At 43.4% G+C, this 118,451-nt stretch overlaps 2 long non-coding RNA genes across 4 annotated transcripts; one reads left to right on the top strand and one right to left on the bottom strand.

The window, feature by feature from the left end:
- Positions 1–13,016: 13,016 nt before the first annotated feature.
- Positions 13,017–59,828, bottom strand: LOC141578003 (uncharacterized). Of its 2 annotated transcripts, XR_012507828.1 has the most exons (7): positions 58,642–59,828; positions 56,571–56,765; positions 55,509–55,795; positions 47,797–47,896; positions 20,143–20,240; positions 16,168–16,411; positions 13,339–13,478 (listed from the first exon to the last, which is right to left on the bottom strand). It is a non-coding gene; the product is annotated as an uncharacterized LOC141578003 (long non-coding RNA). The 2 variants fall into 2 exon arrangements; XR_012507829.1 differs by lacking the exon at positions 16,168–16,411 and having other exon boundaries at positions 13,017–13,478.
- A 34,553-nt stretch (positions 59,829–94,381) lies between these two features.
- On the top strand, positions 94,382–106,453 carry LOC141577828 (uncharacterized). Of its 2 annotated transcripts, XR_012507295.1 has the most exons (6): positions 94,382–94,502; positions 99,468–99,549; positions 102,845–102,931; positions 103,279–103,429; positions 104,481–104,604; positions 106,328–106,453. It is a non-coding gene; the product is annotated as an uncharacterized LOC141577828 (long non-coding RNA). The 2 variants fall into 2 exon arrangements; XR_012507296.1 differs by lacking the exon at positions 99,468–99,549 and having other exon boundaries at positions 94,403–94,502.
- Positions 106,454–118,451: the final 11,998 nt, after the last annotated feature.

Consider the following 118,451-nt stretch of genomic DNA (forward strand, 5'->3'; position numbering starts at 1 on the left):
ATAAACACTTACTCTGTTTTCTCAGTCTGTTTCCTACTGCCGGTTTGATGTTCCTGCAGTTTTCACTGTAAACCCGTGTTGCAGCTAATACAACATATTTATGTATATAATGTAGTCTCTTACTGAAATAAACTTTATGTTCCCAACAAGATAGTTGAAGGACGGCTTTCACCCACAATTATCTCTCAGAACTGAGTATGTTGAGAGAATATCTTTCATGTAGCACAATGCGAACGGTTTGCAGGAGAAGGAAATACTCTGGTTTCTCAGGCTGTTTCCTAGTGCCGGTTTGAATTTCCTGCAGTTTTCACTGTAAAACAGAGATCTAGCTAGTACCTCCCCATATATATGTATGGATTGGAATTTGCAACTGAAAAGAAACTGTGTGTTCCCACCAAGCTAGGTGAAGTTCGGCTTTCACACACACTTAACTCTTACAAGTGAGCATGTGTAGAAACGTTCGTTCATCTAGCACAGAGGGAACGGTTTGATTGAGAAACACTTACTCTGGTTACTCAGTCTGTTTCCTATTTCCGGTTTGAAATTTAAATTTTTCACTGTAATACCGTGTTGGAGTTAGAAACACCCCATATATAGGTATGGAGTGTAATTTCCAAATGAAATGGAGCTGTATGTTCCCTATAGTCTAGGTGAAGGACGGCTTTCACACAAATTTACCTTTCGAAACTGAGCTTGTGGAGTGACGTTCGATAATTTAGCTGAAATGGAAGGGGTTGCCATAGAAACACTTACTCTGCTTTCTCAGTGTGTTTCCTAGTGCTGGTTTGAAATTAATGCGGTTTTCACCTTAAAACCCTGTTGGATCTTGTACCTCCCCACATATATATATTTTCTGATTTTTCCAACTGAAAAGAAACTTTTTTTTTCTATCCAACTATGTGAATGTCGTCTTTCACACATACTTATCTCTTAGAACTGATCATGTGGCGAGACGTTCGTTCATCTAGCTCAAAGGAAATGGGTTGCTGTAAAATCCCTTACTGTGGTTTCTCAGTATTTTTCCTAGTGCCGTTTTGAAGTTCATGCAGTTTTCAGTGTAAAACCGAGTTGGGGCTTGCACCTCCCCACATATATCTCTGTCGTGTAGCTTCCAAATTGAAGAAAATTTATGTTCCCAACAAGCTAGATGATGGACGGCGACACACACAATTATACCTGAGAACTGAGCATTTGTAGATATGTTCTTTCATGTAGCACAAACGGAATTGGATGCTGTAATATCACTTACTCTGTTTTCTCATTCTGTTTTCAAATTCCGTTTTTTAATTCATGCAATTTTCACTGTAAACCCGAGTTCGAGGTAGTAACGATAAATATATGTTTATGTAGTGTAGAATCCAACTGAAAAGAAATTTGTGTTCCTAACGAGCTAAGTGAATATCGGCTTCCACACACACTTATATCTCAGACCATAGCATGTGGAGAGACATTCGTTCATCTAGCTGAAATGAAGTGAGTTTCAGTAGAATCACTTACACTGGTTTCAGTATGTTTCCTAGTGCCTGTTGGAAGTTCATGCAGTTTTTACTGTAAAACAGATTTCCAGCTAGAACTTCCTCATATATATGTATGTAGTGTATTTTCCCACTGAAAAGAAGCTGTGTTCCCAACAAGCTACGTGATTGACTTTTTTCACACACACTTAAATCTCAAAATTTATCATGTGGAAAGACGTTCGTTCATCTAGCTTAAGGGAAGTGGGTTGCAGTTAAAACACTTACTCTGGATTCTCAGTATGTTTCCTCTGCCGATTTTAAGTTCCTGCAGTTTTCACTGTAATTCCCAGTTGGAACTTGTTCCTCCCCATATGTATGTATGTAGTGTTGTTTCCCACTTAAATGAACCTGTGTTTTCCCAATAAGGTAGGTGACTGACGGCTTTCACACACACTTAACTCTCAGAATTGAGCATGTGGGGAGACGTTCGTTCATCTAGCATAAATGGAATTTGAAAGTGATGATCATGACCTGTGCTTGTAAAAAAAACAATTAAGGGAGCATTAATTTAGAGCCTTTATAGTTATGGCCATGAGACATTACAGAATTTCGTTTTCAGCAGTTGATTTCTTTTTTTTAAGCTTCAGAAAACTTAAGTCTTTCCTGTAACTGGATATAGATATTGAATATCTTAAAATCTTTAGTGACCGCTTCAAAGTAGACTAGTTACTTTGCTTTTGGTCTTTAACCTAAAGGAATATCCAGAAGTCCAGTGGCAGTTCGTAAGCAAGGGCATTATCCTTGCCTTTTCATTTTTTATGTGGAATAGGTATAATTGTATACTAGGGTACAGTGTTTATATCAAGAGCTGCTTGGATATGTATATGTAAGTTATATTTTGAAAAATTATAATATTATGAAAATCAATTAACCTTGGAGATATATTGCATATATTTTATTCTTTAATAATATAGATTTAGATAGCCCCATTTTATGTAACACTTATGAAAATAAGTTGGCTTTATATAACTCCTTTTTCGATAAATCATTTAAAAATTGGGTATTTTTTATCATTTGCTTCTTAAAAATAAGATATTAATTGCACAATATGTATTTTCCTTCAAGTTCATACTTTTTCTCTATACTATCTTGAGTTGCTTAGATAATTTTTCCCATAGTATTATTTATTTTAAACACTCAGTATGTGCTTCTGTCTGTTGCTTTATTAGAGAGCAAGAATTCTTTATTATTTTTAATAAAATATACTTTAAGGAAACTATACTGGGATTCTTTCATTCACAGTGTTGAGCAATGATACCTGTGCTGTTATATCAATTGTCTAAGCCTCTCAACTTCCAAAAGATTACATGGACAAAGTATAAAACGTCATAAATGATCGACTAAAAAAGTTTATTGTGTTCCTTGATTAAAAGTACAAGTATGGGTCAGTCTTAAATTCGGAAGTAAACGTCTTATAAATTACATGAGTCTTCTCCAAAATTCTTTAATTTGGGCTTTAAACCCTCCAGTAAAAAACTGGTTTGAAGAAGAAGGAAGTCGAGAATAGATTCAATCCAAATTCTATGGGAATAAACAAAGCTAAATGTTTCAGTCATCTTTTGAAGCAGAATAGATATGTTTTCTGCACCATATGATTTTAATAGTACTCATCTGAACATACGGTTTTGACACCATGAGACCACAAGCCAACAAACAAGATCTCAGGCAAAGAAAGAAAAACAACTGAGGGGATTGTCTGCTGCAAAATTTCCCCTAACTAAAACTGTAATTGAGAACAAATCTGACGCCATATTGGATCTGTTCCTTCAGTTTGAAGCCCTGTGACCTGTTTTCCAGGCTTAATCTTGCTGGCTCTGCACCTTTTGTAAAACAACGTTTCCTTTAGCCTAAAACCTACAGGAAAGCCTATTCTCGGGTCTCTGACCTTTAAGGATGTTAGCACTTCTGCACTTACGCAGAGATGGCAAGTTGCAAAATAGAGAATAACTTTTGTTTTGTTGCAGGCTTACAGGGACACAATAGCCTGAGCCACATGGATGGCTGCAAGAACAAAGAATGCCGGCAGCAAGAAGTTTGCACAACCAACCACACCCCTTCCCCTTTTTAGTTCAAAAGGAGCCTTAATTCTGACTTGGGAAAGATGATTCTCCAGGATATTAGTCCCCCATCTTCTTGGTCTGCCAGTTTTCTGAATAAAGTTACTATTCCTTGCCCCAAAACCTTGTCTCCTGATTTATTTATTTATCACTGTTGTGCAGTGAGCAGAACAAGTTTGGCCTCGGTAACAGAACCAGCTTTGTCATTCCCTCTGATGTGAAATCTCTCTGGGTGTACAAGTGCTTGCCTGGTGGTGGTGGTGGCGGTGGTGGTGGTAGGCAAAAATATTTCACATCTCCTGATTTCAATAGGCTAAAATTTCCTGCTATTTAAGTCAACTCTAGACTTTTACAGAATCACCTGCAGATGTGCTTCTGGGAGCTACAAAAATTCCAACAATGAAAATAATTCTATTGTCTCCAGACAAGATAATTTTCTTCAAAATTGAGCAGCTCTGAAACACACTTCAGGAGTACAGATAGATGCAGTGTTCTTCATTTCCCATGCTGTTCTGACATAATTTTCCACTTATATCAAAGTAAATTAAAATCAGTCTTCAATAGCAGATGCTCTGCCATGATACAACAATGTCAATTCCACTTATTTATTGAGCCAGAGCAGCTTTAGAATAAATGACTTTACACCAAACTCCTGCTTGATATCCTGTCTTCTCCATGGTGGCTAATTCCTTCTTCTTACTTCCTAAAAGTTCTCCTGTTATGGGAAGTTAGCCTTTACTGTGCACATTCAATTGGGAAGGCACAAATTAAATATGTGAGGGGATGACATACATATTTAATTCTTACTTATACATAAATACAAGCACATAGGACCTGTGTCTTGGAAGATGTCACTTTCTAATGTGGGCAAAAGGATGGTCTATAGTTCAATCAATGATCTAAAAGCAGTTTTCTAGGATATAATAAAGCAGTGCTTGAGTTATAAGACAGAACAACTCCTGGATATGAATCAGTGGCACCAATCAGTGGGTGCACATGTGTGCATACACACGCCTATGCACACGGAGCAGCCTTGGAGACACTCCATCTGTGCTGATGGAGCAAAGCCATGCTGGGGAGATGAGGAAAAAGTGCCTAATACAATAAAACCAGGACACCTGAGTAATGGGTAATAGGAGTCAATTGAATTTTCTGGTTAGCTGAAGGCCAAACAAAAACACTTTTAGTTTCAAACGTCATTGTTAAAAACTTTCTTAAAGCACAGAAGCCTGTTTTCCTGCTTTGCTTAGTGTCACATGGCATATTAAACATGACAGATTCTTAGTTCTCTGACTGTGGAACGGGAAAGGCCTTGCTGTCATATTTCTGAACATTAGTCTATGTTTTGCAGCACAGTGGATACTGAAAATGGGGCAATTTGAGTGAATGGGAATGGACATAACCTAGCAGTCACTGACTGTGTGTGATTTGCCAACTTTCTCCAAAAAGTAGGGGTAGCAAGCAAATCAGATAAATTGAGGGATCCTGGGGTGGGGAGTCAGGTGGGCTGACAGCTGGGTGGTCCCAGGTAGTTTGTTTTACTGTGTAAAATTGTGACTATGATCCAGACAGTAACACACTGTCAAATTCTTGTGACTGTAGCTTTGATACCTGGCCAAGTCTGTGAGCCAATTTTATCGATGGTGCATAATGAAGATAACTAACATTCCCTGAGGACCAGGTTGTGTGACTTCCATGCATTGACTCACTGAATTCCCTAAGCACCCTTTGTGGTACATAACAGTCTTAAAATATGCAGCAGGGGATTATTCTGTTTGCAGATGATAAAATGAAACTCTGAACTGTTGAAGCCTGGCCCGAAATAATGCAGATGGGAAGACGCCGTGTTGGGAGCTAAGCTCGTGCCAGGCTACAGAACCTGAAGCTCCCAGCAAGTCCCCTCACCCAGGAACCTGGCCCACAGCCACTGCCTGGCCCTGTTCTATTTCTATGAGTGCTCATAGGAAAAAGCCAGGTACTCAGGGTCAATGAGACTTGATTAAGAAATTCAAACTGGGATAGCCTTTTGTTGGGGACTGTAACCTGTGGAGTGAAACTGGCAGTGAAGTAAGGGAGGAAACATCTCTGGTTGTAAGAATATTTCTAGGGAAGAAGGTTCCCTGATGGGCTGGCATGGGAATCGCTGTGGTTGTGAGCCCCGTGTTGCACTGTGGGGTTGTGGGCAGGGAAGGAGAGAGGCTGTTCATACTGGTCATAGTCAATACAGTTTGTAAACAGCTGAGTTCTGTTCCCTCACAGCTCAGACACATGCAGGACATGAGGATGCTTAGCTAATGACCAACAGTTGGTATCAAAGGCCAAGAGTGGGGTGGGGAGGAGAAATGGGGCCACCTTCTGGAAGAACCGCTGCCCCAGGGGACCAGGAAGGTAGTGAATGATTGGGGATGCACAAAGGGTTTCTATGGCCTCATCAGGTATTTCCTATTTTAAACTGATAGTCTGGAATATATGGTCAAATGCGGTGGAATGTCTGCTCTTATTTTAAGATCTACAAACACTTAAACGGATAGATTTCTATCTCCATTATACAAGCACTGCTGGGTGACCTTTATAGTCAATGTGAGGATCAAAAGAGTGAGTACTTATTAAAGCTATTACCACGCTTCTACTGAATTAACACTTCAGCAACAGTATAACGGCCACGCTCCTTAACAACTGCCTCTGTAAGGGTCTTGTAAGTCACAAATAATAATTATAAAGAAAATATATTAAAAATAATAACAATTACAGTTACAACAACTATGTTGTTTATAACGATGATAGTGTTAGCATCTCCCTCTCATATTAAACAGTACCCAACACTAGATTCCTTAGGAAACAACGCCAATGCATTTTTGGACTTTTCTAAGTCTTCACCCAATGAAGCCTTTTTATTCACATTGGTCCACCAAAGCCAGAATTGCTGTTCCTTTCATGGTGGGCTGCCATGCTGCGATGTTCTGGGCTTTTTCTGGCACAATGCATCTATACTGGGTAGTCAAGGTTCCACGTACCCACTCTGATTTCCAATATATTGTTCTCCAGAGCCAACAGAGGGGCCACTGGAAAGAGGCCACATATACTGTGGTGAACCCAAACTGAATACCTGTTGAAGGAATGGACACAAAACATGGAGTGGTGGATGGATGGAAGGACAACATAAATTCTTTTACTCCTGTAAAGAGAGAGGGGAAAATGGTGAACTAAATCCCAAAGAGAAAAGAAGTTCATGGTAATAATAATGTTCAACAGTGAAAGAATCCAAACAAAAGGCAAATATAAAATCTCTGGGAAGAAGACTCATTACAACCTGTTTCTTTCACATATATACCCTTAGTAGGAATAACATACTTAAAAATCTTCAACCAACCATAATTATTTGCTCATAATAAACTTGGGAATCTTGAAGCATATTATTCACTCTCAGTGTTGAAATAATACAATCTTCGAAGATGATTTGTATTTGAGGATTAAAAAAAGAATATTGTGGATGTATCTAACAATTTAAATAGAAATAAGAAATGTACCTTTGGGAAAGCTATGCATAGAGAATGTTGGAGGAAATACACTGAATATAGGCAAGTGAGCAAGCTCCCTTGAGTCTGGGAAAGTGAGTGCAGCACATTCAGAGGGTCTATGAAGTTATTACAAGTCACAGAAAGGTATGCAATTAAAGTGTCTTCCTAAGCAAAATATTCTTCTTCAGGAATTTTTATCTTGATATTTCTATGGTCTGTGTGGTCACAGGAAGTCAAAGTTATGGTGGTGGCTTAGAAGTTCTTTTCTCTCTGTGTGTAATTTACAGGGCAATGCTACAGATGGGGCAGCAGAGATCTGTGGTAAGCTGTTCCATAGGGTGGGGGAGTGGTTAGAAATGATAAAGTCAGAGATCTAAAAGACTTTTAGACCCTCCCCTCCTAACTGGCAGACCTTTAAAGTAAACTAGCACAGGTATGTAACTAAGACAGTGGATGAGAGGCAAATTTATAGTCCCTTTAGTGTTACTGCTCAGTCAAGGGGTAGGGACCACTCTGGCCAGGAACGGCAAGACCGTGAATGGGGTGGATGGGTAGGAGGAGCTGACATTTGCTTCTGACCTGAGAGGCAGGCGTGTGTTGCAGAAAAGGCGACAGTGCTGGAAAGATGCAGTAGGTCCACAGCCCAAAAGGAGCTGTCATATTCAGGGAGGTCAGAGAGCAAGAACCAGAGTTAGTGACGCCACAGGGTCAGCAGCGTGGCAGCATTGATGTCAGTATCTGTGTCCATAACCCACCTAACCCTACATGAGCTCATCTGCCTACGGGGGCAGGTAAGTAGCAGAAATGCTTGGAGTGGGTGCAGCCACTGGCAAATTGGCAAGTGGACATCCTAAGGAAACGCAATGCTCACCATCACCATATTGGAAATAGGGCCTCACAGTGTCAGATCTCCTTCTTATTCAAGAGAAGCCAGAAATTACGAGTTTATTAGCAATCAACCCAGATCAAAACCCAGAAAAGATATCATTTTATAATGACAAAGCAGGCACAGACTATTCAGAAATAAATTAATGAAAAATATTAAGAAGATTCTGATAAATGTTTTAAAAAAAGAAAAAAAAAGATGATTGAATGAACAGTAGAATGCACCACCCTCTTCAGTGGGCAGACTCAAATTTGGGGGAAATAGAACATTTTTTCTCCAAAATAAATTTAGTATCTAAATGCAAATTTAGTTAATATTCCCAAATGGATTTAAGAAAAAAATCTGAAAGGTGATCCTAAATGTATTCCAGAAATATACCTATATATACAAATAAAGTAATGAGGAGGGATGTTTGAATTTGTAGTATTAGGGATTTTCTGGAAAAGGATAAAACAGGACCAACTCTAGGAGGTATTAATCTATGTTCATGGAAACAGTATAGAAATAGTGCACTGAGAGTATTAATGAAATACATTACATTTCAAGAATAGATGTGGATATTTATGAGATTTTAGTAATATTATAAAACTGACACTTCAAATCAGTGGATTAAAGTTCTGCAGTAATTAGCTAAATCATTGGAAGGCCTGGTAGACTGTCCTCATTTATGACATTAAAATAAATTCCAGAAAATTTTTTAATTAAAAATGAAACACCAGAAATAACCCAACATGATTAAATCTGTTCAGAGTTTCAAGCGAGAAGAACTTTCTAAAAAGCTTTTGGAACAAAGACCAAAAAGAGCAAAGGCCTAGCAACTCAGCAAGGCCAGAAACGCCCACTGTAAAACAAAACGAACCCTCGCCCAACCCTCTCTCATGGCCCTGTATTGCTCTCTGATATGTTCTACACTTTCTTCTTCCCTTTAAAGTCCAGTTTCTTGGAGAAGTACCTGCGCTGAATACTCCTCAGGGCTCAGAGACCTGCATCCCCCACGGCCCTCATCGCAGCACTGAGACAGGAGTTGTACTGCAGGTGGCTGCGTGTTTCAAACTAGTCAGCATTTTCAGCTCGTGTTTATTTGATTACCAGTTAGCTTTTGCCGTGGACAAATATTTTCCTCTCAGGGGGATATTTTCCCCCCTTAATTTTTGTTTTATTAAATAAACTTAAAAAGCCCAGACAGAAAAGTTTGTGTGCACATATGCACACACACAGATACACACAGATCTGTTTTTTAAAGTCTACCTAAGTATAGTCCTCCTCCTCCTTTTCCCCAGGCTTGGCAATTAAAGGTGGGCTTTAGCTCTTGCTTTATTGCCCCACACACCCCCCCCTTTCTCACTATGCTCCATTTAGTAAGTGTTCAAATCCCTCTTAAGCCAGGTTACAGCCTTCTCTGTGTTGCCTCAACTAGTTTCTCCCAACAGCTCTGCTATTCTTCTTTCTCTTGGTGGATTTCTCTTCTCCAATGTGCCATGTACATGGCCATTTTCCCCAGGGCCTCGTCCTCAATCCTCCACTTGGCAGGAATGAATCGCCCCCACGGCCTCACCCGCAGCTCCTCTGAGCTCCTGACTGTTGAATCCAGCTTAACAACGGGCATCACTCCTCAGATGTCCCATAGACACTTTGCAATCAAAATGCCACACACAGAACCATCTCCTCGAAAGCATCTCCTCCCCTTACACTCCCACTGCAGATCCACTCTCCAGATGGGTCACTGGAAAGTCACCTCAGCAGCTCTGCAGCCCGCCGCCCCGGCCCTGTAGTCCCCTCTGCAGCAGTCACCACTTCTGCCACCCACGACTCTCTCCCTCTGCCCAGGGCCTCTCTGCAGGCGTGTGCCACTTGTCTGGATTACCTGGGGTGGCCCCCGAAATATCCTTTCCCCCCAAAATATGGGCCTCCCCCCAAAAATGTTATTATCCATTCTGCTGCCAGTATAACCAGATCTACTTTAACATAATCATTATGTAATTCTCTTGCTTACATATATTCCAATATAGCCCTGTTTCTTTAAGGATACATTCAAGTCTAATCACACAAGACCCATCGTGACAGTGGCCTTGTGCACCTGATATTCCCACCTGTGGATACTTTGTTCTAACCCTACTTGTTGTTCTTCAGTCTGGCCAAGCCGCTTCATGCCGTGTACTCTTATATGTCTCTACCTCTCTGCATGAAGTGTCCACTCCCTCTACCACACATTAGAGAGCTAACTTCCTTTCACCTTTCAAAATTCAGTTCAAATATTCCCAGCTCTATGAAGTCCAATGTGTGTTCACCTGCTTAGCAATCCATCAACTACTCGCCAAGTCTCGCCTGCCCTGCGGAGTGCAGACACCAAGTCTTACCTGTCTTGGTCTCCCCAGCAGTTGATACAGTGTTTGGCATAGCAGGTGCTCAGTGATTGTTGGATAGATAAATGAATGAATCAGTAAAGAGATGAGAGGTCTACAATCCCCCCCAGTTACTCAGCTGCCATTTTGGAAAGTTCATTCTCTGGAGTTAAGGAAATGTCAGTGCAGGTGGTGGGCAGACAGAACAGAGGTGAGGGCGTGGGGGAGAAAGGCCTGGTCCTGGAGAGCGCAGGAGAGGCGTGGGTGGGATAACAATGGAGAGAGAGGGAATGGAGTGGGCGCGTGCAAGGAGATGTTGAAGAACAACTGATATTAACTGCAGTAAATTAAATGGAGAACATAATATATGAAGGGAAGATCAAGTTAACACAGCAAGGGTGGAAAAGGCAGTACCAGAGACGAAGAGCTCTCACTTCATCACTCACTGCATTTCACTTACGGCACCCGCCCTCTGGGAAGGCAGCGCCAAGTTCTTGAGAGACTGGTGTTTGTGCTGTGGGTGCTCTAAGTACAAAACGGTATCTTATGGCTTCCAGATTTTAAGACTGATAGATTATTTCTCTTATGTCCCGTGTCTGAGTTCTCAAACAGCAGGATCTTTTGCTTCTGGGGGTGAGCTATTGTGGTTAATAACTCAGGGTTACTCCAATAATCTCAAAGGAGAGTGGGGAAATCACTAGAACAAATAAAAGAGAAATTTCACTCAGAAAAAAACATATGCCCTATAGAACCTTGTGGGGGCCTTGGGGGCAATGTTACCGCCAACTCATCTAACAGTTGTATGTGAGTGCATTGAAACTCCAAGCTCAAGTCACTTAAACACGTATGAGAACCAGGGTCCAGGCTGTGGTGCTTCAGACATGCACGGGAAGATGAAAAGCCTGACTATTGCCTCCGACAGGATCAGTCCAGCCGGGGAGCGCAATGGACACAGACATGATCACGCACCATCAAGACAAGAATCAACTGCAATTCATGCTTAGAAAGGAGAGCAGAAAATCTCTAAAAAGTTGAGGGTTTGCTGCCAAGGCTTGGCAAGAGCCCTTCCAGGCAGAAAAGCAGAGAAAGATACTTCTGGCGAAGGAGACTAGGGATGGTGGCAGGGTGCGAGGCCTAAAGAAGCAAGGGTGGAGGGCTCCAGGGTCATCTGTCAGAAGCTGTTCCCCTTCAGCAGCTAAGAGGCCTAACTAAAAAGGCAGGTGTGGTGTCATTAATGATCATGGGGAAAACTGGGAGGAGGAAACTGAGGTCAGGAGATCACCACCAAAGGCACTTTATTTGAGAGGAACAAAAATAATTCAAAAAGCACTTGGAAATCCTATCTCCCATGAACGAAAAGAACACAAAATAAGTTTCACTCCAGCGTTGAATACAGAATAACAGACTGCCTACTCTCAAAAATGGATTGAAATTTCTAATTCGTTAGGGATTATTTAGAGAATAGGAAAATGAATAAATCTGAACAATCTCTCTAGAATAGCTGTTACTCCATCCTGTTATGTAGGGTAGAGTTAGGCTGAATTATTTAATTAGTATTTTAATGAGACTATAAAGTTCTAAAAGTCCTATCCATTTCTCCCAAAAGCGTGCAACTTTTCCTTTCAATGACCTTTATTTGACTTAACTAGAACAATAACTATTTTCCAAGGCTTTTTTCGTGTGTGTTAAAATACCAAATGATATGCTGCCCTCAGAATGTTGTTGTTATTATTAATGCTGATAATAGCCCCAATAAGAAATATTTACAATTATGACTCATTTTGGAATTACAGGTCATTGGATTAAAGTCCTTTTGAAAATAAGCAGAAAAAACGAACATAATTTCTACACCAGGGACAGGAGCTGCACCCTTAATCGAACCTGGTCACTAAGCACAACAAAAGCAAAGATGAAACTCAAATCAGACACCAGGCCACAAAGCATAGCTGACTGAAGATGACACAAAATGACCTTTCATTCACCGAGGGAATCAGATGCGTTTCTATGTATATTATATATTTTAAAAGCAATTATTATATATATAGCATGTAATTTAGGAAAAAGAAAACTCCCTCTTTCTGTAGACTTATAAACAGGAAGCCCAATGGGGTGTCTTGCAGACATGAACCGGCATGCATAAATGCAAAGCCTATTGACAAAAATACTTTCCTGTCTCCTAAGCTTAAAAAAAAAAAAGTAATTCAAGGCAGTGGTGAGCTCAAAGGTCTCAGATACAAAACGTGCACATCATCAGCCTTCTAGTAGATAAAAGTGCGCCATGCATAATAGAAAAGATGAAGTTTCCTATGGAAATCTATTTTGAGATGCAACAATTTAAAGGCAACCGAGAGCTCAAAACCAAGTTCAAACAAAGAGAAACAAAGGCCAAGCAAATTTACAGAAATGGACAAAGACATTGGAGAAGGAGGGGATCTGTGTTCTACCAATACTCCAGATCAGCAAATTCATCCTGAATTCAAGCCAGTGATGTGCCATGAGGTGCCTCAAGGAACCAGGCTGAAACCATCGGCCAGAAGAAATAGGAAAAATGTCAAAGGCAGGTGTGAGGTGTGGAAGGGGTGACCCTGTGACCCTTGCTGCCATGAGGCAGGATGCTCTTGCGGGCTTTCTGCACAAGCTGGCTGGCTCACATGACTCTGTTTAGAAGGATATCAGCCAACAGCTGTGCCACACGGGCTGCAGCCCGTGCTGAGTCATATCTAGTAAAGGTTCTGAGTTCATCCTTAGACGACATGACCAGAAGGATCTGAGAATCAATGATGGAGAATTACCTGAATGAGTATTCCATTTCATTCCTTGGCAGTAAACCTTCAGCTTTGTACAACATAAATATTGACAAAGATATACACAGGCAACCTATTTGAAAGCCTGACTGCATAATTGCATCTAATTGAGAAAAGCGGGATCCGTTTCGGTATGCTAGGTCTTTGTTTGGCTCGGTAACCGATGCTTCTGAGACTCAAAGCATATTCTAGTATAACCGACAGCACAGAAATCCCCACTGATGACTTACTCTTTTCAGGGTATTCATAAAATAACCCCAGTTTGCCCGTTGGATACAGATGGTTGTCCCATTCCCATCGTGGGGTGGTCTGTTCTGCTCCCGAAACTGTGGCATCATTAGATTCATGACCCATCTGTCAAACAGATCAAATTATAAAGCAAGATATTATCAGACCAAGGTCATAAAAGTATTACTGACATTTCAAGCTGAACACATCATCTTCCCAAGAATTTAATTTCTTGTTTTCAGGATAAATTTCTTTTTATTGCTGCCTACCTACACTCAAGTATTGTGAAAACTAGTCCTGACTACGTACCTTGTGTTTACCAAAATTGTAACGACTACTACTACTTTATCTCCTACCTCCTTTTCAGGTGGGCACTTTAGCTTTTAGAAGATACCTACCCTCATTTGTTTTTTCCCCCATTTCTCTGCTATTATCCACCATGGCATTTCCAGTTTGTAAATTGTCAGAGAAAATAAGTAAAAGAAAGAAATACAGGGTCGGTGAGCTGGTGATAAGTGCTGCAGAGGAAAATAAAGGAGGGCGAGGAATGTGTGGTAGGGAGGAGTGTGGATGGGGCAAGTGACCTTTGAATAAGGCAAAGACGGAGGCAAAGGGGTGGGCAGAGGGAACAGTGATCACAGGCCTTGAGGTCCCTCACGCTGGACAGACAGCATGGAGGCTGGTGTGGGCCAGAGTGAATAGGAAATAAGTGGTGGTTTTGGGGGGTTGAGCCTTAGAGGCTGCCTTGAGGATGTGGGCATTTTTCCCTCTGAAGGAATTGTGGAACCATGGAGGATCACTGATCAGAAAAGTGATACTCTAACGTTGGATCGAACAGGTCTAAGACCCTAATTTAAGCTGAACAAATCAAGGGCCAAAGAAGTGACATGCCACCTCAAATTCAGTGCAGAGCTTGAAAGAAACAGCCTCGACTCGCAGCCCAGAGCTCTGCACCCTTCTGGATGTTGTCCCACAGAGCTGTCTCTAAGGTTAAATTTTTTCCTCACTCAGAGGCTTGTGGAACAACTGAATGCTTCCCCCTTTTTCAAATGGCAATTTGTCCTGAAAGGAATTCGGAGTTGGCAGTGAAACAAGGCATGGACCTGTAGACTACAGAGCTGTTGTTCCTGAAAGCAACAGCTGGCGCGTGGTTTACTCGTGGAGTTCAGCAGAAGAGACAGAGCAACAACAGACAACTTAGCATCTGGCGGAGCTTCGGCTGACTGCACTGCACGTTTGGATGGATTTCAAATTTGGACAGTGAGGCGTCTTCACACGAAAGGCAGGTGTATACATCATACATGCCCACACGTCTGTATGCACACACACGTGGACACACACAGAGTATATGATGTGACTTGTAAAGAGCTTCCCCTGCTAGGTTTCCCACTGCCTCTGATCTCAGCGTTAACCTTTCCCTGGCCACGCTCCCAGGGTTGCTACGAGATTTCTTTGCAATGGAACATGCCCTTCCCTTCAAAAACTTTCCCCAATTCTTTCAATGACATTAGGGGAAGAGCAGGGAGCTCTGTGAGTGGGTGGGGATATGGACTCGAGATACCCCTGAATCTGAATCCACACTTCATGGCTTATTTGTTATGTAACTTTATTTACATTCAAAATGCAATTGTTGCAGGTCTCAGAAGTTGATTTACACTCACTGCTGTGGCAGAATGTTGCGGTCAGTAGACCCACCACTGGATCCGCTTATTCAACACGTCCTTCCAATAATTCAGATATTGCTGTATCACAAATGCCAATTTCTATATTTTGATACCTGCTTTTCAGTATAATTATCTTCCTTCTTTATTCTCTAAATCTTATGATTTTTAAACATTTTTCTGAGAAGTGTTCCACAGGCACTTTACATATGATAAGTTAATAAAGAGATCCTGGAGTTCAAAACCACATTTAAATCCTGAGATAAACTCAACTGTGCCGTATACATGGCTAGGTTTAGTCTGCTTCCTTTGTTACTTTGTTTAGTAATTTTTGTTTCAAACAAGATCCTACTGTATAGCACAGGGAACAACATTCAATAACTTTTAATAGCCTATAGTGGAAAAGTATATGACAAGGAATATTATATATATATATATATATATATATATATATATATATATATATATATATATATATATATATATATATATATATATATATATATATATGTATGTATATGTGAATCACTATGCTGTATACCAAGAATTAACACAATATTGTACACCAACTATACTTTCAACAAAAAATGTTGAAATAAAATTGGGAGGTGAAACTTCGACTGCCCAGGCTGCTGTCAAGATGAAACGATTCAAAGCAGGCCAGGTATTAGCAAACCCCCTAACACATCAAAACCCCATATGGGATCTTCTTTTTGAGCAGCACAGGCTAACCAGCTGTGGTCACCTGTAAATAAGGTTGAAGTCACTTAGACCCTTGGCTTGGGAACGCCGTGGCCACCGGGGTGGGGGTCACTGCAGCACCTACGAGAATGACGGGGACAGCCTGCTCCTGACGCCGCTCCCCAGGCCGCATCCCGGAGCACTGCAGTCAGGTCTGAGGTCCGGCCGGGAGCGCACAGCTCCACAGCCACTCGGAGCCCTGCGGTGCGGGTGGAGCTGGGACCGCGCTCGTCCATCACCCTTCCAGGCACCCAGACTCGGGAGTCCCCTGGGGGAATTTTTCTCTGCCTCATAATTCCTGTCTCAGCCTCTTGTGGAATGCGGTCCATGCCCAAAGGAAGCAGGGCTTTAACCCTCCGGGACCCAAATCCATCACGGCTTGGATCCAGGCTGTAACTTCCATGTTAACTCACCTGGTGCTCCCTTCTTGTGCTGAACTGCCCTCCCCCGTCGATGACATTAGGTCGTATTAGAAGTCCCGACTTGCTTGTCCTTAGCTAAGACTCTGAGCCTCTTGCTCAGTCTTCCTGACTGGAACCACTCTTCTGTGGCAGAAAAGCTTGGGCTGTCGGCAACCCATCATTGTCCTCGGTCTTTTGGGTTTTCTGTTGGTTTATGGTTCTCATGCAGGGATACCAATTTGCACATGAGAAACACCTGTAGACATTTTAAAAAATACAGACACTGGATCCTCCCCACTCTCCAGCCAAGGCTGGAAGCTTTCTCCCTCTAGCAGGGGTTACACAATAATTTGCTTGGGAATTGACCACACATATTGGCATAATCATGGTAAATTGCCCTTTACTCAGTGCTTCCCACGTGGCATTTTCTACTTCATGTTGTCTTTGTACGTTCATTTTCACATTTAATCCCTGAATTATAGATAATCACCATTTCTTTTGAGGACACTCCTACTTGCTAATCTTGAATACAAGTATCTTTGATTCTCTTAATCTATTTCATTCCTGAGTTTCCTGTTCCTGGATTTAAAGAGTGAATTATGGACACATGTATTTAAGATTCTCTTAATATATCTATCTGACTCATCCTCTAACCAAATCATATCTGGAGAAGAGAGATTTTCTCTTTTAAATATTTGCATTTTCTTACTATATAGTAGTGAGTACACACGGTGAAAAATGTAGAAAGCATATAAAGCAAGAAAATTACAGCCATACATTATCTAAACACCAAAGGACAGTGCTATGTCATGTTGGGCATTTAACCATTTTTCTTAATATTTTATCATAAAATTTCCCTAGGGCAAGTTACTTAACCCTGGAATTGTACTAGACTTTTGTCAAGTACAGAATAACATTCCCAGAAATGACCCCAACATCAAAATAGTACGTGAGGCTGGGAAGGCCATAAGGCACTCAGCTTATTCTCTGAGTCCTACAAAGAATGCTGTTAATTCACTGATGTTACTCATTCGATGCCTGTGAGTCACTCACTCACTCAGCTGGCTCGGACTGAGACCTAATTTATACCAAGTGCCGATCCAAGTGCTGGGGAGACCCCAGAGAGATCCTGGATCACGGCATCACTGTCCTTCTTCATTTGCTCCCAGAATCCTACTCAACATACCCACATGGGATTGGGGGGTGGAGGCAGGTGAGATATGGTAAAATTCATTTCATTATGTTCCTTTAGACATATTTAAATAGCATGAAAATAGTCACTAACTTTGATAAGTTTTCTTTTCCCTTCCTATGTATTTTTGAGGATGGGTATAGTTTTGGGGCAGCAAGAGTAATTGATAGATCTTTAGTATGTTAGGATTTTATATGAAAAATTAAGAAGGAAACTGACACCTTATACAAAGAGAAGAGGCAGTGAGGAAAACACAAGCCACCCTCGAACTTGGCTACCATTCAGAATTCTGGTATTCAAAAAAGGGAAACATAATTCAAAATATTTTCCCTAAATATTTTAGCCCAGAGTAGAAATACATGTAGGCAAAGTTCAGCTCACTGGAACCTACAACAATGTGCTTACTTAAGCGAAGGTATAAACAGACCACAGATACTATAATGCATCCTTTACTTTAAACTAGTTAATGTGAGCAAGTTTCATTTCACATGAATTGCTCAGTACCAATTTAGGAAATATATCCTTCTTGATTGGTAAAAATAGCTCACTGATAGCCAGATTCAACAAAATTTAGTGTTAAATAATTAACCTATTTCCTTCAGGAAATGCTTTTGAGTAATCTGAGTTAAGTATTTCCTCTATCTGATCTATTTCTTTTCACAGAGAAAAGTAGTATTATTTGCACATGAGCTACTTTTACTCCTCTGGAGAAATCTGACTGTGAGCTCAGGGTAAGAGTTGTCTACTGCACAGTAGGGAAAAAAAAGATTCATTTCACAGCAAGATCAGAATCTTTTTTTTGAGGGGCTTGGTGAGCTGGGGGACAAGGGAAATAACTTTGTTTAGAGACAGACCACAGTAATCCATCCTGTAGCTGAAAGATGAAGAACTTGTGAAGAAATGTGGAAGGACACACTGACACAAAAATGTGTTCACTCTGCAAAAACAGAAAGAAGGAAAGAAAAAATAATTTAACTGCCCTATAAAGAGAATGGACAGAAAATTGGTAATAAGGGAGAGTGAAGGAAAGTTAGGGAAGGGAGGAGAAACAGTGAAAGGGAACTTGGATGCGGTGGGCAGAATAGCAGGTTTCTGGAGCTTACAATGAAGGATGATAAGAAAAAAGTAAAGTTTAAAAAAAGTTACAAAGTTTAAAATAGTTTAAAAATTAAAAAATGAAGTTAAAAAAATAATATTTTTATAGTGGCATGGAAGATTTTAAAATGATGGAGGTTTTTAATTTCAAAATTCAAGTTGTTTGAGTTTCTCCTCCATGCTCCAAACAACAGTAAGAATTGCTTGTGTAATTGGTTTTGGGGGACACCACAGAGAGTGGTGAGCAATGCAGTTAGGTTGGCCAGGAGCAGAATGCTTTTGTGGAAGGCAAGACAGAAGAGAGATCAACAGTTTCATGAGGACAGAAACTCAAAGCCAGAAATTATCTTAAAAAGCTTAGTGTGGTGGGCAGAAAAATGTTCCCCCCCAATATGTCTATGTCCTTATCACCAGAAAATAGGAAGAGGTCAGTTTCCCTTGCAAGGGGGGTCTATGTTTTCAGATGGGGTTAACGTTGCTAACCAGCCTTCTCTAAGAGAGACGAGCTGGATTATAGAGGTGAGCCCATTGTAATCACCAGGGTCATTAAAGTAGGAAGAGGGAGACAGGAGAGGGGAGAGAGGAGAGGAGATTTGACCACAGGATCAGAGTCAGAGGCACACAACCTTGCTGACCTTGAGAGAAGGAAAAGAGGTCACAGGCCAAGAGACGTAGGTGGCCTCTGGAAGCCAGAAAAGTCAAAGATACAGTTTCCCCTGAGGCCTTCAGAAACAGCCGTGCCAATATTTTGACTTCAGCAGGCTCCTGCGTTCAAGAACCCTACAATGTTAAATTTGTGTTGTTTAGTGGAGACTATTTCTTTTTTCTTCCTACTACCATGTCATTTGGGGATACTTGTTACAACAGAAAGTGAATACACTAAGCTCCTTGAAATGTTCAGAAATTGCAGATAACACTGGACTGTCCACTTTGATATGGGATAGGGCTTATGTGAAAATCCAAAGGACAGTGTGACCTTTGCTAACCTCTGCTTTTCTCATTTTTAGGAAGAGAACAGTAAGTCAAAACCTCTGTAGTTATTATTTTAGACAAGTGTCTCTTAAAACATTATGTAGCCCTGTGCCTTAGGACACCAAGAGAGTCTCTGTTCTTAGAAGAACATGAATTCCATGAGATAGGGTCTTACATCTGAGTCCCACAGTGGTCTCTTATTGGCAATGAGAAATTGGGCAAATCATTTACCCTCTTTAAACCACAGGATCTTCATTTGAAAAGGAAGATAAGAATAAGGATTGTTTGGGTGATTAAATTGTACACACACACACACATATATGTACAACATTTAATACAGTGACTAACACATACTAGGCACTCAACAAATTCCTGTTATGGATTTTTAAATGCATGTAAAAAATGAGGAGATAGTTGCGGGAAGTTGTGGGAAAACTTAGTTCATGGCCCCAAAAAGGGCCATCTCTCAGCGGGCTCTGATCAGTCAGTCCCCAGTGATGGGCTATTAGCAGAAACTATAGCACTTGAGGATTTAATTTAAACATAAAAAGGAAGGAATTTAAACATAATTATTAAACAGGAGGTATGTTTACACTGTTGGCTGGATCATCTTATCTGGAGAGCTTTAATAAGCAGAGAGTCTCCCCTGTTTTAGAGATGGGCATGCAGGAAAATTCCTTGGATGGGTGGGCCGTTCTCACCCCAAGATCACATGACTTAGTACTCACGGAAGTAACACCTCTTGTATGTTATTCCAGATGGACTGTCCTCCCATGATTATTGTCAGCTGCATCATCAGTTCAAGGAGACAGCCACCTGGGTCACACTGGAATATTAGAAAGAAAATCTCATTTAAATTTTAGATAGCTCTAACATGAAATAAAGTCATTATTTTATGCCTAAAAAAATCTAAGGAACAGAGAGTAAAGACACTCTTCTTTGGGCAACTAAGAGAAAACATGAAACAGGTTAGACTGTCCGAACACAAAGCTGTATTCACACGTCTTCATTTCTGTATTTTCACAGCCAATACACCAGATCTCCAGGATAAGTCACAAATCTGCCATTAAAGAATGTGATGTAGAAACACGAGGAGTAGTATTTGACAAACTGGAAGAAGAACACCTTCATGGCTAGGTTGTTCCCACAGTCAGTCTGGTCCTTGGGATCTCTGCAGCTAGAATAAAGAAAAGTTAAGTCTGTAAAACTGTGAACAGCTTTGAGACCATAATCAAAGCCACGGACACATGAGTTAACAAGCTAAATATGTATATATATATATATACACAATTCACACTTTTTTCATATAAGCTGTTTTGAATTCCTTAAAATAGCTACTATGTTAATTCCAACTGTACACACTGTTGTAAGAGTTTCTCCCACTATGAATGCAATATCACACAAGGCAAAAAAAAAACAAAGTCACCGTTCCTTAAAATTTATAAGCACAACAGTATCCAATGGGCAAGAACTGTCCTCTGTCAGGTGTAAGTTGAAAGAAAGCTACTTCTAAACATCCTGCTAAGTGAAATTCTCTTGTCTCCCTGAACGGCAGGAAGGTAGGACTATTGAAGAAAACAAACAAAACACGGGGCAACTTGCTAGAAGCATTTGGGGAACATAAAACATCCTCCTAGTTCAAAATTTGAATTGGTCTTAGTGTTTTCAGAAGATGACCACTGAGCAGAAAACTGGGAGAACGACCCAGCCACATGCAGTATGTGGGAAGCAGTTAACTAGGGCCGCTAAGCCGCTGGCTGGGATACAAGCCAGAGAGAAGAAACATTTGTTATAGAAGCCACAGCTGATGAGAATGGAGCTACACTAACAGGAACAGCATGGGGGGAGGACACATAACAGTGTGATTACTTGTCCTCTCCGTAACGCACAAGCAAATCTGCCACTGGAACCACGACCCTCTTCCACTTATTTGCAATAGAGAGACTATTTACTTTCAACAATAGGGTACATGATCTAATGTAATTGAAATTATTATTAAGCACTGACATATTTACACAGAGCTTGGACATTCTAAAGCTTTCTTTGTCCCTTTTACTAATGCATAGCTGCAGCTAATTCACTTCTCATATAGGCTAGAGAAAATACGTTTACACTTGAAGTTTTCTAAAGACTGTAATGTACTGGAATTGAAGTGCCTAAAAGATAAAGTCTCTGTTTTGACCTGGTTCTAAAACTGGTGTAGAAATGACCTCAGCTGCAGAAGGAGCTTAACAGACTCAGTCATCTTGATTGCCACTTTCTCATATATGGCGTTCAGGGTCACGGTGATGTTAAAACTGATGAGGGAAGCAGTGATGGGCGTGGCCCACCGGCACAGTCAGGTACTTCTGGATTGGGTGCTTCCATTCAGGTTCTTGGGAAGTTCTGCTGAAAATACAATGAACACTGAAAGTCCGTAGACAATGATCCCAATAACTGAAGCAATGGTCAACAGGACCTGACAACCCGAAAGCCCAGCAGCATAAGGCTCACTAATGATCGTATTTTTACACAGAAAACTTGCCCCAATCTACGCTTAAACAGACAACATGCACGTGCTGTAAACCTCACATAAACATGAGAAGTGATGTAAATCGCATGTAAATGCCACAAGAGACGTGAATATCAGGCATGTTAAATTTTAGGGGAGGAGGAATGAAGGATGTCAAAAAGAATGAGTGCATCCACTAATGTAACATGCTGACAGCAGGAGCAGCTGTGTGCAGGGCATAAGGAATATATGGGAACTCCACTTTCTGTGAATTTTTCTGTAAACCTAAAACTGCACTAAAGAAGGAAGCCTGTTAAGTATATCTTTAAATGGCTGAAAATGGAGTAACTGGTGGCATGTTCTTTTGGAGACAAGTCTGTGATAGCAGAACCAATGAAAGTATCCCTTCTACATCTATAGAATTACTTAGGTTATGAACTAGTTGTAACCCATGAAGGGGATATGCTTCCTTTCAAGGGAGAACCTATCACCGATTCAGGGGTCAGCAGGTGCTAGCTGTCATCTTCATTCTGAATAGGACCAGTGAAGCTGTGGACATGCCCTGAGGGAAATAGTGGAAGTGACAGCAGGTCTCTGCTGATGAAAGCTTCACATGCTTTTCATACTCCTTGAGATCTTAAAATGGCAGGTACTCCTACTCCCTGCATTTGCACGAGATTCATGTCCCTGATCCATTGTAGTTCTTACTGTGTGGACTCAAGGGCAACGGGAGTGTCTGAAGCATAATTTGCACGTGGCTGGTAAGGCTTCAGTTCCTCACTAGGCAGGTATTTTTCTGCCCACTGAAGAATGCACATTAAAGGTCCCATTTTTAAACTGTTTTCCTTCCATCTACCTTCTTGGTCATAGTCCAGAAGCATGTACTCAGGGTCCCTGGCTGCTCCTGATGGCTGCCCCAGAGAGAAAGCTACAAAGAATGTGAATTTCAAGACTAGGTGAACCACATCATGTTATTTACAGTAACAGCGGGAGGCTGGCTTGCACCTGCAGGGGAGAGCAGATGAAGTGTTTACAAGCCCCTCCTGGAGCCACACTCCTGCATCTGGATCCCAGCTCCGATGCTAGCTGTGGGGCCTTGTGCAAATTTCTTATCTTCTAGGGGCTTCAATCTCCTCACCCATATAATGGGGGGATAATAATAGCAATTTATAGGACTATTGTGATGAGCCAATGATTTACTAATTGTGAAAACAATTAGAACATTAACCACAGGCATGTGAAAAACTCTACCTAAGTATTAGCTATGAATATGGTGACCAAAGTCTTAAAAAGGTGTTTTTCTTAGTTTTTAAGCCATCACTTTGTAGAGAAAGCATTTTATTTTCTCCTCTACTCTCTTTCATCATCCTTTCCTTCACAGTAAGTCTTCATGATTGTGAAAGGAATAACTTTTTGGTGTGTGTGTGATTAAATGTGAAAATTAGTTAAGGCTGTGAAAAATGTATTATACAAGGTATATTAAGCCTTCCTCTCTTGTACAGCACATATAGGCTATTTAAATACTATGCATTTTTAAAAAGTCTGCATAATAATTTTTTAATTATGTATTAAGTAATCTTAATAGTTAAGATTCTTTAAATGCTTACTATTGGTTCAGCACACATCTATTTTTCTAAATCCTCACAATCACCCTGTTGGGAAGGTAATATTATATCTCTTTTACAGATGAGGAAATACAGCCACATGGAGATGATGCAATTTGCCCCAAATGAAGCAACTATTAAGTGAAAGAACTGAAATACTCAAAGAGCCCAAAGACACACTAACTGTAGAGCACTGTCTACTACATGGTCTGTGAAATCAATTGTAATTCATTTCAGAACTTTTACAAACTTGACACATTTCCATTTTTCTTCCAAGCACTTAATGGGTTCAATATTTCTTATGAAACAGGAAAGCTTTCCATTCTCCTTCCTCAAGTTTCTTCTTATTTATCATCTTTTCTGATCATAATTTTAACATTTTCTCATTAAAGAAAATTTGAAAGTACTCAGTACTGGACAGAACTGTTGTCCTGGATCTGTCCCCAGTCTTAGAAGAGGGCCCAGAATTTGCTTTAGGATAAATAACCTCCCTTTTGTTTTTAGTCCTGTGATTTAAGCTCGATTAACCCACTCTTTCTGAAGCACCAGAGGTAGATCTCAGTTGGTTTAAGACAAATAATACCCCTCATTGTATTGGCCTCGCACATGATTGGAGAATTGGCAAATAACCCAGTAAGAGCCACTATTATGTGAGGAGATACGTGCTTGTGCCCATGTGAATGATAAGCTTCCTCTATCAAGAGAGGAAGCTGCCAAAGAGACCTCTCTTGGTTTGGATGGATGATCTGGGATGCTGAGTGCCTAGAAGCAGCATGCTGAGACATCATTGGACACAGAATGAAGACAGGACAAGACCAGCCCTTGACATCATCTGGGCTACAGTATCTCTCCATGACTGAAGCCAGACCTCAGATCTGAGGTTTTCATTTACAGGAACCAATAAATCCCATGCATCCCCATTTTTTGGGTGTTGTTTAAACACATTGGAAATTGATTTTGTCACCTACAATGAAAGGACTCCAACTCTGAAAATGAATAAAAAATAAAATAAAGAAAATGCTACTACCTATAGACATAATTCCTTCAGAAGGGTACGTTGTTTTTATATTACAAATCATTTTATATATTAATTTTATTCTCAAGCCTATCGTAAGTGTAACACTTTGACATGTCATAAAATATTTTCATGGACACACTTTTTCATGGCTGCAAACTATTCTACTTTGTGAACGTTTGGAAGAATATTTTGGCTGAGATTTTATATATATATATATACATATAAAAGTATGTCTGTGACTTGCATCCGTACTGACTTTTCCCTGCCATTTTGAAATACTTCCTGATTAAAAGTTTTTCAAAGCTGAATTAGTTGATTAAAGCATAGGAATATTTTTGACTCTTGATATCAACTGCCAGACTGCTTTCTAAGAAAGCTTGAGGAGTACACCAGAAATTAACACAGCATTGTAAATCAACCATACTTCACAAAAAATATCCAGTAACCTAGGCATGGGATTGGTGATCACTGGCATTTCATCCTCATAAACAGAGCTGTGTCACTTGAGAGGTGGAAAACTACTTCATTTTGATGTGCACTGAGTGAATTACCATTGGAGTGTGACATCTATTTTTCCTTTGTGAATGTGTGTTCCTTTTCTCTGCCTTCTACGCTCCTGAGATTTTTTGATGTTACCTTTGAAGTGATCTGAACTCTCTATGTATTGAAGGAATTAGCCCCTTGTTGGATTTGTAAACAAATAACATCCTCTGGTGTTTTGTTTAAAATTAGGATGCTTCTGATGCATGGAAATCATTGTATACTTTCCTCAGAAACTTACTGCTCATCTAGAGTTTGTGTAAACATCCATATTTATTTCTAGTTTCTTTCTAATTGTGTTACTTTTTAAATGTTTCTGGAATTTATCACAATATATGTTTCACTGTATGATTTCAATCTTTTCTTTTCCCCCCAAGTAGCTAACGAGTGTTCCATTCACTGAATAACCTTTATTTATCTCCCTGATTTGTAATGCCTTCCATCTCTTATATTAAATTATTATTGATATCAGAGCCCATATCTGGACTTCCTGTCCTATTTTCTAATCTGGCTATTCTTGAACTACTAAAAGTCTCATTATCTTATTAATTATTATATTACTGATATGATTTTATTCACAATAAACCCCAAATCAATTTTATAACTTCTGATATTTTGGAGATATGATCTTTTAATCTAGAATCATGTGATTAAAGCATCTTTTATATCTTTCAGTAGTTTTTACTTTTATTTTTTGATAGTTCCTACTATCCTTTTCTTAGGTTATTCTTAGACATTTTACCTTGGTTATTACTCTTGGAAAATTTTAGAAATCTTAATGCCTCCATCTGGTCTCTTAATCAGACCCTGGAGAATCCTAAATCACTGATCTGATTTGAACAAATGAGGTGAAAAGAATAGGGGGAAGCACTGTGAGCAGAAGAGACTGTGGAACCTCCAGAGTGGCTCCCTGCATTGGCTCAAATGTTCTCTGGAAAAAGTTTTCTCTATGAGACTTCATAGTTCCCAGCTTGATTTTCAGTTTTCTCAGGATTTCACATTAGATTTTAAAAAGTCTGTGGCAGGTTCTTACCCAGAAAAAGAGCACTTGCACAAAGGGTTATATGTATAAACTTTCCCCAGGTGATAAATGGAAAACTCTCTTCTTCCTAATTAAAAAAACAAGTTAAGTCAATCAAGGGATTACAACAATGAAATGACTTTTCTATTAATTGGTCAATAAATCCTAAACATAATTTAAAAAAAATAATTTTCAGACATAGCCTCCTTATTTGTAATTGCATGGGTTTTTTCCTTTTTTTTTGTTCTTTTCTTTTCTGTTAACGATGTCAAACAAACAACAAAATACGTACAGTGTTCATTTTACTACTATTTTTTGAAAATGCATATGTGAACGGTAAACTATTTCCCTGCCATGGTCTGAGCTTGGGGGTCTGGGTACCTGACGAGGCCTGAGCTTGCCTTAGATTTCAGAAGTGACGGTAGTGACAGCATAGAGTCCGTGCAGGACAGAATGTTTCACAGGTGTCGGCAGCTAACTGGTCTCCACTGTGTGTTTCTTGGTTGAGCTTTATGTGTTAATTAGCTACAACTATGAAGTTTTAGAGTTTACATTTTAGAGTTTATATTTCGAATTTTTTTAAGAGATGAAATCAGTAAGAATCAAGGTTTACCTGGATTATAAAAACAGATATAGTATAATAATAGATGTCCCTAAGTACATGGCCCTTCCTCTGTGCCAGGAAGTCTTCCAAGTAGATTCTGTACATTACTTCGACCCGTCATTGACACAGTCATGAAGAAGCAACCCTCTTATTCTTATTTTATAGGAAACTATGGCACAGAGAAGTTAAGTTGTCCAAGATCACTCAGGAAGCAAGCTGCTGTGTTCAAATATGAATTTAGGCAACTTCATTCCCAAGCTCACACTACCACAATGCTGGCCTCTCTAAACAATGGAGCATACTTTCACAAGTAAAGTAAAATGCTTCAATTAAAAAACTAAACAAAAAAATATTAGGCAATTTTTTAAATAAGGAAGTACGATAAAGTGAAATGAGTTTTCATCTTCAATTTTTCAACAAGCATGTTCTAATGAAAATTTAAACTTATTAGCTGGCAATTTTAAATTTAAAATTGGCAGTTTAAATGACCAAAAAACTTTTCTTCAGTATTTTTTGTATGCTGCCAATATGATACGTTTTTGTTTTTCAGGACTCAAAAGCATTATGAACATCTAATTTTGTCTAAGTTTCAGCTTTCAACTTTGAATGTACAGTCTTTTACCAACATATGCTTTGACCCCCATCTTCAGTTATAAACAATGGGAAATATTCATAATGGGGATTATTAGAAGCTTATTACATTGTAAAAGACAAATGTCACTTTCTATTGGTAGCTGAACCTCATTTTTTTCCATTCATAAAAAGAGGAGTTTTACCTGCTCCCTCCAGAACTTTTCAGTGCCAACATTCTGTAGATCTGTAATTCAATTTATTAAATCTATAGTTGGAGACATTTTCAGATGCTCCTAGTAAAAGCATTTTCTTTCCAAGAATTATTCATGTTCACAACATACAGTCCTGCTGCTGCTGACTGCAAGTACCATCAGCTCTAAATTATCTCAGCTGATGGAAAGAAGCAATAATACAGATGACTCAAAAAATCATCTTTTCATAGCTCTGGAACGTTGATACAAAGATATATAGTTTTATTTTTTTAATTTTGCAGCAGGAGTGGCAGCAATAAATTTACATTTCCAATTATATAAAATGCCTAGCTCAAACACTGCTCAAACACTGATGGCATCTCAACAAATGTTTCCCTGCTTCTCCTAACCTTTCTCTGACTTTAGGATGAGAGTCATGCTGCTTTGTGCACATCCCAACCGGAAGTGGGAGCAGTGACCGGGACTTAGTTAAAGACAAAGGGGCACCTAGTCTACGATGAAAAGGAGGCGGCTATAATGAAGGCACATGTGAAAAAATGGGAGTCAACTATAAAAACCAATGTGTCTTTCCTCCTACATCTATGTCATAGCAGCTAATTTATATTTTGCATTTATTTATTGGTGTTATGAAAGGATAAAAGTCAATGCCTCTTTTCTTATACACTTATACCAGACTTTTTCTTTTCCCCCTTTTTACTGTTACTATGAATGAAGGACCACACTTCTCTTCTGTGTACACCATTCCAGGCAGTGCTTCTTCAAATTGGCTGCACATTAGAATAACCAGAGGAGCTTTAAAAACTTCCCTATGCCAGAATGCACCACAGGCCACTAAGTACCATCTGAGTTAGCAGTGATGGAATCCAGGCACCAACATTTTTTAAGGTACCCTGGTGATTCCAACATGCAGCCAAGGCTGACAAGCCCAGAAGTAAACAGACTAAAGTGCATCTAGACAGCGCCTGCTTTTCCTGGGTAATCTCATCTGTCTCCACGTGGGGACACCGCGCCTCCTATTCTAGCTGGACTTGTTCTTCCTGTTCAACCGTGTCCCATTTTTACTCAAGTTCTGCCTGGCGCCGCTTCCAGAACTCCAGAAGTAAGGTGACTAACAGAGAGAGAGAACAGCAGAATGTGGATCTTCAGTGATGACTGATGCTTCAGAAACCAGTACTTAATATTTATTACCCTTAACACTTTGGTAAACGGTTAATAAAATCACATTTATCTATAGGCGATACTAAAGAGAAACATGAGTTAATGCCTTTTTTTTAAGAAAAAAGAAAATGTAGATTATTTATTGAACTTTTGGAAACAGACTAGCTCTCTAGCTCATGAAAAAGGTATTAACGTGATGGTCAGACGCAGGTGACTGTGTCTGATGCTAAAGTACCTGCTACCAGCACATTATGCCCACTAAAAACACAAACATCAGGAGGATGGGTATAGCTCAGTGGTAGAGCACGTGCTAAGCATGTACAAGGTCCTGGGTTCAACCCCAGTACCTCCATTAAAAAAGAAAATTAAAAAAAAGTAAAATTAACTGTCACAATTTAAAAGCAGTGCACGGTCCACCCTCCAAGCCTTCTCCTCACATCCCTGTCTCTTCTGTCCAAAGGACCTGAGGGTGGGGAAGGGGATAACAATGCTTTAGTAACCCTTGCATTTCTATTTTCCACCACCCCAGTCACACAAAATTAAAATAATATTCTTAAATATGGAAAACTGCCATTTTCCTCAATCTTTGGTAAAGTAATTTTTAGAAATCGTCAATCTGTTTTAAGACTCGTAACTTCAAATAGTAGACAAAAACAACATGAAATGTTTATTGAAAAATGTGGCTTCAGGATAAATCCCCTAAGCCCTTCTTCCAACCAGACTGTTAACCCTAGGCCCTAACTCTAGAGAAATTCCAGAATAACCACTGTTCCCTCCACCATTATACCTGAGTCTCTACCAAGCTCTGAGAATAAAGAGAAAAAAGACACAGTCCCTGCTTCCGGGAGCTCCTAGGTGCACAGGACTCATCGTGAAATGATGGCTGAGGAGGCATGTTAAGAGGGCTTGGATAACAGTGGGTGCTCGGGGCAGAGAGCCGGAACTGTAGCCAATGCTCTCCCAGAGGAGGGAACCACTGTGGTGAGTTCTGAGATGCCCTAGAAGTGATCAGGTGAAGTTATAATGTTAAGGCCATTTCTCCCTGGGGAGCTGCACATGCAAAGGAGGGAGGCCAAAGAGAGCCAGGTCACTTCCAGGAACTGCAAATAGTCTAGAAGTGAGCACAGGGTGTGGGAGGCAGGTGAGGCAACCAGGTGGAGAGATCACAGGTGCACATCACACAAGACTCTGTGTGCCTCCAAGGTAAAGGAGACATGCAAAGTGATCTAGAAAGAAAAAAGATAGAGGCAGGGAGACCTATTGGCAGGTTCATGTGAAGGCCTGCTGAGGCCCCGCTAGGAGGAGAGAGAAGAAAACATTTCAGCAGGTGGACGGATTGGCCACAGATGTGATGGAAGGGCAGGAAGAGGTCAAAGATGCCGGCCAGCTTTCTGGCTTTGGCAGTGTGCCAAATTATAGTGCCATTTCCTAAAACAAGAAGGGCAGGAAGAGGAGCAAGTCGTGAGAGGAGACAACTGATTCAGTTCTGGCTGGGTGCCTGTGGGCTCCAGGAGAGATGTCCAATAGGCAAATAAAAGTCTAGAAATCGGGAGAAAGTTCTAGGCTGAGCCAAGTAGTTTTCCTGCTTCAAGAGGCTAATGGTTGTGAGTGGACAAGCTCACGAGAAGAGACGTAGAGGGGTAGCTCTCACCGTCCTGCACATGGGAAGCATCTGGGAGCCTTTAAAACATAGTGGGCCCCAGCCTGGTGTGGGGCCATTGTACTGTTTATAGTTTTTTAAATACTTTCCTTTTTTGGGGGGGTAGTTAGATTTATTTATTTTAATGGAGGTACTTGGAATTGAACCCAGGACCTCTTGCATGCTAAGCAAGTGCTCAGCCACTGAGCCATACCCTCCCCACCATTTTTTTGTTTTTAGACATTAGCTCTACTGAGCAGTCAGGGTTGAGAATCAACCTGTAGAGAGCAGAGAGCCTTGGGGTAGAGATCAAGGAGAAGTTTCCCAGAGCCCTGCAGACCCCAGCAAGGGCAGCCGGAGATTCAGGGAGCCTCGGATGGGCTGTGAGGAACGTGAACTCAACACTCCCCAATGACAAACATGTTTCAAGCACCCACTTCCCAGCAGTGTTTCTTCTGAGTTTACTACTTTTCCAGTAATACTGGGTGAGGATAGAAATAATCTGGACAAAGGGATCAAATTCAAATGCTCGTTCTGACCATTCTTAGCTGCGTGATTACTGATTAAAAGGTTACCGGTCTGCCACGTGTAAACTGGGGGACCTAGAACCGTGCTCATGGGCTGCTGTGAGCGTAATGAAATGACAACTATAAAGGCACTCCTGACTCTCAGAGGTAATTGCTACTATTGTCCCCATTTGGGACACCAAGAAACAGAGTCACAGAAAGCTTCAAACATTTGCCCAAGATGAAGGTTAGTGTCTGGAATCAAGCCAATGACTTCGTGGATCCAGAGCCCAGGATCTTCTTACGAATAACACGGCACTGCCCAGGTTCCCTGCTCCAAAACCCGCCTCCTTTTGGCTCAGTTCCATGGGCCCTGCGCTGCACAGATGTCGTCACTGCCTGCCTGCCCGCCTGGTGTCTGACCCCGGCACTGCTCCCTCCATCTCACACACCGCTTCCTTGGGCACACCAACCCTCACGAGGCCATTGCTGTGGGTACTCGGATGTTTACACGGAAACGCAGGTGGCAGCCCAGCTTTTTGCTATAGATGCTGCTGTCAGTGGAGGCAAAGAACTCACAGTTGGTGGCAGAGGCCACTTCTGGTATCCTCCTCGGCTGGAGAGCTGGATGGAATCCAGTATCCCTCTGCAACTTAGACATCCAGCATGAGAGTTATGTAAGGCCATGTGGCCTCTCAACATAGAAATGATGCCCCTGCAGTCGTACTTAATATTGTAATCTCCTGGCTCCACCAGGGAGCAGAGGCCATGGCCTGTTGTCCAACAAGTTTTGTTTCCTTACATGACAGCTACAATGGGGTGAGTAAACACAGGACCAGAAAATCTACAAAGCCCTCGTGTACTATTTCCTGACACTTGCAGGTCACCCAAATACCCCAGATCCTCCAAGTAAACAACTAGTAAGAGGAACTGAGCTGGCTCGTCTGTCAGATCCCTGATGGCAGGACGGATTTGTCCTCTCCTGCTCTCGGGATCATCCGTTCTCCTTCTGTGTGCCCTTCCCCGATTGAAGGAGACTGTTCTTTGTTTATGGGCTATGGAGTATTTGTGGCTGTCTGACGAGAACCTTCGAAACTAGAGCTCTTGGTGAGAATGGAAGCATGGCACCCACGTCTCATGAGCTCAGCTACCGAACAGCCTCATCTAGCCAAGACTGTGGCCAACACCAGGGGTCCACGCTGTTGAGTGTTGGGTCTGGAGAGCAATGCCTCCACCACTGAGAAGCTGCCCCACCACTTGTGCCCTTGTCCCCATCCAGGGGGAGGTGATGCATCCATGGGGTGAAAGCCTTGAGGGCACTGACTGTGGACCAAGCTGTGACTGGCTGGTCCTGCCCCCCAAGTGACCCATGTTACCCTCACATGCAGAAAATCCCCAAAGAGACCACTGCTTGAGGGAATGGGTCACCTATAAGCCAACTGTCCTCGGGCCACCTAAGAAGCAACACAGTATACACAGTGAGCCACCCACTCACTACAGTATCCAAGGCTCACAGTTCCCTCATGTGACACCATGTACCCACAGCAAAAAGAAGACCGTTACTTTGTAATTGACTTGAGAATTCTACTGAAAGCACTGCCTTCCACCTTCCACTTATGAAGTTCTTTCCACTGTGTCCCCTGCTCTGCAATTGTGCAATCAGTCCAGAGCTCCCTCATGAGAAAGGGAGGAAGGGGCCGGGCAAATCCAATAAAGGAATGGCACAGCCTTTAGCACCAAGATGGTGGAAAAGTCAACTCCCAGTAGATCTTGAGCTTCAATACACACTCACCGAAATACAGCAGGATGTTAAATGGCACTCCCACAGGTCCCAGGACAGGTTCAAGGCTGACCATAAAATGTCAAAGGGTGAGTGGTGGCCCAATTTCTGGGAATCCCAACACCTTTCCCAAAGCAGTTGGAATATTCCTCCCACTTATTAGCATATGAAGATACTGAGTGCATAAAATCTAACAATCCCACACCTCGTGGTTGCTCTCTCTGCTGAGATAGACAGCCCACACACTGTCTGTAGAGTGTGTATCTACTTTTACTTTAAACTGGAGCACCCAACCCCCATGCCTCATGGCCTTTCTGTTGCCTTCTGAAACAGCCCACTCTGTCTATGGTGTATATATCTCTCTGAATAAATCTACTTTTACTGAACTGTGGCTCTCGAATTCGTTGCTGGGCAAACCAAGGACCCACACTTGGTGAGGTGCATCCCAGGGACCCAAATACGACCTGGGATATGGCCATCCTCTCCCCCACATTTTCCTGTATCATACATTCCTTCCCAAAGGATCTCACCTTGTGCACTCCAAAATAGACAGCACTCATGTGTCCTGACCAGGATCTGCTCCTGTGTGTATCATTTCTTATTTCCACTAGAACATCAACTTCAGGAGGACAAGGATTTGGTTCTGTTCACAAAGGAAGCACCAGCACATCACAGGTGCTGGAGAAGTATTAGCTGAATGAATGAGCTGTGGGAAGTCCTGGGATTTCCACCTGGAACTCCTAGCCTCTTGGGTCCCAGCTGACTACAGGTGCTCCCTGCTACTCATGGCTGACCTCTTGCCACCACTCTCTGCTCTGCCATCACCTGAGCTGGGATGAGCTGAGATGGGCACACACCCCGGAGAGCATGGCGCATGTTTCATGCCGTTACAACACACTCGCCCCTTGACTGTTAGAGGTTACTTAGGGTGGACAAACTGAAGGCAGCACCATGTGCACCGCCCTACCCCACAACTCACTTGAAGCACCAGGACTGCACACAGGGGAAACGCTGGCCCTTTGCAACCTAAGGAGAGGGACTATGGGTGAGAAGAGGGTCTCTGTCAACTAACAGTCTCTTTACAAGCCCAGGCTTAGGAAAGCTCTTTAAAGATACTTTTTGTATCATCCTTGTGTTTCTGTAATCCCTCTAGATTTTGTCATTTTAATCTACACATCAGAAATACAGATATTCTTGAAATCTCTATTGATTTTCAATGAAGAAAATCCTCAATTTCCTACACTGCTAAGAAAATTACTGCACTTTATTTAAAAAAAGCAGCTTCCTTTCATGACTTCCTATCTTCAAACACCTAATTTCACAAGAATCAGTGAAGCAGGACATGAAAATCATGCTATGCTTTATCACCTACAGGTGGGCAGGGATGAAATGAATGAGTACTGATCTCATGAGACGGGTGAGGGTGAGGAAGGACCAAGGATGAGAAACCAACATTTTCTAACCCATTTCTCTTTTTCAGAGTCCCAGACAAAACAGTGTGATTGTATCAACTAAAACAAGAATATCTGCACCCTTCAAAATGCACGCTACAACTTTACTACTACACACGGCACTCTGTCACTGACCTAAAGGCTGATGACAGCCAAGAAATTTGCAGGGATCTTATTCTGTGCTCATCCCTTTTTGTCTTTGGAACCTCAGGATATTTGCCTCCTCTCCCTGAGTGTCATTTTCCTCATCCTTCAAATGGGAGTGTAACAGTCATTCATTTGCTCAGGGTCTATTCGACAACTGGAGACGGCTTATGAAAACAACAACAACAAAAAAAGCAAAACAGCAATTCTGATCTGTGCTGTATTCCTCCTCCTCCCTGAACATGAATGGCATCTTTCACTGAATCCCGAACTTAAGGAGTAGTTCTGATGAGGAAGTCACAGGACTGCCGTGTAACTGAGAAATGACCTGGTGTAAAAGAATGAATTGCCAGCAAATCCTCAAAACCCATAAGGGTGGAAACCCTGGGAGCTACAGGCATGGGTGGGAGTTCCTTAGTACCCCATTTCACAAATGGGGAGAATTTTGCAGGATCCATGAAAGACACAGATAGCCCAGTAAAACCACACCATGTTTTGGAGTACACCAGGGCCAAGTCGCTGCTGACCTGTACTTCTTTGTGTCCCAGAGCAAGAGCCCTGGGCAGGGGTGACTGTGCTTGAGGCTGGACAAGAACTTTCTGTTCTGTCTCTTTTGCTCTCTCTCTTCCTGCAATAAAACAACTGGTAGGACTCTGGTGGGGAGCAATTTACCCACATTCTCTGGCAAGCCACACACCAGGCAGCTCTAGCTGATCTGAGAGAGGACTCTTCAATGAACATATATACATCAAAGTCAGGCAGAAGGCTGCCTGTGACCTTGGGAATCCAAACCAGCTTGTCCTCTTAATCAGGATATTAGACATCTAAAGAAAGTGTGCACCAGATGAAGACGATGCATTAGACAGCGTTGGTGGTTATGGCCAGCAGTATCTAAGGACAAGTCATGCTCTGGCAGATGGGAGCATTTTGGTTGCTTTAAGAGTTTGCTACTGAAGGGCTGGGACATTTCATTGGGCCTTGAATCTCCAGACTTCTTTACTCACAAAGGCAGACAAGTTAGGTGAGCCAGCTCAGCCTTTATTCCAACTTCCTAACCAAAATGCTATGAGGTTGAAAATATATTTCTCAGACTCTTCTGCAGCAAGGGTTCCAGATGTGGCTTTAAAAATTCCCATTAGAGATTGAGATTTGCAAATATTAACTACTATATATAAAAATAGCTAAAAAAACTAAATTTCTTCTGTATAGCACAGTGAACTATATTTAATATCTTGTAATAACTTTTAATGAAATATAATATGGAAAGGAATTCATACATATATATGTGTATATGAATGACTGGAACATCGTGCTGTACATCAGAAATTGACACATTGTAACTGACTATACTTCAAATAAAAAAAAAATATATATATATATATATAATGCCCATCAGCAGCTTCTGAGTGTCACTTAAAGCAGAAACCCAAATGAATGGAGGCAAAGGTGGGTGGAGGAGCTACGTTATTTTGCTGGGGTGGATGCAGCGGGCATGGCAGAGATCTAGAAGGAATGCTCACAACAGCCACTTACTGATGTGCAAGTGAGTTTTGGTAATACGTTCCTGAAATCCTCCCCACCCCTCCTGATGAGCCAGGTGTCTGGCGTTTCTCTGGAAATCACTAGGAACAGCCTGGGACTCAAAGGTAAAAATTAAAAACTGCAGTAAGGTAGCGAAGAGGCTGGCAGGACGTGTTGGACAAAAGTAGGTCAGAATCAACAAAGAATGGGGAGGGGATACAACGTGGGCTGAGGACCCTGACTACAGTTGTGGATTGTCTGTGTTAAGGATTCTGAGTCAGTATGAGTAGATTTATTGGTGTGGACTAAAATGGTGGCCATTGTTCAGATAAATATGTGATTTGGACTTTATTTATTAGAGGAGGGATTTTTTCCCCCTTCAACATTGATCATTTCTAGGGAGCAGAAAAATACTCTGCCACACAACATCTAAGTGCAAAAGAGATGCTACGGGATGGTGTTGGTGTGAAAAATTTCAGTCCCGCAGTTCCAAGATTTCCTTAATGAGGTTCACAGCAGTTGGTACTTAAAATATAATAAGGTACTTATAATAAAGACATCATCATATGTACATATCCTTAAAGATACACATATGGTGCTATAAGTGGGCCTGAAATGTGTTCTACATTCTAAAATCCGATGAAATAAAATCAGTAGCTCAATATGCCTCTCGGCTCTATAAACATGATGTAGCTAATGATCACAGAAAACAAGATCAGCTAGTAAATTTGAAATTTGTCTTTTCCAGTGTCAAAGATAATATTTTTTGCTTTACTTAAAAAGCATTTTTTTAATTAGGACTGTCAGTGTCCATTGGTATATGGGGTTCAGTAGATATGTTCAGATATTCTAGACAGTGAATCAGAGCAAAGACTGAGGTTTAGACAGTAGTTAAATGCCTCACCCGTGTAATCAGCATCCACATATTGCTATACTGAAAATCCTTAAAACTGAGAACTTCATTAAAACAACTAAAATAAAGGGAAATAAATAGCCACAGACTAGTGGAAGATTTGTAATGTGTAAAAATGACAAAGGGCTATTCATGAGCATATTCTTAAAAACCCCTACACTTTAATAAGTAAAACAACAAACGGACAACAGGTTGCAAACTTCTCCCTGTAGGAGAAGCCATGCAGATGGACTCTTATGTGAATGCGGCTGGAGCTGTAGAATTAGTTACTCTTGCAAGTAACTCAGTTAAAAACAAATGCAAATGGGATACACTTCTACAATATCTGAGTAAAAATCTTGGAAAACTTACTCCTCTGTTAAGCAATGACAATGGCAAAATTTGTTAAAATTAACCTCTGCAGAACTCTGGAAATTTAACCAAGGCTTCCAGCAATAAGGGGAATGTTTATTTGAGAAAAAATAACAGCTAAATCTCCATAAAGATAGTCAGTTTTGTCATATCGTAACTTGAACTACCCCCATCACCGTATCCTCACCTAAATGGTGGCCTTTAAAAGCAACAGTCTCACAATCAAGGAAGGGGCAGAAGTGATTTGAAGTTACCCAAAAAATCCGCCCCCAGAGAGCTGTCCCTAATTCACCTATCTCAAACTCATGTTGTGCAAACAGCCTGTCCCCAGAGTGTTTGTGGAAAACAATCAGCAGTGAGTAACTTTACAACTGCATGAGGCAGTGGTACCAGTACAGGCTAATTAGATGCTGACTAGGAAACTTAGAAGGCAAATATGAGTATTGAGACTTTCTGGGGGTGGAGGTAGGGTTAAATAGCTCCAAAAAATTCTGAGAATTGTAGAAGGCCGTACACATGTGTGGCACATGGCAAGGATAGATCTGAGAAAATCTTAAGCCTTCAACTCTGGCTGAACTTGAGGTTCTGCATAAGCAAGAACTAAAGGCTACAGAATAGCTGCAGACTGCCTGCCGGTGCTGAGGTCATCCCTCAACACGCAGGCACACAGCCACCTGGCAACAGCTCAAACGATTGGCTCCAGGCATTGAAAGAATTCACTGTCCAATCATTATTACAGTGATGACAACTAGGCTTTCTGCACACATACAGATCTCATGGCCATGCATGATAAAGAATACAGACTTTACAGAATTTGTTCAGGAAAGTAACTAAATAAATAGCTGCAGCAGCAATGACAATGGAAACAATGATAAACCCTGGAGATGAGGAAAATCTGGCTTTCAGATCTGCAATATTGTAATATTTTAAATGTCCAGTTTTCAACAGAAAATTACAAGATGTACAAAGAAACAGAAAAGTTTGGCCATAACACAGGGGAGAAAGTAGTCAATAGAAACTCCCTGAGGAAACCCAGACACTGGACTTACTAGACAAAGACATAAATAAGGAATTATACATATGATCAAAGAGCTAACCAAAACCATGCCTAAAGAATTTAAGTATGTGAACATCTCATTGTACAGAGAATATCAATAGATAAAATTTACATTAAACACCAACTGGACATTCTAGAGATACAAATATAATGACTAAAATGAAAAATTCAATAAGAGATTTCTCTGTAGATATGAACTTGTTGAAGAAAAAGTCAGTTAATTTAAAACTACTGAGATTATCCAGTCTGTGGAACAGAAAGAAAAAGGAATGAAAAAAAATGAACACTGTGTCAGAGATAGGTTGGACACCATCAACAATACCAATACACATATAATGTGAGCGCCAGAAGGAAGGAGAGAAAAAAAGGGGTAGAAAAAGTATATAAAGAAATAATGGCTGAAAACTTCCCAAATTTGATTAAAACATTAATTTGTACATCCCAGCAGCTCAACAAACTCCACGTGGTATAAACGTAGAGACATCGAAAATAGGCACATCAGACTAAGTGTGTCAAAAGAGAAGAAGAAAGAATCTTGACAGCAGAAAGAGAAAAGAGGCTCAACATATTCAAAGGCTTCTCAGTAAGAGAGTTGATTTCTCATCAAAAACCATGGAGACCAGAAGGCAGTGGGATGGTATCGTCAAAGTGATAAAAGGAAAATACTGTCACCAAGTATTTTATAGCCAACAAAATGATTCTTCAAAAAAAAAAAAAGAAGAAATTAACACACTCCTACAAAATCTGAAAGGATCCATTGCTAGCAGGCCTGCCCTACAAGAAATACTAAGGATAGTCCAGCAGGTGTAAATGAAAAGACACTCACCTGAAAAATAAAGAGCACTACTACATGAGTAAGAAAATAAAACAGTATAAATACAGTATTACATGTACGTGTTTTCTTCTATTTGATGTAAAAGACAACTACATAAAACAATACTTATGAAACAGTGTAGATGCACTTATAAATGCATAAAGGTGTAACTTGTATGACAGTGACAGCATGAGGAGGGGGAGGGAAAAGATTGATATCAAAGCAAAGTTTTTGTGTACTATTGAAATTAAGTTGGCATTCATGTGAACTAGATTGCTTTAAAACAATATGTTAATAATAATCTCCAGGGCAATGGAGGAGAAGGAGGAGGAGGAAGAGGAGGAGGAGGAGGAGAAGAAAAAGATAAAATAAACAACAAATTAAAATGGCACACTTGAAAATGCCTACTTTGTACAAAAAAGTGTAGTAATAGAGCATTGGGGAAATAAAAAGACATATAGAAAGCAGATAGCAGATGTAACTTCAACCTGATAAGAAATTACATTAATGTAAATGAATTAAATATTCTAATCAAAATAGTAAAGGCAGAAATAAATGGAATACGGAATAGATGAATAACAGAGAATAATCAATAAAAAAAAAGTTGGTTCTTTGAAAAGATCAAGAAAATTGACAAATTTTTAGCTAGTACTGAAGAAAAAAAGAGAGAAGGTTCAAATTACTAAGATGAGAAATGAAAGGAAGGATGTCACTACTGCCCTTACAAAAATAACAAGGAATATAAGGGAATACCATGAATACTTGTATAGCCAATAATTAGATAATCTAGATGAAATGGATAAATTCCTAGAAGGATATGTGACTAAATCTAATTCAAGGAGAGATAGAAAACTCAAATAATCCTACAATAAGTAGTGACTGAAACAGTAATCCAAAACATTCCCACAAGGAAATGCTAGGCCAGTATGGCTTTGCTGGTGAATTCCATGAACTACTTAAAGAAAAAACAAAAACAAAAAACAAACAAACAAAAAAATGCTTCACAAACTCGTCTAAAAATAAAGAGGTGGGCACACTTCCCAATTCATTCAATGACACGAGTATCACACTGATACCAAAACCAGACAAAGGCATCACAAGAAAACTAAAGACTATCTCTTATGGATATAAATGTAAAAGTCCTCAACAGAATACAAGCAAATCCAATCCAGTAACATATAAAATAGACCACAATTCAGTGGAATGTATCCAGGTATGCAAAGGCATTTCAACATACAAAAGTCAATTCAGGTAATATGCCATATTAATAGAATAATGGATAAAAACTAGGAATAGAAGAGAACTTCCTCAACTTGACAGAGAACATCTATGAAAAACCTGGAGCAAAGATCATACATAATGGTGAAAGACTGAATTATTTCCTCCCAAAATCAACATTGTACTAGAGGTTCTAGTCAAAGCAAACAGACAAAGAAAATAAAGCCTCTAGATTAGAAAGAAAGAAATAATACTATTTCAATTCCAGATGACATGATATTATACATTGAATTCACAAGGAATCCAAAAGAAAAAAAAGAGAGAGAAAAAAAAAAAACTATTAGAATTAACAACATAGTTTGACCAAAATTGTAAGACACAAATCAATATATAAAAAAGTAATTATATTTCTATACAACAGCAGTGAATAATCTAAAAATAAAATGAAGGAAACATTTTCATTTACAATAGCATCAAAAAGAATAAAATACTTAGGAATATTAAGAAAAATATGTGGAATACTGAGAAAAATGTCTGAAACTTGTAAATTGAAAACTAAAATACTACTGATAGAAGTTAAAAATGACCTAAAATAAATGGAAAGCTCTTCTGTGTTCATGGATCAGAAGCCTTATTATTGTTAGGAAGGCATTTGTCCTCAAAATGACATATAGATTCAGTGCAACTCTGGCTTTTTGGGAGAAATGAACAAGCTGATCCTAAAACTAATATGGAAATGCAAGATACCCAGAATAGTCAAAACAATCTTGAAAAAGAACAAACTTTTGAAGTTTCCAAATTCAAAACTCAGTAACAAAATGGTAATCCATACAGTGTGGTACTTGCATAAAGGACAGACAAATAGATTGAGAGAAAAGAACTGAGAGTCCATAAACAAACTCTTACACGTAGCCAGTTAATTTTTCATAAAGGTTCCATGGCAATCCAATGGGGAAAAATTAATCTTTACAAAAATGATGCTGGGACACCTGAACATACACCTGGAAAGAAAGAAAACTGAACTTTTAACTTAACACCATTTATTAAATTTAACACAAAATAAATCACAGACCTGAAACTATAAATCTTTTAGATAATGAACAATGAGAAAATCTTCAGGATTTTGAAGTACAAATACTTCTAAGATATGACAGCAAAAGCACAAACAACAAAAGAAAAAAAATCAAGTAAACTGGACTTCAGTAAAATTAAACACTTCTGTGCTTCAAAGGGCTTCATCAAGAAAGTAAGAAGACAATCCACAGAATGGGTGAAAATATTTCCAATATTATCCCTGATAAGGGACTTTTTATCCAGAATAGACAAAGGAGACATAAAACATGACAATACAAAGACAAATACAATTAAAACTGGCAAAGAATTTGAATAGATGTTTCTCCAAAGAAGACATACGAATGGGAAATAAGCACATAAAAAGATGTTCAACATCAGTAGGCATTAGGGAAACTGAAATCAAAAGCACAATGACATGCCACTTCATACCAACTAGGATGACAAATATATATGATATATGATATATAAATATGTATCTATAAACCCAGTAATAAAAAGTGTTGATGAGGATGTGGAGAAACTGGACTCCTCATACATTACTACTGGAAATATAAAATGGTGCAGTCACTTTAAAAACTACTTTAGCAATTCCTCAAAATGTTAAAAGTAGAATACATCCCAGCAATTCCATTTTTTGATATATCCTGAGGAGAACTGAAAATATGTGTTCACACAAAAACTTGTCCATGAGCATTTACAGCAGAATTATTCATCATCAACTGATGGATGGATAAGCAAAGTGGTGTATTTATAACAATGGCATATTATTTGAACACAAAAAGGAATTTGGGTACTGATATATGCTACACCATGGATTAGCCTTGACAACGTCACACTAAATGAAAGACGACAATCAAAAAAGGCAGCATACTGTATGGTTCTACTTATATGAAATGCCCAGAAAAGGCAAATCCGTAGAGACAGAAAGTAGAGTGGTGGCTGCTGGGGTCTAAGGGAAAGGAAGTTTAGGGAGTGACTTACTAAAGGGTACTGGTTCCTTTTGGGAGTGATGGCTACAAAACCCTGAAATGTACTTAAAATCCTAATGCACAATTTCAAAGGCTGCATTTTATGGTATGTGAATTATATCTCCATAAAGCTGTTACTTTTGAAGCTAAGCCCACATATGGAGCAACTGGCCCAGCACTGACTGCAGCATCTGGAGGGGGAGTGACCCACCCACCCACCACAAAGGAAAGGATCACCTGACCCAGTGTTGGAGGGGTGCAATCTTCTTGCCGAAAGACACTGTGAGCAGCACAGACAAGGGGGCAAACAGAGCAAGGTGAGTTTGTGAAACAGGGCGAAGACACAAAGGCCTCTCAATAAAACCATTAAGAGCACACAGTCTCTAGGAGAACACATCTTTGTTTTTAAAATCTTTTTATATCTGTTTTATTCATATTACATTTTTAATCTTTATTTTTAAACAGTTCTATATGTTTACAATTCTCATTTCATTTATATTCTCTTGCTTTTGATCTGTTATTTATTAGTCACAGGTTTCAAATATTGTATTTTGAATTTTCTCTTCTTTTTATTAAGATTCTTAAAAGATATCTCAACTCGATTCCTATTCTGCTTCAACTTGCTCTTCTATTATTGATTATACACTCTTTTCAAACCTTCTTTTCCTCCATTCTTTTAAAATTCTCTCTCTCTCTCTTTTAAGTTTTATTCCCACATAGGCTTTAGATAGATAAATAAATAAACTCCTTTAAGGACCACAATAGATAACTGATACTCCTTAAGCCACAGGGCCAGAGAGATATGAGCAGAATGAAGAAGCAGAGGAAGTCCTGCCAATTAAAATAGCAAGAGAAATCCCCTCAAAGTACGATCAATAAAATAGACATTGATGGCCTACTAGATCAAGATTTCAAAAAAGAAGTGATCAAATTACTGAAGGAACTAAAAGAGATAGTCTTTAGAGACATAAAATATATCAAAAACAAAATAGAAGCTATAAAGAAGAGCCAAGTAGAATTGGTAAATTCATTGGCTGAAATGAGATCTGACCTAAAGGCTGTACAAAGCAGGCTAGATAATGCAGCAGAACGAATAAGTGACCTAGAAGACAGGACAACAGAAAGCATCCAATCAGAACAGCTGAGAGAAAAACAAATATAAAACAATGAAAACAATATAAGGAACCTATGGGATAATATAAAGCATGCCAATCTATGCATAATAGGGGTACCAGAAGGGGAAGAAAGAACAAAGGGGATGGAAAAGGTAATTAAAGAAATCATGACTGAAAACTTCCCAAACCTAAAGAAGGAATCAGACACCCAAGCACAGGAGGCTCAGAGGGTCCCAAACAGGAAGAGCCCAAAGAGAAACACGCCAAGATATATCATAAATCAAGATGGCCAGACTAAAGGATAAAGAAATGATCCTAAAGGCAGCAAGAGAAAAACAAAGAGTGAGTTACAAGAGAAGGCTCTCAGCTGATTTCTCTACAGAAACACTACAGGCCAGAAGGGAGTGGCAAGATATATTCAAAGTCCTGAATGAAAAAAAAAGATGCAGCCTAGGATACTTGCTCCAGCAAGGCTATCCTTTAGAATAGAAGGAGAGATAAAGAATTTCACAGAGAAGCAAATACTAAAAGAATTTAGCAACACTAAACCCATGCCAAAAGAAATATTGAAAGGTCTACTCTAAATAGAAAAGAAGCAGGATGCTACAGAAATGAGAATTCATGACTGTGAGAGTATTTTTCCTTTCTTCTTTTTTTTTTTTAAATCTTATTCTCAGTAGGATGGGTTTGAGATTACATCAATATCTGTTTAGTACACACAGTTACAGTAATTGGTTAACAGACTTACAAAAAAGTGTAATCACAAGCCAAAAACTTACAAGTGAGTCACAAAAACTAAATACAATACAAAGGAAAATTACCATACCACAAAAGGAAGAAGAAAGGAACCAAGAAGAAATACCAAATCAACTGCAAAAATAAGTTGAAAATAGCAATAAACTCTCATCTATCACTAATTACTGTAAATGTTAATGGTCTAAATGCTCCAGTCAAAAGACAGAGTAGCAGACTGGATAATAAAGCAAGAACCTTCAATACACTGCATACAAGAGACACACTTTAGGGAGAAGGACACATATAGATTGAGAGTGAATGGACGGAAAAGGATATTCCATGCAAATGGAAATGCCATAAAAGCAGGGGTAGCAGTATTGATTTCAGACAAAATAGACTTTAAAACAAGGGCCATAAAGAAAGATAAATAAAGACATTTTATAATGATTAAAGGATCAATACAAGATGAAGATATTACAATCATTAATATATATGCACCCAACATGAGCACCTAAGTACATTAAACAGCTACTAACAAAGATAAAGGGGGAAATTGATGGGAATACAATCATTGTCAGAAATATTAACACCACATTAACATCACTAGACAGATCTTCCAGACAGAAAATAAATAAGGCAACAGAGACATTAAATGATACAAGAGAATAATTGGATTTAGTGGATATTTTCAGAGCATTACAATCCCCCATAACAGTATAAACAATCTCTTAAAATGTGTGTGGAACATTTTCTAGGATTGATCATGTACTTAGTCACAAAAGAAGCCTCAACAATTTTAAGAAGATAGAAATTATCTCAAGAATCTTTACTGACCACAATGCCATGGAAACTAGAAATCAACTTCAGAGAAACAAAGGAGAAAAAAAGGAAAGCATTGAGATTAAACAACATGGTATTAGAAAACCAATGGGTCAATGATGTAATCAAAGTTGAAATTAAAGAATACCTTGAGACAAATGAAAATGAAAACACAACCACACAAAACATATGGGACACAGCAAAAGCAGTGCTAAGAGGAAAGTTTAGGGTAATGCAGGCCTTCCTCAAAAAAGAAGAACAATACCAAATAAACAATCTAACCCACCAGCTGAAAGAACTAGAAACAGAAGAGCAAAAACACACAAAAGACAGCAGAAGGAAGGAAATAATAAAGATCATGGAGGAAATAAATAAAATAAAGATTAAAAAAATAGAGAAAATAATCAATCAAACCAAAAGCTAGTTTTTTGAAAGAATAAATAAAATCGAAAATCCTCTGGCCGAACTCACAAAGAAGAATAAAGAGAGAGCACAAATTTGCAAAATAAGAAAGGAAAATGGAGAAATTACAACAAATAACATAGAAATACAGAATATCATATGAGAATATCATGACAAACTACATGGAAAAAAATGGATAACCTAGTGGAGATGGACAAGTTTCTGGAAACATACAGTCAACTAAGACTGAATCAAGAAGAAACTATCCACTTGAACAAATGGATCACTAGGAATGAAATTGAATTAACAATAAAAAACCTCCCTACAAATAAAAGTCCAGGACTGGACATCTTCACCGGGGAGTTCTACCACACATACAAAGAAGAACTCATACCAGTCCTTCTCAAACTCTTCCAGAAGATTGAAAAGAAGGAATATTCCCAAACTCATTCTATGAAGCCACTATTACCCTGATACCAAAACCAGGCAAAGACACCACCAAAAAAGAGAATTACAGACCAGTATCACTGATGAACACAGATGAAAAAAGTCCTTACCAAAATACTAGTAAATAAAATCCAACAGCACATAAAAAAGATAATACATCATGCTCAAGTGGGGTTCATCTCAGGGACACAAGGGTGGTTCAACATATGAAAATCAATCAATGTAATACTTCACATCAACAAGAGAAAGGACAAAAACCACATGATCATCTCAATAGATGCAGAAAACTTTTGATAAAATTCAACACCCATTTATGATAAAAATTCTCACCAAAGTGGGTATTGAGGGAACATAACTCAACATCATAAAAGCTATAGATGACAAACCTACAGCCAGCATAGCACTCAACGGTGAAAACCTCAAAAGATTCCCACTAAAACCTGGGAAAAGTCAAGGATGCCCACTATCACCACTCCTATTCAACATAGACTTGGAAGTCCTGGCCACAGCAATCAGGCAAGTAACAGAAGTAAAAGGGGTCTAAATTGGAAAACAAGAGGTAAAAGTGTCACTATATGCAGATGACACGACAATATATATAGAAAACCATAAAAGGTCCACACAAAAACTACTAGAGCTGATCGAAGAATTTAGCAAAGTAGCAGGTTACAAGATTAATGTTCAAAAATCAGTTGCATTTCTTTACACAAATGATGAGTCAACAGAAAAAGAAAGTAAAGAAACAATCCCCTTTAAAATAGCACCCAAAGTAATAAAATATCTAGGAATAAATCTAACCACAGACGTGAGAGAATTATACACAGAAAACTATAAACCATTGGTGAAGGAAATTAAAGAAGACTTTAAAAAATGGAAAGGTATCCCATGCTCTTGGATTGCAAGAATCAATATTGTTAAAATGGTCACACTGCCCAAGGCAATCTACAGATTTAATGCAATCCCTACCAAATTATCTTAGACATATTACATAGAACTAGAACAAATCACAATAAAATTTATATGGAACCATCAAAGACATAGAATTTCCAGGGAATTACTTAAGAAAAAAAGAAAGAGGCTGGAAAAATAACTGTCCCAGACTTGAGACAATACTATAGAGTTACAGTCGTCAAGACAGCATGGTATTAGTACAAAAACAGACATACAGCCAAATGGAACAGAATAGAGAGCACAGAAATGAGCCCAAATACTTTTGGTCAACTAATATTCAACAAAGGAGGCAAGAATATACAATGGAATAAAGATAGTCTCTTCAGCAAGATAAACATAAGACAAGATACAATAAACCTCCTAGGAGAAAATACAGGCAAATTATCTGACATACATCTCAGAAATCTTCCCCTAGGGCAGTCTACCCAAGCAATAAAAATAAAAGCAAGAATAAACAAATGGGACCTAATGAAACTTACAAGCTTCTGCACAGCAAAGGACACCTTAAGTAAAACAAAAAGACAACCTACAGAATGGGAGAACATTTTTGCAAATGAAACTAACAAAGGCTTGATCTCCAGAATATATAAGCCGCTCATATGACTTACTAAGAAACAACCAAATAACCCAATCCAAACATGGGCAGAAGACCAAAACAAGCAATTCTCCAAGGAAGATATACAAATGATCAATGGGCACATGAAAAAATGCTCAATATCACTAATTATCAGAGAAATGCAAATCAAAAGTACAATGAGGTATCACCTCAAACCAGTCAGAATGGCCATCATTCAAAAATCCACAAATGACATATGCTAGAGAGGCTGTGGACAAAGGGAAACCTCCGACACTTCTGGTGGGAATGCAGTTTGGTGCAGCCACTGTGGAAACACTATTGAGTTTCCTCAAAAGACTAGGAATAGAATTGCCATATGACACAGGAATCCCACTCCTGTGCATATATCCTGAAGGAACCCTACTTCAGGATGACAGCTGCACCCCAATATACATAGCAGCACTATTTACAATAGCCAAGACATGGAGATAGCCTAAATGTCCATCAACGGATGACTGGCTAAAGAAGTGGTATATTTATACAATGGAAAAACACTCGGCTATAAAAACTGACAATATAGGGCCATTTGCAGCAACGTGGATGCTCCTGGAGAATGTCATTCTAAGTTAAGTAAGCACAGTAACAAGGAATAAAGAGAAGTTACCTCTAAGTACAGTTATTTTGATTAAAATATACATACAGAAAGCAAGTCACCCCCACGACTGCTGCCAGGAGGAGCATCTGAATGTAATAGCCCAGCCCAAGCAAAGTAGATTCCGAACTTCTCTCCGTAGAATTTCCTGCAGAAAGACAGAAGGTAGTTTCAGAAGACACACATATTCACTCTGTAGCTTCATCCTCATGTTAATTTCTTTTTTCTTTGTTTTTTGGTGGGGCATAATTAGGTTTACTTATTTGTTTTTTAAATGGAGGCATTGGGGATTGAACCCAGTACCTCATGCATGCTAGGCATTCACTCTACCACTGAGTTATACCCTCCTTCCATCATACTAATTTCTGATTCTAAATCAAGGGGGCTTTAAGTTTAAACCTCTGACTCAATTCACACTTAAAACATATGCGTTTTCACAGCAGCCCCCAAATTCTACCGTGAAATAAGAAGTATTTTACGTATCATAGAAATACAGATCACTGGTTCACCTGCTGAAGAGAGATAAATGAGAACAGAGCAAAGGAGGGGACGAGGCCGACTCCGGAGCAGATGCAGGGGATCATCACCACTCACTGGACAGTCTGGCACATTCAACAAATCCCACCAAAGATCATTCATAACAGGCTTGACACAAGTGGACTTCAACTACTGGCTCAGTCATCTGAGTCTACCTTATCTCGGGAACTTCCCTGGAGCAAATGCATCGTAAACCACAGATAATAAGGAAATGGCTGATAATGATAACAACTGGCAGTGCAATGTCTCTCTGACAAAATATTTATACAACTCATGTGGGAATGGGAGAGGGCAGGAGGGATGTGGCTGAGTAAGGAACTGCCCTGTATTCTTTGTATCTAGCACGTCGGCTGTTCCTAGGTTTCAAAAACCCTTCAATGTTACTCAGTTAATCTGGAGTAGACGGAACAGGCCAGGGAGGCAAGATTAGAAGAAAGGAGGCAGGGCACGAAGCGGTGCCAGGCTGGTCCTGAAAGGGAGACAGACACAGACAGGCAGACACAGAGGGCTTAGGGATGAGGCGGAACAATGAGGCGGCGGCTCAGGTGTGTTTGCTGCTGCTGATACTTCCCTCAGCTGGAGCACTGCTGACGCGGCAGTGCTGGGTAAAACCTGTGACTTTCCTCAGCTCTGAGTTCTCTCGGAAGCTTCCGGCTCAGTCTGGAGCTGAGATGAGCTCCGAGGGCTTAGCCTAGGGGGGACTCAGCTCTGAGAACAGCCTGGAGTCCTGAGAAACTTCACGCAGGAACCCCTAGGGCTGGACCAGCGCTCACAGGGCTGCTGTGAGACCAGCTCCATCGTCAGAGACCTGGGCGTGGACCATTCCATGGGGAAAATGGCTGAGCCCGATGCCAAATCAGATAGGAGGGACAAAGTGTGTTCATTCTCATGTGACTGGTCTTTGTGGCCTGGCTCACAGATGGCAGGCTCAGGATGGTGTCTGGCAGAGAAAACCCTGGCAATGGGTTTGAGATGTCTTGGACTCTTTCTTGTTAAGCTTTTTGTAATACATTCTTATCAACTATCCATCCAGAAAATGCCACATTCAAAACTGAAAGAATGTTAGAAGTTGCTTGCTCCAACTGGCCAATGGTAAACACACCCTGCTACAGTTAGAGAGCTGGTCAGGCAGCCTCTGCCTGCATATTTACAATGACGGAGAGTTCATTACTTCCAAAGGTTACATGTCGGCAAGAATGTCAGAAAGAATTTTTGAACCTTAAACAGATGTCTGCCCCCTAGTCCTTGCTGAAAGGCTAGAAATAATGAGGATCCCTTGAAATGTAGTTTTGTCTGATTGTTATCTCTCTCTGTCAAAAACACCCCAATTCTTAACATCAATTTTTCAAAATTCAGCTTTGATTTCTTTTTATCAAACTTATACCATACATTCATTAAAGAGTCAAACAGTTCTCGAACACCGATTGTAAAATGGAGCAGTTCCCAACAACCACCCCATTTCCTGGTCAGAAGCAACAATGTTCAGCTCCTACTGCTGACTCTTGGAATAAAAACTTCCTATCTCTGACTAATATCCTTGTAACACAGCCTACTGACTTTTTCAGCTTTATGTATCACCTATTTAACTTTCTATTTTGGAAAATGAATATTAAGCTCTCTTTCAAACCACATCTCCTCTACACACCCAAACCTTCATTCTTCCAACCTTTTGATACAAATACATTATAATTTTGATCAGCTCAGTATCCTTGCTTTACATTATTAGGACTCTGTACAGACTGTTCACAGCTGTAGCAAGTTGTCTGCTAGGCTTACTTTTTTATTCCCTACTTTGTTTTTCCTGGAGTTAATAATTGTCTTGGTGGTTCATAGCTTAGATTTCTCTGAGCTTAACAATTCAACCCCATACCTTCTCCTAATGAATAACTTTCTCAATACTTTCCAATTCATTGTCTACAAATTTCATCTCCTTGAATAAATCTCTTCAGATCTCCTTCAACCTGGATTAACGACATGCTAGTCTTGTCACAGAGCTCAAGGGGCCACTAGTGGGAAGCAACAAGGGAATACATGGACCAGGAGAAGGGAACAGATCAACATAATTTCCTTCAAAAAACATACTTAAAATAGTGGGAAAATTGTTTTCTTTACAAACACAAACACACACACCAACCCCAAAATCCCATAAAGAATGATTAAATAGCCATCAAACCCATTGCCCTGCCATCAAATTCTGTATAATATAAAACAAAAATAACAGAAGGAATATATCATATAAATATGAATCTCAAGGGGGATGGGGTACACTCAGTGGCAGAGTGTGTGCTAAGCAAGCATAAGGTCCTAGATTCAATCTTCAGTACCTCCATTAGAAAAAAACATTAGAAACAATAGAAAAATGTATCAACTTTAAATATTTACAAATATATAAACTTCCTCTTTTAAAACTGTTCTACAGGATAATCCGGGTTAATGAGAAAGTGCCTCTTCATGACTGTGATCCTGCTGATAATTGTGGGAGGAAATTAGAGTATGACCACATGAAATAAAATCCCTTATGAAATAATGATCCTGGGTGACAATCATTATTGGCTGCTGTCATCACAAAAAAGAGAGTCAACTGGACATTATGTACCTTATGACAGGAGTACAAAACTTCATATAACAAATATTCTTGCACAAATTTGAACCTCGTTCAGATCAAGCTTTTAGGGGAGGATCAAATCACTTAGCTAAAGCCAATACATAGGATGGAGAAATAAGTCTAACCACAGGGGAGATTGAAATCAACCAAACAGGAAATAGAGAAATCCCTCAGCAATTTCAAGGAAAATGAGAAACAGGAAAATTATAGATTAGAACCCACTTGAGAGATATGCTAGCTGCAATGTGTGAACTTAGTCTGGATCCTGATTTCAACCCCAAAACTGCTTAAAAGTGTATTTTTGTGACAATCAGGTAATTATTTTGTAACCCTAAAAAAAATGAATATTCCAATTGTATTTGAAAGAGACCTTGTCATTTCACTAATGAAAGGTTAAGCTACGTAGGATTGCCTTCAAAATGATCCCGAAGTGGGGGAGGGGAAGAGGTGGAGATGAAAGTTGCAACAACAGTGACTCTGAGTTGATAATTCTGGAGATGGGTGACTGATACAGACAGGCTGGCTGTGCTGTTCTCTCTACTTCTGTACGTGTTTGAATCTTTCCATAAAATGTGAAACAAACAAAAAGACTTCAGAGATTTAAAACCCTCACTTGGAAGGTTAAGCGGTTTGCCCAAGTATGTGGGCATCTGAATGGGGCACTGAGATTAGGAAGATCAGGCACCTGGCTCCAGGCCGACCTGGGGCTACCTTGACCCTTCTCTTCTCCTCACCATCCACAGCCAGCCCATAACTGCATCCTGTCAGCTCCACTCTCCAAACGCATTCTCCCTGGCTCCCACCATCTCTCATCTGGCCCAGTCCAAGAGCCTCCGACCAGGCCTCCCTGCTTCCTGGGTCCCTGCAATTCATTCTCCACATTATCTTTGCAAATTGTGAGAGAAAATTACCTTAGTGCTTAAACTATCATGACTGCTTCTCACAGCACTTAGAGTCTACACTACTTTCCGTGCTCATGCTGCCCTTCTAAACTTCGGGTCTCATCACTCTCACCAGCGTTGGCTCCAGTATCTCCTCAAACCTGCTGAGCACATTTGTGCCTTGGGGCAATGGACAAGCTGCCTCTATTCCTGGGGTGACTTATCCCAGATCCTCAAAGACCAGCCTCCTTATCACCATCTCAGCTCACATGTAACCTACTCAAAGATAGCTTTCTTGACTCACTTCCCCCCAAGTCTCCCATCTCAACACTGTATTATTTCCTTCATTTCAATCTGAAATTGTTTCCTTATTAGACCGATTATTTTTGTTTGCTCAGTAGTCCTTGGCCTCCCTCCTCCCAGCAGCCTTGCACAAACAGCATAAACTCCCGGGGAGCAGCCGGCACTGATGCTCTGAGAATACACATGCTGAGCACGACATTACAGTCACGTGGTGTAGTGAAACGGTGTCGAACAGCAGATAGAGCTAAGCAGTGAGAATACTTCTCTTATTTTATAATTTAAGTGAAACCTAACATTTACTCCTGTTTAATGAAGAATTTGGTAGGTCTTTGTTCCCAGCTCCTGGACGGCAACCCCTAAAGCCTTGAAATTTCCCAAGATAGGAGTGTCTTTACTATTCATGGTGGACCCTTGGATGGCTTGTGTTCATGAGATGACTCAGGATGGGGACTGGCCAGCCAGAGACACCAACCATGTGATTAGAGGAGTGGGGCTTTGAGCTTTGTGACAAGTGACTGACCATCAGGAGAGGTAGGGACTCAAATGTTAGGGCTTTGACTTACAGTTAGTGTTTGGGGTAGCCATGTCAGTAGTGACCCAATAAATCATGTCTTTGTAATAAAGTCTCCAGTAAAAACTTGGGGCAACAAAGCTCAGAGCTCCTGTGAGCTTCCTGGTTGGTAACACTCTTGGAGGACTGTCACACTCAGAAGCCATGAGGGCAACCCTGAGCCCTTCCCACTGGAGTGCCCTCCACAACAGCTCACCTGATGAGATCTAAGGGCTGCTTCTTGTCTATGCTTCGAGGAGGAGCACATTCCCTGTACAGAAGGCCCTGTTCACTGGGGCAGCTGAGGTCCTCTGATGGAGGCTGAAGTTGCACTGGGAAGCAGAAGCAAACAGGTGAGCGTCACTGTCACCACGTGTTCACATGTTCTGCTAATAAAATGTGGTGCTAACACTTTGTGGTCATTTGTAAATAAGGGGCCCTCACTTGCCAGAAGGGATGGATGTACCATATAATTTTTCATAATTCTCACCGAGGATTAATACTAACCCCTTGAGGGTCATTTGCAAACGTGGCTGGAAAGGAACACTTGGATGTTACAGTCCTGGGACCACCGTGGGTACCTGGTGAGGGCCTTGCAGATGCTTAATGTCCTACAACCGGGTCAGTCTTCCACAGCAAAAAAACTAGGCCACCCAAGTGCCCAAACTGCTTCAGTGGAGGCAGCAGCCCCCTCCTTGGACACCCAGAGGAACCTGGACTCTGGCTGTTTAGGGGCAGGGTCAATTCTAAAATCCAGGCTTTCTTGTCCCCACAATTCAGTAGTTATTCGGTGACAGCACATGGAATATAAACAATAAAGAAACTTGACATGATGTTATATATTTAGCTTACTCAAGAAACAAAATTTAAATCCAGTCATTCTCCTTCCCACCTGACCTACTTTCCTTTCTCCTGTACTAGAACCAGATTATTACCCACCCAGCCTTAGCATGGGTCCTGACTCCACTTACCTCCCTCCCAAACAGCACATGAGATGATTCCTCAGCCTGGATGTGGAACCAGCAATTACAACAGGCTTTATTGGAAAAGAAATGGTTGTGTGCAGATGCCAACTAAACACTGTAGAATCCTGGTGTCCCACATTAGTAATCATGACAGCTGTTTGCAAGTGTCCCCAAAGTTCATTTCAGACTCTCACTGCTAATTTTCCTGGGATATAAATATAAAACATGTGGACTGCTGGGCTGGACTGCTATGCTGAGTCTCTGATCCAGGAAGCTCAGTGTCTGCTCCCTGCAACCAGCTCCCTGTTCTGTTCATGCATGTGCATCAAGCAGCTGTTTAGTGTCCATTTTAGTATCTTAGACAGTGCATTTCAGTATGGTCTTCATCCACAAATACGTGTACCACACAGTAGTAATGATCAATCTCAGTCTTTGCTTTCTTTTGTCTTAGAGAGTCAGATAAACTGATAGCAAGGTAACAAAGTCATAGAGGGCTATAATATAGTATTTCCTTTATTTCAATGACAGGATTTATTTAAAGAGCTTAGATATAACATCTTTGCATTTATGGCATCATTTAGCGTCTGAAGCTCTTACATTTTACAAACTTCATTTCATGCGAGATGTTGTCAGTTAGAGAAGTGCTTCTGAATTTGAGGGGTTGCTGTCATCTCAGATGGAGTCCCTAAAAAATGTCAAAACTCTGCAGTATTGTCATCATGACAAGAACTCAGACAGATGAAATTTGGAAAGCCCTGTGATTTACTAGTGCACAGACAGAAAATGGTATTTCAGAGGGAAAAAGCCTGAATTACAGAAAATGATAAATGAAATGGTCTAACATGCATTTCCCTTACAAAGAACTAATACTTCTTTGGTTGATAATAACATCTGTCAGTAATTATGAAAAGAGCTGGCAAATGCATAGTACTTACTATTAGCCAGGGCTGTTCTAAAATTCAAGCAGATTCTTTAATCCCCATAGCATCTCTACGAGGTGGGTACTAATATTATCCCCATTTTATTGATGAGGAACTTGATAAACACAGAGGCTAAATGACTTTTACAATGTAGACAGCGAGAAACCAGCACAAGTGTTCCAGCCTGAGTCTATACTCTTGGCCACTTCTACTTTTTTTTTTTTTTTTTGGTGGCAGGGAGATAATAAGGTAATTCTGGTGGGGGGTGGGGAGGTAATTAGGGTTATTTGTCTATTTTAGAGGAGGTGTTGGGGGCTGAACCCAGGACTTTATGCGTGCTAAGCATGCGCCCCATCACTTGAGCTGTACCCTCACCTCTCGAGTCTATGCTCTTAGCTGCTAATCCACACTGCCCCACATGGTAACTCTGGGGGAACTACAGTTCATTCATTCACTCACTTGTTAAACTCAGCCTTCCTGGTGCCTGGGATTCAGCAGTGAACAAGACAACATTGTTCCTGCCCTAAATGGGCTTGTCGACTCCTGACATATTATCTTCATTTTACCCAGGAAGTAACAAGGTCAAGAAGACTCACCTTTTCCTGTTAACACCGGAGGATACATGAAGTGCTTTATTTCATTTCTGCCATTTGACTTATACCATGGGAAGGGAAAGCTGCCTTGCAGATCCCGGAGCTCACAAGCCTGTTAATCCTGAATTTTTTTTAAAACTGTCCCTTACTTGATACTTGATCTGAGAAAGGATGAAGTAAACCTAAATAGATTCTAAGAGAGCGTGTGGTTTATACAGGGTAAATAACCAGCCACTGTTTACTATCCTAACAGTAATCTGTAGGCATATTTCTTTTCTTTCTCTTTTTTCATTTTTATGGGCAGCTTTTAAAAACCAAACCAAACCAACAAAACCAAATCACTTATAATTCAACAGCAGGTTCTAAATCACCCCCAAGACAGCAGCTAAACTCGGTTTAGACTTACAGTGCGGCTCCTGGTGGTTGGATTGATGAATGTATCTCTATCCTGAATATAAAAGTTGTTCACGCAGCTCTTCTCAAATAGGGCAATGAAAAACTCTTGTTCCGGTTGTTGATACTTTCATCCACTCGGAGGACTTACATAAAACAGCTGAAGGTATCAAAGGCTGAGGACAGGGTTTTCAGATGATTGGGATTCAGAGGCAATTTTATGTACAGTATCTCAGCGTATGTACAGAGCACCTCCCACAGGGTGTGTACTTTTGCAAATACAAGCTTGTCATCCAAAACCTATATTGGGAGAATGAAAACACAAACCAGGAAACTATTTTCACATTTTTAGTACACAGATTTTTCTTACATTGCTGGTAGTTAAAGCACTTGTGCAAACACACACAGATATGACACTGGTAAAAGTGAAGATATAATGAAAATAGATTTGCAAACCATCATACATTTTTGCCTTAAAGTTAATTTCTTTGTTGAAATTACTGAAAAGTTATTTAAAATCCTTACAATTCATTCATAAAATAACCAATGTTTTAGATGAAGAAAAGTAAACTTGTTAACTTTTAGTCCAAATTAGTAACTAAAAATAGAAACACGAAAAAATTCTTTGCAGGGGCATTGTAATGACAATTTTTTAAATTTCTTAAACCTAGGACTATTTACATATCTGTTCAATATAATGTTAAACAGCCATTAAAAGGGATTTAAAAGAATTATATTTATTGATATGGAATGTATAATAAAAGGAAAAAGAAAAAAATGTGAAATAATAATTTTCATTTTTGGAAGGGAAAAATATCTACATTTGAACAAAAAAAATGTTTAGAAGGATTTTAAGATTCTTTATGTATAACTAAGGTACAGATGATTTTTAATTCCACTGTTTTTAATTCCATTGGATTTTAATTCCAATGTTCTTTCATTTTCAATTTTGGGGGAAATTTTTATAATAAAAAAACTTTAAAATTGTTCTTGCATAAATACATTAATAGATATATTTATGACTACATTCTCTGGCTATTAAAAAAGATCTCCTAGCTTTGGATCTGAAACATACATTCCATAATGCAGATTCTGACTGACTCGCCTCCCAGTCCAGAGCGAAGGCACGGCTAGGGTGACATGTTTCAAATATCATTCCAGGGAACATGCAGGCTCCCAGCCAACGGCTGCAAAGGGACTGACACTGATCTGCTTGCTCCCAGCTGCAGACCATCACAGATGAGTTTAGATTCATAGGCTCAAGTTTTCTCTGTCAAAAGAAATCAGAAAATGTTAGGCTTTTACTTTCACCAAGGGAACAAGAAGTTGTTTGATTTTCTTTTATAAAAAAAAAAACAACAAACCAATTTGAACCTGAAGAAAAGACATTTGCTCAAAATACCACAGTAGCAATGAAGGTGCTCTGGCTGGCAGGGACTTGTTGGATTCCTGTGAGTGCTGGACTCCTCACATGGAATTCCCTTGGCACTCCAGAAGGCCTGTGGTTGTCCCCATGGGTTTGTGGCCATATGTGTTGCACAAAAGTCTCTGGCTTTGCCACAATTTCAAAGCCTTTTTTGGCTTATGAAAGGCTTTGCACTCAAATGGAGTTTTCTTGAGTCCACTCACTGATGTCATTCACCAGAGTTATAGTCCAGATCTGACATTCTAGACTCTTAAAATCTTGCAGACATTCAAATGTTTCAGGTAAGGATGTGTATTCACCTCTGCAGGCCTGGACCAAATTCGATAAAGCCACCCGGACAAGTTCAGCAAAATGCAAAAACATTTTTCTTTCTGCAAGACTGAAATGTCTGTGAAGCTATAAAAACTTCTGCATCTACAAAAATAGGGAACCAACTCATCAATAACATATCTATCCATAATGCATGGACATTTGAAAAAATACTGTATTTACTCCTATTAAATTCTATCTGGCTTTTGCCAAATTGTGTCCTAAACTGTAAGGAAAGTATATAAATGTAGGAATTTTTGACATCTTAAGAGAAAAAGGAACCCTCCTACTTGGTAGTTGGGAATGTTAATGTTGCAGCCACTATGGAGGACAGTATAGAGTTTCCTTAAAAAACTGAAAATATACTTCCGTGTGATCCATCAATCCCATTCATGGGTATATGTCTGGAGAAAAATATAATTCAAAAGACACATGCACCCCAGTGTTCACAGCAGCACTATTTACAATAGCTAACACACTGAAACCAACCAAATGTTCACTGGCAGATGACTGGATAAAGAAGTTGTGGTATATTATATATATATATGTATATTTACATATATACACACATATACACAAACATATATACACATGAACACACACACACAATGGAATACTGCTCAGCCATTAAAAAATTAAATAATGTCTTTTGCAATAACATGGATGGACCTACAGGGTATTATGCTAAGTGAAATATGTCAGAGAAAGAAAAACAAATATTCTATTTATTAACTTATATGTATATCTAAAAAATAAAACAAATTATTTACTATAATAAAACAGAAATAGACTCACAGGTACACAGAACAGACTGGTGGTTACCAATTGGGAGAAGGAGGAGAGGGAGGCAGGAAGGGGGTAAGGGATTGAGAGGTAAAAAGTACTATGTATAAAATGGACAGGTTACAGGGCTGTATCATACAGCACAGGGAAATATAGCCATTATTTTATGGTGACATTAAATGGAATATAATCTATAAAGATATTGAGCCTCTGTGTTGTACACCTGAAAATAATATGATGGAAATCAACTACTCAATTATAAAATATTTAATCAAAGTTTTTTTCATATTATTTGCAATAAGTTAGAAGCCAGCACTGTCAATAGAAACATAGTGCAAGTCACAATTTTCCAGTAATCCCATTTAGAAAATAAAAAGGAAAAAGTGAAATAATTCCAGTAATAATTATATTTATCCCAAAATATCCAATATACTATCATTTCAAAAGTGTGATTAACAATTTGAAAACTTTTAATAAATATTTTACATTATTATTGTTGTACGAAGTCTTGAAAATCCATTATGTATTTTCCACTTATAGAACATCTCAATTCACAATAGCCACATGTGGCTGGTGGCTACCATACTAGACAGAGCAGATTACACCATTCACACTTCTGATAAATTACCTGCTCTTATTTATTTAAAAAACTTCCAGAAAAGGCTTTAGATATTCCCTATATCTAACAAAGCAACCTTGACGGGTGAGGAATATCTTCATTATAAAGTGAAAAATAAAGGTAAGAGAGCCATGGTTACATGTAAGTTAATGTAACAATTCCTTCTTAATTCATTCAGGACTTTACAATCTTTCTTCATATTCCAAGGATTCACTGTCACTGTGCAATGTTTTTCACTATAATCATCTTTGGAATTGAGAGGCTTCTGATGACCCTGCTTTGTGCATCTGTACATAAAAGAAAATAACAAAACAGAGAAAAAGACCTTATTAAAGATAATTTAGGGGGGTATAGCTCAAGTGAAAGATCATATTCTTAGCATGCACAAGGGCCTGGGTTCAATCCCCAGAACTTCCTATAAAAATAAAATAAATAAAAACCTAATTACCACCCCCTGCAAAAAATTAATTAATTACTTTAATTAAAATTAAAAAAAAGATAATTTATTGAAGCCTTATCAGGCTACAAGAGCTACAATGAATGCCCCTCCCCCATTAATTTAGAAGAAGTTTCACAATATTTCCCAACATAAAGGCTAAAATATAATTCAGAACACTTACTGATGGTCAGCATCATTTTAACAAAAATGTAGATAATTACCTCCCTGGTGTCAAAGCTCTGTCAGAGATGGGCACAGAAAATTTAGTAAAAATTATTTTGCAACTACCTTTGAAAGAAATGCTGAGAAATGATCTTTTCTGTTGGAAATTAGCCTGCTTTTACATTCTGCAGTAGGCATACGTGTTTATAAACCAGGCAGGAACTGGATCATATTTTACACATACTTTAGAAACTGATTTGAATTTTGCTCTCTACCTGCAAGGCTATTTCTTAGGTAATAACATAAGCTGGCCACTATACTAAATTTTGTTTCCCTGTTTGCTTAATCCTCACAACTCTGTAAGCTGCTATTATTACACCCATATAACAGATATAGAGCTTGAGACAGAAAATAATTTGGGTAACTTGGTAAATGGTGGAGCTGGGTAATATCGCAGCCAGCCTGACAATCAAGTCCATTCTTCTCACCGATGTCTGATACTGCTGCCTACATTCAGCAATGACTCCTGATTTCATATTTAAGTGTGTCATTTCTAAAAGTGCAAAGCTATATTAGTACTGCTGTGTAAACTATTCTTTTCAGATGTGATTGCCAAAAAAACAAAAACAAATAAAATCAGGGTGCCACTGAGGGGAGGGCGAACTGCATATGGATGGACACAAGGGGACTTTATGAGGACACAGTTGCACAACTCTAGAAATAGTTAAAATGGCTGACTTGTACAATTATAATATGTGAATTGTGTGGCCTGTAAATTACACCTTAATACAGCTATTAAATTAAGAAACTGAGATACCAAATTAAGACTAAAACACATATATATATATCATACATAGTACAACAGGGAAATATCATTATTTACTGCACCATTTTCCTTCATGCAGCTTCCTTTCCTCACCTGTTCCTGAAAGGATGATTCATTTTTAAAATAGCCTTTTAATTTATTTAGCAAATAATTTTTGACGGCCTACAATGTACCCAGGACTACTCTAGGCATTTGGAATAGATCAATAAACAAAACAAAAGTCCTGTCCTCACGGAGCTTGGTTGGAGTCTAGCTGGGGTGGGGGGTGGAGATGACAATACACACAACAGAGCAGCAGAGGAGGTGGCATGCTAGGAAAGAGGAACCATGGAAAAAAGTAAAAAGGGCAAAGTAAAGAGAGTTGAGGGTATAGGATGAGGGTGATGTTGTATTAAATACCAGAGCAGGGCACACTGTGAACTGAGGTTAGAATTAAGACTAGGAGGTGAGAAGTCCCAGGAGGACGGAATAACCATCACCATGGCCAGCGTGACCTCGCATATTTCAGAATGGGGGCATGGCTGGAGCTGCGGAGAAGGGTCAGTGCAGATCCTGTATGGCCTTGGAGGACATTGTAAGGACTGTGGCTTTTACCCAGAGTGAAATGGGGAGGCACTGGCGAAGGACGACACAATCTAACATAGGTTTTCAAGGCTCACTTGACTGCCGGGTGAAAACAGTGCAAACGGGTCAGAGATGAAAGGTGGGAAGCTACTGAGAAGGGCTATGCAGGAGGAGAGGACAGTGGCTCAGGGCAGGGAAGCAGCAGTGGAAGCAGGAGCCATGGTGAGAATTGGCTGGGCTCTGGATATATTTTAAAGGCAGTGTCAAACCAGATCTATTGACAGAATTCATGTGGTATGTCAGTGAAAGTCAGAATAACTCCAAGATTTTTGACCCAAGCAGCTGGAAGGATTAAATTTCCACTAACTGAATGGGGGAGGCTGCATAAAGAACCAGTTTGGGGGGTAGGAGGACCAAGAGCTCAGTTTTTACACATGTTGGTTTTAAGATATCAGATTTCCAAGTGAAGATGCCAAATCAGCAGAATATTATAAGAGTCCAGAGTTTGAGAGAAAAAGTCTAACGGGAGACAGAACTGTGGGAATCATGGGTCACACAGGTGGTACAGGAAGACATGAAACCGAGGTACTCAAACATTAAGATACCCTGGCATTAACCATAGAAGTTATCCTTGAGGGCCTGCCTACTAGGTGAGGATATCAGTCCTATTCCCCGACCACTCGAGTTTTAAAAAGGAACTTACAAATGAATTCGTGCAAGACACTGCCTCCAGTGTGTGGGATCAGAGCTGGAGTCGGAGAATGGGATGGTGCACGCTACTCCCTACGGCAGATTGTGTGTGTGTGTGTGTGTGTGTGTGTGTGTGTGTGTGTGTGTGTGTGTGTGTGTGTGTGTACGCATGTTTGTGTGAGCAGGGGGATGAGTTACACCTGTCTTAAGAAAAAGAGGTAGAAATTCTAGAAGCCGAAAGATGAAAGAACATCCAGATCTGGTAGAGGGAACAGGGGAAACACTGTGTACTGTAAGACATATCCCCATAATGCCATTTCCCACCATTCTTTTATCAGGAACACAGTTGGAACCTGGGGAATTATGTAGATACGTGTGATGTACACAAACTTTCTGACTATGTAACACTAAATATCTACATATGTAGCAAGTTAATTATATTTATATCTGATTCAAGTTTAATAACAAGTTCACAACAGAAGGAAAATAAAATATTGAGGACTGGTAGAAGTATCATAGAAGGCCTTTCAATGCTCAGAATGGAAGCAAAAGCGGCTTCACCCCACAAAGTATGTCATTAAGTGTCAAGAATGTTTATATTTGCTTAAGAAATTGAGAGTTACAACTTCCTGCTTTAAAGAGTTAACTTTAAGACAGATACCATACTATAAACAACATCTATACTGGTGCTTTCTTAAAGCTATTTTTAGTTCCTGCTTGTACTGATGTACTCCAGAAACTCTGCAAAGAAAACCTTCTATTCAAAGGCTTAAAGGAATAAAAAGGAAATAACACCGCATTCTTTTAAGTGTTCTCTGTACTGAAAGTCATTTGCAAATGCAGCACCCTGCCACATATCTACATTTTTAACAATAAAGACTTTTGTGCAATTTTTCAATTGCTATGTGACTTTGGGTCAGTCTCTCACTCAGAAGCAGAATGGAGTACCAGAAAATGACACATCATGTCTAAAACTACAGATGTGGAATATGAACTTACACCAGGAAACAGCTAAGTGGGAGGGTAAGGTTTACCTTTTAAGTTACCGTAAGTGCAGTTACAACTTCTCCCTGCTTCCCTTGTGAAGTGAAGAACTAGTCTTTTCCAGGAAAGCTCTCATTCTGAGTACTGTTTTCTTTAAAATATTTGGAGATTCTTTTTTAAGGTTCTTTCACTTTTAAGTCTTTCCCCAACTCTACATCCCATAACAAGTGTTAAAATTATCCAATAGCCTATTGTTACAGAACATACTCTACAAAAGCTGAGGTTTCCCAGGGCTTGGATCCCACAACTCTGCTACCAGATAATACTAAATCCTTCCTTCCATAACTGACTCTTCTACCAATTCCCAGCTGCGGGCAAATTCGGCTTCTCAGCCCAGTTAACTTTCTAACTCTGCCTACGAACACTCTACTGCCAGTAAGGGAAATCTAAGGGAGCCAACAAAGCCCCTAGTGAGGGTTGCCTCCTTCAAACAATCAAGAGGCCATCACCAAGCAAATATTTAAACCTACTGCAAAACTTCTGAAGACATCTTACAAACATTATAGTTTATATAGATTCATACTATTTGCTCTGGAACAGTGATTTCCAATGGAGGGAACAAAGGACCACATGACCCAAGCAATTATTTAAAACTGCACATAACTATCCCTCTTCACGTGAGGATTCAGGTAAGCCTGTATTATAGGTCTAGGTGTAACAGAATGGCAGCACCCCTAACAGTAAGGTGAAAAGCAGCGAGGTAGACTTTTAGTGAAAGGGAGTGATGTAATAGGACCCACCGCCCACTTACCTCCCACCACAGGACAATCATCTCAGATCGAGAACAAACACTTTGGGAAACAGAGGTTGTTTATGTTTTTATGGTTTCTGGTGGAAATAATGCCCTGAGTCACGTGAAGTTGTGGCTGCAAAATTGAACAGGAGACCAGACATTTTCACATTCAGGACACAAATAATCAGCCCCCGAGTGGTCACCATATCTGCTCTCCCCTTTGCCTGTTCACCCCAAAAGCTGCAGGACTCTCCTGCTTGCAGTGACACCCACCATTTCTCACAAATTCCTGCCAAGTTCACGTCAGCAGCTGGTGGTGTCAAAGTCAACATTTGTACTGCTCTGAAGTCTCTCCATTACTTTATATCCTTCTATTTTCTCTGTTGTCTTCCTACCTACCCTTGCATTCAGAAGCTGGTTAACGCACTAACATTGACTCTGTAATCAGTCCAGGATATAGGAAGCAGAGATTCAACTGTAACCAGTCCCAGAATACTTGTCATGCCACTCTAGTGTCCCAACAAAATACTCTGGCATCCCTCATCTCACCCAAAGAACCACCGCATTACTTAGAAGTTGTAAAAGTAGAGGGTTTCTCTACTGGGAAACACTGGCTTGTGGTAGAGTCTTGATTTCAGTTTTTGCAACTAGTTACAGGCAAAAAGACATGGTCCGCAAATTTTCTTCAAGCGTTTGGAATTTAAACTTTTATTAGATACAGAGCCGGCGGACTAAACGTAATCTATGAACATATGGTCATATTATAAAATAATGTCCATGTCCGCCTTACAGTCATGTAAGAACTTGAATTACACCTGCATCCTGTAGGCCTTTAGAATTGGATGTGAAGCATCCTGTGTTAAAAACCTCCTATCCAGTCCCAGAACACCTTAAAGACAACATCACATTAATGCCCCTGAATACATTAGTATAGAACTTGTATGGTTAAGTTACATCTCCAATTTCCCAGAGCTGGAAAGCAGATGCCTAGAAAGGCTGGAAAAGCCCAACTACCAAAACAGCTCAAAAGTTGAAGCAGACTCCTGCACCTCCCAGTGAGGAAGGCGGAGGGTGGAGGGGGCATTGCCAACCACACTGTCCTCCCCCAGGACGTGGCATGTGGGGAAGCAGGCAGGAGTGTGTGGCTGGGACTCAGAGGTGGAGAGGTGATGAAAGCAGGAGTGGAACTGCTCTGGTCCTAGAACAACAGAGCTGTAAAAAGCTCGGCTTCAGTTCAACCCGCTTCGTCTCCCACTTCCCCTCCCACCTAAGTGACAAACAGAGCACAGTCAGGCACTTTCTGCCCATGACGGTGACTACTAGCAGGAAAGGGACCAGGATAAAAGCATGTCCTACAAAAGATCAGTCTGATTTTAAAGACTGTGTTATAATCAATGAACAGCAGTGTCAGAGTGGGACACTTGTGAGGTGCTCAAATAGGGAGGAAGAGGCTGAGGATCCATTTCCAGCACTTCCATGTCTTTTATCACTCCTATTTCTGACCTTTCGTTTGCCACGTTTTGTAGCACTGCCATCACTGGCAGGTAAAGGGGCAGCAATGAGACTTGGCCGTTTGGCTGATGGGGCTACATTTCCCAGCACTGGAATGAAAAGGCACTGGAAGAGGAGCAGCTGGAAGATGTGAACCGCGGTCCTGGCCTGTGCCAAACACTAACCAGGTGACCCTGGGTTATGCTGTTAGTCTCTCTGGGCTTCCAGCTGTTTACTTATAAAAGAAGGTTTTGTCATTGCACAAATATATCCAATATGAAATGTAACGTGAAAGTCAAACATAATGACAACTCACCTGCTTGCCTCAGGGAACTGTACAAGCACTGAACACTATGTGAATGTAAACACAGAGTTAAGAAAACTGTTGAGGTAAAGCGCTAAACTGAGCATGGAGATAAAGTTTTATGGATTTTCTTGGCTTTCTTTTTTAATTGCAACACTGAATTAATAGTTATTAACTATACTCCACACCACCACCCCTGCGAATAAAGTAGGTTAGCACTGCCTGGATGCCTGCTATTGCCCGATTCTAAGCAGGGTGAGGGTATAAAGGAGGCTGAACAAGGGAGTCTTCTCCAGTTACCAGCTAAGTGAGGAGACACATTGGAAACCAACCGGCAATGGTACCAAGTCAGTACTCAAAGCCTATATTACAGGCTACCGATCATGAACAGTGCAGAAATACAAAGAGGAGCTAGAAGTATTTGGAGTAAATAGGGAAGAATCAATGAAGGGGATGGGGCTCCAACTAGTTCTCAGGGCAATTCTAAGCTGTTTTAACTGAGGACTGGATAGGAAAAGACTGGTGACTCCTGGTTTTTAATAAGGCAAAGGTTACCCTAGGAGGCTAAGTCACATAATGATTGGAACAAATAAGGTAAGGCCAAAGTGATTAAGGGTCGAGTCTACCTGGTTGAGATCTGGTTGTGGTAAGTCTTTGACTTGAGTCTAGATGTTGGAGGGTCAAAACTGAAGGTTGACTGAAAGGAGGGGAGAGAATATCCAAGAATTCAGCAGAAGGAAAAATTCTTGTATCAGGGATGAACGCTCTTCATCAGAGTATCAGCAATCAGAATAGACATTTGAAACCAAAAACATACAGTTCCAGAAGCCAAGAATATGTGGAGGGTGGTGAGAGAAATATAAATCAAAGACCATTCCAAGCCTTTGGATATTCAAGACTAGAAGAATGATTATGCCACTGAATAAATGGATACGCTGCAAGAAAAATGATTATGAAATCAGCTTTAGACATGTTGAATCTGACATATGAGCTAAGAGTAGGTGTTCTCTAAGAAGCTCAAAATTCAAAACTGAAGCACAGATCTAGAGTACAGGCTTAAGATGCAGATGGACAAGACATGATAAATCTCCTAAAAGAAAACATATGCAAAACATTATCTGCCATAAATCTTAGCAAAGTTCTCCTAGGGCAATCTACCCAGGCAATGGAAATAAGAGAAAAAAAAACAAAAGGGACGTAATTAAACTCATAAATTTCTTCACAGCATAGGCAACCATAAGTAAAACAAAAGGAAACAACAACCTACGAATGGGAGAAAATATTTGCAAATGATACGACTAACAAAAAAGCCTTAATTTTCAGAATATATAAACAGCTCATACAACTTAAAAACAAAAAAATAAACAACTCAATCCAAACATAGGCAGAAGACTTAAACAAGCATTTCTCCAATGAAGACACAAATGGCCAATAGGCACATGAAAAAATGCTCGATATCACTAACAAACAGAGAGATTCATATCAAAACTACAATGAGGTATCAGCTCACACCAGTCAGAATGGCCATCACTCAGAAGTTCATGAATGATAAATGCTAGAGAGGCTGTAGAGGGAAGGGTACCCTCTTACACTGCTGGTGGGAATCCAGTTTGGTGTAGTCATTATGGAAAGCATGGAAATCCCTCAAAAAACTAAAAGTATACTTACCCTATGACCCAGAAATCCCACATCTGGGTATATAACTGGAAAGAACTCCAATGTGAAAAGATACCTGCACCCCAGTATTCATAGCATCACTGTATACAATAGCCGAGACATGGAGGCAAGCTAAATGTAGCAACAGATGACTGGATAAAGAAGTTGTGGCATATTTATAGACTGGAATATTACTCTACCATGAATAGGACAAAATAAAACCATTTGCAGCAACATGGGTGGAGCTAGAGATCGTCATTCTAAGTGAAAGCAGCCAGAAACAGAAAAATACCAAATGATATCACTCATATGTGCAATCTAAAAAAATAGAGAAAAAGACACTGTGAACTCATCTACAAAACAGAAACAGACTTGCAGACTTAGTCAACAATCTTAAGGTTACCAGGGAAAGGGGATGGCAAGGGATATATTTGGGAGTTTGAGATTTACAAATGTTAGCCACTATATATAAAAATAGATTTTAAATAAAATTTCTTCTGTATAGCACAGAAACCTATGTTCATTATCCAGCAATAACCTATAATGAAAAAGCCTATACAGCCACCAACTGAGGAAGCAAGGGAAGAAAGGAGAGTTAGTTATGCTGGGCTAGAGCCCACTTCCAAAATCATTGTCAGCCACTGAGGCTGCCCCGAGGGCACTGAGCACTCCTCCCAGGGACATACTGACATGACATGCGTCCTGTGAACCTGGGGCAGCAGAGGCCGTCCACAGATCTGGCCCTGGGGGAGATGGGAGCAAGTCCACCTGATCCCCTTGGGGCAGCACCCCTCCCCGCAGACCCCGCCTCCTGACTGCACCGCTCCTGCCTCTCAGGAACCCACTGACTTGAAAACAAGTGATCCACGAACCTGGGGCAGCGGCAGGGAGATGGGCAGCGACCTGGCAGGCTGGTAGACTTGCCCCCTTCTCTCCCACGGCCTGTCCAGGGCTCGGCTTTTGCTGCTCCAGGCACGGTCCGCAGGTCAGCCTGCTTCTGGAAGGAGGGCGCGGTGTGGTCGAAGGCAGTGGCGGGTTATGGGGTCTGCCCATGAGAGCCCGTGGATTGGCTTTAAACTCCCCAGCGCATGGCCTGAGATTGGCCTCTGCTGCCCCAGATTCGTGGAACTCAGGTTACAGGCCAGCCTGCTCCTGGAAGGCAGGTGCTGTGCTGTCAGGGAATGGCGGCGGCTGCGATGGCGGGACTGGGGCTGCCCTGTGAAAGCGCGGGGTTTGCGACCATTTCCCGCTGTTGCTGCAGCCATCCCAGCACACTGATCACACTGCGCCCACCTCCCAGGGGCAGCCTGACTTGTAACCTGAGTCACAAGAACCTGGGGATTTAGAGGCCGCCCCCAAGGTCAGGCCGCGGGGAAGATGGGAGCAAATCCAGGGGCTCTCATGGGGCAGCCCCCATTGCATCCGAGGCCCCACGACCGCACCGCACCCGCCTCCCGGGAGCAGGTCATGGTCTGAGGGCCAGTCAGAGATGCTTCGGAGCCGTCCGGTGCCCTCCCACCTCCCGGGGCAGTACCTGCTCTCCTAAACCCGGGTATAAGCGGCGGCAAAAACGCGGGGTTCAGGAACTACTAATAGCGGGGTTACCACTAACCACAGCGGCGGCTGGGAACCGCCTCAGGGTCCTAACGGGACGCGCGGCCGTGACCTCACCTCCGCACCCCTCCCTGTGCGCCTCCTCAGTCGCAAAGCCCAGGCGTCACCCGCCGGCTTCGAGCAGCACGCCCCCACCAGCGCCCCCTTAACTGCCCGGCAGCGGCAGCCAAACCAAGGGCAAGCGGCGGCCCAGATCCCAGGCCGTGTTCCTCTTCCAGGAGCTGGTTCAGGAACAACCGGCTGCCGCCAGCTTCCACTCATTCTGGGCGGGTTCCAGCGTCCGCGCATCTGTCCGTCAGCGCGTGCGCGCCCCTCCTCCTCCTCCCTCCTGCAGCGCAAACTGCTCGGGTGGGTCTCCTGCTTTACCAGACCTGGCCACTGGGGCCGGGAGGAGCCAGGTGGTGCCCCTCCTGCTCGTCCCGCCGGGTCTCCATCCCCAGAGCCTTCACCCCGCCACCGACTGGGTCCTGGCACTGAAATAGAACCACGAATGCCCTGGGCCAGACCACACCCCGCCAGCCCCACTTCCCCTGCTCACCCTCCCCTCCCTGTTACTACCCTCCCACCCCTGGCCAGGCCCAGTCGGCCACCAGACCTTAAAGACAGGGCTTCTTCTCCTCACACTGAGGTCTGTGCCCTGACACTACGTCCTGCTTGGTCCTAACCTATGGCCCCTACACCCTCATGCCTCACCAAAGGACCCCCAAAATCCTGAAACTATCCTCCTCACCTCTCAGCCAGGTCAGTTCCAATCTGAGCGGCCCCACACTCCTCAACCTATACCCCCTCACCATGGGATCCCCTTCACTCTGAGTGCACCCCTACCCTAAGCTCACTCCCTCACCCCTAACCCTGTGGTTGGGGTGGGGAAATCTGAGCTCCAGTAATGATGACTACTGCCACCAGCGGGGGATCCAGCCTAGTGTGCACCTTCATAGTTAATGTCTGAGGCTACAGGGCGAGGCAGGCTGGGCTGAAAGAGGTTCCAATTCCCGCCCTGGCACCCTGATCCCCGCACCCTGTGTCTCATCTGACCCGATGGGTCAGGGTGATCCCAGGCTGCCAGCCAATGGCCTGTGGGCCTTGGGTGGTTGATGGTCCTGATGGTGATCTGGACCCCTAGGGCGGAGGCACTAGGCACGCGGACCTTTGGGGTGGGGGATTTCAGAGGGTGCACTTGAGCCCAGCGGTAGACAGCAGATGGTGGGCTGTGTGCATGGGGCTGTGTGCGTGTCCTGGCCTCAGCCCAGGTGGGTGCAGGTATCTTGTTCGTTCACACCAGGCCAGAGGGAAGAGGGACCGGAGCTTTCAAAGCATCAATTTTAGGAAGCCAAGGCTGGAGAGAAAAGTAGGAATGTGCACTGTCCAGGCCACCATGGATCCCGCCGTGACGCTGGTCCCTTGCATCAGGGGAGACTGGCAGTTAACTGGCCAATGAGACATCCCCTGCTGTGGTATAGTTTACAGGCAATTGAAGGGATTTTGACAGGTAATTTTAATCCAATAATTGTCACTTTCTCTGCGGGAGATCAGGTCCAAAGTCATGGTGAATCTGGCAGGGACCCTGCCTGAACTGCAGCCTGGGACTGTAGAGGACCCACCCAGGAGTCATCCTCTTAGCTCTCACCCAAAGGCACTGTAATAGAGAAGAACAAATCTGACTCCATATTGGATCTTTTCCTTTCCTTTAACCCTCTGCCGTGTTTTCTAGGTTTAGTCTTGCTAGCTCTGCAACTTTTGTAAAACAATGTTGCATTTAGGCTGAAATAAACAGAAGATCCTATTCTCAAAACTCTGACCTTTAAGGATATTAACACTTCTGCACTCTTATAAAGATAACAAGTTGCAGAATAGAAAAAAGTTTGTTTTGTTGCAGGTGTTACAGGAACACGGTGATCTGATTCACGTGGACAGCTACAAAGGATTCAAAGGACAAAGAAATCCGACACCAAGAAGTTTGCAACAACCAACCACAGCCCCTCCCCTATTTACTAGAAAAGGAGCCTGAAGTCTGACTTGGGGAAGATGGTTCTCCAAGATATTAGTCTGCCATTATCTTGGTCTGCAGCTGTCAACGTAGACCAGGTCATAGGGCCTCTGTAAAACCTCTAACAAAGCAAAAGTTATTTTCTATTCTGCAACTTGCTGTCTTTATATAAGTGCAGAAGTGTTAAAATCCTTAAAGACCAAAGACTTGAAAATAGGCTTTCCTGTATATTTCAGGCTAAAGGCAACACTGTTTTACAAAAGGTGCAGAGCTAGTAAGATTAAGCCTAGAAAATAGGGCACAGGGTTAAAGCCAAAAGGACAGATCTTCTATGGAGTCAGATATTTTTCTTTTCTATTATAGTATATACTATTTTTGTTTTAAGTTTACAAGAATAAAGTTTAGCCTTTTCCCATTTTAAATTGTGCAATTTTAAGGAGCATTAAGTGCATTAAAAATGTTGTGAGATCAACACCACTGGTTTAGACAATTGCCTTCCTCAAACTAAAAGCTTGTATACAAAGCGCACCCCACATCCTACCACCCCCAGCCAATGAGAAGCACTAATCCCCTTTCTCTCTCTGTCTTAACCTATCCTGGATGTTCCCTATCAATGAAATCATATAAAAGGTGGCTTTTTTTTCTCGCTGCCCTCATATCTTAAGTAGGGACGGGTGAATTTTTTGTTTGTTTGTTTTCACGTGAATTAGCATTTTTGTATTTTGAGAGGGAAATCCAGATGGATTAAAGATGAGACGTACCAAATGAAGCCCTTTTGGTAACTCTGTGCATAATCTCGTGGTAGGCACTGCTGTTCTAAGTGTGAAACCAGAGCCAGAAGGGAGATGCTTAGCTCTTCTTGTGGCAAAATAAAACCAAACTAAAGCAGAAAACAAAGGCCAAGAAAGACAGCTGGAAAGAAAAACCACAGCCTGGAAAAAGCTTTCCTCATGACCCAAGGTCGGAGAAAAGCTTCACATCACTGTGGTGCAAAAACCTCTTGAAGCCCAGTGTTCTGAAAAGAAACAAAACACACACAGGCAGTTCCAACGAGAGGCAGTGCAGGTGGCCAGTGTGTGCTAGAGATGCTCGACCTGTAAGGTGAGGACATAGGCAGATGGACAGACTGCAGAGATAGCAATGGCCACCATCACACTGGCAGGTCTTTAGCCCGGTGACAACCAGCCCTGGTGACAACGTGAGCAGGCAGAGGCCCCAGGAGGTCCCCTGGAGGGAAGAGCAAATGGACGCTCCTCTCCGGCAGAACAAGGTACAGGATACATCAAAGTGCCACAGGAACATCACTTCCCTAGCAGTGCTGGTCCTTAGAGAAGATTCCACCAAAGTGCTTGCACAATTTTCAAAGATAATTTTTCTTTAGTAACATGAATTCAAAATAATCAATATGTCATCAAGGGATTTTCAGAAGTGACCTGCCCTGGGCCCGAACAATACACACACATAAATACACACATATACACATAAATATATACACACATACATACCGGAAAAGAGACAGACAGACTGAAACACAGAGAAGCAGGGGAGACAGAGAAACAGAGAGACAAGACAGAGAGAGAGGCACTGAGAGACAGAGACAGAGAGAAGGAAAACTGGAGCTGGGAAGAAGTGGAACTCACGCACATTTTCACAAGTCAGTCTGCATGTCAGAACCTGGTCTCAAAGTCCATCCACCCTCCAAGGGAGGGTGTGGGGATCACAAAAGGGCGTGGGAACTGAAGGCAAAAAGTATGAAGACATTGTGGGGCAGTCCACCACAGAGGCCGAGATCAGACACTGGGCCTGTATGTCAACATGACAGAAAGACCTAGGAGGTTGTTTGCCAGAGCTGACGACGTCAGAGTTGTATTTAAATTTAGTCGCACGACTGGGAGCTGGGAAGCAAGCAATAAGGAAAGTGACTTTCTCCAGACCTCAGGGCAGACCCAGGCCTGTGTGGCATCTGCTCTGCGCTCCGCCAGCCCTCTGTGGGGTCATTCCTTTGCTAAGTCTGTGCACGAGCTCCCTGTGATGCCAGCCCATGGGGGTGACAGATGCAGTAGGTGTTTCTAGATCTAGAGACAGGATGGCTTCTCTAGGAAGCAGGGGCCAGAATGGTCCCCACTGTGCTGACGGAAGATTGGGGAGACCCTGAGAGGCACGTGGCTTTTCCATGGTGATAGCACTGTTGAGTGGGGGGAGCCATGTCTGAACCCAGCTGTATCTTCAGAGCTGCAGCACTGGCTGCATCCAGGCCTCCCCAGGGCTATGAGGGGGGCTGAGTTGGTGTCACTGTGTGTGGACATGGCATGGAGTGAGAAATGATAGATCGGCAGCCCTGAAAGGTCCTTGGGGAGCTATGTGTCAGGAGGAAGCTTGGGTAAGTGGACCCCAGGAAGTGATCTCATTTTCCCAGCAATAGAGCCCAACAGAACTTGGAACTAAAGTCACCAGGCACCCACTCTGTAGAGAAGTCCCTACTCAGCTCACTTGATTGGAGACAGAGTCACGTTCTGCTGCATCCCAATATCCCGAGGCCACAGACCCCGGAAAGCCCGCAGCGAGGGGCTTTACCAACGCTGCCAGCGCTGGGTCATGTCTCACCCAAGGCGCCTCTGGACTTTTGGCCAGAGAGACCCAAAGGTAACACAGGGAGGCCCAGGGCAGGCCCGCCCAGGCCAGGCCACCACTCTGATCCCACCCAGGTATCCCGACTGCCCCGTCCTGGCTGGTGGAGGTGGAGCAGTCAAGTTGGGGATGGGTTTCTGCCCAAAGCAAGAGCAGTTCAGAGGCCTGGTGGGCCGGTCACATCCACAGCCCAGGGCAAAGCTGGCTGGCTGGGATGTGGAGAGCCAGGGAAGGGTCCTGCTGCCCAAGGTGGAGCCCATGCATTCTGGGTATGTCTTTTCCCTCCCGGGTGTCTGAGCTGAACAAGGTCTCGGTCTGATCTGGCAGCAGAGGGTCGAGTGGACAGAAGCAGGAGTGTTCCTGGCCGGGCAGGGCTCTGAGGCTTCCAGGCCGGGTCAGCTGCTGGTCACTGTCATTGCAGAGCTAGATACCACATATTGAACAGCAGCTGATGAATAAGAAAACCAACGCCCCCTCCCCAAAGTGAAGGGCTGATGTGCCGCTCTTCTGAGGGCCAGCGCAGGATCCAGGTGGGTCTGGATATGGCAGGGTCCCCTCCACCGTGGCCCACAAATCAGTGGGGCACGCCTCTGACCCAGAGATCACCCAGGGCTCTCCCCTGGTACCTGCCCGGGGATGACGGGTTGCTCAGCACACCCTGCTCTGACATGGAGCACAGTGCCCACCTCGCTGCAAGTCAGGTGGAGGACCAGGAGCCCCCAAAAGAGAGCCCGAAGTTCAGGAAGGCAGGGCTGATGCTTGTGTGTAGGTGAGGGAGGGGCGAGGGCTGGGCCACACAAGGAGGTGTACCCAGAAGCTACTGTTGGGACCAGAGAAAAGAATGGCCTCAGACCACCTGTCTGGAAAAATTCAGTCACAGAACACATCCTGTGGGCACTTTCTGGGTGGGAGCTGTCTGGAAAGCTCTGGGAAGTTTTCTGTCCTTGAAGAGGCACATGGAAAGGGAGGCATGTGGGTAAATTTTTCCTCTCACACAGCATGAGCTCTTCCACAAGACTTAAATCTCTCTCCACATCCAATAGTTACAGAGGAGGCAGGGGCAGGGGAAGATGTCAGAGACCAAAAAAAGGATGATCTGGATCCAGCAGGAGACCGCGAGTTCCCTCCTGCCGCTCCTGCAACTCCTCCTGAACCTGCATCTGCAGCTGGACTGCTGGACAATGGAGAAACAGTTCAGGCATCACCACCAACTGGGACAGAGCCCCCTCTGCACCCACCCACACCTTCTTCTCCAAAATGTTCTCCAAATTCCCACTATCATTCCCCTCCCCCTCCCAAACTTGACTTCCCTTCCTCTGGAGATGTTTTTGTTTGGTTTTCTGTAGTTTCCTTTGTTTGTTTCACTTCATTTATGGCAAGGTTTATTTTTCTTTTTGGAGTTTCATTAATAAAATATAGACTTTTCCCCTTTTAAATTGTGCAACTGAGGAGCATTAGAGGCATTCACAATGTTGTGCGACCATCACTACCATCTAGTTTCATACTATTTCTTTCCTCAAAGTGAAACCTTGGATCCAGAGCGCGCACTCCCCTCCCTCCTCACCCAGCTCCTGACAACACCAAGTCCTCTTTCTCTCTGAGTGTCTTTAACTCTCCTTGGTGTTCCCTGTCAATGAAACTTTAAAAAAGTTTTCTTTTGTCCCTGCCCACTTGTTTTTAGCTGGGGCTGGGGATTTTTTTTGTTTTCACTTGAAACAGCATTTTTATCATTTTAAGGGGATATCCAGGGGGATTAAAGATGTGATGTACAAAATGAAGCCCTTTTAGTAACTCTGTGCATAATCTCAGGGTAGACACTGCTGTTCCCCCTGTGACACCACAGCCAGAAGACATAAGGGAGATGCTTAGCTCTTCCTGTGGCAAAAACAAAACCAATCAAAAAAATTAGCAAAAGCCCAGAAAAACTGCTTGAAAGTGAGACCACAACCTGAAAAAAGCATTCCTCATAACCCAAGGTTGGAGAAAGGATTCCCATCCCTGTAGTCCAAAATCCTTTCGAAACGCAGTGTTCTAAACAGAAACAGAACAGACATGGGCAGTTCCAATGAGAGGCAATGCAGGTGGCCAGTGTGTGTTAGAGATGCTTGACCTCTCAGGTGAGAACACAGGCAGAAGGAAACTGCAGAGAGATCACCGGTCACCATCACACTGGCGGGTCTTTAGTCAGGTGACAACCAGCCCTGGTGACAATGTAAGCAGGCAGAGGCTCCAGCAGATCCCCTGGAGGGAAGAGAGAAGGGACACTCCTCTTCAGGAGAACAGGGTGCAGGACGCATCAAAGGGCCACAGATGCAGCTCTTCCCCAGAAGTTCTGATCCTTACAGTTCATCCCACTAAAATCCTTACACACCTATTCAAAGATGCCTTTTCAAGGGTGATCATCACAGCACTGGTTGAAACAGTCTGAATTAAAGCAATACTAATGTTGATGAAGAGTGTATGGGGTCCATTTTTTCTGGTTCATGTGGATGAATGAATGCTGTGCAGTTGGAAAAGTGGGTGTCTGGTCTCAACCCAATGTCAAGGGAGGCCTCAGGGTGGAAGTATGCAGACCCACTGTCTGCACCCATGGTCCCATCTGCATGACCACATATGTGTGAAATCAGTATAGATGTAAACTGATCTGATTGTGAGTGTGCGAGAGACAGAGATGGAGAAAGACATACTGAGAGACACAGAGACTGAGACATAAGAACCAAATCATTCATGATAGTCACCTCTGTGGGTGGGAATTACAAATCTCTTCTCTTTTAGGCAATATTTCAATTTTTTGTACTGTGTCTATATTACTCTACTAATTCTAAAAGGATTAAAATCCTATCTTAATGTGACCCATTCATTACTCATCTAGTAATTAAACTACATTAATCCTATTTTTAAAAGAATTTAAAGTCTTCTCAGGACGCAGTTCCATGTCAGCTCCGTGGCAGCAGAGGTTCTCCAGGAGGTCGTGTCTCTTCTGAATCAGCATCCAAAGAGGTGAGGAAGAAGTACCAGACTTGGACACTTAAGACTACAATAGATTAGAGATTCTGTTGAGAGAAACTAAGACCTACATTCACAGAGAATAATCCCATATTCATGGAGCAGAAGGCTTCATTCTACTTAGATGACAATAGTCCACGAATAGATCTAAGGATTCAAAGAATGCCTACCCAAATCCCAGGTGGTGTTTTGCAGGAATTGACAATCAATCTAAAATTCACGTGGTAAATCCAGGGGCTCAGAATACATGAGTGAATGTTGAAAAAGAAAACAAAGTTCGAGGAATGGAAAGTCAGATGGAACCCATGGTTAATACAAAAGCACTTTAAGCTGAAGACACCTGAGATTCAATAGATGTAGAAGAAAACCTGTCATGGAAGCCAATTCTCTCCTCTCCCTTTGCCCTATTAAGTTAGGTTGATAAAAAAGCCTTTAACTTTCACCATTTAACATGGTACTTACTTTTCTGGTTGGCTCCTGCTTGTGTATAAATAAACCGTTTCTCTCGTTCATCTCCTCCTTAATTCTGTGTGCCCTTTGGGAGGGACTCTGGATGATGGGGACCTGCTCTTTTCTCACCTTCTTTAGTGACATCTTTTGTCCATGGTGAAGTGCTTAAAACAAAAAGGCTCATTGGTTTTGGGTCAGATTTGGAACATGTAAACCTTTGGAGAACCCCTGGAGGTACAAGGGGGTTCAATACTGCTGGGAGAATTTACTTGTCCAAATACCTAACAAGATACAATTTGCATAGTTGTTTTTTTTTTTTTTTAAAGATTCTTACCCTAAAACAAATACCCTATCTAAACCTCTTGGATGATCAAATAGAAAGAAAAAAGAGAATCATGTCTGGCCTAAGAACTCTTCCTTAATAAAATGGAAGGACAGAATCAGATTCAGAGCAAAAAGTAAAATCCATTTATACCATCAACCCTCCCACTCTTTTGTACACTGTCTTCATGTAATCTGCCAGATGGCGCCCTGGAGAAGGCCCTTTGCCCAGAACTCGTGCTCATTTTCAGAGCTCTGCCAAGCATGAGGTTGGTCCCCAGGGCCTGAGAGGGGCTACTTGTGAAATCTTCTCTGCTGAGACCCACCGGACTGAAGGGAACTGTGTGCTCTGAGGGAGAGAGAGCACACCAAGCCTCTGTGGAGGCATCTCTGACATCATTCCAAAGGCACACAGCTCTAACTGTGGGCATGGGAATTTTTGAGTGGCATCTTAGTTGGAAATCTCCTCCTGGATAGAAAGAAGCAGATTCAAGATGTTGCAATTGGATGGGCAGGTCGGCCTCTCGAATTTGTCGATGAGAAGGACACGCAATTCACTGCAGAATTAGGAACACCCATCCCTGCTCTGCTGACTTCATCTACAGAGAAACAGAGACGCGGCTCTAGGGGGAATTAAACACCCACCAACCCTTCTTACCGATGTCAACGTCCCCACTTTATTCTCCTTTCAGGTCTCTGCACGAAAACTGTGGCTCAGCCCCAAATATCACATAACCATCACCCTGAACCACTCTGTGTCTGTGTCCAACTCGAGCATTAAGGCCTGTTACCATTACTGTCAAATCGTGTCCCCCTTTCAGCCCGTCTCCCGCCATCATCCCAGCCCAACCTCGGTGTCTCTCTCCAGGTCAGCAGCACTCTTCCCATTGGCTTCCCATCAGCTTACCTTGCCCTGCTTCCATTGCTTATTCCACATATATTACCCACAACGGTCTTATTAAATTATGAATCGGATCAAGCTGTTCTGCTTTGCAAAATAATCTCGTAATTTTCCATTGTATTCAGAAGGATATCCAGAGTCCCTACCAAGGCCCTGTGTGATCCGGTCCCTCACCCGTCTCTGCAGCCTCAGTTCTCACCGTTCTGCTCCAGCCCATCTTCAAAGCCCAGATGGTCCCCACCAGGACAGCTGTGTTTGTAACTCCAAGTCTCGTACTTACACTTCTCCCTGCCTGGGAGGCTTTTCTTGTCTGTTACCTATGTGGCTTATTCTTTTGCTTCATTCAGGACTTTGTTCAAATTATTTTACCCTCAGAGAGGACTTACCTGACCACATTATTTAAAATAGCACGCACATATTTCCTATTCAATCATTTTCTCTCCTAATATGCTTTATGTTTCTTTCTGGCAATTATTAGAACCTGGCAGTACGTCATATATTTATTTGCTTACTGGTTAATTGTCTGTCATTCTTACTAGACCTATATTCATGGAACCACAAATAACTTTTAACCAGTAACTTTCAAAACGCCTTTAAATGAATTCTTTTTTAAGATGAGAATTTCAGATGCTTCCACGGGTTGCTTAGGGGAAAAAAGAGAAAGGATTCAGGTTGAACTAGGTTATTAAGGACCTGGGAGTTGGTTATTTATTTTATACATAGTAGTGTGTATCTGTTAATCCCAAACTCCTAATCTAGCAAAAGACCGAGCTGACTACTATTTTTAAAAGACATTTTTTTCTTTTTAAACTTGGGTTCTTTGAGATCTCTTTTCTTATTTGTTATTTTTCTTTTATTGTAAAGACTTTTTCTTATTATATTTTTACATTGAGGTACTGCGAATTGAACCCAGCATGTACTCTACCCCTTCAACTATACCATCCCCTCCAAAGACAATTATTTTTATACTTTGACAATACCATATTGAATTAAGATTTTTTGTTCCATTTTCCCTTCATAGAGTTTATAACTGAGGGAGAGAGTCAGAGGAAGCCCTGGGCCATCCATTCCTTCTCAGCGGGTCACTACACAGCAGAGGAGCTTGGCTGTTTCCAGGCCCAGCACACCTTTCTGCTCTGAGGGCCTACTCAGGCCACTTCTCTAAACAGCGGCATGTTAGAAGCAGCAGAAAGCCAACTAGCGAGCAACAATGACAAAACTGACCCACCTGCAGTTGGACATCATCTGATCTGAAATGACCATCTTAAAGCTCTTCTTCCTATTAGTGGATGGTTTTCAAAAATATTCCCAAGGAAATGAATCTCACTCTATTTTTCTGGATTTCTTGGGACTTCTATGACTTTAACTGCAGGCTTGATTTTCTGCAGAACATCTGTAGGGAAGCCAGGCAGAACATGTGAACAGACCCTGAAGGTCACGGCTGAGGCCTCCGGTCAAAACATCCTTGTTGTGCAGAGCGTACGTTCATGGGACCATTTTCATGACTGTTGTAATTAGTTCTCATCCAAGTGTCCCACCTAAAATGTTTCTAGATAGAAGGTGGTCTGACGCAGGTGAGCAGTGGGGATGTGGGATGCAGATGGCAGACAGACTGGAAGGAGAGAAGTGAAATGTTTCTTCAGGCTTCAGTTTGGAAGATTTCTGATTTTTATATGGACATTAAAGTTGGTCAGGCTGAAGCACCGTTTGTTCTAAGACGGGGTGATGTACACGTATCCCTACAACTTCTAAAAATATGTTGAAGCTGGACGTGACAGCCTAGGGGACAGACAGCTTAGAGTGACACCTCCATTCCAGGCTGCCTATGATCTTGGGCTCACAAAGAGGAAAAGTATACACATATTTTTCCTGTGTAGTTCTATGTGAAATTATTTTGACCCTTGCCGGATGGTGTAAGATCAGACATCATGTAGTCTTTCTTACATCGCAAAGACGACAATTCTTGATGAGTCAGCAGACTATTTCCGATGGCCCGGGGTCTGTGCCAGACATTAGCTGTCTAGACAAATACCACACAGCCCCCATCCCTCAAGGAGATCACAGTGTGTCATGGAAGAGACAAATTTAAATAGGTTTTCAAAACAATGTGTTAAGATTCACTTGGCATCATGTTTACTGTATGTTCAGAGGGGCTTTTGCACTGCCTGGGGCAGGGTTCTAGAAGGTAGGGAAGGTGTCAGAGAGGAAATGCTTTCTGCACTGACATCTGAAGGATTCCAGCAAATCTGTAGACCAGGAGAGTGCATGGTGGGGACGGGATTCTCAGCAGCTTGCGTGTCTCGTGCAGAGGTCTGGTCGTGTCTAACAGCACTTTGCAATTAGGGAAGGAAGGTCAGTAAGGCTAGAGGCTGTGAGGAACTAACGGAAGCTGAGGCTGTAAAAAAGCAGCAACTAGGTTATGAGAAGGTGTGACGTTAAATCAGACAGCGGGGACTTCCTCACATACGCAGCGGGGAATTCTTTGGGGTTTTAAGGAGGAGAGTGACACAAATTTGTCATTAAAAGTGAGCAAAGTGGATTGTTCACTCTAAAGAACAGCACTGGGCAGACTAGCAAGGGGTGGGAATTAATGCAATGGGGAGCGAGGAGCAGGGACTTAGTTGGGGGACATTAAGGAATAGAATTTTAGTACTGACGGGGGTGAGGGAGTGGAAAAGTAAAGGAAAACTCCCAGATGTTTGGCACGGAAAACAGAAGGGATAGTGATGCCGTTGTTTGAAAAAGTAAACCTAGGTCTGAGCGAGTGTAAATCCAAACATACAGAGCTTGAGATTTTTATGGGCTAATAAAATGGGAATATCTAGTTGTCAATTATACGTATATTTCTGGGACTGAACTGAGATGCCCATGCTGGAAAAGATTTGACAGTTAATCAGTGGACAGAGAGCAGTTGAAGCCACGGGAATAAATGCCACCCACTGACAGTTTAACAAAGGAAAGGGAAGCAGGGCACTTCTGGTTCAGAAAATATGGCAGACCAGAAACTTGAAGACCCACTCACTAAAGACACATAAAAAAGTAGGACAAAATGCCGCCAATCTTTTCTTGTTTTTTTACAGGCACGTTTATTGTCGTATGATTCCTGTACAGTAAAATACACATATTTCACATGTTCTATTTGATGAATTTGATAAATGTCTACACCCAGAAAACCATCACCACGATCAAGATAGCTAACATTTCCATCACTCCCCAAGACGGGCACTTTTTGAATCCCCATATTTATCCCTTCCCATCCCCTTCTCTCCCTGGGAACCGTAAGTTTGTTTCTCTATGTCTGTGGGTCTGTTTCTCTTTTGTAGTTAAATTCATTTGTGTCTTTTTTAGATTCCACATATAAGTGAAATCATATGGCATTTTTCTCTTTTTCTGGCTTACTTCACTTAGAATGACTATCTCTACGTCCATCTATGTTACTGCAAATGACATTGTTTTGTTTTTTTCATGGCTGAGTAGTATTCCATTGTATAAGTATACTACTACTGCTTTATCCAGTCAGCTGCTGATGGACATTTGTGTTGTTGCCATGTCCTGGCTATAATAAATAGTGCTGCTGTGAGCATTGAGGTGCATGTGACTTTTTGAATTAGAGTTTTCTTCTGACATATGTCCAGGTGTGGGAAGGCTGGATCATGAGTTAAGTCCATTTTCAGTTTTTAAAGGAACATCCACACTGTCTTCTCTAGTAACAATGCAGCCCATTTTGTGAAAGAAGAGCCATTCTCAGAAAGTAAAGGGTATTTCTAGGGGCCAGATATGAAACACAGTGAGTGTGGCCTGTTCAAAAATCAGAGGGTAGTCTGCCAGGGCTGGAGGAGAGTGAAAAGGGAAGTGTGGTACAGGTAGGATTCAGACCACATGGGGACCTGACAGGCTGGGATAAGGAGCCTGGGCCTCCAGTCATTCCTTGGTAACCATGGGGCACTTGTTCCAGGACTCCCCCCAGACGTCAACATCCATGGATGTTGACACCTCTTGTATAAAATGACATAGGACTTGCATGGGACTCATGTACATACTCCCATCTACTTTTTCAATATATATACAAACTTTTTTTATTGAGATATAGTCATTTTACAACATTGTATCAAATTCCAGCATACAGCAGAAGTTTTCAGTTATACATGAATATACACGTATATTTGTTGTCACTTTCTCTTTTGCTGTGTCCTCCTGTGTACTTAAAATTATCTCTAGGTTACTTCTGGTATCTAATAAAACATGAATGCTATGTAAGTAGTTGCCAGTTTATGGCAAATTCAAGTGTTGCTTTTTGAAACTTTGTGTTTTTTCCCGAGTATTTTCAATCCACAGTTAGTTGAATCTGCTGGATAGGGAGCCCCTAGATCCGGAGAACCCCCAAGCTCCTCCTTCCCACCTCCTAAATTTCCACTGCAAGCACTGAAGGGGTCCAAACATAGAAGAGCGCCATCTACCTGCTGGAAACCCTGAGGAATTCCTTCAGCTTATGTAGCGCAGGAGAGAAGGCTTAGGGCCAACTAGTGGGAAAGGAGGGCCTGCCTGGAGAGGAAGGAGGAAGGACCGCAGCGGAAGCCATCTCGTACTCTTACTGGAACTATCTGATAGCAGTGAGGGACGCCGAGGAACTGGGGACACGGTGCATGGGGGGCGATCCTGGCCGCCAGGTGCAGGGTTCAAATAGCTGGGACCCAGTTTGCAAGATCAAAATAACAAGGAGGGAGAGGGGCTGCCTCAGCCCCGGGATCCTGACAACGGCCACAGCGCCTTGACCCCAGCTAATGCGGCTCCCCTAGTAAGCCAGAAAAAGGAAACTCTGTGCCAAGATATTGCAGATTCCACCGCAGCCACACGGATAACTAGATCTCTAAGCTGACAAAATGTAACCACCAGAAACAGGAATCTTTCCTTTTCTCTTCCTTTGGACCTTTGGACAGGGAGTCACACATCTTTAACTGGAACCACCTTTAAACCGATAGAGAGCTCACTTTTTCAGGAATAAGCATGGAGAAAAAGAGTGGGGTGATGGTTTAAGGCAGAAGTCAAAGTGGAAGCCCATGCGATAAATGGTAAAAACATGCTTCTCAATGAATTCGAGTTATGGCAAAAAGAAGGAGGAAGGTTAAGGAAATCTCTATTAATATCCATTCAGCATACAAGACTAGCCAGCCATAAAAAGACAGCACCTTAAATTAAGAATTTTTTTTTTTTTTTTTTTTGGTGATGAAAGACAATGCCTTAATTTAAAATAAGGTTTGGGCTATGAACAACACACTGAGAGTTGTTGATGAGGAGAACATAAATCTGCATATAGATATGAAAGTTTTCCAAGTCAACCGCTTGAAAAAAATTAGTCAATCTTGTGTCCAGTTGATTGGGAAATCCCGATAAGTAAATAACTCAAAAGTGGGAAACACATGGAATTAAATAGTGTTAGTGAGCAATGAAATCCAAGATGTTTATACCTATATTTTCTTTGTTAATGTAACAAACTTAAAGCAACTGTCTAAAAAGTAACTGGAGCACACAAACACACACACGCACACACACACACACACACACAGTTTGGAAGAGCAGAGAGGTAAAATATGCTAAATTTTTCATTATTGAGGAACAGGATCTAATAGATTATTTCATTTTTGAGACTCTTATAGGAATACTGGTCCAATTGCATATAAAGTTACGAACTTAGAGATGATTTTTAAAAATTTAGAGAGAATTTTCATTAAGAGGTAATATAGCTTCCAAATCACTGAAGAGAAAATTAACAATAAAAAAATTAATTAATCCAGGTAATATGGAGTAACACTGACCATAATTACCACCCTACAATAAACCACAAAATGGATAAAATATATGAAGCAATGATTTTTAAGACACTTGAAAACGATCATCCACTAGGACCTTGTCCTGCCACCTCTATGCCAAGGCTGCTAGGCCTCCTACTGCCATCACCAATAATGTCCACCAAGAGGCGGCATTTCCTTCCTCTGCTCCTACTGCAGAGCCAGTCCTGAGCAGTCCTTTTCCAGGTTTTGGCAGGCAGCTCCCAGAATTGCTCTCATAGGCCTTGGTCCCTTTTAGCCACCAGCAAAGTGATCAAGGATTATCAGTGAGCATCCTTCCTCATCCAAGTCCTAGGAACCTATCTGACTTCTGAGCAGCCCTTCACTCTTGTCTGCTGTCTGGTACTCTCCGCCCAGCTTCCCGAATCCCCGGCTTGGGCAGCCTGCACGCTGGCCACAGCCCATCAGAATCTGTTCCCCCGCCAAGAGGCCACGCATGATCGTGAGCAGGGCTCCAGGCCTCTGGAACAGCGTGGCTTGGACTGCGTCCTGGTCCTGGGCTCGCTAGCTCCATGTCCTTGGTTGAGTCAGTTAACATCTCTAAGCTACAGTTTCCTCATCAGTGAAATGAAGACATAATCAATATGGAAAAAAAATCAGAATCAGAGGGGGACTAAATTTCTGGTGATTGAAGATTATTTTAATTTTGAATTATACAGCCAAGGACATCATACAATTTTTACTACTTCATAATTCTAAAGGACAGCTTCTACTATTAAAACTAATACATGCACGTACACACAAACACACGTGCAGACACACTGGCTCTGCTCCACATACATCCCCACGGGCACACACACATGGAGTCATGTAACACACACACACTCATAACATACACACAACCACACACGTTCTCAGGCGCACACACATACATAACATACAGAACCATATACATCCCCAGGCATGCGCATGCACACACACACACACACAGTCATGTACCACACACGTCCCCAGGTGCGTGCATGCGTACACACACGTCTTACACACTTTGGCGTTATTCTAAATCAATTTACAATTGAGGGTCACAGTGTCCATTGTTTTATCCACTCAGAAGATCCTGACTTTGGAGCATGAAGCAGGAACCCCTCCTCTCTGGAGATGGTCTTTACCACTTACAGTCTCAGTAGAGCCAACATAACTGCTCTGGACCTTTGGAAGTGCAGGGCCAGAGCATACCTGGGAGCTCACATCCTATACATGTAAACATGTTAAGTGCAGTAGGGTCTAATCTCCTGCCTTTACAAATATACATTCATTATAAGGGGGAAGGCCAGGTTCAAATTTAGAATTCCCAGACACAGGGGAGTCGGCAAAGAAAGTGAGCGTGTGGGGAGAGCTGATTCCCAGTCTCTGATCACTAGCCTGACCGTTTTCTTCCCAATGCTGGGTCCATCCCTTGCCACAAGGGGCCTTGGATGTGCACAAGGGGACACACAGACCTCATGTCCGGGCTCTGCTCATACCCTCCATGCAAACAGCTATGCTTTGGCCTCTCTGTGAGTCCTAGGAATCTGAACTCCGGGGAGAGCTGATGCAGGCACTAGAAATGGGTCAGGGGCTGCTGAGACAGGGCATTTGTGGTCCTGGGTTTCTAGAGCACAGGGCGGAGCCAATGACCATGTCCCCTTGGCCCTGCTGACTCCACCCCATGGAGGGCATGGCCAGAGGAAGTGTCAGGGCCAGAGGGACCCTCTGTAGTGCAGGACCCAGGTCAGAGGGCCCCCTTGCCGGGGTCTAAGGGCAGAAGCCCCAAGGAAAGGTCTGAGGAGGCTGTAAGGTATCTTCATTCCCATTAATTAAAAAAAATGAAAGCATACCACAATCGTGGGTGGAAAGGTTTTGTTACAAGGGAAGGCACTTGACAAGGTCTGGCCATAGAGGGCTGGTAGGTTTGCCAGGTTGAGGAACCAAGATGCCGTTAGTCTCCACTGGGTCTAAACACATCCTGAATTCCTCCGGGTGACACTGAAATGCAGTGAGACACGGAAACCTCTTAAGTTGTTAAAATCTTCATGGTGAGCCATTCAACTCTCTCCTCATTCTTGGCTATAAAAGCACGATAAACACAGGCCAGAAACGCATCAGCCTGTTGGTTGGTTCACTATCCGCCTGGTGCTCCCTCTTGTAGGAGCTTTTATCACATCACCCATGACTGACCAGGCTCAGGATTATAGCTGATTTTCAGCACGTGGCATCACTTGCTGGTGACACGAATCAGGCAAGTTAGCCACCTCCAAAACTCTGAGGCTCCTCCTGGGAGGAGCCTGCAGACCCCCAGTCTAGCCTCTGCACCACAATGCTCCTTAGTGCCACTCCCATCTTGCTGCCCTGGCCTCTAGCTCTGACCAGAACCTCGCTGGATTGTCGATAAATGTCACCCATATACCACGTCTAAGCTTGGGGTCCAGATGTGACCATGGTTCTTATTTACTTCCCATCGATTGATTGATCTTTGTGTAATCGTGTTGGCAGGAAGGCCATTACCACCCTCTTGAGGCCTCCTCGAGCCGCCTCTGTGTATAAATGTCCTAGCAACCCAGGGGATCGGGTCTGAATCCTGGAACTCAGACAAGATAGCACCTGGAGAGACAGGAATCCACTCTTGCCATGGCTTCTGCTGAGGCTCGGTGTGGCCATAAAAACGGATCCCACAAGCCCTGACGTCACTTGACTCGCTGCAGGGATGCTCCCACACTGCCCCGTTCCCCCAGAGACTGAGGGCTTTCTGCTTGTTCCCGAAGGCCCCAGCCCCGTGGGGGCACCGGGTCCAGTGGAGCATCCAGCCTGGTTCCCCGCCAGCCCTTAGGGCCTTGGTGGGGACTGGAACATCAACTACCCTCCCCTTAGGGACCCGTTTGTCTTTTCCAGCCAACAGACCTAGGTCTTAAGCACTTTAACTCACCTGAGGGTGTTTTCCTCACTTCAGGGGCAGTGAGGACTGGGCTTCTTCACACTCCAAGAGCCCCAGGTCTGGATGCAGACAGTCTGGCTCTCCCCCCAGTCCTGCAGTTCCCGGCCACACCTGCTGCTGGTCACAGTCTGTGCTGTGTTCTCTTCCAGGACAAGAGGTGCATTCTGACCCCAACCCCGCCCCCACCAGCGGTGGCAGAGGCAGCGGACAGGCAGGTGAGCAGGGGCCTGAGACCATCTCCGAAAATCAGTGCCCCAGAGGCCGCTGGTGACTAGAGGGGCCACGGGGCAGAAGGCAGCATGGGATGGGAGGAAGAGGAAGGCTCAGGACAAGGAGATGAAAGGGGGAACAGATAGCACTGTGAGGACCTCGGCCATGAAGGGGAAGAAAAAAGATAGTGACAGCTGAAGCGGTGTTGGCGTTAAAAGCTGCGGGCTTTTTCATTTAATTTTATTAATTACCATTACATATAGTGGCATATTTTTATTTGATTAAAGATTAGGTGCCATGTCATATAACAGGATACAGTATGTTATTATTTATTAAATAATACATAATAGTAGATATACTACCATAATATGTTCTGTTTATTTAATATCAGATAGTATATAATACGTATGTAGGTATTTATATACATAATATATAATTCATGCATCTATATAATATATAATACATAACAATGTAGGATTATGATTAATATATTTTATAACAAGATTACATAACAATAATGATGTAATATTACACATTGTATGCCTTGGTTCATGACACAATCTCACCTTAGGTGCCTTTGAGAAGTATTTATGTATTAAAATTAATATTATAAGAAACAGTTGTGAACCTATCACCCAGCATCAGAACAGGACTATTGACAGTGACATACTGTGTCCTAACCTGCACTTGGCCTCTTCTCACAGGAAGTAACCAGCATCCTGATTCCTGGCTTACCCTTGCCTTGTGTTACTTTCACACACACAACACTTAAGATCAGTTAAAACAAATGAACTGCAGGTACATGCAGCGAAGTGGATGAATCACACACTCTATGTTAAATTGAAACATAAGCCCTAGAAGGTAGGCGATAGTGTGCTATGCTTTTAACTGTGTATATATATGTCAACTAAACTCACTGAATTAAGAACTACAGCTAGAGTCCAGGTGGGAGAGGGACAGATAAAAGATGAGGTGAGAAGATTTGCTGCAGTTGAGCGAGTTCCTTCCCAGTGACATGTCATTCTCTCTGAAGCAGGAGGGAAGACCATCTGCTGGGAGTCAGGGAAGAGACAGAGGGAAGCTTAGAGGTGTGCAGAGAGCAGAGAATGTTGACACCACTGAGTGATAAGTGGGGAAATGTGCTCACTAGAGAAATCCTGGAGGATTGCCTGGCAGTGGCAACACGGTGGGCATTGATTTGTAGTCTTAGAAACCTGTGCTGGGAGAGCCTGCTGCCTGCAGGGTCAGAACAAATAGAGCTGGGTGAACCGAGATGGAAGTCGGCCTGGTGAGGAACTGAAAAGGTCAAGGCTCAAGGGGGTTTTGTTTGTCATAAAGAGAGTGCTGACTGTGGATGCAGAGCTGGAAGGTGGGGTAGTGGAAGTAAGAGGAATGTGGACAGGCAGGAAAGCAGAGGAGTCAGTGCATGATGCCTTAGTGAGGGTGAATGAGGGCCAAGGAGGCTGGTGGAGAAGCAGCTGGATGGCTAGAGGTGGGCACTTAAAAGAGAGAGGCTAGACCTGGGGTGGAGACACACCCGGGTATGAGCCCGTGGGTAGGGTGAATGGGGGGTGGCTGGCTCAGGCTGACGGTGAAGAAGACCCTAAAATGAACATACTGGGTGGTGGAGGGAGAATGAACTTTGACGTCTTGATGGTAGGAGGCGAGGCAATACAGAGCTGGTGGTCCAGGTGCTCCTGACTGAGGCAGATGAGCAGGGAGGCCAGGGTGGCAGGCACTGCTAGGAAAGGATCTGGGTTTTCCAGGTGCTCCCAGGAGAGTAGGAGCAATTATCTGAAAGGGGAAAGTGAGCACAAGGAGGCAAACCCAGGCTCCTTATCAAACGGGGGGTGTGAGGGGGCAAAGTGTCAACTCCAGAGATGGTTACCCAGGAAGCAGGGACCACGGGTGAAGTGAGGGGACACTCAGAAAAGAGAGGGAGAAGAGTCTTCTGGGTGTAGGGGAAAGAGAGGCCCCAGGATAAAGTAGCACAGGGGCACAGTGATGAGGATGGACTGGCTCTATGGTGACACTGCAGGGCTGGCTGGATCTTTGTCCTGAGGGCTTAATTTGGGGGGGCTGCTGGCCTCACGAGGACACCCCTCTCAGCAGCCTGGACAGACGCTCCCGTTCTTGAGAGCTGTGTGGCCAACACTGTTCTCGGAGGGGCTCTGCCTCCATCTTCTATCAGACTTTCCTGCCCAGCCCCCGTCCGCCAGCGAGGGAACCTGGGCCTTGCAACTGTTTCCCGTGGAGGGAGGCAGGCTCCTTGGAGAAGCAGGCTGATCTTACTTTTCTCCGTAACCCAGGTCCTAGCAAAGCTCCAGGGTGGCCCATTCAGAGGCTCAGATACTTAATAAATTAACTTAAAGCAGTAGAATAGCAGAGCTGGAGGAAGTGACCACTGAGCTCACAGAATTCACTGCCCACACCCCCATTCTACAGATGAGGAAACAGAGACCAAGCGGTGAAGCAGCCTTGGCCAAGGTCACGCTGCTCCTTAATGCTGGCCTGTGTCGGGCATGCCAAGTGATGAGCTGCAGTGAAAGGCCTGAGAGGGGGCTCTGGGGCCAGACAGCTTGGGTTCAAGTCCCAGGTCTGCCATTTACTAGCTGTGTGATTAATGACTGTCCTTCCTGTAAAGTGCCACCTCATTGGGTTGTCGTGAACACAGAGTTCCTGGAACAGCAGGACAGAGTTCTGTAAGGGTTTGCTGTTGCTTTGTTTACTATTATTATCACCAAGTGAACCCTGAAATGAAGAACAAAGACAGCAAGAATTTTTATTTTAAAGGATTTTAAAATCCGATGATGAATGTTTGATTTAGTCTATTCAAGTCTGCATTTGACCCTTATTAACAACTACACAATGGATGACTTTTGAGGAAATGTTGCTTCATGTCTTTAATTCTCACTAATGACACAGGCTATTCAACAGGAAGCAGCTTTTTTCCAGGAAGAGGGACAAAAAGTTAACAAAATCTCGGTACCTCTCGGTCCCCAGTGAATTGGTTGTGACCTGTCAACCCAACTCTGGGGAACTGCCCGCTCCTCCTGGGCTTGCTGCACTGCCCCGCGGCATCCAGGGGGCGCTGTACGCCCACACGAATCCAGTCTCTTGGTTCATATCTTTGCTTCAGATCCCTCAAGGACTGCCCATGCCCCAGGGCCCCATCTGCCCCGCCAGCCTCGCCTGCTGGACTCCAGGACACCATCCTGGGTCTCAACCATCCTCTCCTCCTATGCCCGCCCCACTACTCTTCACTTTGTCCTTCAAATGTGGGCTCCTGTGGCTCTCCACCCAGCAGGGGTCTCCCTGTCCTCCACCACGGGTAACTGCATCGTCCTGCACGGTGCGGTGCGTAGCAAACCCATGTGGAGTCAGGAAGAATACAGAACAACAGGTGCTCAGAGGGGCTGCCTTTCCCACTGCAGGGGGCCTTGAGTTTTCTCCCGGCTGGTTATTCACAGGCGCTGAAGCTGTAGAATCTCGATCTCACCAATTTAAAGGGCATCATCACTAATTACAAAAGCAATCATTTTTTCAGTAGCAAAAGGACAAAAGACTTTGTGCCCCGCACCTCCAACTTTCTTCCTCCGCCTTCAGAGGTGATTCTCACTCTCTGGGCAAGGGTAGAAAGCAACACACAGAATATTATTTTTCAATGTTTTCTTTCCCACTATGAAGATTGCTTTCCCAGAACCGATGAAGGCAAGGATGGTTTGGCTTCCCTGCACTGAGGATTCAGAGACGCAGGGGGGGAGGGGAGTGGGGAGATAATTCAGCATTATTGAACCAAACAGAGACATTAAAAGTTTCTATTCTAAACAGAAAGAAAGCAGGATGCTATACAAACGGGAAACCATAGTTGGAAATGCAATAACGAGTTACAAGACAATAAACATGAAGATGGAAAAAAGAAAAAGTACATCAAAATACAAAAAGGTGGTAATGGGAGACGGTAACATGAAAAGATAGATTTTTTTCTCTTTCTTTCTTTTTTTTTTCTCATTATTCTTAGGATGTGTTGGAGCCTACGTGATTATCAGTCTAAAGGAAATAGATATAGTAATGAGTTGATATACTTGAAAAAATAGATAACCACAAATCGAAAGCATACAATAGAGTCGCAAAAAAAAAAAAAAGAAACAAGCTCAAAATTGCTTAAAGACTTAAACATTAGACAAGACGCTATAAATCTCTCAGAAGAAAACATAGGCAAAATATTATTTGATATATATCTCACCAATGTTTTCCTAGGGCAATACACCCAAGCAACAGAAATAAAATACAAAATAAACAAATGGGAGCTAATTACACTTATCAGCTTTTTCACAGCAACAGAAACCATAAGGAAAACAAAAAGACAACCTATGGAATGGGAGAAAATTTTTGCAAAAGATGAGACTGAACATGGCTTAAATTCTAGACTATATAAATAGTTTATACAACTTAATAAGAAAAAAAAATAAACAACCCAATCCAAAAATGGGCAGAACAACTAAACAAGCAATTCTCCAATGAAGATATACAAATGGCCAATAGGAATATGAAAAAAAGTTTCAATATTGCTAATTATCAGAGAAATGCAAATCAAAACTACAATAAGTTATCATCTCACACTAGTCAGAATGGCCACCATTCAAACATCCACAAACCACAAATGCTGGAGAGGCTGTGGAGAAAAGGGAACCCTCCTACATTGTTGGTGGGAATGTAGTTTGGTGCAGCCACTGTGGAAAAGAGTATGGTGAGTCCTCAAAAGACTAAAAAAAGACTTATCATTTGATCCAGCAATCCCATTCCTGGGCATATATCCAGAGGGAGCCTTAATTCCAAAATATACCTGCACCCCAATGTTCACAGCAGCATTGCTTAAAATGGCCAAGACATAGAAACAAACTAAACACCCACAGACAGATGATTGGATAAAGATGTAGAATTTAGATATAGAAGAATATTACTCAGTCATAACAAAGAAGGAAATAATGCCATTTACATCAACATGGATGGACCTGGAGATTATCACACTAAAGTGAAATAACTCAGAGAAAGACAAGTATCATATGATATCACTTGTATGTGGAATTTTTAAAAATGATACAAATGAACTTATTTACAAAACAAAAACACACTCACAGACTTAGAAAACTAACAGGAGTTTGGGATTAACAACTACAAACTACTATATGTAAAATAGACAAACAACAAAGATTCACTGCAGAACACAGGGGAAAATATTCAGTATCTTGCAACCTTTAATGGAAAAGAACCTGAAAAAGAATAGACTATGTATATGTACAACTGAATCACTATGCTGTATACCTGAAACTAACAAAACAGCTGTATATCTGAAACTAACAAAACATTGTAAATCAACCACATTTCAATTAAAGAAAAAGATTAGTTCTAAATACCTTTATTCAAAGAAAATCTTCAACTCTTACCTCTTACGGAAAGTAAAATGGGAAGCTTGAGCAGGACCAAATTATACTGAATGAGAGTTTACATACCTTCTCCAGCACGTGGCCCATGCTACACACACATCGTGTTTTCCTTCAGGTAAGAATGGCCCTTACTGCCCAGGGAGCGAGTCCTCTTTAGACAAGGCCTGTGTGGCAGTGGCCTTCTTGTCACCGCTCCATCTCACCAGGAGGCCAGGATTTTCAGAGCGGAGGGAACACATATCTCATACACTTCAGATCTATTTCCTGAGAAAAACTATGGAAAGACCAAATTCACCTGCAGTGCGGGAAACATGAGCAGGACCCCTTAGCAGACCGACAAGCCCGAAGCAAGATGGCCTGATGTTCACATCAGAACCAGAACAACAACCGTCTGGCCCCAGTTAAACGATCACCATCTCCCCTGCAATGAACGGTTGGTACTCAGTGTCAGGGATGTTTCTGTTGAGACTTGAGAGATCAAAAATGTCAGACCAGGGAATCCGGACCTGGTGGATGTCCAGGCTCTGCCAATGGTAGAGGCGGCCCCAAGGGGGTATCACCAGCACCGATTCCTCCATTTTCATCAGGGTTTTCAGGAGGAAGGCGATGTGGATACAGACGCTCCTATGGAGGCTGAAGCCCTCTGGAGGGTTGACGTCACACAGAAGGTACCTGGCAGGGAGCAAAGGAGAGCGGGTCTTCAGGGCCAAGCCTCTGCACAGGAATCCCGGCTTAGATAGAACAGATACAACGGGAATCCCTGCACAGCCCATGGCCTACAATCCAGACACATTCAGCAGCTTCTGGTTTGTATAGTGGAGGCACTGCCCACCCGTCTCCATGTGGCCAATTACTTCGAGTCCGGGAGCACATGCAGAAGACATCTTGGCATCTGTCTAACAACGCTAAGTACCTGACTAGTACCTGAGCACACGTTCTCCAGGGGCTCTCAAGCTTCTTGGCCTACAGACCCCTGTACACTCTTAATTACTGAGGACTCCAAAAGGCTGCTGTTTATGTGGGTTAAATCTATCAATAGTTCCTGTGTTAGAACTTAAATAAGAACTTTAAAAAATGCTTATGATTTCACTTAAAAATAATAACAACCTACTACATGTTACCATTAATACTCTTAAGCAAAAATAAGTATATTTTTCTAAACAAAAATCATTAATGAGAAGAAGAGCAGTGATTTTAATTTCTGCAAAACTCTTTTGGACTGGTGAGTTCTGAATTCTATCTGCCTCTAAATTCCCTGTTTTGTGATATCACAGATCAGGTTTTCCCTGGAAATCCCCACAGGAAACTCGGGAGTGCAAGAGTGTGCAAAAGGCAGGTGACATACCGGCGTTTCTATGAAAATAGTCTTGCATCTCAGGGGCCTCAGACACACTTTGATAACTGCTGCCCTACCCTAGGCGAGACTCTCCTACACAAGAGCCAGGCAAGGGTCCTGGCTTCTTTAATGAGTTATCGCAGCCACACTCCTCCCTTCTCTGTGTTAATGTTCCCACAACCTCCATTACCGCAGATGAAGATGTAATCCTCAACTGGGGCCTCTAATCCCAGAAGACTGCCAACTTTGAGAGGGAAGGCCCATCTACCATCCCTACACCCCGCACAGTCTATTTTGAGTCAAGCCCTAGATAACTGCTAATCGGCAATGACCCTTGTCTTATTCCTGAGTTTTACCGAAGGAGCCAACATCTGGATGGAACTGAAATTTCCCTGCAGATAAACAAGGCTGATAAACCACCCCATTCCAACATCTGATTCTGGGGCTCTTCAAAACCCGGATAAGGCCCCGCTTCATAAAAGTCAGGTCCTCCGCCTGCCCTTCCCGGGGGTTCTGGGAGGCCGCGGCCAAGCAGGGCTACCCGGACTCGCGGTCCCAGCCCCAGTGCCCGAGGGGGAGGAAAGCCCGAGGCTGTGCCCCAGCCCTGTCCTCCCCGCCCCAACCCGCTCCCTGGCACCACAGCGCCTCCCCGGCAGCCACACCAACCCGGATCCCACCCCGGTCCATGTCCACTGGCCCCGCCAACGGCGCGGCCGTACGTTTACCGTCTGTGGGACGCCGCCCCAGACAGGATGTCGGCCGCCGACTGACCAGGCAAGAACTAGTCGCCCAGGCGAGCAAGCCGCCAGCCCCAGCAGCAAGCACCGCCATGGTCCCGGGTAGCTGCACACTTCCGGAGCCCGCTGCCCGCCCCAGAAGCTCACACCGGCCCGCGCAGAGCGTGGCGCATGTAGCCATGGCAACTCCGCGGGGCCCTCCTCTAGCGCTTGCGTCTGTGTCCTCCCGAGGCTAGACGTGAGAGGGCAGAAATTGCGGAGCCAATGGGAGCCAGGGCTCGGCCAGGACGGGGGCTGGGGGGAGGCTTATGGGGCAGCTGGGCGGGGCCGGGGCAGGCGGTGCCGAGCAGACGTCCTCACCTGCAGCTGGCGCCGGCCGGATGCTGGGGCGGTGCTGCCACCAGTGGGCGGGGCTGCGGGGCGGTGGGGCAGCGGGGCGGGGGCACCCTCACCTGTCCGTGTGTGTCGCTCAGCCTGGGCTCCGCGGCCTCCCCTTGCACCGGACGTGGACCCAGGCTGCCGTTGGGCAAGATAGAGGACTGAGCCAAGGCACAAACGGCTGGCCAGGTAGGGCACCTGAAGTACAGATCCTCCAGGCCCGCTGCAGGCCTTGAATTCACGCTGCTGGGCAGTTTCCAAGGAGACGGGATCTGTCCTAAGAGGGGAGATAGGGCAGGGGTGCCAGATGCCGGGTTAGGTGCGGTCTTACAGGCTAGCCACGGTGAGAGTGTTCAGAGAAGCCCCTGTGTTGGCGGGGCTAGGAATTTGGGGTATGGGGTGGGGATTGTGTGTGCCATGCTCTGTGGTCTCCCCAAGAACTCTCACCCCCAAGCAAGGGGCCCTGCTCCCTCCACCACTCACTGCAACCCCTGCCTTCCCCAGCACCACTACCCCTGCCCCGGAGTGTCCCATGACCTCTCCCCACACCGGGCACTGTCCCTGTTACAGGTACTGAGGTCCTGGTGGTTCCAGCCCGAGGGTGGGGGCTGTATCTGACCAGTTAGGATGCCTGGAGCTTTGTATGAAACCTCAGAGCATAATGCAGACGTGCACAGAGGCCCCTCAAACAGAATTCCCTGCATGGCCCTCCCACCACGGACCCACAGCGCAGCTGCCACACCAGGCCAAGCCTGCTGGAAGACCGCTGGTCCCTCTCATCCTGTTCCTGATCAAGAGTGCACCGGCCACACTGCTGGGTATTTAGGGGGCCTTAGAAGAGCAGCTGGTATTTTCATGGGCAAATATTTGCTCTTTTGGGAAGATTTCAGTGCAAAGGGATGTAGGATATGCTTTTTCTGTTGCCCTGAAACTGGTGACTAGGATGCAAACTTAAGTCAAAACAGGTTTTAGAGAGAGCTGCAAAATATCTAACCCAAAGATCACTGTTCCCCAGCAAAGGCAACACCACCTGGCCGGTGGGGTCCTGGTCCCTCATTCTGGAGGTTGGGGTTTGCACCCTTCAGCTGGGACAGAGCCCGAAACAGCTCTGAACACGCTCCAACAGGCTTTCCCAGCAAAAACGGCCTTTATTTTGAATCTGGGTGAAGGAACCAGCTGAGACATCTGAGTAAATCTTCCTGGGTGTAACCAGGCCTTTTATGCTGAATGAAAGAGCGGCTCTCCACATGCTAACTTCTTAGAACTGAATGTGTGTCAAAACCTTCATGCATGTAGCATGTTGGGAACAGCGTTTCATGGTGAGGGGAACTATATAACTTACATGTGTATGGGGAAGCCCTCACTCCAACCGGCTTTTCCTGCGCACACTGCCTTTATTTCGAAATTGGCTGTTGCTGAGAAATCTTGGTAAGCTTTCCTAGGTGTAACCATGCCCATTATGCTGGACGAAAGAGCGGGTCTACACTTGTTCACATCTCAGAAATGAATGTGTGTTGAAGCCGTCATTCATGTAGCGTGTTGGGAACACAGTTTCGTGGTGAGAAGAACTATGTAAATTACATGTCTATGATGAAGCAATTGCTCGAAATGGGTATTCCAGCGCATACTGCCTTTATTTCGAAACTGGCTTCTCAGAAGACCTGTGGTCTCCACTGCAGGTCTGTCTCCAAGCTCTGGGCCAGCATGGTGACTCTGCTCCCCCTGTCTATTCTGGGAGGCCTAGGGGTCCTCCATGGCCCTTCCACCATTGTTTCTTTTGGAAACATCCCACAGATGAAATGGGCCTGAGAACAGGAGAGCTGGATGCCAGCAGCCACTGCCCAGTTTGTGGCTCCTGGGAGGGGCATCTCCTCTCTGTGGGCTCTGATCTCCCCTACCCTCTCCCCTACCTCCACCCCTCTCCTCCTGCATTTCCCGATTGATCCCTGGATAATGGTCCATACCAGGAATGACCTGGGAGAGGTTTTATGAGTCTTTAAGGGAAAAAAAAAAAAGAAATCTTTAAACAAATTTCTGAAAGTAACTTCCAGCTTTCCCGGGAAAGCCCTCTTTCCAAAGTTTAAGGCTAGTTGACAGGGTGTCAAATTGCCTAACCACTCACATCTGAGCAACTGCTAACTCTTTCCAGTTCCCCGCAGCATCCACCTCTGGCAGCTTGGCCACAAGAGGGCAAGAAAGCTCTTTCCCCATGCCAGCTCCAGCGTGGCTTTGGAGGCAGTGGAGGCTGAGAGAAAGGGCCCCGCCCTGAAGTTTGGGGGGCCTCCAGCCACAGCCAGAGGAGCAGGAGTTTTCAGAGTGCCCCAGGAGGGAAACCAGGCAAGGCTGCCTGGCCCAAGTCTTCCCTGCCCAGAGAGCCCCATGAACTGCTTTGGGCCCCACTCCCCATTTGGGCCCCCTGCAAAAAGATACCACGGGATCCACACCTGAGAAGGCAGAAGGATGGCCCTTTGGCCTGGGGTCCCAGCAGGTGTGTCCTGTGATACCTGTGGCCACATATCTTCCTTGTCTCTCCAGGTCAGTGAAGGGTCTGTGCTGGGCACCTTGGTGCTCAGGAACATGGGAACAACTCTAAACTCAGAAGGACAGAGAGACTCTGCCTGGAAGCAAGGATTCCAGGGAGACGCCTTGCCCAGAACTGGGGGACTGTGTGCTGAGTAGACCCCTGGAGGCAATGTGGGGCTGTGGGGTCCTCATCAGAGAAGGGAGCAGGTGTGCTTTCCGGGGGTGGAGCCCTGCTTTGTCCAGTCATGTCCTTGTGTAAGACTCATTTAAAAACACCTTCCAGTCCACCTAGGGGTGGCCTCAGAGTTGGGGGTAGAGGAGGAGAGTGAAGGGTGCAGACTTAGGGCCCCCTGACCCACCCAGGGAGCCAAGGGTCAGTGGGAACATCGTGGGAGTCTAGTGCAGGGGTGGAGGACGAGAACTAAGAACATGCCAAGTCATGCAATAAAGTGACCTGTGATCACGAGACACAGGTGGCTGTACACCAAAGGAGGGAGATAGAAATTTAGACCCAAGCTCTGAGAACCTTGAGAGGGGCTGGAGGGTCCCAGGAGCCCTGAGGAACAGCTCTTCTAGGGGCACAGATATCCCAATAAACACATTTCTCATGGATGCTTTTTGGGGTGCAGAGTGAGTTACCAGGATCCTAAAACTAGTATGGAATCCCACCCCCTTGTTCATCACGATTCCTGGCAATAAATTGCTGTCATTTGTTCCTGGACATGCACAGGGGAGGTGACTGCTGTGGTGGTCACTGCAGGACTAGAATCTTCTGGTGTGGGCTCTGTGACCACAGAAACCCAGGGGGATTTCTTAACGGGAGCACCTGGAGTCCATGCCTGCAAGGACCACCCTCATGGGATGGCCAATGATCCCGTGGTACCCAGGTCACCAAGTGACGAATTTGTGAGGTTGCCTGGGGTAACCTGGGGACATGTAGTTTTCTGTGGTCAGCACGTGGGCCCAGCACTGCGGGATGGTCTGCACAAAGAGGGGCCTGCCCTCCTCATGATGGCTTCTAACACCTGCAGGGAAACTGCTCCCTGGGCGCCTGGAGGTCCATATTGAGAGCGTCCTGCCAGCCATGAGGGATCACCTTCCCCTGATGCAGAGGCAGACCTCTCCCCCTTGAGGCCCAGGGGACACCTGGCTCAGGTCCCAACTGTGTGCCCTGGACACACAGAGCCCCAGATCTCTGGCACAGACTGGGGTGTGGTTGTGTCTGGGCAGAAAAGGCCCAGGTAAGGGGCTCATTCAGGGACAGAGGCCACTCTGCAGGGATACTGGACCTGGCAGCAATACACTGCTTGAGAACTTACCTGGGCTGGGTTTCCAAGCTGTGGGATGGAAGGGCCTCTCCTTCCTGCGGTGCAGTGGGGGGAACTAGATCCATCGTCAATATCAGCCCTGAAAATGGAGGCTGCACTACATCCATTCCTGGAAAGAAAAATCAGGCCCCTCCAGTCCAGGTGACTCAGAAAGTCAGTCAGCAATGTTCGGGGCCCCCAGTTTAGGCTTTGAATTAGAGCTGAGCGGCTCAGGAGGCCAGATCCCTGTCCGTGGCTCCAGGAGTAGGCTTTCTGCTGGGGGACAGGATCCTCACAAACACCTGTGTCTTTGTGGGACTTTCCCCTCTGACCAGCTGGGAGGCAGGGTGCAGTTGTGGGAAATGGTTTTTCCATGAGCAGAGGGCCACCAAGTGGTGGGGGCACAGGAGACTGTGAGAATGAGTCCCGCAAAATTTCTGGAATCAAAAAACTGGCAAATGTGAAAAAGTGCATAATTTGTTTTATCGAACAGGCTGCTTATGTACGTTTGGAGGGCCAGGTTCAAAGACTCTGCATCCATCCAGGAAAATAGCATCAAGAGAAGAACAGACAGAGCAGAAGGAGATCTGGGGTTCCCCCAGGAATGAGGTGGAACAGGGATTTCTGCAGATTTGCAAGGCGTCCCCTACCACTGAGCATGGGGTTACAACCCCACGTGACCACCGTCGTGTTTGGCTTGGGCTCTGGATCTGGCCTGCTCATTTATTCTTCCAGCTGAGTTCCAGAAACTCAGAGGGTGGACTTTGAGGGGCTGCGTTTGGAACCTAGTGAGGAGCTGGATGGTCCTTTTTATTGAGTCCCTTCAGCCTAATCACCGTAGCTGAATCCCAACACCCCCCAGGCACCCAGGGTGGCTGTGGAGGGAGAGAAATCCTGGCAGGCGACCTAGGGGTCCCACTGCTCTGTCCCTCCCTTGTCTTCATTCCCTTTCACCCCAGAAGGTGTGATTGCCTCGTGTCATGGTGGCCACCGTAGTGTCCCTCCCAGCAATCTCTCTTCTCCATCAGGTGGGGTTCCCAACCCCACTCAGCCTTCTCTCTGCATGGATGCTGAAGGACCAGGACCACCTGAATTTCTGAGCTTGAGCAGTAAGGTGGAAAAAAAGAAACCAATGGAAACAAAGAAACAAGTTATTGTGGCAAAACTGCCCACCACAGAGAAGCTGCCCTGAGTGGAAGGGAGGGTGTGGGCATGCCCATTTGTTTCCTGTCTCCCAGTGCTCTTAGCTTTCTTATTGCAGACCTGCATGGTTACAACAAAATGATCTGCAAAACTGAAAATATTTACTCTCTCGCTTTTACAGAAAAGGCTGGCCAGCCTCTGGTCCGGTACCAGGCAAGTGATTGGAGTCCCTTTCCAGTTTGGAAACATCTGGGCAGGCCCAGGTTTGCAAAAGTCTTTAAGAGTAGTTACGGAGTTTTGCTTCTAAAATTCTTTACGGCTGTATATACTTCTGAGATGCGGTTGTGCTGTGTAATTCTGAGCCGGGATTTTCTCAAACTGTTTCTCACTTCTTATACCAGACATTCCTAAATTCCAAGGGGAACTTTATATTAAGGAAGCCATGGAATTTAGGAAAAGGATACAGATCTCATTTCATTTTAAGCATCAGTGTACCTCCATCATGGCAGTATTGGTTATGAGTTATTGATAGGGGAATTAAATAGTAACCAAATTAATAGAAAATAGGGGATTTTAGGTACACAGGTTCATCTTTTCAACATTTTTTGTAATATTTGCAGTTTAAGATGGCCATTCCTGAGAAACAGGTAGCCTCTTAGAATGAAATAGCATTTCCTCTGAACCATAATTAATTTTTATTTCGTAGACAGCAGGAAGGGTAATCACACATCACACATTTGGGGACGTCAAAGAGAAAATGTAACTTTCTGGGAGCGCACTCCCCCATCTCCCCCTGCTCTTTTCACTGTCCCATTCTCCCTGGAAGGCTCTTTCTTATCTTCTTCTCATGGCTCCAGTAACTCTTTCTTCCTCCTCATCCCTCAGCTGGTAAGGTTACTTTTCTACTTTGAACAAGCAAACAAGCCAACAGAAGAGAAGTTTCACAAGCAACTCCCAGCACATCCGCTCACCTAGTGTTGTCTTTGACCTCACTCTCGGTGCCCCACCTCTTATTACAGGTAACATCGAAAGCCAATTCCTCGAAAAGTCCCCAGGGCCCCATCCCTCCCATTTTCTCTGGGTTGTCACTCCCAAAACCATCCTCTCTTTCACTACCTCATCTATTTTGTTCTCCTGCTAGTTGGCTCCCATCAGTATATAAACGTCCATCTTCTTAAAAGAAACAAACAGCACTCCTTGACCCTAATTCACCCCCACCAATTGCCACCCTGTGTCTTTGCAGCAAATATTTAAGGAGTTGTTTAAACTCACTGTCTGCATCTTCTCTTGAGACATCCCCTTTTACACCCACTCTGGCTCTTCCCCTGATCCCTCGCTCTATGGAAACTGCCCTGTCAAGGCCATCAGTGACCACACGTTGCTAAATATAGCGGTCAATTTTCAGTCCTCATCATGCGTAGACCCTCGGCAGCATTTGACCCAGCTCTTCCATCCCTCCTCCCCCGTGTTCCTGCTTAACTTAAACTCCAGCCCATCGCTCTGTCTGTTTTCTGCTTTTGGTCTACTGGCTGGTCCTTTGCCAATGTCTCCTCTTTTTCCCAAACATACACTGTGGGTGTGCCCCAGGTTTGGCTCCTGGGCCTCTCATCTCTCTCTCTGCTATTCCTTTGGTGGAAGCAACCCAGCCTTGGAAATTGGCATGCCATCAATTTCTCGATTTCTCCAAAACTCCCTGATTTGCCCTTTCCATCTGGACCTTTATCCCTGAGACTCACATTCTTTTTCTTTCATTAATCTTGCTTTCACATTCATACATATGTTCTACTATGTAATTACTTTTCCAAATTTTGTATCAGTAAATATATATATCATGTAAAATGCTCAAATCTGTATTATTTCCACTAAGATGCTTATTCTACCTTAGAACCTTTCTGCATTTCTGTATTTATGTGAAAAAAGCGAATAGCATTTCTACAAGCCTTATAGTTAAACAGTGTGTTTGTTTGGGTCTATTATGTAACATGAAATAATGATACATTAACATAGTCCCTTTTCATTTATTTTTATGTAACACCAAGATGAGGTTTTTGCACTGAACACTGGTTTTATTGAAATTTTACCTAAGTTATGGACAGTCAGTTTATGTGAAAGCCCTCATTTCTCCCCTTTCTGATATATTTTCCATTTGGCTATATATAACATATACCTTGGCATGAAACAAACTTCCCAAATCATTCACATAATACAATTAATACATTTAAATTATATTTTTTAAATGTTAAAAAGTAAAAGAAAACAGACTCCTCTACCTATTAGGCATTTCTGTGGCAATATGTAATACACACCTTAACCATGACATTGAAGAACTGAGCTGATACCAGCCCCTTTCCACCTGCTCAGCCCCACCTTGTCCCATCCCTTGTGGATGGAGAGGACATCCCTCCCATTGTCCAGGTCCAGATGTTTTAACAATGTTCTTTCTGTCTTTCTCTTACACACACAGACAGCAAATCCAGCTTGTTAGAAAATTCTGGGTATTCTGTCTTCTTAACCACCTGCTCCCTGCTCCCCACCCTCCTAAGAGCCACCTTCAGCCCTTCCTGGACACCAATAGCCTCCTGTTTCCATCTTTGCTTTCCTACAATCTCTCATCCACACAGAGTCAGAGGGAGCATGCAAAAGCATACATTGATGGGGTGGGTTTAGTTCAGTGGTAGGGCGCATGCTTAGCATGCAAGAGATCCTGGGTTCAAAAATGATTATAAATCAATAAAAAATGTTAAAAAAAAAAAGAGATCCTGGGTTCAATCCCCAGCACCTTCATTAAAATAAATAAATTACCTCCCACAAAAAAACACAAACACAAAAGCTTAAGTTGGACTATATCACCCCTCCCCTCAAAACTCACTAAACGGGTCATCATTTCATTAGGAGCCAAAGTCGTCACAAAGGCCTCAGGCCCCGGCGTGCTCTGCCTCTCTGCCCACACTCTCCCCCTCACTCAGGGGGCCTCTGGCTCCGGCTCTTTCTTCTTCCTCCGGATCTATTCTGCTTCAAGTTCATTACTCCGTGAGATCTGCCAGGATTGCCTTATTCCCTCCTGTCTGCCTCCCACCCCACCGCCATCACCGGAGTTTGCTCATATCACTCTTTTTTTTTTTTTAATTTTTCCAAGCTCTTACTACCCCCAACATGCTGCCTGTTTCCTCTACTAAAACTCTGAGCCCCCAGTGATGGGGAGTCATGTCTATTTTGTTGACTGATAAAGCCCGAGAACCTTGTGAATTGGTCTAGTTAGGAGATTCCCGTACGTAGTAGGAGCTTATACACATTTGCTGAATGACTGTAGATGCCCTGGTCCAATCCGATGGAGCACTTCTGTGTCCTGCTCAAAGAATAACTGTCCTTTCCACCTGAGAGGGGGTGACAACTTCCTTGGTGATCAAAGGCAACATCTTTTTGCTTTATGCTGTTAACCTTAGGCGGGGAGACTGGGGGATCTTCATATATATTTTTAAATTTGGTTCACTCTGCAGTTTGTCTTTGGTCTCTGTATAATTTTGAAAAACTCTTTATGAGTGATCATTCTTCCATCAGATTGAACAGGGTCCAGGGGGAAGGACCAAGCCTGTCCCATCGGCCATCCTATGTGTCATGTCCTGGGACCCAGTGGATGCTCAGCACGTAAGTGAACAGACTGGAGTGAGTGAAGAAATGGGAGCATCTCCTTATTGTGGTGGCTGCTCTCTGTCAGATGCCTTGAGATTTGAGGAAGGGTTTACAAGTGCGGAGAGGGGAGATCAGGTCCTCTGTGCTCTTCCTGAGTGCCCTGGCTTTACCCATTCCCCCAGCCCACTCTGGGCAGCCAAGTTGAGGAGCTGGGCCACCGGAGGTTGTGCTGATCAATAATCCACCTTCACCCCAAGTCCGGGGGGTAGGGACCCCTGGTTGTAGTCTCTGGAGTCAGGTCCTTGGAGGAATTCCTCACTGAACTATGTTTTGGACCTTTTATTTTTCTCTATAACCTCCAGCTGAAGAAGATTGTCTTAGACACATGGAAGCTGAGGACGCCTACTGTCCCCTCGGAACCCAGGTGGGGCTGGGAGTCTGCTGTTTGTATAGCCGGTGGGCTCGTGTTGCTTTGGGCATCCCTGTGTCTGAATTCCTGCAGTACACTCGGTGGTAAGGAAGGGGTGCCTGGCAGGGAGGGAAGTGGGTCGGGAGACTGCACAGCTGGGGAGATGTTAACCTGGGGTGTGCAGGAGCCTGCTGATGCATGGCATCTCGGTTCAGGGAACTCTTCACTCTCAGAGGGGTTCCCACTCCCGCAGGGGCCATTTGATCAGGGTGCTGGGCTGTCAGGGGACCGCAGGGGTCCCAGTGAGGATTACAGTGCCTTCAGGCAATGGGAAATGAGGGGTCCAGCGGCACTTGAATTAACTGTGCACCCAAACCCAGCCCCCACCTCTTCCAGCCTTTATCCTTACCTGCAAAACTGGAATTTTATTAACCATCCCGCGGGGTCGTTGATGGGCTAGGACAGACTAGACAGTCAAGAGCTGGAATTCTTCTGTCCCCTGATTGTTTTCCTTCTTTCTGACTATTTGCTCTCACAAGCTCAGTCTCTCTGTCTCTCTCTCTTTCACTTCTAACTTTCTCTCATGCTCTGGTTTCATTTGACTTCCAACCACCGCCCCTCGCCAATCCCCAGATGAGTGAACTTGATTTCTGTGTGTCAGTTCCAAATTCCCAGGAAAGATGCTCTGTCTCCCTCTGGATCTGTTGTCCAACCCATCAGTTGTGGCCAGATGAGGGAGTCCCTCTGGGACCAGTGGAGGGTCTCCGCCCAGCCCCCCAGCCACCAATTTGGGAGCACATATCTCTCCAAGGAGGAGGTACTGGCTGTGACCTTGTGTCAGTCAGTATGAATTTATGTCTCCTCTTGCCCCTCCTTCATCCTCCTAAACAAAGATGAAAATTAAACACTCCCGGGATTTGTGTCATGGAACACGCAGGGTGGGGGCTAAGGGGGCTGGAATCTCTGCTGCATTTAAGGGACTACAGTGAATCCCCAATGAGAGCCTGCAAAGGGAACACCACCACCCCCACCTGGCACTTATGGTGCTGAGTCTGCGTGATGTTGAGCTAGGCTTCTGACCACAGCTCAGGGGTCTGGTCTGACCAGTTAGCTTTTGAAACCAACCAGCTTTGGATTCCTCAATCCCTCCCTGAGGTTTTACCTGAACCACCAGCTTCTGCATCTCTGAAGACAGATGATGAGGACCCTTCACGTAAGCCGTTCGCACAGCCCTGTGCAGGCCTTTGTGCTGCACGGTCTGCCCGGCGAGATAACTGAGGTTGGTATTTTACTGATGTTAGAAATAGTCTGGTTTCCCTATGTATTGTTTCACTGAACAAGCAACAGAAGCCACTTCTCGCTGATAAAAGCAAAAAGGGACTTAATGAGAAGATACTGGGAGGGTGTATGGATTGGCCAGGACCGGAGCCAACCCAGGAGCTGTAGGAGGTGTTAGGGAGCCCCAGGCACCAGGCCGGGCTGGGTGCTACCAGGCCCCCTGCCACCCCAGAAGGGACCCCTCTCCACCCGACCCTCCACCTCACTCACTGCAGGTTCATATCCCGGCAGGGCCAGGTCACACTGAAGCCACCAGCACACACCTCAATGGGGGAGTTGACACCGTCTCAGCTGAGGGCGTGCCCGGTGTGGGGAGAGGCCCAGTTAGAAGAAGGCGGTTCCCCTACTGTTCCGAGTTAAGGTGCAAGTCAGTGCCCATCACTCAGGAGAGCCAGGCTGGACGGACCTCATTACGGTGACTAGGCCGTCTGAGTTCACTTAATACTTTCTATGTTTGAAGGCCCTGGAGGGAGAAAAAGTGAAGTTTCTAGAACTTATTTTGTGTTTCCCATGTACCAGGTGCGGTAAGCAAGCCACTTCAGACAAGACCCAGAGCAACCACGTTAATAGGCCACGGAGCAAGTAGTGCAGTCAGGCCTCTGTGGACCCGAAACCCGTGTCCCCATCAGCTCAGTAGTTACCAGTGGAAACTGGGGGGATTTATGGGACTGTGTGCTCCTGTAGGGGCTGGGATGTGTGTGTTTAAATCCACATCTTCAGAAACTCTGCTAGAACCACAGCCACTTATTGCACGGAGGCAGAGGAGGGGAGGATTCCAGCCTTTGTTCCAGCTCGTGTGGAGCTCAGAAATTTCTCCTTCTGTCCTGAAAACAACACCAGAGCTGAGGGAGCTGCAATCCCACTGTACTTCTTAGATCCCAGAAAAATGAGGGGAAAATCTGCTCCCAAAACAGAGAGGCAGCCAGGCAGGCTTGGCGAGTCACAGCTCCCAGGGCAGAACCCGCTTTTGTAACAACCCCCAGGGCAGGCAGATTTAACAGGTCCCTGAGGCCAGTGGAAATCTCAGCATGGGGAAGTCCGAGTGTGACAACTCCAGGGGGCCAGTCAGAGGGGCCCCCTGCTCTTTTTCATGCATTTTACCTCCAGGACCGTGTCCTGTTCTCAGAATGAAGGCCTCAGAGGATAACTCCTCATGCTTCCTGCCTGGAAAGGAGAAAATAACTCTATTGAAATATACCCAAAACATTCTGTTTCATTTGGGGAAGTTGTTTTTTGTTTGTTTGTTTTTTTAATGAGAAATTATTTTACCAGAGCCTAACCAACCTGGGAGAAGGGAAATCCCTTCTGTCTCACCCAAATTGGGGTGGGGGGAAAGAGACACACTTGTGGAGGTCACAGCTCAGGGCATAGGCTCAATGAGAACTAATCACAGGACTACAGATGCCCTGCTCTGTCCTGCTCCCCCAACAACTTACCTCCATGTCAGTAGGGCCCCTGTGTAATAACAGGAATAAAACTAAAAGAAGTAAATGTCTCAGGAGTGTCAAGGGAAAACCCAAAGACAGCGGGGAGATGAAAACAAGGACACACAGGCTGTTTTAGCCTCTCACACCAATAGCTGTAGCAAACTACACACAGCCCATCCCAGTAGATAAACAGAAAACCTCACAGAAGAAATTATTTATTTTGGTTCTCTTACCCAGTGCATTCCATGGTGCATCCTCGCCTAGAATTGAGTGGAAGCAAGTCCATCTCAGAAGGGACATAACTGAAGAGGGATGGCTTTCCAGACTCTGATGGGCAGAGAGAGCTGCAGCCTGGGTGAGAGCATGGTGAGGGGTGGGGTAGGGGGTGGGCTGCCTTCTTCCCCAAATAAGGAAACTTCCTGAGGCCAGCACAGGAGGGAGGGCCATGGGGTGGAAGCAGCCAGACTTCTTCCTGAGAACTGATGGGATGCCTCAAAGGGACCATTCAGGTACCAAAACTGGGCCGTGAGTGTGGGAGCCAGTCGGTCTGACTCAGAGCCCAGGACTGAGGTGGGCGTACAGCAGGCCGGTCTTACTTGGCTGGATCCATTTCACTTCTCCGAAGCCCTGTGTAAAACATGAAGCGTGGACGGCCTGGTGAGCACAGCTCTGCCCTCAAGACCTGTTTCAACTCCTCTCTTCCCGGAAAACACCATCTCTGAGCCCGCCCTTGGTGACCTCAGAGAGATCACCCTAGTGGCCCAGGCTAGTGACCGGGAACATGTACCTTCCTGCAGCCAACCCCAGACGTCCACTGATGCATCATATACTGGCAAAGATGTGAGTTCCTGTGCATTGGTCTAACAGCAGAGACTCTGCCACAGGCCCAAGAGGTGGTGTGTGGGACATGCAGGGGTGCAGGAGTGTAGGCAGTGCAAAAGTGTAACTGGTGACAGGGGTGCAGGGGCTGTGGAGGGCGCAGGCAGTTCAGGGGATGCGGGGGTGCAGGGGTGCAGAAGTGCAGGCAGTGCAGAAGTGCAGATAGTGGCAGGGGTGCAGAGGTGCGGGGAGTGAAGGGATGCAGGGAGGTGCTCAGGCATGTGGCCAGGATTAGAAGGCAAGTGCACATCCTCGCAGTCAGCCTGACCCCGGGAGGCTAGTGCAATCGTTTGGGGCGGCGGAGGCAGCGGTGCGTGGGAGGCTGCCCGGGCAAGCCGGTCGATTTCTTCTCTTCCCTGCAGCCTGGCCTAGGGGGGCCTTGGCCGCTGGAGATTCGCCAGATGTTGGACTCCAGGTAAGCTTGCTCCTGGGAGGTGGGGCTGTTAGGTCAGTGGGCAGCGGCAGCGACAGGGGGGCGGAGCGCGGCTGCCTCTGGCGAACTGGTGGAATAGCTGCCTTCTCCCGGCTGCTGGGCCTGGGAGCGGCCTCTGCTGCCCCTGGTCACCGTACACGCCTGTCCCACTCAGATTGCTGAGTGGGGACGGTGCCATTAATGTGCGGGGCCCACGGGGTTAGGGGGGCTGCCGCGCGGAAGCCGGTCAGTTCGCTCAGCTCTCCCCCGCGGCGGAGCCAGTGGCAGCTTCTGCTGCTTAGAGGCGGGACGCCGGTCTCCAGGTGAGCTTGCCCCTGAGAGGTGGCGGCGGCGGCTGCAGGGGGAGGGGGTCCGTTCCAGGGAGTAGCTCCATTTCTTCTGTCCCGCGCGGCCTGGCCTGAGGGCGACCTCTGCCGCCGGAGATTTGCCTGCGGTCCGACTCCAGGTGAGGTTGTACCTGGGAGATGGGTGCGGTGCAGTCAGGGGGCTGGTAAGGTGGTGGCTGCGGGGATAGGGAGGCTGCCCCGGGGTAGCTTGTGTATTAGCTCCAATGTCAGTGCCGCGTGGCCTGCAGGCGGCATCTGCTGCGCCAGGTCCCCGGACACCCCTGTCCCACTTTGCCTGCTGGGGGCGGGAGGCAGGGTAGTCAGGGTGCACGGGTGGCGGGGGTCGGGTGCCTGCAGCGGGGGAGCGGGCACATTTGCTCCCATCTTCCCCGCGGCTTGTCCTGGGGGCGGTCTCTGTTGCCCTGGGTTACGGGACACGTGTATCCTAGTCGGCCTGACCCCGGGAGGCGGGCGTGGTACGTTGGGGGTGGTGGCAGCAGCGGCAGGTTTTCCCATGGAGCCGGTCCATTTGCTCCCATTTCCCCCCATGGTTTGCCCTGAGGGCGGTCTCTGTTGTCCCAAGTTCGCCGGACTTCCATCTCCAGGTCAGCCTGCTCCCTAGAGGAGGCCACCGTGAGGTCAGGGGGCAAGAGAGGTGGCTGCTGCGGGGGTAGGTGGCTGCCTTGGGGAGCTGGTGGATTGGCTCCCGTCTCCCCGATTGCCTGGTGTGGGAGTGGCCTCTCCTCCCCCAGATCACCAGACACACCTGTCCCATTCAACCTGCTGGGGGAGGGGTGCCCTTGGCGGTGCCTTTAAGGTCCGGGGGTGGCGACGGCGAGGGTAGAAGACCTGCAGCGCTGAGCCTGTCAATTTGCTCTCCTCTTCCCCGCTGCCAATCCTGGGGGCGTCCTCTGTTGCCCAAGAAGCCGGATGCCCGTCTCCAGGTCAGCTTGCTCCTGGGAGAAGGGCGCGATGCGTTCGAAGGGCAGAGGCAGCTGCGATGTCCGGCTGCCCTGCCTAATGGGGCCACTTCTTCTCCTCTCCACTGACCTGGCCTGGGGATGGCCTCTCCCGAGCAAGATTCGCCTGACACCCCACACCCGGTCAGGTTGCTCCTGGGAGGTGGGCGCGGTGAGATCAGGTGTTGGAGAGGAGAGAGGGGCTGCCCCTGGCGAGGTGGAGGATAAGCTCCCATCTCTCTGGAGGCCTGACGTGGCTGACCCTCGTTCCCAGGTCACGTTTCTCCGGGTCATATTGCCCCGGGGTTGCAGTAGGTTGAGGGGGCGGCGGGATGTTGGCGGGGGTATGGAGCCTGCCGCTTGGGAGCTGGTGGTTTAGCTCCCATCTCTTCTGCAGCTTGGCCTGGGGGCAGCCTCTTTTGCCCCAGGTCCCAAAGCACAATTTCCCTGACAGCTTAGCCACTGGAGGTGGGCAGGATGTGCTGAGGGGGCGGAGGCAGCTGCCAAGGCAGCGACGAAGGGGGCTGTCCCTGGCCAGCTGGTCAATTTGTTCCCATATCAAACTTTGCTGCCCCAGTTTCGCAGAACGCCCTTCTCCAGTTAATTCTTCTCCTGGGAGGTGGGCGCATTGCATGCAGCCCAAGGTCTGGGCTCTCCCCTGGGGAGCTGCAGAAACCTCTTGTTCTCCTTTGTCTTTATTCTTCAGCGAAGGGGTTACATGACCCAATTCTTAATTCTGAGGAAGTGTAGCCTGTGTTACGGAAGAGTTGCTGGACAGTGAGGTTTCTAGGTGGGTTTTCACATCAGCTGATGCCCCAGCCAGGCAGGAAAGCTATTACTCAGAGCTCCTTAGTGTGGAGTTGGGGGATGGCCCAGCCATCCTCACCATGCTTTTTAAAAATGTGTTACTCCTCTTTTTCCTAGGTGACATTTTAGGTTATTGGGTCACAGATTGCTGGCACACTCATCCCTGTTCTCAAATATCTTTTAAACTTGGGTGAAGTGATAAGTAGGGGAAGATGATTTACTGAAAGGTAAGAATACTTAAATTTGCATTAAAGCTAAATTCTGTCAATCTTTCTCAAATGATTTTTCTCTGATTCTAAATCCACGACCTAGTGAATGTTGTACTCCTGTGTAAATCATTGATCTTCACATCACATTGGTTGAGTGGTCAGCGAGATTTGTTAATTAGATTATTCCTGAAAGGAAAAGCTCAGGCTTTTGAGAATTCCTTGTCGGATGTCACCCAGGCAGTCACAGTAGAAGACAGAGCTGATATAAAAATCCCTCAGCTGCCTGAACTGCAAAGCTTCTGGAATTACTGATCCCTGAAATGCAGGTGACACGATGATAATCTGGGGGATGGTTTATATGATCAGATTCTTCCAGTCCTGTAAATGGTTTCCGTGGCCCCAGCCCTGAAAGAACTGGTCTTAGGGGCCATATCATGAGGGGTGGGATGGGAAGGCAAGGTCTAAGAGCTGAAGTCACTGAGATTCCACACTCGCTAAACACAGACTCCAGAGCCTAATTGTTGTCAGGTTCTGTTCTGGATTTGAGAGTGTGTTCAGACATGATTCTTGCCCTTCAGGAGACACTGCCTGCGTGGTAGTAACCTTTACATAGATCTGGGGAGGATGGCAATTAAGTAGATGGGCTGTTACGGTTCTCAGTGTGCCCAGGCTCGCTCTTCCAGGCACTCGTGGGACTAACGAGTCATCTTATTCACTCATTCACTAATTTATTACCATTGAATTGATCATTTGTCCCACAGTAAGTGAAAGAAGGTATCAGGAAGCTGAGTTTTGTCTCCTCTCCTATCACTGATTGTATCTGTCAGTCGGGCGCCTTGAGTATGCATTGTGAAATGGTGGTATTTCTTGCCCAATGGGGCTGCACTGTGAGTTTTGAGAATCAGGGGAGTCACGTGGGTAGGACAGCACCCTGACACACATGGCCACCCCACCACATGAGACAGCATTGTCGATGCTCAGGTGACCCGATGTAGACCGCGGTGCTAAACCTGAGCATGTTTAGTGATCTTGGTGGCTATGAAAATACAGACTACCCGTCCTTACCTCTGAGACTCTGAGGGTGTGCACACCAGAATTCTGCATTTTAAGAAGCACTTTAACTAAATCTGATGAAGATGATCTGATTGTCCCACTGAGAAACACTGGTGTGCGAGACACCAATATTGAGGATTCTCAGGGAGCGATGTCTTTTCAGGATTGTCCAAGGGTCCTCACTTGAGACTTTTGCCTTGGGTGTAATTGTATGTGTTCAGAAGTGATGTCTTTCACTTCCAGTGCTTGTCAGCATGCTCTCTGCAGGGGTTTGCTCTCAGTAGATGGCAAAAACTATGATTCTTCAGGTCACCGAGCTAGAGTGTGAGCGATATTTTATTTTGGTTTTCTTTATAGCAATGCAGTGTCTCCCGAGGACAGATTCAGACTGAACAGATTTGTGTCAGACTTTGGGAGACCGCTGGTGCCCCAGATGTTCTCTGGCAGGTCAATGACGAATCTAGGTCCATCTTTCACTGCTACGTCAATGAAGTGGGCCACTTCGAAAAGGCCAAAGCTAGTATCCCAACCATAGCCCTTGACAGTGATGTTCGGCTCCAGGAAGCCATCAGATGCAGCAGGTGGCCAGAGGAGGAGCCGAACTTGCTCATCAAATGTGACATCCCCAACTTCATCAACACGGACCAGAACTCTTCCTTTGGGGAAGATGATCTGATTTTCGAACCACCGAATATTCTAGAAAATAAGCAAGTTGCCCAGACCCCACACAAAGACTTGAATTGAGAAACGTGCTTTGTCAGGTGTCTTTTTGAAGATATGAATTTTGTCTTTGTATGGCAGGAAGTCCTCTTTCACAAAATTGTATGTGTTTTTGTCTGAGAGAGAGAAATGGAGACAGACAGAAAGACGAAGAAGCAGAAGAGAGCCCCCTCAGAAGAGAGCTAGTTAAGGTGAGTTTTGTGCCATTAAAAAATATTTGGGGTTTTGGGGGGAACAAAGTATTTACACTGTCTCATTCTCCTCGTTGGAAACCTTGGCCCCACACTCAGTGTCAGCATCCTTGAACAGGGGTTGGCACGGTGCATTTTATCTCGCGCTGCCTCTTCCACGTTCTGCCTTTAGCACGTTGTTTTGCCTCCCAGGGCTGCCACACTTTAAACTGTAATGTGAGGAGTCTGGAGTAGATGATCCATCCCAGCTCTGCTGTTTTGCAAATTTCTGATTTCGTATTCGGATGAGGCTGGGATACACCCAGAGCAGTATAAACCAGGCCCTACCTCCTGTCTCTTGCTGGGGCATCCCTCAGGTCTGTGCCTTCTACTCAAGCCTTTACTGAGCCCAGCTTTTTTCAGGAGCCCAAGTGCCTACCGGGATGGCAGGAGACCTGTCTCTCGTGGTCATGGTGGCCGAAAATTCTATTGGTTGTGCTGAAACAGCTCTTCTGAGATCCTCCGGCCACCCTTGCTCCAACCTGAGGACAGACCTACCGTTCCTTTCCTAGGAGGAGGATCAATCCATGGTGCATTTTATGACAATCCTGTCCCCAGGAATGCACGGAAGGTTATCAGCTGAGTGAGGGGAAGTGCCTCTGTGTCTCTGTGTTCCTGTATCTCTGTCTGCTCACAGTGCCCTGCCACCGGCTACTGAACAAGAAAAGTGCTATTCACCATGCTGTGTGTTTTGCAGATTTGTAGGTGATGGTCTTGTGGCTCATGTGTGGGCTTTGTGCTGGGATGGTGAAGGGCTTATAAATACCTCATCAACATGTATTCGAGATGGCCTGGTGCCACACAGACTTGATTCATGAAGGCATCAAGCCTGCACACTGGTTTGGAAACAACTTGGTTTTGATCAGTCACACTGCATGCATGACCCACTGCTGATCTCTGGGTGGTTTTTTCATTTTAGATTTATTCACCCAGTGTCTTGCTTAAGCTGAAAAATACATTTATTTCACTAGAATATTCTCAGATTCTTTGTTTTCACACATCCAGTTGTTTAATTCCTTTAAAAATCATTTTGTGTTTATAATGCCTCCTAATATCTATCATCTCTAGGTTCCCAGTGGCCTGAGCCATGCACCAGATTTGATGTAGGAACTGTTCCACCAAAAGAAATCCCTTTGCCATAATATCTTTTGAGGAAAATATTATTCTTTAAGGCTCTAACAGTAAATCGTAGAACAAAGCATGGAACATTTATTGTAGTTAATACATGTTCATGCAAAAAGAAATGATATTTTCATTAAACAATGTTGATTTTAATAACTTTTACTAATGTGAATATTATTATTCATAATTTAAACAACCAAATAAAACCACAGTTATTTATTATGTAGATTGAAAACTATTTACACTGTCTCTCAATTAGAGGTAGCTTTATTAGAAGACTGAAGGGTATTTAAAAGATGGAAAAATACCCATGATGACACCATCAATTTTATTAACTAAATATCAAGAACTGTGCAGGGTTAAGATATAACCATCTGCAAGCTGTCAAGTTAGCATGAGGTAGTTTGTGGATGCTGCCAGAAGACAGGAGTCTCCCTCAGGATCAGAGACAAAGAACTTCCTGCCAGCACAGCAGGCAGCTTGGGGTTCATGTTCATGTTGGTTCCTGAGTTTCTTTCCTTTTGCTGTTGTAACAAAGGACCACAGACTCAGTGGCTTAAGGCAATACACATTCATCGTCTCACTGTTCTATTGTGCAGAAGTGCAAAGTCATTGTCATGGGCTAAAACCAACGTGTGGCCAAGGCTACGTTCCACACCGAGGCTCTAGGGAGGGATTCGTCCTCCTACCTTTCCCAGCTTGCAGAGGTGTTCACACTCCTTGGCCCAGGGCCCTGTGTCACTGTGACCTCTGCTGCCACTTTACATCTCTGTATCTGCCTATATAGATATAAAGGAAGAGTCTTCTACATCTGGTATGGACCGTTTTTCCTAAATGGACATTGTATCTCTATGTGCAGATTAAAACCCCTTCCCTCCAGGGTCTGGTGGCATCAGCTCACAAGATTACCACTGTGGGCTTTAAGTGTCCTCTTTGTATTGTCACCTGGGAACTTCTCTTTCCATAGTTAGTTCTGTGTTACATTTGTTGTTGTATTTTACCCGGTATTACTGAAAGTTTTACTTAAAAGGGATCCTAATTAGCTCTGTTTACCTGTTTCCAGAGCTGAAAGCTTCAGTTCTAGAGTATCTGTTTGATTTCTCTTAAAAATACATTCCAGTATATTTCTCTGGTGAAAGTCTTTACCCTGTTATCTATTCTCCCATAATTTCCTTATTTTCTTGAATATATTAAAAGTATTTCATAGCCTTTATTGGTAACTCTGATGCCTACATCACCTGGGGGTTTGCATCCTTTGTCTAATGTTTCTTATTCTCATATTATCCGTTATATAGTCTTGACATGTTGCATGTCTTGAAATTCTTTATTACATGGCAGACATTGCAAATGAAAAATCCATATGTTATTTTCCGTGAGAGGTTTTCTACCTTCCTGTTAGGCAAACAGGGTGAGGGATTGATCATGTCACTCCAATCAGGCGCTGAGGTGGATCAGGAATGAAGTGCCTTTTTTCTTAAAACAGCTTTGAGGTATACTTGGCAAAGTAATTTTCACACGTATAAAGTGTACAGCTAATACGTTTTGACATAAGTATATCCCCAAGAAACCATGACCACATTCAAGAGAGTGAACATACCCATCACCCACAAAGCTTCTCTCCTGCCATTTGTTGTCCCTCCCTCCCTCCCCATCTCTTCCCCTGGAAACCATTGATCTGCTTTCCATCACAACATATTGGTCTGCATTTTCAACATAGTTGTATGAATGGATTCATGCAGTATCTACTCTATGTTGTCTGACTTCTTTCATTCAGTGTAATTATTTTGAGAGTCATCTGTGTTGCTGTATTAATAGCTTATTTGTCTTATAGCAGAGTATTGTTTTGTGCTGAGTTTTTACTGAATAGTTTGTTGTGAGCAGTGTTTGGATAGACCATCATTTGTTTCTCCATTTACTTCTTGATGGATGCATGGGTTATTTACAACTTGAGCTATTATAAATAAAATTGCAGTGAATATTTGGTTACAAGTCTTTATAAGGACATATGCTTTTCTTTTCTAAAGCACCAGATGAGGAATATCTGGGTTATATGGTAGATAGGTATTTACCTTTTTTAAAGAAACTGTAAAAGACTGTTTCAAAATGGTTGTACTATTGTAAATTCCTTGTGGTGTGTATCAGCTCTGCTTGCTCTACTTCCTTACCAGCACTTTGTAAGGTCGGTCTTTCTAATCGTATTCATTCTTGTATGTATGTGTACTAGTATCTCACTGTGGTTTTTAAAAGCATTTCTCTAATGACTAATGGCATCTTTAATCAGCATCTTTTCATATGCTTATTATCCATCTGGATATCTTTACTGAAGTGTGTTTTCTGGTCTCATTCATTCATTCAGGTGTTTGCATTATTATTGAGTTTTGAGACCTCTTTATTCTGGATCAGATACAAAGAGAGACCTTTATCAGATATATGATCTTCAAATAGCTTCTGTCTATGGCTTGTCTTTTCATTTGCTTAGCAGTGTTTAGAACAACTTTGAAGAGTCTTCATTTTGATAAAGTTCACTCTATCAGTTTCTTTTTAAAATAGATTATACTTTTGGTGTCATAGCAAAGAAATATTTGCCAAACCCAAGGTCATAAAGCTTAAGCCTATGCTTTTTCTCCTAGCTGTTTTGTAGTTTTAGATTTCCTATTAAGATCTATGATCCATTGTGAGTTAATTTTTGTATATTTTGTGAGGTGTGGATCAAAGTTCATTTTTTTTTTTTGCATATCACTCTCTAATTCTTCCAGCACCACTTGTTGAAAAGATCCTTTCTCCACTGCATCCTTTTTGAGAATCAATTGTCTATATAAGTGTTGGTTTAGTTCTGAACATTCTATTCTGCTCCATTATTCTATTTTCCTGTTTTACACCAACACCATACTTTCTGATTACTGTAGTTTAAAAAAAAAAAAAGCTGAAAATCAGATAGTGCAAGTCTTCCAACTTTGTTTTTCTTGTTCAAAATTGTTTTGGATATTTGGGATCCTTTGAATTTTTATATGAATTTTAGAATCAGTTTTAAAATTCCTTACATCCTGTTCTGCCAAAATTCCACCCATGTCTTTGGCCATCTCCAAAGCCACATTTTCTGAAGAAGTCTCTCTAGATCCCAGGTGAAAGGAATTTCTGTTTCATCTGTGCTCCAATCACATTTGATAATATTTGATTACATTTATTCATATTTGGCTGGATGTACTTGTGATCTTTCCTGCCATATAGTAAATCTCTGAAGGTTTGGAATCTTGACTTGGTTCCCTCTGTCTGCTGAGAAAACTAGTTCTATGCTTTGCAGGACGGCGCCCTGCAGTAAGAGCTATCTGCAAGACACATCTAGCTCATTGCTTGCATATCGTCAAGGAATCCTGCAGATTTAGAATTGTTTATTGATTGTTGTCTCCAAGACGGCTCAGCCTTTTTTATTTCTATATCTACTGCTGCATTTTCAAAGGACAATGGGCTAATTATTTTCCAAATATCAAAACATACTGTAATTGAGTTGTGACGCAAATTATGTGCTGCTGTTTCTTAACAACCTGCTTAGTGTTCACAGGTACCTTCACTCATGGAACTTTTGGGAGAATGTAATATCCTCAGAGATAGCAATGCTGTCTTTGGCAACATGAGCGGTAGTATCTGAACTCACTCCTGCTGTTTTTCCAGTGCCCCCTGTAGCCCTCCTCCAGCCCTCCATGGGGTGCCTGCATTTCTGCCCTCGAAAATCCTGTTGCTTCTCAGGAAGAATTCCCTATGAAGCATATTCATGTCCTTCTTGTGGGGACATTCAGTCCAGAGACCTGACAGCAGGGGAAAATATTTAGACTGCTTTTGGTAGAACGTAAATTCTTCCATACTTGTTAGAAGCAAATCCAATGAGGAAACTGTGTTGGCATCTAACAAATCAGCATAAATGTCTGATGAGGAAGATCAGCTTCCCCATCCCACTCAGGCGTCATGTTGATGTGACACTCACCTTGGCTAACATTTTCTCCTGTGAGCAACGTGAAGTTCAAGACGTTATGAATGGCTTTTTGTTTTTCTTCCTTAGTCTTTCCACATTCACTGTGTCTGGTGAGATTATATGAATCCTGCTTATTTTCAGCCCAGCACTAAGCTTTTAAAAGGATCACGTGTTTAAAAGGCTAGTGGACAATTTGTTAGAAGATCAAAATCCTTAGACTTTGGTCCTAGAGTTGAATCTTGGTTACTGGTGAATGAGAATTCCCGTTAAAATTTTAAATTCAGTGATATAAAGTTTTAAAAATAGTTATATATTAGTCAATTTCATTAAACACTATAGCAGTTATTTACATTTAAGCCTGTCTCTGGGGCAATTTTGCAATGATTCCCTCCCTTTATTGATTCCCTCTTTATCAGAATCCTTGAGAGGTCCCTGTCATCATTGTCAGTATCACCATCATCATCACCATCATCATGGAACTGATTCCTCTGGGAGATTCTAGGAAAATAAAGAGCCGGACGGGGTTATGTGAAGGTCAGTTTGTGCATATACAGTAAGAAGAGTTTTCAGACATTAGATTCAAGATACCCTTTCCATTTAGAGAAGAATGTGGTCATGAAATCCTGATGTGCTGAATGAAGGAAGTGATGGGAACAGGGTAGTCAATGGAAAGGAGGAGGAAGTGAGTGAAGCGGGGAGCATAGAGCCTTGGATAGGTGATCAGCACATTGGTGAAAATGAGGGGAGTGTGATGGCAGAATCATGTCCCTCCCCGGCCACAGGGTAGCCACCTGTGACATGTTACTGTACATGGCAAAATGCATGACAGATATTTTAGGACAAAAATCTTAGAGGATTTCTGTCTTCTAAATTGTCTATCAGTTAGTGTTTTAAACCCATGATACATTATTAAAGATTAGTGCAGGGGAACAAATAAAAAGGATTCATATAATCCACCAGACATACTGAATGCAGAAAGGCTAAGGAAGAAAAACAAAAAGTCATTCATAAGTGCCTTGAACCATAAAATGCTCATGAGAGGAAATGTTACACAGGTGAGTGTCGCAGCCACATTCATAATGCCTGAATTGGATGGGACAAGGGGATCCTGAGATGAGACAATAGGGTGAGTAGCCTGGATTGTCCAGGTGGGCCGAATGTATTCACAGGGGTCCTTAAAATGGAGGACATTTCCCAGCTGAGTTAAAATTCAGAGGGAGGTGTAGCCATAGAGCAATGTTCAGAAAGGCTGCTGACCATGAAAATGGAGGAAGTCGTGGGGCACAAGCTAAGGAAGGTGGGTGACCTCTGGAAACTGGAAAAAAAAAAAAACAACAACAAGGAAATATTCTCTTGTAGACCCTCTAGAAGGAAGGAAACCTGCTGCTACCTTGAATTTAGCACAGTGAGAACTGTGTTGGATCTCTGACCTCCACAGCCATAAGCTGATAAATCTGTGCTGGTTTAAGCTCTTAAGCTTATGGAAATTTCTTACATTGGTAAAAGGAATATAACATAGTGAGCCGTAGTGTAACGGATTAAAGGTATAGGATGGGGTGTGGAGAGGATTCTGACATTTACAACTAAAAAACAACCAGGTGAAATGGGAAGGTGTTTTAAGGAAGACTTACCTGGCAGGGCTGTTAAGCAGACTGG

The sequence above is a fragment of the Camelus bactrianus genome, chromosome 6 (genome assembly GCF_048773025.1).
Source record: "Camelus bactrianus isolate YW-2024 breed Bactrian camel chromosome 6, ASM4877302v1, whole genome shotgun sequence".
Lineage (NCBI taxonomy): Eukaryota > Metazoa > Chordata > Mammalia > Artiodactyla > Camelidae > Camelus > Camelus bactrianus.